Source organism: Danio rerio, chromosome 2 (assembly GCF_052040795.2).
Source record: "Danio rerio strain M-AB ecotype USA chromosome 2, GRCz13ab, whole genome shotgun sequence".
Taxonomy (NCBI): Eukaryota; Metazoa; Chordata; class Actinopteri; order Cypriniformes; family Danionidae; genus Danio; species Danio rerio.
In genome coordinates this window covers 37,425,619-37,542,394 of record NC_141022.1, presented here as the reverse complement: position 1 = coordinate 37,542,394, position 116,776 = coordinate 37,425,619, and the positions used below count along the sequence as shown (strand labels likewise).

Below are 116,776 nucleotides of genomic sequence, written 5' to 3'. Positions count from 1 at the left end.
ATAGCGCATTTATTGTGTATGGCCATACACCCAAAGCGCTTCACAATCATGTGGGGGTGGGGGGGGGGGCACTGCACGACGGCAGCCACAGGACAACAGCGACAGTGAAAAAGCCAATTCGTTGGATAGGGATAATTGGTAGGCCACGATTGTAAGGGCCGATTGAGGGACTTTGGCCAGGACACTGGGTTTACACCCCTACTCTTAATGAGAAGAGCCATGGGATTTTTAATGACCACAGAGAGTCAGGACCTCAGTTTAACGTCTCATCCGAAAGATGGCGCCCACTGACAGTGTAGTGTCCCCTTCACGTTTACTGGGGCATTAGGACACACACAGACCACAGGTTGGGCACTCCCTGCTGGCCTCTCTAACACCACTTCCTACAGCAACCTAGTTTCCCTATGCTGTCTTCCATCCAGGTACTGACCAGGCTCAGCCCTGCTTAGCTTCTGTGAGTAACTGGTCTTGGGCTGACTTCATTCAGCATTAATAGCTTAATTAGTTCACGTTTACTTACACTATGGTACTGCATTTGTTAATGGATTAGATATGATCTAATCTGGTTGTTAATGTTGTTAATGTAATCGAACACATACAGTATAGTACTGGGTTAGTTCATGCATTAATTAACGTGAACAAATACTGAACAATGACTCTGACTGATTGAATCATCAGCTGATTAAGCTGTTAATGTAAAGAGATGCATTAGAATATGAGCAAGTTACCATTAACAAACATTATGTAATGTTGGACAAAGTAACTGTTCACTGTCAGTTCATGGTAAATTAATATGTTTAATCTACATTAACAAAGATTAAGTGATGTGAAATAGATGCGTTGCACATGGTTAATTCTAACGCAATATCTAATGTTAACTAATAAAACCCTATTGTAAAGTGTTACAGTTCAGGTGATATACATGTAACCGAACTTGACTTAAGACTAAAAAGGTACATTTTTAAAGGCTTTATTAATTAAATTTGTTTTTGTATTTGTACACACACATATATATATATATATATATATATATATATATATATATATATATATATATATATATATATATATATATATATATATATATATATGTGTGTGTGTGTGTGTGTGTACTGTTGACAATTAAATTAACAAAAAATTACACCAAATAAAAATAAATAAATAAAGTGGGCAAAAATGGCGCCTTTCACCATTAAAGATAAATGTAAAAATTAATGAAGTGCCTTTTTACAGCATTAGATTTAGATCTGCTCAGGTTGCATCAGATTTCTTTTAATTGAATTATTTTAGATTTATTTTTTTAACAATGCTAAGCTAAAAACTTTTTAGTTATATAAAAAAAACTTTAAAAAAAAACTTTTTAGTTATATAATATAGTTATATTTAGTTTTATTCTGTCATTTTTACAAATTTTTTGAGTAACTAAAAAACTTGTTTAAGTTTATTTCTTCTGCTGAACCTAAAATAAGATCTTTTGATGAAAGCTGGGAACCCTTAACCACTGACTTCCATAGCATCAATGATTCTAGCTTGTTGCTTCTTTTAGGTTCAGCAGAAAAATGAAACTAATCAAGGTTTGGAACAACTTAAGGGTGAGTAAATAATGAGTAAATGTTCTTTTTGGGGGGTGAACTATCCCTTCAAGCACACTAAATTGCACACTGCTGACAAGTATGTTATTAAACAGAAGAAAACCGACATGACAGTCAAGATGTGTCACCAAAAACAAAAAAGTGCTACATAAAAGGTCATGGTTTTTGGTCAAATATTTCAACCCTCCAAATATATTTAATCCATTATTATACAAGTATTCTTTCAGAAATTGTGATGCATGACTAACCTTATCCTTTTTTATATGGAAACCCAAAAGAAGATCATTCTAAAGAACAAAAAACAACAAATCTCCTTTTGTGTTTGATAGAAATAAAACCAAATGGAACAACATAAAAACTCTGTAAATCACAGAAAGTTTTTTTTTCATGATAAATAGCAACAACAACAAGAAAAAAAGTATGTAAAAATTGCTTGCTTTTATAAACTATTAACATTGATCAGAGTTTAATAGAAATAGTCCGATACACAAAGAGCTCAATTATCAAATATCTGAGCTTTCGGCCCTGCAATTGTCTCTACAGCACTAATGTAAACACCTACCGAATGTAGGCAGGAACTTTCAAGTAAGCATGGTCATGTAAATAGGTGATGAGTGGGTACTTCTAGAAAAGTCATAAGAAGACAAGCAAAAACAGCATGTCATATACAAAGACCTGTGTTCACAGCTTGGCGGCCAAAAGCGCAGGTCTGCTTTAAAACAACCCTGGCTGTAATGAGTAGCTGTACCTGGGCATGAAAAATGAGCATCTGCTTTTACAGATAAGGCATCGCTGAGGAAAAACTGAAATGTAGCTTTATTTGGTGTGTCTGGTGGTGGGGTGGAAAAGAACAGGGGGGGAAAAATGAGAATATGGTGCAGACTGACTTCACACCGCAGGGCATGTGGAAAATGAGGAGGAAGAGTAAACAGATGCAGTGGAACAACGTTGCCCCCTACTGGAACACACACAACCCAGCATCTCTGGATTTCACTGCTGATCTCTGAAACAAATCGAATGAAAATACGGACAGTTGAAGACACTTATTACAGATCGTGTATATGCTGAGAAAGTACATGACTAATCTGTGTAAGCAGCAGATGATGGTGTTGAAATCTCTCTGGACATGAAGTGATCCTGCTGTTTCTGTTCTGAATACTGTTGCCAGGCGTGGGCACAGATGGCGACCGCACCGGTGGAAATCATCAACAGTCTTGCATCCTCATGCAAACCGAACACTGTATGCATGTTAAACTATTTTTTAATGCTTACGCTGAGTTGTCCAGTTGGCTCGGTCACTCTGCGATAGGCCAGACTACAGAAATATGGTACGGCTTTAGATCTTTTTCAGAGACAAAGTCTGGAGCCTGACTCATTAGGTCATGACCTCGGAAAGATTTCGGAAAAGCTATGACATCTCTGATACTGGGAGCTCCAACAATGATGGACACCAGTCGGTCCAGCCCTGTTAGAAATAAATACATGTATTAATTCAAAGTTATTTAATTTAATGATGATATCATTATTTGTTATTAATACCCCCCCAAAAAAGGATATATATATACATATATATATATATATATATATATATATATATATATATATATATATATATATATATATATATATATATATACACACACACACACACACACACTTACCAAGGACATTTATTTACTTTGTATACATTTATTTGTTTAAAAAAATTATTATTTTAAATATTGCTTTTCTTTATCAACATATTTTAAAACGTAACTCAAATCTAAATCTTCAGCAGTCATTACACCAGTATTTAGTGTTACAGGATTTTTCTGAAAACAGTTATGCTACTATGGTTGTTAAAACCATGATTTTTTTGTTGATGAATGGGAAGTTCAGGAGATCAAAATCTATCTGAAGAATTCATTTGTAATATTATATATCTTTATTGTCAGGTTTGATTCACTGAATGACAAATTAATAAGTTATTTAAAAAAACAACAACAACTGGACTCTTTGACTGTTATGACACATTTAACATTCATCATAATCTTAAATCCTTAAATGTTTTTGATAACAATATTAAAAAAAAAACTATGTTAATACATATCATCTTTGCATCAAATTACAAAAAACTAATTACCGCTTACTGATTTAGACATTTCTAATGCAGCATCCATGGGCAGGACAGTCTGCAACCGTTATCAGTCTCACACATTTTTTTCCTTTTTCTGAAAGTCTTGATAACACCATCATGAAGTTTTTCTTTTATTATTTCAGAAAATGGTATTGTAAAAAAAAATTACCCAGCTATATTTACCCAAGTTTACCCAACTATGACGACTTCCGCTACTGAGAAACATGGAAATGTGAAAAGAGTCCTTAAACAAATGAAAATTACATAGCTTATACCTACTGTCAAACCTTAGGTATTTCTTATTGTCAGATGTTACATTAAAGAGAAATTTCACCCAAAAAATGACAATTCTGTTATTACTTGCTCTCATGTTGTTCCAGACCCCTAAGACCTTTAGTCACCTACGGATATTTAGTGTTTTGTGAGCACAAAAGTATTCTTGTAGCTTTACAAAATTGCAGTTGAACGACTGATGACACATAGACGGTTGATGATAGTTTTGGTATCTTTCTGGAAATTTCAGTACCCTTGCTATTTTTATAGAGGGATATTTAATATTCAATTTTATATAAAAGATGAATGAAGGTCTCATGGGGTTGGAATGAATTGAGGGTGAGTAATCAGTAAGAGAATTTTCAAGTAAAATTTTCATGTTTCATTAAAATGACAAATAATATTTAATTGTGACATTTTAAACTCCACAAATAAATAAACAAATATTTTAATATTATATAAAATATATACACACACACACACACACACCCATACACACACTTAGGTCCATAAATATTCTAACATTTTGGCTCTATACACTAACAGAATTGATATGAAAGATAACAAACAAAATGTGCTTTAACTGCAGACTCTCATGTTCAATTTGCCTTCCACTTGTTAAGGATCCAAAAGTATCTGGACAATAGGCTTCTAAGCTGTTCCAGTGTGTGTGTTATGTCAAAAGTCAGTTTTTTTTTTTTTTTTTTTTTTAAGAAATTTGTTCTGTTCATCAAGGCAGCATTTATTAAATTGCCATTCATTTAATAAACTATTATTAATAATAATAATAGTATAATAATAACAACAATAATAATAATTATTAATAGAGTGATTTCTGAAGGATCATGTCACTCTGAAGACGGGAATAATGAAGCTGAAAATTCATCTTTAAAATCACTGGAATAAATGATTAAATTATTTGATAAACTACTTTTGAACAGTTATTTTATAGTGCAATAACATTTCACAATTTGTTCTGCATTTTTGATGAAATAAATGCAGCCTTGGTGAACAGAATAAGCTTATTTTAAAACATTTAAAAATCCAACTGACCCTATACTTTTGACCAGCAATGTATATATTATAATGTAATGATGCATAAATTCACTTTTGACAATTAAAACTGATTCAAGTTTCTGCATAGATAGGTATATCATTATATTGTTGTATTTTTGGTGTATCAAAAAGATTCTTGTGAAAAGTGCCTATACAAATAAGCTTGAATTGAATGTTTCTGATAATTAAACACATTTCTCTCAGTTGTTAGAGAGCTATTTAACACTTCTTCATCTTTATCATGTAAACAAGAACATGCTAATTTTCTACATCACAGTTAATGCAAGCTGTAAAAATCAGCTGTAGAGCTGCAACACGCAGAAATAAACCCAAACAGAAGTTCTCGAATGATCAAGGGCACTTCATGCCTTCGTTTACAGTCTCGAACTGAAACAAAGCTGCCAAAAAATTCCTGGCTGGACAAGCAATTTCAGGTTTTGAGCATGACGGTTCCACTTTAACCAACAGGAGAATGCAATCAACAAGGCCTTTCGTCACAGTCGTACCCCAACAACCTTGTGAAAGTCCAAGGTAGCATGTGTTGAATGCTTGCTCACCTAATGCGATTCCACCGTGAGGAGGGGCCCCGGAGTCCAGAGCCTCCAACAGATGAGAGAGAAGTGATGGGTCTTCCTGTAACACAGACAAAACAAAACAAAAAAACAGTGCAAACCTTGTAAAATCGCAACCTTTTCAGCTTGAAAGGGAATTGTTCATAGTCTCGGCATAAAAATTGTACAGAACCATGCAACTGCTTCAGTGTCAAGAGAGTAAATAAACCTTCAAAAAGATTTCTTTGTAGACCCAAATCTTTAGATAGCAGTTGCCGCTTGAGTAAAAACACCCTAATGTGATGTTTCTTCTCCCTCGCCCTAAGATCCAAAGCATTTGTTTTCTTTAAAGGCAGTTAAATATAGCTTAATGGGTTGCCAGAGCGACCGCACAAGGGTAGAGCGGGGGTGTTGAGTAAGAGTCACAAATAAGAAAACGGTACAGTTTGGAATGTGGAAACGTCCATTACAAGCGCTGTCATTTTTCACTCTTGTTCCATTACCTTGAGGATGGTGTCCAGGATGTACAACTGCTGAGAGGCATTGTGGATGCGGATTGAACCTCCGCCGATCTCGCAGCCGTTCAGAACTAAGTCGTAATGCTGGCCACGCACCTGAGAGAGCAGATAAACAGCGTTTGGGATTCAGAGCGAGATCATAAATTTCCTCTGTGAAAGGCTTAGCTTATGACTGTAGACTTACAAAGTGATAAAAGCACAGACTGCTGCTGGGTATCGCAAACTTAGCTCATGCTACGATGCACATCAAAACACACAGTGGGTTGAAAAGACTGGGACCACCAGCGGAAATGCCTCCATTTTGTGTATTTCTAATTTAATACACAACTACAAAAATGAATACAAACAATAGCTATTTATAGTCAGTGTAAAATTTACATTGTGCATTTTAATTTCACACAAACTTGTCTGTGATATGGAATTGAATCGTGTCATACAGTTATAAAATAGAATAGGTTTTGACTTAACTAAAGCATAAAAATATCATGCTATGTTTGCAGATATTTAAATGAAATGCTAAGTGAACATTCTTGATTATCGGGAAAACAATGCATTTCTGCTTTGAAAATATGTGCCGGAACAACTGTCTTTGTTTTGGTACTTTTAACCTGCCCAGTGGCGGTTTAGCCAATTATATTTCAGCAGCCCAGGGTGCCTTGGTGGAAAACAGCGTATTTTATTCATTCAGTCAGAAAGGTTCTCAAAGCGCCCTGCGCTTTCCGTTTTGCTCATGGACCGTCAAAATAGAGCCCTAGGTGTCAAACCTACAAACTGCACCTTTAAGTGTAACTTGGAAAAGAAATTGACAGGAATGTAATTAAATTGTTTTTCAATGTATTTATCATATAACAACAATAATTAAAACTAGTAAACAATATAAAAATGTTAACAGTTTGACTGGATTTAAATGGAAATTGGTAAAAGCAAAAACATTTATTAAAGTTTTTTTACTTTCTAATTTTAGATAATTCGATTGTGATACAATGTTGAAATTAGCAAAACATTATATTTGCTAATAAATTATCCAATTTGACTTTCTTAGCTGGGTTTACATCACTGTGTTTAAGTACATTTTGAAGTAATCGCATGAGAAATGAGTGCTGGAAATGCTAAATTCAGAATAAAATTCAGAATAATCCACAAAAAATAGTTTTTTTTTACACACACTTGAAATGGTTTTGGACTTGTGCAAAAAAGACTTAGGGCTCTATTTTGACGGTCCATGCGCAGAGCGCAAAACGCAGGGCGCAAACGCTTTCAGGGCGTGTCAGGACGCGTTTTTGCTAATTTAAGGACGGGAAATCTGCCTTGCGCCAAGGCGCATGATCTAAAAGGGTTGAGTTTATTTTCTTAATGAGTTATAGATGTGTTTTGAGAATAAACCAATTATAATCTCATATATATATAATCTCCCATTCCCTTTAAGAGTCCGCTGTGTCGCGCCAAGAGCGTATTCGCTATTTACAGGACGCAAAGTAAGTCTAAGTGGAAAAAATGAGCATTTCACAAGCAAACAGTTCACAGTTAACAGTTTTTTTTAACAGAAAACTGTTAAACAGAGCATCTACTGCGTGAGAATGAGAGATAATGGATCACTTTCACTTTCGCTCTTGGATAGGGAAACCTTTACGCACAGACATCAATTAACCTATAAATAAAAACTTTTGTTTGTTAAGCGCAAATATTCGTTTCAAAACTATTTCTAAATTCAGTTTTAATTTCCAGCAAACGAATAAATGAATAATAATAGCAAAATGAGCTCAAAAACCTGAGTTATATCCTCAAACACATGCTGTGCCCCATATGGTCTAAAACCTGACAGGTGGGCAAATCTAAGCTTGTTTTTAATAAAACAAATATAAATATGGATATAATAAATAATACTGCTAATAATAATAACATTATACAAAAGCAAATTGTTATGAATGAACTGAAAAAGCCTCCCGAGATGAAGAAGACATAAAAGCAGTGGTTTTTCATATTTATGTAGGCTAGAAAATAATATGTTTTGTAATATTTTAATCCTTTATATTTATATTCTATATCTATTCTTATTATATACTATATATATATCCTTAATATTTACATTTTTTCATATGTAAAGATATTTGCCTATTGCTCTCTTGTGCATATTAAGCAGTGTGTAAGACCAGGTTAGTTTTGGTCTAATGAAAAATCTATTATAGATTCTCAAATTAGCAACACGCCAGCGGTCCGCCTCAGAACACCTTCCTTTTTAGACCAGAACGCCTATTGGCGCACATATGAGCGCTAATGCATTTGCTATTTAAACAGCGTAGCGCAACGCCTCAAAACGACTCTTGCGCCAAGCTGAAACTAACAAAAGACTACTGCGCCGCGTCTTGCGCCACACTGCGCCGGGTGTATGATAGGGCCCTTAATGTGAACATTAGTAGATAAACACAAATTTGCCAAATAACCTCTGACATTCCTGTATCTATTATGCTTGCCTTGTTTACTGTTGGTTACTAGGTTACCAATACTACAGTCAGTCACTCTAACAACTTGATGAAAACACGCCTAAATCCACATTTGGGATATAAATACTTTTATTTATATAGCGAGTTTTAAAAGATTCGCTATCACTTTAGGATGAAAAGCCGACTACTGATGCCCAAAAGTCAGACAATCACAATGAAAAGCAAACCAAAACATCAATAACTTAATTACTTTTCAAAAGCGTTTTTAAGAAATGAATAATTCTTTCAAGCATGCATCAGTTATTTCTACTTCATGAAAAGTGTGTATTACAAACAGTAAACAGGCAGAAATAATTAAGCAAAACAACTATTTTTACCAACAATTTACCAACTATTTTTAAGCACCAAATCATTAGTATTCACTACTGAAATCAAGATTTGTGTCCATCCTTTAAATGTTTCCATCAAAATGCACAGCAAATATTCTACTAGTTTAAAAAGACAAACTGTGATGATGATGCATCATACCATGTGGGGTCTGGTGTACAGCAGATGTGCATCTTCAGGGACTGGGGCAGTGAAGGGATGGTGGGCCGACTCAAGCCTTTCTGGATCATCCTCTTTGGGTAAGAAGAGTGGAAAGTCCACCACCCACAAAAAGTGAAAGACAGATGGGTCTCGAACTGGAACACCATAACGCTCAAGCAGCTCAGCGACCTGCAGTCTCAGCTTACCCAGCAGGGGACGCTGCAGCATGACAAAAAAAGATTCCATTGTTTACTTTTATTTACATAATTAATAGAAGATTACCAAGGGAGAAAAGACTTAGCTCCATTGTGCAGTGTCCAAATGTGCTTAACAAAGGTTGAGCTTTTGAGGGATAGTTCACTCAGAATTGTTTATTCTCTCATGATTTGATATTCACTCAAGAGTTTCTTTCTCCTGTTGAACACAAAAGAAGATATTTTGAAGAAAGCTGGACTATTGTGGAATTATTGAATACTCCGATGTGTTTTCCTGATATGGAAATAAATGATTACAGGCTTTAAAGCTTTCTTCAGAATACCTTTTTTTGTGTTCAACAGAAGAAAGAAACTCAAAAAGGTTTTGAACCACTTGAGGGAGAGTAAATAGTAACCAAATTAAATTTTTTTGTTGAACTATGCCTTTAACTGCTGTCATAATTTAGCCCTTCCAAAATAAATAGATAGATATTATTATTTAGATAGATATTTATATATATATATATATATATATATATATAGAGAGAGAGAGAGATAGAGAGAGAGAGAAAGAGAGAGAGAGAGAGAGATAAAGAGAAAGAGAGAGAGAGAGAGAGAGAGAGAGAGAGAGAGAGAGAGAGAGAGAGAGAGAGAGAGAGAGATTTATTTTTGAGTTATTTATAAATTTAGATGATTTTTGTCATATAAGCTTAAGGTATTTTTTATACAGCTCTGTCAATTAAGACCTGGGAAATATTTAAACTATAATAAAAAATTCACAAAAGGGCTAATACTTTTTTCTTTAACTGTATTTTGTTGTATTTCAGTTAATTTTTTATGAAGTTTAATTTATAAAGCTGTAGTTTACAAAGTTTTTCATCTAATATTAAAATGCTTAATTTTAATTACCAAAAACTATTTAAAATATCTTTAGCTAATAACAACAATCTGTGGGTCTCATTTGTAATTATGGGTACACTCAAATTTGAACATGATATCTACATACAAACATTTTCATAAACAAATCATTCAGCAAAAACTTTAATATTAAAATAGACGAAAAATGTGGCTGCTGAGTGTGACGCGCGACGTGCACAATGCACACATGGGAACAATGTGCACATGCTGTGCAAGCAATTTGCAGGTACACCTAGTTGAAAACATCCAGACTTTTCCCAAATACCCCGTGCGCTAGAACTATCCAATCTGCTTCTAAATCTGCAAGTAAAACTAACCAAATCTGCAGGTCAGAATAACAACACATGCGAAAATAAGTGTCGTTTAGTAGCAGTGAGGAGATTGTAAATAAAAAAGGGATGTAAGGATCTCACCAGAGTGGCTTTTAGGTTTCTTTTCTTGTGCATCCCAGCTACAAGCTCCCCATATTGTTTTTTTTTTAGCATAGTAGGAAATGTAGTCATTCAACTTCACAATAAGTCATGTTGCAATATGTATTTGAATAATGATGATGAGTTCCTTTACTTGAAAGCTCAGATTTGATTATCATAATTTGTTTTGTTTACAGAGTTTGAGGTTTACTGTATCATTTTTATTGACAACTTTTAGATGTTGATCTACTTTTACCATGGCACACACTTTTTATTTATCAAGTTTAAGAGTCTCTTTAACACGTATGTTTATTTTATTGTAAAGAGGTGAGATATATTGTAAAACTATTTTACTTGGCAATGTTGGTCAAGCAAAATAAAGTGGTCCTAATATTCCTAAATATATTGTTAAAACATATTAAATAATTATCGATATCCTGATAAACACATTAAAAACTTATATTTCATCTCAACACTATATTCTTTATACAGAAAGGGAGAAAAGTTGTTATAACCCATGCTATTCCTCTAAATACCCACATAGATTTAGACATACAGTATGTAAAGCTGGCTAATAAGAGGTCTGTAATCTGGCTCTGTATAAATGGTTTCGAGAGTGGCACACTTTAGCACTGCTTTAAGATTGGACAAGAGCAGGTCTATAGAGAGTAACGTGTTTGACAAGAGCAACAAAACACCAAATTCAAGTTTTTATGTATGTAAGAATCATAAATAATCCTCAAAATTATTAGTCAGATTGATTTTTGCCTATACACTGGCGAGTCAAAAGGGTCCGTTTTTTTTCCATGTTACGCATAAGACAACGTACTGCAGGTTTGGAAGGACAAGAAGGTTTGAACTATTTTTGTTTGAACTAACTCTTTTACATAAATAAAAGATTATGCGTGTTTTAGAAGAAGAAGCAGCAAATCCAGGATGGCCTCAGAAAGAACTACTACTGAGGTGTTGCTCACATACTAAACAACTTCTAACCTTCAGTTTAAAAGCAATTTTAAAGATTCAATGAAACCACCAGAGGCTTTTACAATTCATGCTTTTAAGGCGATGTACCTGTACATGCTAATGAACATCACGATTTTTAAAACCATCTTTGAGCAGAAAGATCCCCCTTAGCTCTCATTTCTTTGGCTTTCTGCACTAGAATCGCCATTCATCGCACAACCCCAGTGCACAAAGCTCGCCAGTTATCCCCAGCCATCTCTGCTTTGTGACTAAAAAAGCTGTCTCACTTTGTGCCAAGCTTACCATCTGCACTGGCCCCGAGCGAGAGCTGAGGCCCGGAAAAGATGAATATTCTTTTTTTAAAGTGATTAGATCATGTCAGCATTCTTCCGAAACTGTATTTTCAAAAACCCTTAGTCATCAATCACTTCAGGGCACAAAAACTAAAGCAAAGGTTCTTAAGGACATTAAACAAGGATGCTGGCCGTTCATTTACTTGCTGTTCAACAGTAGTTTGATTTAAATTAGTGATGCACCAGAAGTGTTTCTGATTTTTTTAAAGCAAACTGGCCGATTCAGATATTTTATACAATTTAGATTTTATTTAAAATTTTTAATCAAATTGTATAGTTTTATTCCACATTTAAAATAAAAAGAAAATAATTTTACTGGCTCTGTGAAATTATTGACTGTGAAGAATATTCGTTAATTAACAGGTTCAATAATTCATGATTCACAGCTTATATTATTATTTTATTTATGGTTATTTGCATTAAGGAACCTTTATCTCTGCTCTTTCAATTTTTTATGTTAAATATTGAACTGTGCAGTTCAACAAAGTGACTTTATTGGCATTTTAGTAGCTTGAAAGTAAACACTGTATAGCAGTGGTTCTCAAACTGTGGTACGCGTACCACTAGTGGTACGCGGGCTTCCTCCTAGTGGTACGCGGAGGAACCGCTGAATAATGAAAGAAACAATTAACACTTTTAATCCTTTAATGCCTAATATAACATCGATGTGATCAGCATTGGCTGTTTTGTGAAGCGTACGATCACAACGCTGTGCTTAGAATGTTTATTTTAGTGCATTGTGTCATAAGCTGCTATAAATCAGTTTCCAAAGTTTAAGAATTGATTCTGAAGCGTGATTTGACTGACATGAAAAGTAGCCAATCACAGTCGACCTTGTCTAGTTGCGTGAAACGTAAGGGCGGGACAAATGCTTTCTGTGTTGCAGAGACAGAAAAAACAACTTAAAAACAAATGTTTTGTTGAAATAATGCTTCTCGGATGTTTTCACTATCGAGATGTCTAGCAGAGTAATTAAACGGCGGACATATTTCCTGCCTTTTTGATGATCTACAAACACGTTTCGCTCTCCGACAGTGAGTCGACTCGCCTCTGACCTGTCACTCCTCTAAATACAGTCTGAATGGCGGCGCGGGAATGGAGGTATTGCGCAATAACTCATTTCTACAAATGTGGCGAGTGCTTTATTTTAACACGAGATCGCATTCATGTACGCAAATCGCTAAAACAGATATGCGAGCTCTTAAATATGCTTTTTTCAAATGAACTGCAAGTCCTCTCAGGATCGCCTGTGTGCTCAGATAGAATACAATCGCGATCTTTCCACTATTAAAGTAGACATTTATCTTTGTTCCTTGACTAAATTTAGTCAAAAGTATTCAAAGTAATCAAGTATTAAGAAATAGATTGATACATGATCGATGACAATGCTAATGGTCTTCTTATTTGGCTGTGTTGTGAAGTGAAACTTACTTTTAGCAAAGGTGTATTTATTTTTTTTTCTTTACGACAAATTAATTATGCTGGAAATGTTTCTGGATGAGGTATTTGTGTGATTTACACATTTAGCTGTATTCTGATCTGTCTTAAAGCATTACAGCTCAAAGCAATCCGTTGTTACTTATTGTTTATTTATCAAAATTAACAATAAGGCTCTTAAAGCACTCGCACTGATAAATGTAGTGTTGTCATATTTTAAATACCTCAAGTAAAATGAAGTCATTTGTTTTATTTTTTTACTGACAGTGTACTTGTATTTTTTTTTTAAGTTTCTATTTTAGATTAGGTTAAATGTAAAATAAAATCTACATGTGATGTACAGCTTTTTAAGAAACAAATTTGCCATATTGTAAAGAAAAATAGTGTAAAATATGTAAATAAAAGGCTAAATTTAAATCTTTTTACCATATACTTCAATTAAACCTTTCAAAACTTGTAAATATCGTTTAAAAAAATTGGCAAAAAGTGTCTCTATGGGCTTAAAGATTATTTGGTAGTTTTACCAGTGCTATTGAAAAATATTAATTGTCATGAAAGGAAAAATCGACCATACTTTCTTTGTTAGTGCAATTTCCTATACATGTAGCTTTGGGATTTAAGCAATTAAACCATTCAATCAGGTTTCCACGTAAAAAAAGTGATTTCATAATGAAAATCTGATTTTTTTTTTCAAAAGTAACCAACTAGTACTTTTTAAAAGAGTACTTTGTACTTTTACCTAATATTAATATTATTTACTAAAATTTGTGTTATTTTAGCTGTGTAATAGTATTTTTACTTGAGTACAAAAAATATTTCTCAAGCATTTAGTGCAGGTTTATTATATTATTAATATATGATCAATAAATAATATTTTTTTATGTTTTTTATTTGTATATATTCCTATGCAATGTTTTATGGGTTGCTGAGAATACTTTTCAGGTCTTCAATACATAGCATGTCAGTCTTGAAAAAAAAAAATAAAAAATAGGTGCTGTAATTGATTTTTCTTTAGGCTGTGCCTGTATGAACCCTGTCATATTTACATTTAACATATTTCAAGATTTGTCTGAAAGTGTAGGAATGTGACATATAGCCTATATTTATAAGGTAAAAGCAACATCTCCAGCTTTTGATGAATAGGCTACAATGAATACTTTAGATTTAAGTACAGCAGTTTTCTTTTTACTTTTTAAGAACAGCGCCATTTTTTAATGAACTTTTAAAAGCACATTTTACAAAAACTTTTTTTTTTAATCTGCAAGCACAGTTAATGTTCAGACTATTTCAAATGTTTAAAATGAATGATAATAATACATATTCTTAATAATAGGAATTAATCTGCATCGTTTTTAAACTGTGCACACCTGTAGCTGCTTAATTTGGCCTACGACGCTATTTTTTAATACTGGTTAAAAAATAGCGTCGTAAGGTGGTACTTGGAGAGACTATTTTTTTCTAAGGTGGTACTTGGTGAAAAAAGTTTGAGAACCACTGCTGTATAGAATTACATTTTGTTTTAAATATTATTCAATTTAAAAAAAAAAAAATGTATGCATTTTTTGAGCTAAGAGCTAATACTTCAAGCTAATAAACATGTAAAAAAAAATGTTTTTTCAACATCCTGTTGAACATCATGTCTTTTCAACATCCAAAGTTGTTGAAGGAAAGATCAAGGTCTCACAATGCAATTAAAAAGCATAAATAACTGAAAAAAACATGAATTACAAAATACGGAAAATAAATTTGCTGATTTTTTTATTTTTATTTTTTAGTTTATGCTACATTAAAACTTGGGTACACTTTATAATAACTTCATGCTATGAATCATTTATTAAGCATTAGCAAATAATTAATTGATTATCTGTAAGTATTAACTCTACATTAATAGGCGTTAGTAAGCAGTTCATAAATACATCTTCAAATCCTTTGTTGATGATTTAAAAGCACATGTATAATCTGCTTAATGAGTGTGTTGTCATACTTTGTAAATGATTCATTTTTCATTAATAACCTTTCGGTTATTAATCTCGGCTCAGTTGGAGTTTCTGTGTGGAGTTTGCATGTTCTCCCTGTGTTCGCGTGGGTTTCCTCCAGGCACTCCGGTTTCCCCCACAGTTCAAAGACATGAGGTTCAGGTGAATTGGGTAGGTTAAATTGTCCGTAGTGTATGAGTGTGTGTATGAATGAGTGTGAGGATGTTTCATTCCGCTGAGGCAACCCCGGATTAATAAAGGAACTAAGCCGACAAGAAAATGAATGAATGAATGAATGAACAAACCAGTTATTTAAGAATAGTTGGTGTTTTTTTTAAAGATTGTTCAGAATGCATAAGTTATGATTACTAAACTATTCAAATGAACATTTGTATATCTTATTATTTAGGAAAACATTACTAATTACTTTGCATACTAATAAACGCTTTAATAACTCAACTTTATTCAGTTTTGTTACCTTATCTAAAGTGAGGACTATTTATGCTTCTAAATCCCTTATAAACAATTAAAGACTAAGTTATATTTTAAAAGAATAAAAAGAAAATAAACAACTACATTTCTATTCATTTAAAGATACACAAATGAAACTGCATCAAATGGAAAATGAATCTTTGCGTTCTTAACAAAAATTAAATAACTGTATATTTTAAATAATTACAGTAATCAATTTTATGTTATATTTCGACATTCCTGTTATTCAGCAATGTTTTAATTTTTCAGCAATTACATATTTTTAGATAAGATTGCAAAGATTCATTTTAAGATCTATTGTTCATTTGATACTGAGCCTTTATTTGTTATTTATACGGGATTTAGATAACATTAATAGTCCACACTTTAAATAAGGACATTGGATGGAGTTGAGTTAATAAAGCATTTATTAACATACAAATGAACTATAAATATATTCCTAAATAATAAGATACATAAATGTTGATTCAAAAAGTTTATTAATCATTAATTATGCATTCTGAATGATCTTAAATACAACTATTCTTAAATAACTGGTTTGTAAAAAAATGCAAAGGTTATAAATGAAAAATGAATCATTTACAAAGTATGAAAACACACTCATTAAGCAGATTATACATGTCCTTTTAAATCAAGAACACAGCATTTGTAGATGTAATTATAAACTGCTTACTATTGTCTATTAATGTAAAGTTAAGGTCAATTAATGTAGAATAACAAATAATCAATTTACTATTTGCTAATGCTTAACAAATGATTCATAGCGTGTAGTTATTATAAAGTGTTACCAAACCTTGTACAAAACTAAAACAGTAGACAGGCTCAATGATCAATATTGTTAACTCAATATATTCTAGCAAAAATTGGCTAGATAGTGGACATAATGTAAAAAGAAAATAACCTGTATAAAACCTCACGCCACAATTTAGTATTTAAGAATTCCATCCAGTATTACTAGCAACATGAAGAGTCGACTTCTGATAGTGAGTTTTTCCAAGTACATCCATAATTCATAAAATCATCAGATGTGGATGAAGCCCATGTAGACTAAGTATAGGTGTTCACTCTAGCTTTGGATTAGTGAAGTTTTCACAGATTAAAATTCAGTATTCTGCTAAATTTTTCATACTTTTTTGGGAAAAAAAAACTTCATGCCATGACTTAAACATGAGCTGAAAACTGTCCAAACATAAAAGTTTTTTCAGTATAATCACATGTTTAGAGCAAAGAAAATCACCAATTCTGAATTTGGGCTGGTCATTTGGAGCATCTCTAACTTCCATATTTGCATGCTGAGCTCTCATGATACTTTTTAGCAAGCGAATCAACATTGCGGAACAAAACCAAGTCAGATACGCACCACATTCTCGCGGGGTCCAGCCGTGATGAAGATCAGGTCTCCAGCGTTGGCCTGGGCCATCTGGAGCAGCTGTTGTTTGGCCGTGTCCGAGAGCAGCCGGCTGAGAGGAGATTTCAGTGATCCATCTGCCCTTACTGGAACCACGCTCACCTCCTGTACGACACACGGCGCAAACACACCAATGATCATCCATTTCCTCCATCGGCCCATATTCAATTTCCATTGACAGCGTAGGGCACAAACTCTTGAGCAATCATCAGTCTTGAGAACATTTTGGGCTGGTTTCCCAGAAACTAGCTAAGCCAAGACCTGGACTGAAACGGATAGTGAGGGAGAATCACCTTTGATGATGCCATTAGTTCAAGCCAACAACACTAGCCCAAAGTTGACTTTCTGTTTATATATATACACAGGCAGCACAGCATACAGAGTGGAGGAACTAAGCAGAACTGTCAGCTATCTAAAGTATTAAAGCACATTTAAGAAACTTTAAGGAAGCAGTTTGGGAGAAAGTGAGTAAAAAGAGCCAAAACTCAAACTTTGGGTCACCTGAAGTGATGCCCATTTGGCTATTAGCTCCAAAATAAGTATTTAAGACATAATGCCTCTCATCACAACTCTAGACAATTAAAATAAAAGACAATATTCAAAAGGATAGTTTACCAAGACTTGAAAATACTGTCATCATTCACTCTCCTTCCATTTGCCATAAATCTGTTTGAATTGGGGGGGGGGGATATATATTCATAATATTATTTTCGGGTGAACTAACCCTTTAACACTATGGGTCCTGTCATCATACACCCGATGCAATAGGGTGCAAGACATGTTTGGCGCAATTGGTTGCTATTTTCCGACCAGCGCAACTGTAATTTTCATGTTTTGTGCCATGTTTTTTAATGGCAAATCCATTTGCGCCACTTTGTGGACTTATGGGTGTGCTGGTCTAAAAAGGAGGCGTGTTAAGGCGCATTGTTGGTGCGTTGCTGTATTGAGGAGCTGAAATAGACTGTGCCATTGATGCATCACTACATGGAGCAATAGGAAGCATTTTCTGACCACATTTTTTTATTATTGTTCATTTATTCATTGGCTGAAAATTAGAACTGAATTTAGAAATAGTTTGGAAACAAATCATTGTGCTTAAACTAAATTAAATAAGTAGACTAATTGATGTCTTCTTCGGTGGAGTCAGTTTCCACGGTTTCCTTATCCACGAAAGTAAAGGAGTAAAGTAAGAGTAAAAGTAAAGTAAAAAGAAAGCAAAGAGGCTGAACGAAGGAGGATCATTCTATATCCTTGCGATTCAGATGGTCTGTTTAACTATTTTCTTGTTGATGGAGCATTCAGTTTTACCATTGTGTTTTTCCATTTGCAAAGTCTGGCATGTAAATAGCAAATGCACCATGATGTGACTCAACTGACTCTTAAAGGCAATAGGAGTTGAGACTCTGATTGGTTTAATGCATGTTATGCTAAAAACACACCCATAATGCTGCGTTCACACCAGAAGTGGAACACGCGTCAAGCGCGAGTGATTTACATGTTAAGTCATTGCAAACATGCGAATATACATCCTGCGGCGCGATCCATGGTGCGGCGTGAATGACGCGAATGGCACTGCGCACATGGCGCGGCGCGAATTGAGCGTTTTGCGCGTTTGACGGGAATTGCTTGAGTTGAAAAGTCTGAACTTCAGCAGACATTCGCCCCACGTTAACCAATCAGTATCTTGCTTTTGTGGGGGCGTGATTGTGATGTACACCTGTTGTTGGGCTTCCCAGGGGAAATCCTCCAGCCGACACCGACAAAAAGTTCATCAAACTGTGCTCGGCTCAGTCAGAAGCACCGCTGATCGACGCTGTTTTTCTGTATGTCTTCATGAAGCACATAAACACTGTTATTTTCTCAATAAAATCCATGTTAGCCATTTAGCTATGAAGCTAAATCACCGGGCAGACAGAAGCCCTGCCCATCACGTGAATCCGCGTCTGTTCTGAAGTTAATTTGACGTGCAAATGAAGCGGATTTGACATGCGAATGAAGCGGGGTTTGACGCGCGAATGAAGCGAGTAAACTCAAATGTTCACGCAGCTATTTACGCGCGAATATCACGATTTACCTGCGCGTTCTGCGTCTGGTGTGATAGCAGCATTACTCATTAAGAGAATAAGGACAAGCCAGTTAGACCATGCGCCAGGCGCAAAACTTATTTTTCCGTCCTTAAAATAGCAAAAGTGGATTCGGACACGTCCTTAATGCTTTTGTGCCATGTCCTTTAGACTTTGTGCTTAGACTATTAAAATAGAGCCCTTTGTTCGCAAAAGGGTTTTAATTAAAAAATAAATAAGAAGTACTTTTACAAAATTAAATACAATTAACTAAATTTCACAAGCTTTAAATACAAAACAGCAGCAAGTTACAGGCTTTATTTTATTCTACATAGATTTCTGTTTGGTTTTGATTTTAATCGGTAAGAACTGACACATAAATCATTTGTTCAGTTGTTTGAGAGTGAAACTGCGCTAGCTGTGTTTTATTCACTGAAAAGAAATGCTCATAAAGGTTACTTGCTTGAGATTTATATAAACTGCTTGGGTCACACTGTATGGTTCTGATTCACACACAAAAAAGAGACAAAATATAAAAGGCATTTGTTCAGGAATTAGTCAGAAAACACTAGCAGCCCTGGAAGGATTTAATTCTCCAGAAAGAAACAACTATTACATTTATTTGTGAATTGGTTGGACTGCACTGTTTACACTGTGTAGTTTTCATTCACTAATAAGAAATGGAGCAGAACAGTATATTTGTATGAATCAGTTGAACAGCAGTAGTCAGACCCTGTGGTTTAGTTTCAATGAAAAGACACAACTAATAAAAATAGTGTGTTTAACAATCAGTAAACTACACAATGTTCTTTCCGATTCACCAGAAACAAAGGAACTAATTTTAAGAGTCACTTTTTTATTTTTTAATACTTAGTTTCAATTTAAGACTCCTGGATTTTATATTTAACAGATTATGCTAATTTAATTAGTTAAAATTCCAAGCCTTAATTGGACAGGTCAAACTAAAATAATTAGTGTTGAAAATTGTGTCATATTCATGCAACAGTTTGACTTAAACCAGTGTTTCTCAATCACATTCCTGGAGGACCACCAGCTCTGCACATTTTCCATGTCTCCTTAACCAAACACACCTGATTCAGATCATCAGCTCATTAGCAGAGACTGAAAGACCTGTAATGGGTGTGACAGACAAAGGAGACATCCAAAACATGCAGTGTCTATGGTCCTTCAGGAATGTGGTTGAGAAACACAGACATAAATGACATAAAAGAGAGAAAACAATGAGGCGATTTTAATTTTTGGGTAAACTACATCAAAAATAATTTCCATTATAAGCATCAGTAATACAAATATTCTTGTTTTAGCACCACTTACATGAGCAGATTAGAGACTAAACTTGAATTTTTATTAATATTTTATCCCAGTATAAATCATTTAACATGAATTAACTTGAAGAAGTGATCAAACACTTTCGCATGCAATGAATCATTATAAGCCATAAATTACAAATGTTCTGCAGATGGACTGAAGAAACAAAAAATGCATTTAACATTCCCTTTATAAGACTCCTCGGATGGCCTACAACACAAATAAAGAGCTGTGTCTCCATGAGCTCGATCCTTGCCTCAGGGTGAATGTGCTGTGTGTAACATTTGAATGTTTTACCACCAAATGATCCTGACATATCGATTTCTTTTCAGATAAATATTTTAGGAGACTTCCCGTGATGTGAACACATGAAGACACAAGACTCACCTGACCATACTGTGTCTTGGCTGCTTGTTTCAGAAACTCAAAGTCTTTGCCCTTCAGATGTTTCTGCGAAAGAAATGATACATACAGTCAGTTTTAACACCTCCAGAAAAAGAATGAAAAATATGACTGCCCGAATATACTTAATAAATGAGCAGTAGTCAGAAGAAAGTCAGCTTGAAAAGTGACTGATCATGTAAATTGCAGCATGTTGAACATGCTTATTAATTTTGAGTGTAATAGAATTTAACCCTTGGGTCACGTTAGGTTCATTGTGACCAGGAGATTAATTTCTTTTTTTTTATTATCATTCTTTTTGTATTGGAAGATCCACCCAACAAAAAATGTAAAAAATAATAATAATAATAAAAACAGTAATACTATAATAATAGGTCCAAAATCAGCATTAAAACATATCTGATACAGTCTCTCTCATATTTAACCAAAAATGTACAGTTTTTTTACTGGCATCATTTATTTTGGCTGTGGTGTATTTCAAACTAATAATGTCCAGTAGATAAAGCCTCCAGAATAGATCGGGTGAAACAGATGGATCCAGCCATAGTTTTAGGAATTTTTTTTTTTTTTTTTTTTGCAGAAGTCTGAGCAACTGACAGAATTTGAGATTTATTTATTTTCCTAAAACTGTTCGTTAATGTTATCACATTGGGCTAAAGCTTACTGATTTTATTGACACAATGTAAAACTCAACAGTCAAATTTATCAAATGAAATGAGTGCGGTCAACTCAAAAATGTTAACTCATTTGAAAAGAGTTTTAAACTCAGTGTTGAAGGTGTTGGGTTGATTAAATACTTCATTACATCTACTTAAATGGAGTAAATTTACAAATTTACTCATTTAAATTAGTTTGTAAACTGAAATGGTTTGTAGCAATTGGTTTCCTTAAATGGTTTGAGTTGATTAGGTTTTACAGTACTCAGTTGGTTCGAGTTCTCTTCATTTTTTGGGCTTTGCTGTGCTCAAATTGCTTTGTTGACTCAAATGGATTAAGTTAACAGTACTCAATAAGATAAGTTTAATTCTAAATATTTCACTTTTACATTAAGTTTACACTCCATTTCCTCATGTTTTAGCAAATTCTATTGATTCCCTATGTGATTTAGCAACAGTATAGCTCATAGTAAATCTGCACTGGTTGATTAGTTTGAATTATTAAAATGAACCAACTCAGAACAGATTAGTTTGTTTGGAAATCAAACTACACAGTTTGTGTTGTAGAAGTCAATGTGTTGAAGCATCAGAATTTGTAGATTTCAGGCTTACCGTTCCTTCTGGGACACAGATGGCCTGAATGCAGCCCTCCGGTTCAAGAAGTGCATCTTTGATGAACTCAATTTGTGCTCCCTGAAATGCTGTGCTGACATCCACAAGCTGAATACAAGAAAACACTTCACAATTACAAAATTAGTTTCTGTAAACACACAAAACCTTCACATCAGGTCAGAGAATAAGCTGTTTTTCACATTCCTTTAGTTTAAATTCTTAAATTGTTTATAAAGTGTTTTTGTTTTTGGGAGTAGGCAGGGGTAAACAAAACTATTTATTAAATACTGTTTTAATTATATACTTCCATTTTAATAGCATTATTGAAATGTTTGTACGCTATTAATGAACTATTAATGTTAATGCTAATCATTCTTATGTGCTAATCATTTTTTGTTTACACTTTAAAATAAGTATCCATAAATTAAGGTAAATTAATGTGTTTTCTAACATGAACTAAGAATGAACAATATTTGTACAGCACTTAGTAATCATAGTCCATCTTTTTATAATGCATTGTTAAAATCCAAAGTAGGGAAGCACCGATACCAGTTTTTTGGAACCATTCCGATCCCAATACCAAAATTCTGAGTATCGACCGATACAGATCCGTTTCCTATACGTTTGTTCACTGTTTTCTTTTTATTTTGTTTTATTTTTTACATAATACAGTTTCTATAGTTCTGGTGATAAACTCAAATAATATATTTTTTAGTAAAAATAACAGACCTAATAAACTAGGCTACATTATTTGAGCATTCATTATACCATTGATCAGTTGTGGTCCAGCTTTTGTTTACTTTTTTAATATTAAGATTTTTCTTTAAATCTGTAATAAGCTACCACACTGACCCTAATCATTGGTAAAATATCCAGTCTTTTAGCAAAGCCTGACATTTTCCCGCAGGTTTAATGCAGACTAAACTAAATTGTCTAAGGCCAGTTTTACTTAAATATTCCCTCACCTAAACTTGCTATAATACCAGGTCCGTTGTGTGTGAAGAGCAGGTAATACCCCTTCTCTACTCCAGGTGCTGCGGCTGCTGCTGATCTAACAGAGCAACAAACTCATTGTTGCAGGTCAAAATGAACCCATTAAATGCAAAACTAAATGCATTTCTTTATTGATTATTTATATTAACAGGAACAAACAGTCTTGGAAAAAAAATAGTGTTGTAATAAACAAACGTGTCACACAGCTTGAATTGTGAATGAATGGATAATGATTGACATCGCAGCAGAGGGAAGCGCTGAAGTCAACATGAATTTAATCACCTGAACATTCATCTGTGGTTCACATTAAACTATAGAATGGCTTTAGAAAATTTGGGATATAGTAGGCCTACATGACAACTTTGTAAAGCCTTATAATAGGATACCTTCATGGCTTTTGTTGGCTTATAAGTTACACAGAATTTAGTGCACGAGCAAGATCATATTTAGATCGGTACCCAAAAAACAGAAAATGGTATCGAATTGACATCCGATCCAAATATCGGGATTGGTGCATCCCTAATCCAAAGTTGTGCATAACATAAGTTAGTACTCGGTGAGCTAACAAGAACTACCAATCAATAACTTTTATTGCCTGAAGTTAACAAAGATGAATAAATACTGTAATAAATGTATTTTTCATTGTTATTTATATTAAATTGTAATTATGTACTAAAAACATTAACATTAACTAACTGATTTGTAATTTTTTACATTATTTTATTTATAGTAGCAATATATACGGTACAATGATTTCAATTAAGAATGTACATTTCCCATTGCTAAACATTTTTCTTTTTTACAAACTATAAAGTAACAGAACACAGTACAAAACAAAAGTTTCATGAAATAAAATATATAAAAATTACAGTAACAATAAAATGAGAACAGAAATAATATCAATAATTAAATACACATAGGTCAGAGAGAGTTGAATCTTTACTTATTCGCTCAAATTTAGTTTAGTTATTTTCAGCTGTAAATTTTTAATCTAAAGAGAGGATTAAGAGGGGGAGTAAATTGAAAAATGTTTGTTCAGTGGATGGGAATAAGGCAGCAATCTTTTTATATTTCTACAAAGACTGGATAGAACAACCTAATGTATTCAGTCCACTTGCACCAGATGTTTCTAAATGCATTCGTTTGGAGTAGAAGGGAGAATGTCATTTTTTCCATCACATAAATATTATATACTATTTCTAGCTAATCCTTCCATTGTTGGGGAGTCAGGAAGTAACCAGTGTATTGTAATTGCTATTTTTGGCTGCGATTATTAAAATATATAATATTAAAGTATTTTTAGGTTTACTTATTTGGATATCAGAGCTTCCAAAATAAATAACCGTGAATTGAACTGATTTGTAATTTTAATGATGCTGTGTTTGTGGATTTTCACTAAATGCAATGAATGCAAATTTGACCCAAAACATTAAAATCGTACCTAAGCTTTGAACATAATACATAAAAAATTAAAGTAATCAAAAATTACAGTCATAAATTCTATTAAATTATGTTACTTTTTATTGTTCATAATAAAAAAAGTAAATCATGTAAATTAACTCATGTAAATAATTAAATTTTGATTAACATTATCTAATAAAACACAAAAAGTATTCAACCCTGATCAGAAGCTTTATTAATGATCGAGCACCAATAATAACTGATCACAACAGAGCAGCAAATTGTCATATCAGAATTATTTCTGAGGGGTCGCATGACACTGGAGTAGTGATGCGGAAAATAAAGCAGAAATAAAACACAATACAATATATTCACAATTTCCACTATCAGTTCTTTTATTATAAAATGACTTCTATTTAAATCATTTTGTTTGTTTTTTAAATGTAATTTATTCCTGTGATGAAAAAAGCTAAATTCAGCATCATTACTCCACTCCGTAGAGTCACTTGACTAATCAGAAATCACGCAAATATGCTCAGTTGGTAACTCTAATAGTTTTAGTGCAATATTTTTGAGAAAACCATAATACTTTTCCCCTCTCAGTATTCCTTGGTTAATGGGAAGTTAAATCTCTTACTTTCAATCTGCATCTCTTATGTTTGTATGTATTAATAAGCGTCAAAGACTCGGCAAAGGTTTTTGTAAATTTCTGAGCAGAACCGAAAGCATTCAGAACGCACACCAGTGGAAGAGAACGTATCACCAGAGATTCATTTGTAATTGTTGAGCACCGCATGCAAATCTGTGATGTGTGGGGAAACAGGATGCAATCTCAGCGTGACGCCAAGGACGGCCAGCATGCAAACAACCTCACTGATGTCTTACGTCCAATCTAGGATGATGTGTAGAAAGAAAAAACAAGCGGTCACCTTCATCCCAAATCTAGTGTCTGGTTTGTCAACTCCGTAGTCTCTCATGGCTTCTTCATAAGTCAGGGTGGGAAAGGGGACATTAATCTGTCCTTTGTCCTCTGGCCAGGAGAACTGGACCAAGCCTTCAATCAAACTCATGACTCCAGCCTGGTCCACAAAGGACATCTCAATATCTACCTAAAAAAAGAGAAATTTGTGAAAATGGTCACTGCATATTCATTCATTCATTTTCGGTCTAGTCGCTTTATTAATCTGGGGTTTCCACACTGGAATGAACCGCCAACTTATCCAGCATATGTTTTATGCAGCGGATGCCCTTCCAGCTGCAACCTATCACTGGGAAACATCCATACACACTCATTCACATACATACACTACAGATAATTTATAGCCTACACAATTCTGCTGTACCCCATGTCTTCGAACTGGGGGGGAAACCGGAGCACCTAGAGGAAACCCACGCGAACACGGGGAGAGCATGCAAACTCCACACAGAAACACCAACTGACCCAGCCGAGGCTTGAACCAGTGACGTTCTTGCTGTGAGATGATTGTGCTACCCACTGCACCACCGTGCAGCCGCACACTGCATACTGTTACACCAAATTGACCCCCATATCAGCTACAATCTTAAGCAGGTTGCACACCAGAAGCGCCGCTCGGCGGCGCGCCGTGCAGCGCCATGTATTTTAGAATTCTAAACATAGGTTTCTATCAGGATACACACACCGGCGCCGCAAGTCGGAGGCTGTCGGCGGCTGTCGGCGGCGCCCGGCGACAGCTCAGGACGCAGTTCATTTTTCAGCCGCGCCACAGAGCGCCATCTGATTAGTTTCATGTTAAATATCATGCGAATGTGTGCGTCTGGTGTGTGATACTTTAAACTGTCATGTACGCGCCGTGTCGCGGCGCCGAGCGGCGCTTCTGGTGTGCGACCTGCTTTAGGGTGTACTCACATTAGGTACAGTTGCCTTGAATCATGCCGAAGCGCAATTGTGCCCCCTCCCCTCTCCCTCTCGTCCTGCACTCACACTGCATTTTGCCTTTCAAACCTGAGCACAATTACATTGATGATGCGACTGCTTAGTTTAACAGGAAGAGAGGCTCTCTCTCAGCACAGTGAACATTGCTGTAGTTATATTGTTTTAGTCGTTCAGGGTGCAGTAACACGCAGACAAATATTTTGCCAAACAGGTCCACAACTTTTTTTTGTTTGAGAGTTTTGCGTCATTAATAAACAACGTAAGTTTGCGTTCATTAAAAAGTAAGAATGATTGATAAATTCTTATGAAACAGTATCGGGCTCAGGCAAGCTATGCACTCACACTGCAAGTGTACCGCACCAAAGCCCAACCGAACAACGCTCTGGCACATCTCTTCCAACCGGAAGGGCCAGGGCTGGCCGACTGAACTGCCTGGTTCAGAGCACTCACACTTGTCAAAAGAACCAAGAAATGCGTTTGGGTATGGTTCAGATAGCATAATGTGAGTGCACCCTTGATTAAAAAGCATTGCAAAATGATTTGATTGTATTTGATCTGAACTAAATCAAAATTATCTGGAAAATTTTCCAACATTTCAACATTAACATTTCCCAAATGAAGATTAAGGACATTTTTCACAGTAATTACTCTTTCAAGAGAAAATCTTGTTTCATTTTAGTTCGGTTGGAATAAAAACATACATACTGTATATTTTTTTTAAAAATGTAGAAACTGCTTAGGTCAAAATAATTAGCCCCGTTAAGAAAACTTTTTAGTTTGATTCACTACAGACCAAAACACTTTCTTGGAATGACTTACTTAAACCATCTTGCCTAGTTAACCTATTTAATGTAGTTAAGCTTTTAAACCAGAGATGCCCAAGCAAGGGACCTTAATAACCTGATTTGGCCCACCATCCCATTTGAGAATGGTTTAGACATTATCATTTAAAACTTTATGTAATCTTTTATTAGTTTGTTTTATTGTTTAGCTACAAAAAAAGCTATCTGAATGATATGTTTCAAATTAACCAGATTTAGTTTAAAATGTACATACGACGCATAGAGGTCAATGCAGAGACTTTGGTGAGCGATTCAAGGCAAAGACAACTTCTGCTTGACTAGTGTATTCAGCATTGAACTCCACTGTGTTATAAATGTGATTGTTTATGATTTATTGCAATAAGTTATCATAAAAAAAAGTTAAACTGCACTAGTTAATACAATTGAAAGTAATGTTTTCTATTAATTTTTTTAATATTATTAAATGAGTTAAGAAATGACACATGTTAACTTTAATGAAAAATAATTTTGTATATTCATCTTTGGCCCATGGCTATCAATGATATTTGGTTTTTGGCCCTTTATATGAAAAGTTTGTCCACCCCTGCTTTAAAGACTAGTAAAATAAGTAGTAAAATAAGCCAGTAAAAAATATGATGTACTGTCGACAGGCAAAAGAGGGCATAAATAACTGCATAAATAAATAAATTACATGAATAAATAATTAAATAAATAAGATTATGATTTATATTATTTAAAATCAGTAAGATTTTCAAAGGTTTATGATTTTAAATGAGCTTTGCTTCAAATATCATGCAATTAGTTTGCAATTCAAAACAAAATTCGCTATGGAACAAAAAAATCTGCTGTTTTTATAAACAAAAACAAATGTATTTTATTTTAGTTTGATATTTTTTTTGCCCAAAGCAGTGCAGAAAGAAAATCTCTGAACATTAATGAACAAGAACTATCAAACAAACAAAAATACACAAAATCAATTCATAGCCACTGTGACGTCCTATGACATAGAGTGTCCGGCCCCGTTTACACTAGTACATTTTAGTTTTAAAACGGCGTTTTAGAATGAAAACGATCCCCGTCCACGGTAGCGTTTCACCCAGCGTTTCTGAACAACTTTTCGTCTACACCATTGAAAACGCACATCGCGTGACCACACACACACACACACTCTAGCATGCGCTGCAACGTATCTACCCATATGAGAGCTGTGCTTGTCAGGCTGATCATCAAGGATCTACCGCTGGATCCAATCTCACTATATTTGTTAAACGTGAAATTTAATTCATCTTGTTGTCTATATCTAACGACATATACCCCAACTTTGGTCTTTTGAATCTATTACTTGTTCTCAGGTAAAGTGTTTTGGTTGAGCGCAAATATAAATTAATATTTATATAATATATTATTTATATTTATAAGGTTGTTTGCCTGTATAAACTTTTTGTACGTTATACGTTTATAATGGCCATTATTGATTATTAAAACTGATATTCAGCAAAGAAGAGGATATGTTTTGTATTTTCAATGAAAATGAAAGGAGGGAGTAAAGTTATAGGCTCCGTTTTGTTATAAATATGCATTGCACACAGTGAAGATGAAGCTCATATATGCAGCACAACACCTCAACATTTCTGCTCTGTTAAGTTGTTAATATCAAAATGAAAATAGCAGTTCCTTACATCATGTTTTCATTTTATTGTTAAGATAGTGAAACAACGTACGTATCCAGGATGATGTGAGTGAGGTTATAAAGTATACTGTTCCCTTTGAAGATTTATTTGACGTGTCCTCGGGAGTCTGTTTTCCATATCAAACTTGCGAAGTCTGAACATACAAGGAGAGGATGCAGGTCTCAACTGTGTGTAGGCTACTTTATTTTGAGGAAAAGCCCCAATCAGAAAGGCAAATGTCTGTAGCCCCGCCTCCGTTTTCAGATGTCTCCGTTTTCCTCCATTCATACTGACACGGAGCAGCAGCGTTTTAGAATGAAAACGGCCTCTTCAGCGTTTCCAAAACTATCCGTTTTCGGCGCCCGAAAACTCCGGCCTAGTGTGGACTGATGGCATAACCGTAGCAAAACGTATGCGTTTTAAAACGAAAATGCATTAGTGTAAACAGGGCCTAAGTCTGCGTAGTACTGAGGGTTGGCTCCATTTAAAACTGTTTCTTTAATAAATTATGTTTCTTGGGTGTCTCTCTTCTTTGTTATGTCCTTGTGAGCCATAGGGCATATCATCCACTTTTAAAATGGGTGTGGCCATTTTTACCTAAATTACATTTTTGAAGAGGATAACCAAACTTGTATTCTCATATAAATGCAACATTACTGTCTCAATTGTCTTACATCAACAAAAATTAAAAATACAATGTACGGAATGTCTATATAATGTATTGCAAAACTCTTCTGTGCTTTTGAGGTGGGATACAGGTTGGGTTAGGGACAGTTATGGTGGTATGGGTAGGTTTAATAGTGGGTTAAGGTGTAAGGTATGGTCATCAGCGTAATTATAAATCTGATTGCAGATGTAATTACATGCATGTATTTAATCAATCATAAGTAAAATGTAAAAACAGGTAATTACACAATAAATACACTGTAACAAATTATTAATTTAATTGTAAATACATATTAGTTAAGGTCACATAATATAAAGCAGGCCCTAATAATTATCATTTAAGTATATAAAATCTGAAAACATTTTTAAATGTGGTTTGTATCAGGAACTGCAAATGTGGTTTTTGTCAGGAAACGCAATGTTTTTTTATGCAATTCATACCATAAATAATTAAACAGGTCTGATTCGAATGCTCCCCCAAAAATCTGATTTTTCCTGCCTGTCTGAAGGAAAGCAAAATGGTCTTGTGGGGTTCATGAGTTTTAGCCTGAATGAGGATGCTGCAAAGCCTATTAGCAGCTCTCGCCCTCATGAGTGGGAGTCAGAGCGAAGCGCATCATTAAAACACTCAATATTCATCTGCATCAGTACAGAGCCCTAGTTTTGCAGATATTGTCAGACATGCAGCGACGTGTTTCCTCCCAGTCTTTAGCACATCATTACCTGTGTGAATTCAGGCTGTCTGTCAGGTTTGGAGCCTTCGTCCCTGTAGCAGCGAGCCAGCTGAAAGTACCTGAGATTGCAGGAGAAAACCATCATATAAGTGACTGTCGGCCAATACTGACTGACTCACAGTTTTCAATCATGCATAACATATGATTTTTCTTTGACAGACTTGTCATAAAACTAGCCTGAAGACCTGGCATTAGTGCAGCTAGTGATTGAAGTAGAAGTGCTGCCAAAATTGAAATAAAAATGAGACCATTGTGGCCATTATCATTTCTCAAAATGATCTTATTTTTATTCTCATATTGTTTGAGAAAATGCAGGAGCAGACTTTTGGATATTCTCAAACAATATGGGAACAAAAATACTTTAGTTCACCTGACTTCACTCATTTTATTTGAGCTCAGAACGTTTATGTATTTAATCAATTTGTTTTAAAATACACTACAGTATAATGTTTGGGGTCAGTAGGATTTTTAAATGTTTTTAAATAAGCTTATCCTGCTCACCAAGGCTGCATCTATTTGATCAAAAATACAGCAGAAATTGTAAAGTTGTGAAATGTTATTGCACAATAAAATAACTGTTCAAAAGTAGGATACCATTTAATTTAATAATGTATTCCAGTGATTTTAAAGATGAATTTTCTGCTTCATTACTCCAGACTTCAGAGTCACATGATCCTTCAGAAATCACTTCAATATTAATTATTATTATTATTATTATTATTATTATTATTATTAATAATAATAATAATAATATTATTATTATTATTATTATTATCATTTTTAATATTTTTTCCAGTGATGGGTCGCATCTGGAAGTGCATACACTGTGTAAAATTGTTGGATTAGTTGGTGGTTCATTCCGCTGTGGCAACCCCTGATTAATAAAGGGACTAAGCCGAAAAGAAAATCATTGAAGGAATGGATGAATTATGAATATTAATATTATTAATGGTAACAGTAGTAAAAAGCAATAATGACAGCAGTAATATTTTCATTTAAAACTACATATAAAAAGAAAGCAGTTTTAACAATTTAACAAGTTTAGCATTTTATTTAACAATTTTACAATTATTTTTACATTTATTAATGCTGCGTTAATGAACAATCATTTTCTTAAATTTTTTTTTAAACATTAAAATCAGTAGTGTAAGTAAAACATAACCCCCTAAAAGTCTATGCTTACTGAGGTTAATGGAATAAAAAAACTAAATAAATAAATAAATAAATAATAATAATGTAATCTATTTCCTTGGTGGAAAAGTTTAATTTCAGTGAATTTTCAGTGGGCATTTTTGCAACAATAAATAAATAAATAAACAACAACAGAAACAATAATAATAATAATAATAATAATGATAATTATAAATATATACTTGGTAAATTAATTTCTTAAGAAAAAAACTAAATACTGATGTCAAACAGTTTGAATGGCATTCTTTGTTAAAATAAAATAAAATAAAATAAAATAGAAATAAAATAAAGGGTGACGCAGTGGCGCAGTAGGTAGTGCTGTTGCCTCACAGCAAGAAGGTCACTGGGTAGCTGGTTCGAATCTCGGCTCAGTTGGCATTTCTGTGTGGAGTTTGCATGTTCTCCCTGTGATCGAGTGGGTTTCCTCAGGGTGCTCCGGTTTCCCCCATAGTCCAAAGACATGCGGTACAGGTAAATTAGATATGCTAAATTGTTCGTAGTGTATGTTTGTGAATAAGTGTGTATGGGTGTTTCCCAGTGATAGGTTGAAGCTGGATGGGCATCCGCTGCGTAAAACATATGCTGATAAGTTGCTGATATATATGCTAATAAGTTGGCGGTTCATTCCACTGTGAAAACACCAGATTAGAGAAGGGACTAAGCCGAAAAGAAAATTATTAAATTAATAAATAAATTGAAAAATCTATTAAATTAAATTAAATTAAATTAAATTAAATTAAATTAAATTAAATTAAATTAAATTAAATTAAATTAAATTAAAAAGGACAATTGGTATATTGGGTATTTATATTTGATATTTACTTTTGGATATTTAAAAGTGCAGGTTAAACTCTTATGTTAAACTCTTCTACTTTTAATTATTTACATCAACTTGAAGCTTTTCACACAGCTTTGGAAATGAAAAATAAAATGCTCCAAATTTCATAGGTGCTAAAAGCTGAGAATAAAACATAGCATTGAAAAGTACGCTGAACAACAGGATGTAGCTCTGTTTTTTAGGTGTTACCAGTCAGTAAAAGCAAAGTTTAGTCAATGTGCCAAGCATCTGACAACAATCTGTGAATACGAAGGAAACAGAAAAGGACAAGGAAATGTGATTTTACCGGTCTATGCCAGCCACCATCAGAAGCTGTTTGAACTGCTGTGGGCTCTGTGGAAGAGAGTAGAACTTCCCAGGGTCTCCAGATGGCACCACAAACTCTTTGGCACCCTGAGAAACACAGTCACACTTGAATAAACTCTGCATATTCCTGCCTCTCACTGAGAGATAAAAGAGCCAGCATATCTCAAGCCAATCTGATAAATGAAAGTCACATAATAAAAGACCAAAGAGAAAAGGGGTATAGATTAAAAGAACTTTCAACAATATAAAAAGTCACTATTTTTTGTTTGTTCTTTATCGGAACTATTATATTTAAAACCCAATATATATTAGGGCTGCACAAGATATTGTTTCAGCATCGATATTGCAATGTGATCCTTTGCAATAGTCACATCGCAGGATATGCAATGTTGAGTGAGTATATATATATTATCATATTATAGAAGAAATATTTTTTTTGAGATTTCATGTTTTCGAGGTTTCTGACATCATCGAATTGGATTTTAAAAGCATTCACACAAGGGTAAAACCCTTGCAATGTATATTGCAGAATAACAAAATATCCCAATGTTAGATTTTTCCAATATCGTGTAGCCCAATATTATATAATATGTAACATTTGACAAAAATTTTAGGTGATCACTTGAAAATTCCATTGCTCCCATTTCACAATTTATATAAAATATAATAAATATAAAATATAAATATAATTAAATATAATTTTTATTTTAATCTGAAAACTACTGGTGAAATAGAAATTATTTTAGCTTTTTTATTGACATTTATTCATTCATTTTCTTTTCGGCATGGTCCCTTTATTAATCTGGGGTCGCCACAGCAGAATGAACCACCAACTTATCCAGCATATGTTTTTACGCAGCAAATGCCCTTCCAGCTGCAACCCATCTCTGGGATACATCCATACACGCTCATTCACACTCATACACTACGGACAATTTAGCCTACCCAATTCACCTGTACCGCATGTCTTTGGACTGTGGGGGAAACCGGAGCACCCTGAGGAAACCCATGCGAATGCAGGAAGAACATGCAGGGAGAACTCCACACAGAAACGCCAACTGACCCAGCCGAGGCTCGAACCAGCGACCTTCTTGCTGTGAGGCGACAGCACTACCTACTGCGCCACCCCTTTTTTATTAACAATAAAGTAATAATAATAATAATAATAATAATAATACATTTTATTTGTAATGCGCTTTTCTCAAACTCAAAGCGCTAAAGACATGTTTTCTGATCCTTTTTTTGCGAACCTAATAGCAATGTTCTTCAAAAGGGTTTTAAAAAAATCATGAAAGAAGAACTCATTCTGGGTATTGGGGTCCTTTTATCAATTCATGTCTGTTGCTCGATGATGAATATTTTATTGTGCATGTTGATTTTTCCTCATCTTGCACTCACAAAACTATTATTTAAATAATGATAATAAAGTACACTCTAGCATATGTTTAGCAAATATTTTATACAGTTTTAGTTTTCAGTGTTGGTCTATCATATCAATTCATTAATTGTGCAAAAAAAATTAAACCTTAGTAAAATAAACCTTTTTTAATCACAACAAAATCTGGCCAATTGTCATTTTAATATCATAAAAAAGTCTAACTCTAAATGAACGACAAACTCCTACTGGTATCATATGTTTATTTATCACATAAAGCTGCAGGAATACTCATGTTTAAATCATTTAATTATGCATAGCTCAATGTTGAAATTTTGAAGTGTGCCAATCATGCGTCAACCTAAAATACACACAATTGCTTTTTATCACAGATGCCATTGTATAAATTCACTACTCCCACTCAAGTCATGATTAACTAATTCCACAAACTGAAGTGTCCAGGAACAGCAGGGTTACAAAAAGGGTTACAAAAAAAGGAGTACTACTTAGACATTCATACATATGTATCAAAGCTGTAAAAGTTTTAAAGTCCATTCACTTCACTGCAAACAGATGCAAAAGTTTCTAAAACAACAAAGCCAGAGGGAGGAAATCGCTAACAAAGTTTTAGGTAACGATCTGGCAATATTTAGCAGCAGCTGTAATTTGTTGATGTTTGGGCAAGGCTTACATGTCTGTCTTGCAGGAGACAAAAAAAAAAAAAAAAACAGGAGGATGAATTGCCAAACAAGGCAAGTATTGTGAAGTATAAAACAAGATCTCATTGCCGTGGTGTTTTTACAATTATATAATGATTTTGTGCTTAGGATGACAATTTACATTCCTCACAAAGCTCTCTCACACATACTTTAGATTTGGTTTTGAATACTTATTTATTTTGTGATTGATTCTAAGTTTTAAGGTTTATTCATGTTAAAAGAACATTTCACTTTTTTAAAAACAGGCTAATTTTACAACTCCCTTAAGGCTGATTTATACTTCTGCGTCAAACGCCGGCGTATGCTACGGCGCTGACGCATAACCCTACGCCGTGGCCGTCGGCGTCGCTGACGTGCACCTCTCAAAAAATGTAACTACACGTCGCAACGACGTGTAGCGCAAGCTCTGTGATTGGTCGGCATGGTAGCACTGATGAGTCTGGGCGGGACCGAGAGCCGTGTGAATGGTGCGAGCCTGATGGAGCCATTGTTTACAAGTGTGGAGTCCTGTGAAGGAGCTCCGGATGGAAAGTTTTGTTTTGTGTTTACCTCATAGTTAAAGTTGTTGCACGTCTGCCGGTTCCTGCATCAAAATGAGCGAGTTTGAGCCACTTGTACATCCCGGAAGAGTTCAGAAAAGCAAAACAGCAGCGAAGAAACTCGACACAGAGGAACATTTACACCTCACTGCCATTTAGCATTTCGGAAGTGTTAATGCAGACCAACAGAGACAGCGCACAGAAGTATAAATGCACAGATACGCGCGTTGCATACGCCGTGGGTTGCGCCGGTCACTTGACACAGAAGTATAAACCAGGCTTTAGAGTTAAGCAGTTGAGTTTTACCATTATTGAATCCATTTATCTCCAGGTCTGGAGGGGCAGCTTTTATCTTAGCTTAGCATAGATCACTGAATCGGATTAGACCATTAGCACCTCACACAAAAATAACCAGAGATCATTTTCTTATTTAAAGCTTGACCTTTCAATAGTTACATTAAGGCAGTTACATTGCATACTAAGCCTGAGAGAAAATTTAGAAGTTGCTAATTTCTATGTTGATAAGGCTAGGAACTATACTCTTTATCCAGCGTAAGATCTAGGAACTTTGTTGTTGTACCCTGGCTACAGCAGACAGTGATATCACACAGTGCCTGAAATAATCCCCAGCATCAAGCTCTACTCTTGCAACACCTGTTAGAATCTGTGTAATAACAATGTCCCAGCAATTTCGGCCTAGAAAATGGAAGCTTTTCATTTTCCGTTACTCAAAACTGACCAAAGAGTTTTTATGATTTAACTTTTTACAGCTTGAGTCATGAGTGAACTTCACTGCACAATCAGTCTTCTCAGTCAGAGCCAGTCATTTCTTGAACACACTTCCTATGGATTTAAGGGGTGTTACAAATTATTCAACATTAAATACAAGTTAAATAACTGGCTAAAAGCAAATCAAGTTTGTAATTGTGTAATTCTTTTGTCTAACATTTTAAGAAATTCTTACACGCTTTATCCCTCTGTCATATGTAACTTTACTGTTTTTGTATGTGTGATGACGTGCTTTTTGATTTTAGGCTGCCTTTTAAAGTCTGGCAGGGGGTAACAGATGAAAATTAGCCATTGTGGCTAACTTTGAATTATTTACAGTTCTACTGTTTGTTAATGAGCATTGTCCCTGTTAAATAAAATAAATTTAAACTGCCTTAATTGGCAGTCGGTCTTTAAACACAATGAAAGTACAGAAGTGTCAAGCTTTAAATAAGAGAATAATTAAACATTTCTGGCAATCTTTTTACCTAGATGCTACTGGTCTAATCTGATTCAATGATCTATGCTAAGCTATGCTAAATGCGCTACAGTCAGACTTGGAAAAAAACTGTTCAACTGTTTAGCCTATTTTCAAAAAAGTGGAGAGTTCTTTTAAAAAATAAATAACAGTCTTTGTTGTCATGATTCCATTTTTAATTCCTGAAGCCATTCGGAATAAGTATGTGTTACGCCTCCATAGATATTATAAGGGTATGGCAGACGCAACACAAAGGAATTCAAATTCCAGGTTAAAATTTACTAACTTTGATAGATGTTGTCAGTAGCAAAGGACAAAATAATTATGAGGAAAAAGAAAGTTACAATAAAGAAAATAAATTTACTTACAATGAGGAAAAAAAATGACAAGCGATATAAAAAAAGAAAAAAAAAAAAACCAAACCAGGGAGCAGAACATAAGTGGAGATAAATCATAGAAAAGAACAAAACAAAAATCCAACTCGGACTAAACTCTAATCCCAACCAATAACTACAAAAGGAAATTGTGAAATAAAATCCTCAGCACTATACTGTGCCCTATGTACATTATTCTAATTAACTAAACTAAACATCCACAATTAGCATCTACTCCTTACCTAATGTATTATCAAGTACATTCAAGTACATTTGTCTGAATAATTCCATATTAAAAACAACATGCAAAGTAGAACTGCATATGAGACACAAAATTGTGTATATCTGAAGATACAATAGGTCTTATGCTTTGACCTCAAATAATGATAATGTACAAAATACCTACCCCAGGTGTTCTTTTAAACAGCGTTGGTGTTTCCACATCGACAAATCCTTGGAAAAAGACAAAAAAAATCTGTGAGTATATGAATAGATTACCCAAGCAGATGTATTAAAGGGCACTGTAAATCCTCACCATGCAAATTACAAAGGTACTCCCTCATTTTCATCACCATTTGTGACCTCAATCTTAAATTGTTCTGCATTGTGGCCGACCGCAGATCCAGATAACGGTACTGCATCCGGAGGGCTTCTGATTTCTTCAAGGCAAACATGAGCAAAAAATAAGATTAAACATGTTACTGATAGACACAAGCACTATAAGCAGAGGATTAAAAAAATACATCTATCTGGAATCCAATTTTAGTTCCTCCACAGCAAATGACAATCACAAACTATCAAATGTCAAATTTCACCCCAGAATAAAAAGATTCTGAAGCTGAAGAATATTTTAGGCCATTTATCAACCTATGTATGCATCCATCCATCCATCCATCCATCGAATCCAAAAGTTGGGTCATTCTTTTAATAAATTGTTTTATTACTACTACAACAAATCAGCATATTACAATGATTTGCCACATTATTTCAAAATTGTATTTAAGTTGAAAACAGTTATTTCAAGTTATATTGTAACTGTATTTTTCAATATTTGTAGTTTAACTGTGCTTTGATTAAATAAATGTAAAACTTGTAAACAAATTGTTGTTTCTATTGATTTTAAATATTTAAATATTACCCTGGCATGATATGCTTTTTTTCAAAACTCATGCAACACTTTTTGTAAAATAAATAAATAAATAAATAGGAAAAAAAATTATATATATATATATATATATATATATATATATATATATATATATATATATATATATATATATATATATATATATATATATATAATTAACTCACTTTAACAAATTCCTTAATCTCAAATGGCAGCTTTCGGGAGGTATTCAACACTTCAATGCTTTCAGCACAGACTTCAATTTCTCCAGTGGATATGTTCTAATAAAGAAAAAAATAACACTTTTACATATATTTTACATAAAACATAAGGCTACAAGACTTTTCTCTTTATATACATATAAACGTGCATATCAACCTTATTCTCCTGTCCCTCTGGTCTACGGATGACTCGTCCTTTGACCATAATGACAGACTCCACGGTGAGAGCAAGCAAAGATTTCTTCAGTTCAGATTTACTCTAAAGGATTAAGCATCAAGGAAAATGATATTTTTTTGCATAATATTACAATAAAAAAACATGTTACTCCAGTAAGCAAACCAAAATATTGTCAGCATTTTAACTTTTTTTTGTTTGTTTTTCACACACAAAATAAAAAACAAAACTATATTGAATGGAAACTTGTTTCACCCACGGTTTGAAACATACGTTTTAATTGAAGGTTTACATTTCACATTACAGACTTTCTAACTCAGAACTGCATTTTTTAAAAATCTTATCATATTAAATTACCTTTGTTTGCAATTTGTAAGTTTATTAAAAATAATATCTCACAATGCTGATTGAATAAATGTCCATTTTTTTAAGTATTCAGAATTGTGAGAGATAAAGTCAGAAATGCAAGTAAGCCTATAAACTCACAACTGAAAGAAGACAATAGCGATTCTGACTTTGTATAGCAGTATATAAACTCTGAATTGGAAGGCATAACCTCAGAAATCCAAGGTCAAAATAAAAATGATATATCTTTAATTTTTAAGTTTATTACTCACAATTATGACTTTTTTTTCTAAATGGAGAGATAGAAAAAAAATCATAATTGTGAAATAAAAAGTTTTCAATTACCCATTTTATTTACTGATTTATTTCACAGTGTAAATTGCTTTCCATAGTGTTGCTACCTCATCTTGTGAAATAAGAATTTGCACCAATCCACTGAAGTCTCTTAGTATTACAAACAGATCTTGCCTAAAGAGTGAAAAAAGAAGGAAAAAAAGAAGTCATATAGATGTAGTGATGGCAGAGTTTCTGCAGGTTTCACAGAGTTAAATGTAAGACTTTTTAGGACATTTTTAGGACACATTTAAGACCATTATTAATGATATTTTACTCATAAAGATGGAAAAGATTTTTTTTCCCTATAAAAAAAATATAATGTAATACATTTAATAATACAACAACAACAACAATAATAATAATAATACCTTAGCAAAATATTTTTAAAAAAATTGTGTAAAAACAAGCTAGCTCTACTTGTATCCAGACACTTTTTTAATATAAACTTTCTTCAAAATAAAAAAATGAACAAATGTTTAAAAAAATTTAAACACTATAATAATAAACTAAATGTATGCACAACAATCTGTCCAGATCGGTGTCCTCAGCAGTAAATACATGGAGAACTTTTAAACAAAAGTTATTGTAAGGAAAATAATTAAACCACTATGATAAATAGAGTTAAAAAACTACTATTTAAAATATGTATGGGTTTTGGCCAGATTGAGTAGTAGAAAATGAACAAAGAAAAAATAAGACTTGTTTTAAAAAGATTTAAGACCAACAACACAATATTTCAGTAAATTTAAGTGTTTAAGGCCTAAAATTTGGATTTTGAGATTTCAGATATTTTAAGACTTTTTAACACCCTGCAGAAACCCTGGATGTGTCTTGGTGAATTTGGCAAACAAACATTATTTCTCCAACCTTAAGTACTGAACCCAGCCACATAAAGTCACCTCCTTGTCTATATGACTGGAGCACAATTCTCCACATGTATGGCTTCTCTGTGAAAAGCTGCTTTGACCTACAAGGCACATATAAAAAAAATAAATATTACAATTAAACCCCAAAAACATAGAATTGACACATACACAGACTTGTTCAGTGAAGGTCACATTACCTGAAGTGTGTGTAGAAATGCTTCTGGAGATGCTATAAGCACATTCTAACAAGTTTGTAGATATTAACGGTCTTGAGGAATAAATATGATTAATGGAAGGCACTGACCTTCTGCTATACACACATCTCAACATCTGCTGGGCTGACCTAACAAAAAACAATCTGCATTTGTTTGCCATTGTTATCTGCATTTATTGTCTTTATCAAACGAAAACTTATATTTTAAATCGGTATTTCACTTCACACTGTACATCTTTTTGTGCACGTCTTCTTTGTGTATGCGAGTAACTTATAAATGTACAACTCCATGTACATTATTGGTATTTAACGTAAAACTGACAGTCACCCTTTTCCTCCCTTTCCTTAATCATGCAATCATCTACAACATACGGGAATCTCTGTTAGTTTCACGTGGCGTATTAAAAAGAAATGAATTAAATTCAATGTTATTCCGGCTGAATTGTCACTGACATTCTGAATCTGACAATCGTGAGGCTGGTTCCGTGTTTCTTAGTGCGGCGCATGGAGTGCTTAGGGATGACTAATCACGCAAGAACTAATCGATTTAATCTTTTGTAACAAAGCATTTATCAACTTTGTTACATCTGTGTACCACAGTTTAACATTGTTTACAACCTTTGTTTAACTTAACTCGTATTATGCAGAGTTGACGAAAATAAAAACAAGTAACACGCGTTTGCCCTTGCTCTTAGTAATCTGTTAGTATTCCTGCCTTACTGCGTTGCATGATGGGAAAGCGGGATGTTCAAATCTTCTTCCTGCTTTTTCGCTCGGTGTGTTGTTGATCGTCATGGAGGGGAGAGGCAGGTACGAAAGAGTTTTTTATGTTGTAAAATCATCATTAGACATTTTTTGTACGGTAGAATAGTTCATTTGAAACACAACACGTTTGAGCGTTAATTCGGAAACGGATCATGTCGTGGTTTAGCGGAAAGCTGCTAATAGTAACGTTAGCAGTTTTCTGAACGCTGTCTTTTGTTTTGTTTTTTGGTCAGGTTGTGTTTAATTAAAACGGCTAGCCAAACCTTTTCGTATGAAGGGCCAAAAACCGCACATCATTGATTGCCGCGGGTCAAAGATGAATATACCGAATTATACCAAAATATTTTACATTAAAGTTGCCATGTGTCATTTCTTAATTCATCGCATAATATTAAAAAATAAATAGAAAACAGTATAACAGTATAGTAGTGCAGTATAACCTTTTTGTAATTATAACTTATTGCAATAAAGCATAAACAATTAAATTTATAACACAGTAGAGTTTAATGCTGAATACACTAGTCAAGCAGAAACTGTTTTCCTTGATTCGTTCACTAAAGTCTCTCCATTTTCCTCTATTTGTCATATGTACATTTTAAACCACCTATCTGATTAATTTACACCATTTAATTTGAAACATTTAATTTCTGCTTTTTGTAGCTTAACAGTAAAATAACCCAAAAAAAGGTTACATTAAATTTGAAAAGACCTTTCTGCATACTTTCCGCATTCTTAATTTGCCCTTTCACTATTTAAAGCCATTAAAAGGTCTTCAATAACACCGTAAATGTTTAACTTTACTAAAATGTTGCTTTGACTGCTAAAACAAATCAATGTGTTCCTCTGTTTTTGTTTTCAGAATACATTGCAAAGCTCTCTTAACCCTTTGATGCACAAGTTATAAAATAGATAAAGAAAAAAAAAACTTAAGACGGGTCACTTTAGACCTATGTAGTGCTCAAAGGGTTGAATAAAATGCTTTAACTAGATTGGGGTAAAGTTGGTTTTATATTCGTACATTCTTCTTTATAATATAATTTCAGAAAAATAATATTTGCTAATACTAAATAGTGAAATCATATTCGCAGCAAATGACTATTGAAATGAAATTGAGGTCAAGTTGGTTTTATATTTGCACATTCAGTCTTTCTCTTTAATAATATAATTTTATCAAAGTATTTTTTGCAAATTCTAAATAGTGAAATCATATTTGCAGCCAATGACCATCAACATACAACATCGTTAAGTCAAATGAATAGTGCTAATGTTGTTGTGAAGTCATATTTACATGTGATTAGAGGCAGAATATTCAAAGTACCATGGTATACAATATAGGGAGATTGTCACAAGTTGTCACTGAATGAATTCGCAAATTTAAAACCAACTTTACCTCAATTAAAATACAACATCGTTCACAGTCAAATAAATAGTGCTAATGTTGTTTTGAAGTCATATTTACATTTGATTTCAGAACTAGTATTCATAGTACCATAGTAAACTATATAAAGAGTGTGTCACAAGTTGTCACTGAACAATTACGCGAATATTAAAACCAACTTTACCTCAGTTTTACTAGGTGTCTGTCAATTGAGAGTTTATTTTCAAAATAAATCTCAGTGCAGAAAGATTTTTTTTCTGTTTGTAATGAGCGATCATAAAGTTCATATTAAGCGTTTTCAAGAAAAGTAAAAGAATCTTAATTTAGAAATGTTAATTTGAGGTAGTTCTGCACGATATTAGAAAAATCTGACATTGAGATATTTTATTTTGCTGCGATATAAAACAATTTCAGCAGATGACTTGAATAGCACTATTTGGAATAAAATCATTTACTTAGATTGATCTTGTAGTGGAGTGATTTAAAGAAATTGCGAGAATAAATAAGGTGGAGCACAGATAAAAGCGAAGTAGTCAGATATTCAGGTACAGTAATACAATATTATCATGATCTTTTGCCCCTGATAATGATCGATCATGATATCAGTGAAATATCACAAGAAAATCATCCATAATATACTATTAAATATTTGTAAACAAAGAGAGAGAAAAAAATCATCAAAACGTTATATGTAGTTAGATGTATTTCTTTTACTAACAGCACATATATTTCTTAGAATTGCAACATTAATATATGTTCGATTCATGCACATCGCTATTTTGTCCTGCCCCTAATGAATAATCAAATGTAATGTAAAATATAAACACTACATTTTTCATTGCTGATCAACAATAATAATCTCAACTGCAAATTGCAGAGGGTGCGATGTGACTGTTATAAATGCACATGTTACGATTTCGATGCTGAAGTGATATATTGTGCAGCCCTAATTTGCGGTATTATTTTTGATGGGCAAACTAGAGAATAAATTATAATAAAATGCATACATACATAACCTATTTATATTGTTTTAGAGCTTAAGAAATATTAACCTTTAAAGAATTAAAAACATTTTTGTGTGTGCGTTGCTAATGCATTAAAACTTATTGTGTAATCCCTATTAACTTGCATTAGTGAACACAATATAAATGCAACAGGTAAAATATAGCAAGTAATAAATATTAATGTATTGTGTTCTCCTCGAAAGATTCATTCCTTTACTTACATTTATCTTAATTCAATAAACCTTCATTTTAACCATACATTTGTGACGTATAACATATTTAGAAATGAACACTTGTTATGTAGGTCCCATTAGCAGTAAACACAGCATTATTAACATCCTTTGTGGCTTTTATTACCCAAACAGTGCCGTCAATACTCCTGCCAGCAGACCTGTTACTCGTAAAAGCAAAAGTTATGGTCGGAGCTGTGTGGAAGCACCATCGTATTTCTGGCAAACACCTGGACATTTAACAGTCCTGAAGGTCCCAACCAGTAGAGGAGCTGCCAAATCACAAATCATCACTGTAAGAGATTAAGATGGAAACATCTCATTCGGTCAGTCTGAAAATTCTGTTACTGACATAGAATGCATTGAATAACTAACGTCTTTACTCTTTCTACAGAATAAGGTTGACCCAGAGCATATCGCTCTTTTGGTAAAAAATGAGTGGAAGCTGTCATACGTGACCCCTCTGCATCACTTTAGACATACACAGCTGAAATCATATGCCAAACATCTGTCAGCCTTCATCGTAGCAGAGAAACAACAAGGAGTTGCGGTTGAAGTCGGGTTAGATGCAGGATTCAAGGTCACTTTTACTGCAGTTCTCGGACTGGCTGAAACTGATGAGGATGCAGAAACTGTTTTCATTCAGGTCAGTCTGAACAGGATATTTATAAATAAAAAAAGAAAATTGTACAAAAGCATGCAAATATATTATTTCGCAAAAGCATATTAAATATTTATCAAAAGCGGCAACCCCAAAGCTCAAAAAATACAAATTTATTAAATTTAAAAATCTGACAATAAGCGTGTAACGTTTCGAGCCACACGTCACACACTGTCTAATGAAGAGCCATGTGGCTTGAATTGTTACATGCTTTGTGTCAGCTTTTTTATTTGAATGAATTTGTATTTTTTGTAGCTTTAGTGTTGCCGCTTGTGATAAATATTTAATATGCAGGTTATTTATTAAAACATACCCATATGAATATTACAAAATAGAGGCACAAATAAATGTTTAAATGGTCTTTAAAAAAATTAGTATTACTTCTAACATATTATGCACGTTATACATAAAGTACTGTTCAATAATATCGTAGGGATTTTTTGTAATTCAATAAAATAAACATAAATCTATTTGCAACACTAGAGGTAAGAGCAATTTTTAACCCTTTTTATAACTAACAAACCCAAGCAGCGATCAAACTATTCATATACTGTAAACTTTTGCTTATGAAGGGCTAAAAACCAAACTTGATTGAGGGTGATGGGCCGAAGCTAAATATACCATTAACAATATAATGCAAAGCTTTCCTGATGTATTAAAAAAAAAAACGTAATCTATTTAAAAAATAAATAGAAAAATACTTTAAACCTATTAATAATTATACTTTTTTTCATTTTCTAATGGCCGTTTTACAATAAAAACAAACATTTACAAAACCATTTACAACACAATGGTGTTTAATGCTGAATACACGAGTCGAGCTGCACCACCTTGTGCATTGTCCTCTATCTTCATGTTACAGTATTTACATTTTTGAGTATCTGATTCATGCACAACATTTATTGAAACATGTTATTTAAGTTGGCTTTTTTGTGGCTCAACCATTTAACGAACAAACAAACAAAATGTTACGTTAAATTAGAAATGATGATCTGTGTTAAAAGCATTCGCCCCAACCTTCCATTCATTGTAAATCTCTTCTCAGATTGGATGGCGGGCCAAATTAACAGCCATCAACTTTGGTCCACAGGCCCTACTTTGGGCATCTCTGCTATAGTTAAACTTTACACACAACCTAAGACAGACTATACAAGTAATTTACATTAAACAGAAACAATATTATGCAGTATTAACGAAAAAGAGGCATTTAAGGTTAAAAAGTAGTAGTGCAACATGATTTTTGTATTTTCATAAGTGAACATTGTTTAACCTATTGAATCCTTGTAAGAGGAATGTTTAAGTGGTTTTGTCTCACCTTTGTGAAGCACTCAGAAAATGCACAATGTTTTTCGAAAGATATGTAGTGATTGTAAATGTTTTTTCAAACCCACTCACCTGTGTGATCCTCACTCAGGATTGCCTAATGTTATGAGTGGTTTTGTGGTGGGGAGGAGAGGATCAGGGATCTTGGATTTAAAGTTGCTAGTAGATCAGTAGGGGTCTCCAAAAGGGTTTGGATTTGGCTCTTCTTTTCCATGCACATTCCTAATTGATTTTCTAGAAATGCAGAATCATGTTAGACACAAGCATGTTTGCATTCACTCTGACTACATTCATTTATGTAGACAAGTCTGCAACAGATGGGGGGGGGGGGGTAATATTTCACATTATTACTGTATTAACTTGATCAAAAACACAGTAAAGACAAGAGACAGTACAAAATAAAAGTCCCATTCATGCAGGTTGTCCTCTTTCCTCCCTTAGATTCAATCCAAACCAGTGTTTGCTGCAGCAGCTGATGCACCTAAAGTAGTGTGGCGCGGTTGGCTCACGTGTGTCAACGGTGATCCAGAATACCTGCGCTCATTACCTCCTGATTTCGTCAGCTTGCCTCTGTTCTGCACAAGCGGACCAGAGTCTCTAACAAACCTGGTTAAGTCCTGGTTCGAGAGGGCTTTTGATTGCAACTTTGGCCCTTTGGCTTTAAACTCCAGCACTCTAAACTGGCTGGCTGCGTTGTGGACGGGTTGCCATCCCGCCTGCAATATTCGCTATCTCAAACTGTCCTGGAGTCTGCCGACAGAGCCGCCTCTGGACGTCCTGTACACTGTGAACCCACAGGACGCCTGGGAGCTCTGGAACAGCATTCACCCTGAGGAGAACACTGATGACCGCATCGATATTAAAGACGTCCAGGCTTTCATGAGCGGCATGGAGACTCACTTTTTCAGACACTTTAAGATCCACCTGTCGGCTGGCACACTTCTGAAAGTTTCTACTGCTCTGGGATCAGCACATCATGATGGAAAAATCAAGGTAATTGCTACCATTTAAAGGTCGGCTGATAGATGATTTTACTGATAACAATGGTTAGATTGGCCATAACCGATTATTAAGTGAACTGTTTTAAAATGGATAGTCTGTAAGCCTGTCGCATAATCAATATGCTGACTTCTCAAACAAACACATGGCCTAAATATTATTGGTGACGCAGAATATATATCACCCATTAGGGCTGAACAGTATAATGCTTGAGCATCGATGCCGCAATGTGTACCTCCACAATAGTCTCATCGCAGTATTTGATTATTTATTAAAGGTTAAAAGATAAAGATATATTTTAAGTAGCGCTGTCAATTGATTAAAAAAATAACTAATTAATCGCACTTTAAAAAAAAAATAATAATCGCGATTAATCACATTTAAAAGACTGAAATTTGAAATTTTGGCTATTCAAATGTAAAGTTTATGTACACGCAAGACAAAAACTATTTGAATTCAACATATAATTGTTTATTAGAATTTCTGTTTAACTTGTAACACAGATTTCTTCATGTAAACAACATACCCACAATAAACCATCAAGATCCTGGCTTGACAGCCATATTTATTACAGAAATTAAAACGCAGGCATGTTAATGGCATTTAAATTTTAAAACAATCAATGCTAATAAAGAAAAAGTTGAATTCCAAGTGGACTGCAAAAAATGCCAAAATACAGGCATTGCAAATATGGAAAATTATAATAGTTATAATAATAATAAAGTATTGAATACAAACAATTGTACTCATTGTTAAGTTGTATTGCTGTAAGCTGAGAATGTTAATTATAAAGTAGAAACTATTTTGCTTAGTTCTCCTATACATCCAGCCAGTTGCTAAAACAGTCCAGTCTGTTAACATTATCGGGGGACAATCTAGACCTTTACTTTTGAATTATGTGAGCTGAGAGTGCAACGCAATCTCACGGCAATTCGTAACTTTTTGATTTAGTAGCAACGGACAACTATGTTTAGGCAGGCACACACAACGCACGCACGACAGGGCAGCCGGAGCGACTCCCTTCAAATTCAACATGCATGATCGCGTTCATCAAATTTGCTTAAACTAAGCGTTCTTAAGGTTGGCTGTATTTTACAAGGATTCCAACTCAACAACGCAAAGCATACACTTTACAAAAGCTGCGTTTACGGGGGAAACATGTCAAACTTAATGAAACATTGGAGGGCGCATGCTGAAAGGCAGAGGAATGTGCTGTCTTTGACAGCTCGCGACATCATCTGGCACTTTCTAAGTACATTTACATGGACACCAATACTCCGATTTTAATATGATTAAGATGATACTCTTATTAAGAGTCTACCTTGTAAGCAGCGATTTTTGATTACCTTAAAGGACCACTGAGACACGAAACGCGGAGGTTTTTCTTTCCGTTCGCCGTGCGGTATCAAGATCGATTAAAACAGAAGTTGAAAGTTAAAAATTAAACACCCGAAATTGCATGAAGCGCTGGAGGAAATGCTGGAGAGCCTAGTGATGCGACATTAATTGTTTTTACTGAAACTTGCCTTCAAAATGTGCTTCCTTGGTCTTATTCATATTTCTGTGCACGTTAAACACACGTCAACCACAACAGGAAATAAAAAAAAAAAACTGCAACAGTGTTAATTTTTTTTAACGAGTTAAATATTTCAAATTAATCGCATGCGTTAACGCACTAATTTTAAAAGCACAAATTTTAAGTTATTTATACTATGATGACCATATTATTTTAGATTTGTTTGTTTAATTTCTGTACTTGAATAATGTTAAACTCCTCAGACAACCATAAAGTGCAGTTTATTTCACTTTTCTATTTGTTATCATTTATGTATGTTTGTAATTTATTATATTTCATCCAAAGGCATATAATAGAAAAATACTTAATCATCCCAGTTGATCTAACGTTATGAAATCTTTCCAAATAACGCTGTTTAAATAATCTGGTGAATTTATAGTCATATCGCAACAAAACTAAATATCGAAATGTCACATTCTTCCAATATCCTCCAGCCCTATCGCCGATACATAAAAATCAATGTGAGCTACATTTTAGCTATTTGAGCAGCCTCTGTCATCTCATCCAGTCTCTATTGGAAGAGTCAGTGTGGTTAAAAAAAAAAAAACAGTATTTACTATAAATTACTATAAATTTACTATAAATTACTATAGATATATTATATATTATACTATATATTTTTATGTAGGTGCCTAACAACCGAAAGTAGATCTGTTATAGGAACAAGGCCTGTTTAAGCTCCTGTGCCTCTGTGTTTAAAAGTCCAAAATGACTGTTAAACATATTACTTTTTTGTTCTTGTTACTTTGCTATTTTTGTTAACTTTTATTATTTTTATTTTTATTGCTATTATTATTATTAATTTTACAATAAACCATAAACGTCCCTGATAATTCATGACTTGGACAAAACGTATGAAGTTCCCTCACTTTCAATGTCTGGAACAGAACTTTTTAAAATGTTATGATATTCCAGAAATTTCCTGACCCACAGGAACCCTGTACAATGACAAAAGTAATAATAATGAAATTTCTCCTCTGAACTTAGTGTTAGAATTTTGAAGTATTAAGAACTTCTGATTTAAGTTTGTGTTATTCAGTTCTGGTTTCATGATGACTTCACAACAATTTTTTTTATCTTTTTCAGATTGGAAACAGTGACTACATCACCACCTTACTTGCTCTGCTGACAGAATGTGCCCTTCTGAAAATGCCAACCTAATTACATTTTTTTTGTTGGTCTTTTTTTTGTATAAACTTTTGTAAATTTTAAGATCTATTCTGTTATATTTATTTTTTTTGTTCTGTAAAATATGTTTATGTCTGTTTTTCAGCTTTTACATTTTTAAGCTTTTGGATCCTTAATTTCTTTCATTTGAGAACTTTTGAGGCATTTATCAAGACAAATAACTATAGACCAGTTCACAAAGCAGCTTCTATTAATGCAATAACTCATTCATCGCAAGTAAATCTGAGTTTCCACTACATGTATAGGTGTGTATAAACAGTTAACACAAATATAAATTAATATCTGTTTGTATATTGTAATGATTAGATTTTTGTACCCTTGAAAGTATGTAAATAGCCTCTGTGCATTTGTTCTCCTTATGTAATGAATGGTGGCTGACTTTATTTTGTTACGTTTTGCTCACAGTGCCATCAATGTCAGTATCTTCCAATTGAAATGTATAATGTTTTATAAAGTATGAAACTGGCATGCAAACCTTTTGTTTTATATTGGATTTTGAAATACTAGTTTCTTTGTAACTGGACCATTTTGTGTTGTTTTATATCCAAATATTGGTAACATTGCAAAGAGCTGCGTTTAAGACACCCTACGTTTAAAGATTTACAGCATAAAATGGGCTAGGATGTGCAAATCAATTATTTTGTATTTAAGTAACCTTTTGTCTCTCAATAAACCACAAAAGCATATTTTGTGTCCAATGTTTGGTACATTTTTCAAGCTGGGAACAAAAATAAATATAATTGATTTATTTTATATTTTAATTAAACATTAAATGTCTATCTTATACTCTAAGAAGAGTCCATGGACAAGATATTTTAGTTTGCAAAAATGCATTTAAATAAAATATAATTTGGAAAAATAAATATAGGTCAGACTAATAGTTGAGGGAAAAAAATACATTCTGGACTATAGTTCATTAATTTTCCTTCATAGATTTCAGACCTATTTCAGAGGTCGCCACAGCAGAATGAACCACCAACTATTCCAGTTTTATGCAGCGGATGCCCTTGCAACCACAACCCAGTACTGGGAAACATCCATACCGTAACTTTACACACATACATTACGGTCAATTTAGTTTATTCAATTCAACTACTGCGCATGTCTTTAGACGGTGGGGAAAACCGGAGGACCTGGAAAAAACCCACACGAACACAGAGAGAACATGCAAACCCCACACAAAAATGCCAACTGATCCAGCCGGGAGTCGAACCAGCAACCTTGCTGTGAGGTGACAATGCTAACCACCAAGCCACTGTGCTGCCCCTGGACTATAGTTTTTGAAGCATATTAAAGAATAAATAATCCGTTTTCATTATTTCCTGAGTGAAAAAAAACAAATTGGTAAAATTCCATTTTAAAGAAAAGTGACAAAGTTCAAAGATTTTAAACAACTATGAATTCATATTTTGGCTGACAAGATTCTTTAGTATATGATAAACTATTGCTAAACTGAACTATATTCAATGTGCCTTCTGAAACTAAGATAGTCGTTGATTATTGCTCAGGAAAAAAATAAAATAGTTAATCTAAAGCCGACATGACATTTGCAATGTTATGTGGCTTTAAAACCCATTTTTGTCTTTGGTTGGCCTCAGACTTGAAAACAGATAATTTAACGGCACCTATGATGAAAATCAATTTTTGTAAGCTGTTTGGAGAAAATTAGTGTGTCCACAGTCATATTGGAGTGATAGAAACCCAACAAATCTATTTGAAACCTGTTTGAAAGCAACAATTATTTTTGCAATTGTGGATGGTGGTGCTGAAATTACACACTTTAAGTATGGGAAGCCATAATATTTGATGAAAATGAAAATGATGAAAATCAACTTGCTGTTTGGAAAGAACTGTGTGTAGTTATAGTGTGTCCACATCCTTATTGGAGTGATTAAAAATGCAACAAGTCTTCACCACAACGTGACATAGAAGTGTGGTTTTTCCGCCTACCGAATTGACAGACAGATGCCATGTTTCAGTAATAACATGTATACACATGCACATACATTTTTATAACTTTTATAAGTTTAAAACGGAGCATGTTTGTAGTAAAGAAAGTAAAACCGCAATGTAATTCTTAACCGCTAAAATTACCACAGCCGCATGCTGTCAGTAAATGGGTGTGTGTGAGACTCATTTCAGAAAGGCTTACATAAACTCCACAACAAATACTTGAAATAAACTAAGTTGGTATTTTTGACTAATCAGCTATATATCAGCTTATATCAGTCGGTCTCCATCACTGACTGCCGTTTATCTGACGTAAAGCAGGAGAAGCAGACACGTACGTGGAAATGGTGGGCGGGGAAAACCAGCTCATTTACATTTAAAGCCACAGGCTTCAAAAACAGCTACACTGTACTCAACAAAATGGGCAAATTCTGGAGGCTATGAGAAATAATCTGATGGGTATTCGGAGCTGAAACTTTACAGACACCAAAGACTTCTCTTAAATCTTGTAAAAGGGGGTAAAATAGCTGCCCTTTAAACCACATGAGTAAGGCTCATAAACGAACACAACATTATAACTGACAGCAAACATTTTGACTCCTTTAGTTTTATTTCCACTTTAAAATGTTTGAAATGTATAGACAGTTGAACATCTTCATAATTAAATAAGATAAGATCATGAAAGATATACTTTATAACCGTATTTCAACACCAAGATTAGAACACAGAACTGTTTTGTGAGAAAACAAAGGTGTTCGTTAAAAAAAAAAAAAAGTAAGGGCAGTTGTTCGTTTCGGAGAAATTCCTCTCATTCAGTAACAAGCTCCACATTCCATATCTTACCATATGTGCAGGCTATTACTAGAAACCTGTTTGATTTGTTTTTTTAGCATACCTCGGGTATCAAACTTGCATAAAACAATACATCCAACGATATTTTTAAAGAAAAAAAAACAACAACTTTAATAAAATACAAATCTTAGTGGATTAAAGTGCATGGACTGACTCGTTGATGCATTCGCTTGTATAAAAGTAAACATACTGCTAAGATGTCAAACCTGTTTGTGAGCGCTCCAAAAATAACTTATTTCTCCCTCTCCGACAGCCTTCATTAGACCGCAACGTTTCAGGAGGAACTGCATTTTCAGTACACCAAAGAAAGAAACAACAATCTGCTTATATCTGGTAAGAAAACAGAAGAACAGATAATGCTCAGTGTGCAACTCATTAAAAAAAGTAAATATATCACAGTGCATCCAACAACAATCAGGGAAACACTTCTTTCATAAAAACGATCGCCAGTAATAGATTACTGTAGTTATTCTTCTTCAAACCAGTCAAAGATGAGACCAGGAGAAGCTTAGTTCCTTCCAGAGAAACAAAACAGCTTTTTTTTTTCTCCCCGCCTGCTGTTTCTCTCTTCAAAAACGTTGCCTTTGGCTATGCTCAAGTATGAAAGAGAAACCGAATGTCAAATCAAAATGGAGTGATGCTCTATGGCCGTACAGGTGAGTCTCCTCAGAGCAGCTTTCGGGAGATGGTTACCTTTTTTTGTTGTTGTTTTTTTTTTTGCTTTGCCATCTCGGTAACTGGAGACAGAAGTCTGTTTTATAACCGGCTTTCCTCTTGCATGATGTGCAATGTCTGAGGCACGAGCAATGGTGAGGCATCTGTGAGATGATACTGTGGGTGTTACCATATATGAGATTCACAGTGAGTCATTTTTATTACACCGACACCACCTCCCAACCTCCTGTAGTTCATTCCACCATAGAGCCTTAAGAGGAAAAAACAAACAGAAAAAAAAATGAAGTGAATGTTTAAAACAAGCTTAAGCATGACATTTTATTTTAACATCTACTGATGACTTTATGGATATCAATCAAGATGGGGTGGTCTCTTACTCGTTATAGTGGGAAACGCTCAAAGCTTACCTTCGAGGCCAGATTATTTCTTACTCTGCAAACTTGAATAGACTTCAGACAGAAAAAACTTCTTCTGACATATTTAATAATGATCAACTGTTTAGCAGCTCTCAAACGTTTAGATTAAACGACATCTTGACCTGCAGGCTGAATTAGACCTTATTTTAACAAATGATGCAGAGCAGCTTTTCTCGTAGAACCTATTATGAACATGTTGATAAAGTTAGTCGCCTCTTAGCACATCAATTAAAATGTCAGGTAGCGAGTCGATCGATTCCACAAATTCAGGATTCAGTTGGTAATTTGATATCTGCATAATATTAAAATTTACAATAACTAGGTTTACATGGACATCAGTAACCGAAATATTTGCTTTAATCTGATTAAGACAGTAATATGATTAAGGTGTCTACATGAGATGCTTTTAGAATGTTCCTTTCTTGATCCATGTTATAGCACATAATTTGACTACGGTCATTGCGTCATCAAGCCATCCACAATCCACCACTAATTTAGTGCGTTTCATTTTTAATCTGTGGACTTTAACTGCAGTTTGGCACTTTCATTTTAAGTCAGGAACATTTCATGCATGCCCCGGGACAAACAAGATGTTGGTTTTGAGTTTAAACTGCTAAAAGAGTGTAGTTTTAATGAAATTTGATACCTCATGCCCAGTGCTTAATTTGTGAATTTGGGAACTGTTGCGGACGAAAGCGAAGAGGATTGGGAGTCACGGAAGAAAGTAAAAGTGAACAGCGGACGAGAGAGGACAGCGGGTGAGAAGGAAGATAGGTAGAATGAAGATTTTAGATCCGGATCCAGCGTATTCCGGCACAAATAAAGCCCTGCTCATGCTGTATGCAGGTGTCTGTGGTCCTTCACTGACTCGGTAGGTGCAGAATAGTGTCAAACAGCCGTGCGTGTATGGACTATCCTGTCGCAAAATGCGGTGAAACTCCTACACAATTAAGGTTTGATTAAGGTGTTTACATGTCTGTACTGCACCTTAATAATGAGACTAAAATCGCTACTCTACATGTCTTAATTCGATTTCAGTTAAGTTCGATTATGACCTTGATTATATTAATAAATAAAAATAATTGATGTTTACTCATAATCAGAGTATTGTCTTTATCGTATTAAAATCGGATTATTGGTGTCCATGTAAACATACTCAATGTTTGTTTTGATAGCGCACACTGTTAGGCTTAGGGGTTAGTCACACTCATCAACAATACCAGGCCAACCAATCACAAAGCTCGTCTATACGACTGTGTAAAGGCTACGCCGGATTATTCGCGTGCACTTGACGCAGAAGTAGAAATCAGGCTTTATGGCCGGGACACACCAAGCTGACAGTCGGCCATTGGGCTTCTTCGGTCAGGCTAGTTGGTTTAGTGTGTACTCCAAATTGCCTCTTGTCGGGATTAACATCAGATCGCATTGGTCCCATTTAGAATGTCGAATTCAGCACTGGGCCATCGGCTACAGAAAGCACTCTGAGTGGTTATACAGCAAATCAGAGCATAAGTGTGACATAGCAAGTGAAAAAAAAATCAAGTCAAGAAGGAACAAAAAGTGGGCGGTTGTAATTTCGCTACATTTCTCAAATATTTGCAAATGATATGGATTATTAGATTATCAGACATATTTGCAGAAGCGAATCCCTCCATGGTCAGTGACAATTACGGTGATAATGCTACTTAATGCAAGGACACACCAAAACCAATGGCCGTTGGGTTTCGCTAGTCAGCATCGATCCTGCTAGTTGGTTTAACGGTGGGTTGCCTTGGCCTGATTCAGCATGTCAAATCCGCGTCGGGTCCTAGACTGAAGAGAGCGCTCTGACTGGTTATTTAGCAATAAATCGGAGTGCGAGTATGACGTAGCAAAGTGACGCAACAAGTACAAAACTCTAATCAAGAATAAAGGCAAAGAGGCCGGCTGTAATTTCGCAATATTTCTCAAGTGTTTACAAACGATATTAACAATCAGATTAAGAAACATATTTGCAGGAGCAAATCCCTCCATGGTGAGCCACAATTACTGTGATGATGGTACTACACCCTGTTTTGTTTACGCTTTAGATGCATGCATCACGTTGTTCTGAACAAAAAAAAGACACAGCAGCCCCGCGCAGTGCAGAAAGACATGTCCTTTGCGCATGCTTGAATCAGTCGGTTGCCGTTTGTTTTTTGTGTGTTCACGGAAAGCTTTTTGTTCCAGACCCGAGCCAAATCCAGGCAACAACACAGTTGGGTTTCATTGGTGCTAGTTGTTTGGCATTGGTTTGGTGTGTTAATCCACTGAAGAAAAACTGTTTTAGTAAACTCTTTAATAGTAGTGTTCTCCATTTACCTCCAAGTGTTGGCATCAGGGTCGTAGACTTCTATAGTTTTCAGATACGTGGTTCCGTCAAATCCTCCAACTGCCATCAACTGACCATTTACTACTGCTAAGCCCACCTAGATCAAACACAAGAGTTTGTTTGCTGGACAATTCTTCCATAAGATGTTAAACATAGATGAAGGATTCACATACCCCACTCCTTCTGGACGTCATCGCGACCACAGGAGACCACTGGTTAGTCCTAGGGTTGTATCTCTCAGCGCTGCTCAGTTCTGTTGTGTCGTCTCTGCCGCCCACTGAATAGATCATGTCCTGGTACACGGCACAGCCTAGGTGTTTCCGTCGAGTGCCCATCGGTGCCACTGTATGCCAGCGGTTCTCTTGAGGGTTATAGCGCTCCACTGCCAACAAGAAAAGTGTTCTTAATCATTCTCTATTTGATTTAAAACACCTGAAATTCAATTACTGATTACTGCAACTCTCTACTAGCTGGGCTTCCAGCTAACTCTGTCAAGCCTCTTCAACTGCTCCAGAACGCAGCAGCACGAGTGGTCTTCAATGAACCTAAACGAGCACATGTCACTCCGCTGCTAGTCCGTTTGCACTGGCTGCCAGTTGCTTCTCGCATCAAATTTAAAGCTCTGATGTTTGCCTACAAAGTGACTTCTGGCCTCGCTCCTTCTTATCTGCTCTCACTTCTGTAGATCTATGTGCCCTCCAGAAACTTGCATTCTGTGAATGAACGTCGCCTCGTGGTTCCATCCCAAAGAGGGAAGAAATCACTTTCGCGAACGCTCACGCTCAATCTGCCCAGTTGGTGGAATGAACTCCCTAACTGCATCAGAACAGCAGAGTCACTCGCTACTTTCAAGAAACAACTAAAAACTCAACTATTTAGTCTCCACTTCACTTCCTAATCTGCAATTGCCTCTCTGAATATGACACTAACTGTACAAAAAAAATAAAAAAAATAAAAAATACTAATACTACTAATACTTTCCTTCTTAGACTTTACAGACCTGAAACTTGCCTATAGCACTTATTCATTGTTGCTCTTAGTTGTGTAAATTGCTTCCTTGTCCTCATTTGTAAGTCACTTTGGATAAAAACGTCTGCTAAATGACTAAATGTAAAAATGTAATTAATGCTACCATTTTTAGGAGTTAATTTAGCTTGTAAGGCTGCATTTATTAGGTCAAAATTACAGTAAAACCAGTAATATTAAAAAAAAATATATATATATATATATATTTATTTTAAACTATTTTCAACAATATTTCTGAACTCTTCAGTGTCACATGATCTTTCTGAAATCACTCAGATGTACTTATTTGCTGCTTTAATTGTCACATATTTATTTTACCATAAATTTTCAATGTTGAGAACAGTTATACTGCATGATATTTTGTGGAACTCGTGGTATATTTCTTTCAGGATTCTTGGGTGAAAAAGAACAAAGAAGCACAATTTATTAACTGTTAACATTGATTAATTGAATGCATCCTTGCAGGAAAAAAATATATTTAAAAAATTCCAAAACTCACTCTATTTTATTCAATCTATTGTGCAATACCATTTTCACCTAAACATATCTTGATTTAAGGATGCTCATTGTTATTTTTTATGGAGGACAAAATAACTGAAGAAGATTTTTGCAGCTTAAATTTAAAATAATTTTTAGCATTTAATGCTGCAATATATAAAACTGTGGCTTTTCAAAGTTAAAGACTTTCTACTCTCTTGATTTATGATTTACTATTTATTTAAAATGTAGAAGGGCAAATCGACTTTAGTATCCAAAGAACACCTGCTTGCTACTATACACTTAATTATTTTGAAATATTAAAGCAATGTTTACTTAACTGAAAAATCTTTAACATATAGTGAGTCTTAATTTAAAAAGTTTTTTTTTTAATGCTATTGTCTGTATTTACCTGTATTTAGAGGGGATGTGCCATCTGAACCGCCCACTGCATAAAGAAAACCCCCTAATACAGCAACAGCCACTCCCAACCGTCGAGTACTCATAGAGGCAACACGAGTCCACTTATTCTCTTTTGGATCATACCTGAAAAACAAATATAAACATATCACATTACATCGCCTCTCAATTCAATCTGTTAGTCATGTCCATGGAGATACTTAAACAATAGTAATTTTATTTCTATAGAACAAACCTTTCAACAATGTTGAGACAGGAAACACCATCCTGACCTCCAACCGCATACAGATACCCTCCTAAAACAGCAACGCCCACACTGGTCCTGCAGGTACTGGTGGGTGCGACGTCACTACTCCACTGGTTAGTCTTAGGGTCATACCTGACACAGCCAGCAGAGGGCAGAAACACTGAAGTTCATTTTTCTCCATGATAAATTCATTCTGTGAGGATTCACTAATATTAGACATTAGCTGCGTGATTCTGGATAAAATGAGAATCACGATTTGTTTGTTTAAAACTGAGATCATGATTCTGTAAAAACAACTAATATATAATTTACAGCAAAATTCATTTACTTGATATTCTGACAAAATTCTATTTGTCGCAATTTAAGTTTTGACAATTGTAGAATGTGATTTTTTTAAATATTCATTTTGTTATTAAACCATTTCAATATATATCTTTTAAATCTTGTTTTAAATAAATAATTCAATAACTCACTCACTTAACATTTCATTACTAGATAAATTAGCATTTTTAAAGGCAGAATCAAGTGTTGTGAAAAGTCTCTAACACCAACTAATGTTTTTTTTATTTTTGTTTGAAAGCGGTGTCTATCAGCTGATTTGTCAGTGGATCTCTCATATATCTGCTCATAGGTGGATCAGCTAATACAAGCAGCTTTCAAATGATCCAGTGTCCATGTATCTTTGTTTGTGCTTGGTGAATAGTAGTAAAGCAATAACCTTCAGAGCCAATTACATTCACAATCTATTGAGCACATGAACACAATGGCCAGTCAGTGGTGGTTAAAAACATGTTCAACAGTACTCAAATGTTAAAACGGACTTTAAAATTTTCAGCATTAAGGTCAATACTTTTTACCACCCTCATGCAAACTCCTATTTTAAAGGAATTATTAAGTAACTGTGACATTATTGATGGTTTCTTTTCACCAACTACAGGCATAACAATGTAATTGCTAGAACCTTCAACATCAAGTTGCTTTCAAAAGCAGACTTTTGGCTATTTTTTAAAAAGTGGAAGAGCTACTCTATGTCCCACTCTTCATGTCCAAAAATTCATGTTTGGTCAAATGGCCCATTGACAATTGTTTTAAAAAAACTGTGATTATAATTATGACCAAAATAATAGAGCATCCCTACATTGCTGTTTAAATTGAGAGCTTTAACAAACAACAGTGCAGCTCTAAATGATTCATTTGTTTCAAATCAAGCATCACCTCTCCACACTATTGAGATAAGATGAGCCGTCATGTCCGCCAACAGCATACAAGAGATCATCCAGAACACTGACACCGACTCCACAGCGCCGTTTGCTCATAGACGCCACCATCCTCCACTCGTTGGTCTGAGGGTCGTAGCGCTCAACACTTGAGATAGCGTCACCACTGCACCAGCCTCCCACTAAATCACACAAACACAACTTATATGACTGCGCAAGTCAGGGAAAGGAAGAAAGTCCTGGTGGAAATAAAATTTAAAAAATAAAATAAAATCAATGGAATAAGAACTAAGACACCCACCAGCAAACAGCACTTCTCCACAACGAATAGGCTTTCTAGGGCGGGTACGAGGTCCCTGCATTAGGGGGCGCTCTTGGGGCAGCAGGAGGTAATTCTTGGCTTCATCAACCAAGTCCCTATAAGAAAAGAATCATTTTGCTGTCAATCTTCTATTATGTTTGGGAAATTTTTATTCACTAATGTGGAGGATAAAATCTACACCCAACTTTAATTGGTGGTTGAATAAGGTAAAACGTCTTTGCAAATCTGTAAAATTGGTGAAAGAAAAAAAAAAAGACTTAATCTTTTCTTTTCTGGATTTCTATAGACTAATTTATTTTCAAAGCCCCTTAATTATTTTACAGTCATTTATTTATATATTTTTTCTTCTATTTTATTCTTGTTAGATGTATATTGTGCTTGTCTGTATTGTAACTTAACCATAAGATGACATTATGTAATATTGTAAGAATGTACCATTTTGTTTGTAAGTTTAGTTTGAAAATGGAGATAAGGTGTTTAAACTGTGCTGTCCAACTGTAGAGCTTAGAATGAAAATAAGTGAGAAGAGATTTTTTTAACAACTGATTGAATTCAGACTAGCTGTTAGTTTAGTAAAACAGACAAAATATGTAATAAAAATGAATGATCTAGATTACATCAGGATGATATTTTAAATGTAACTTTGCAATAACTAAGCCTGATGCATCTCTGAAGTAGTGGTTAAACAGCACAGGATTTTTAAGCAGTTTTTTAAGAAAATTGGGTGATCAAAAATAGGGTCTTGTTTAAAAGTAACATGGAAAATAAACACAAAAGAGACGAATCATTCTTCCAGGATGCATCAAGTTTAGCTCGAAGTTGCATTGTTTGCATAAGGTGTAGATGACTGTAAATAAATTACAGTATATTTACAGTTGACTGTAAGCACGCACCTACACTCCTCATCACTCTTGATCAGAGGATCTGAACCCACCGTCCCAACCAGAAATTTCGGGCTTAAGAGGGGAAGACGCACGTGTTGCAGAACCTGTTTTCATGACAAAAGCAGATAAGAGCTCTCATGGGTTATTCATTTCAAACTCATGTCTAAATATTTACATAATTTACATGGAAATTGACCTATTTTGTTTATCCAGATCAAAGAATCAGATACTTCTATTCAGAAATGATACATTAAATTGTTCAAAAGGAACACTTGTTTTATTTTAAATAAAATTGTAATAATTCTTCAAAAAAATCTTTAAAATAACACAACACATTTTCCAAAAGTAAAATTAAGCAGCACAACTCTTTAACAAAAAAAGCAACAAATCAGCTCATTAAACTGACTTCTGAAGGATCATATGAGACTGAAGACTGAAATAATGGTGGCTTTTTAAATCATTCATGAGTTATATTCAAACATAAAAATAAAAAACAAACAAACACAGCTTTGTAGAGCAAGAAATGAACACCCGACTCGTAAGTGGCCGTATATTTAACATTACAGACTTTCTTCAAATATGATTGATGACTGTTTATGGCAAAAAGAGATCAAATTGACAAATATTTTTATAAATAAATTGATAAATTATTATTATTTAACTATAATTAAAACATAAAATTAGATCTAACCTAAATGATTTACATATAAAAATAATTCCTTTAAAGTCTCTCAAGATAAAATGTTGTCTCATAACATTAAAGACATTATTCCAAATTACTGTATGTGTTTTACAGCTAAAGTCACCCAAAATGGGATATTTTGAAAAATAAATACCTGTAAACGTCGACTTCCATAGTATTTGTTTTTCCTACTATAAAAGTCAAGGGTTACAGGTTTCTGACATTTTATCAGAATAACTTGTTTTGCGTTCAACTGAAGAAAAAACTAAAGTAATTAGTGAGCACATTTTTACTTTTTATTTACAGTGTGAATGGTCCCTTTTAAACTGTCCCCTTTTTTGCAATGCTGACATTTTGGAGCAACGTTCTTGCAATATGAGTATGTTGCAGATTTTCTTGCATCTGACCTGTGGCAGCTGAGGCCTGCGCTCCTGGATGCTGTATTTAACCCAGGCCATTACAGCATTAAACACCTGCTCTTCACTCCGCACATTGAGCTCGTCACTGGAGATGATGTCTATCAGCTGGTTGGCTGGAAGCAGCATGAACTCTTCACTCTCCATCACCTAAAAGGGGAAAACAATCAAAAAAAGAAATATTAATAGACCATGTGACTAGATTGTTTCAAAGGAAACAAACAGATCACAATAATGTTAACAGTAATTTAGAAAAACACACTAAATGTGAATCAAAGCCAGGATCCTGTCACTGCACACAACCTTTCTAAACTAAATAAAGAAATAAGGGTGTGTAAAATTTGATACCAGCTGTGGGGGTTCTTCCCACGAGTCAAAAATAACAGGGTCACACAGCCATTAGAGAAACCCTAAACTAGTTGATGGAAATTGAGTGTATGGCTAAAATTAGTAACAGGGAAGTCACAGCTAAGGCTCATGCAGGGTTCCCAAACTTTCTGACCGGTATCAAAAAAAAAAAAAAAAAAAAAAGTTTAATTTAGTCTGACTAGAAATATTTATATTGACTACAGACATTTCAATGACTTTTCCATGCTTAGAAATCATTGACATTTACAGTTTTACCCATTTTTTAATCAGTAAGATCTTAAATGCTGAATCAAGAATAAAAGAAAAAATGTATATGAGGGTATCTTTAATATTACCTCAAGCACTTAGTATGAACTAGATGTATTGATAATTCCACAGTAATTATTAAATCAAGAAATGTATTTCATCATGAAATCAAAATAGACACTTTACTTTGTTAGCTAACCTTGCTATTCTTGATGTAAATAATAACCAAGCGATTAAATACAGCAAAAAATGTTTTTCTCTGGGAATCCCCATTGAAATGAGTGGAAATTGAATTTCCACTTTGTCATACAATTCCTTTTCTGTGACAGAATATCCTTTACTACTCCTCTCCAAACCTTAGTTAAAACTCAGCCCTCCACGACTGAGGTAATGTCAGTTGTAACTTCAGGTTCCTACTGACTTTATTATAAATTTCAACATACACTAATGTTCCACAGTCTGGGACATGCGAGTCTGTAGGAATCTCTTATATAAATCATAACTGCACTTATTTTATCAAAAATACAGCAAAAACCGCAATGAAAACAATGAAATCTTATTACATTTTAAGATGACTGTTTACCCTTAATAAGTTTGAAATTATGAGACATTCCCGTGACTTTCAAGTTGTTTTTTACTTCAGATATGCTACTCAAAATGATTTGTCTATCACTTAAATTTTTATTTATTAGTTTAAAATGATTATCTGTTACATTTTTAATGGTAACTGTGATGTGACTTTCTGGATTCTTTGACAACAAAATATCAGCATGAATGTAAAATATAAAGCTTCTGTAAAACTGCAGCAAGTCTTGGCTTTCACATTTGAATGTTTCCTTGTTTAATTAAAGTAAAAAATTCTTTCCAAAAAAAAAATCTTAATGATCCCAAACATTTGAATAAATGTGTATTACTGCATGAGCGAATATATGGCGAACAAATGCATTACCAAGTAGTTACAGTTTACTAACATTAATAAAGCTCAATATAATCAGTACTGGGGAATATATAAATATATTCCCCAATTATTTATTTATATATATATATATATATATGTGTGTGTGTGTGTGTCAAGTTATGTATAAATGTAAATATCTATGCAACAAATTTTTCATCTTTTTAACTTTTCATTTGGATGCGATTAATCTTTGTCCAGCACTATAAATAATATATTAACTAATATTAACAAACTAAACCTTATTTCAAAGTGTTAAGTCATCTTTTTCATTAATGATTTTTTAGAGCACAGACATTTCAGAGCAGCACTGCACAAACACAGCGAAAACAAATGAGTTTAGAAAACAAAAAGGTTCAAGTTCAAAGTCGTGGCACTTTCAGAGTCCACACAATAGAGGGTGTGTGTAGAGGGCAGCCATTACCTCTTGAAAGTTATGCTGGGTAAACTTATCAGCAATGCGCAGCAGCTCTCGGCAGGAGTGAGTGTCAGCAAAGGCCCTGATGCCCAGACAGTTGGAGGGGTCCAATTGGCGCTTGAGGAATTCACAGCAGGCTTCCTGAATCTCCGCCAGCTGCAACAAGCAGGCAGCGGGCAGTAAAGTCTGAACATTTCCCTCCTCCACAGTCACCTACAGAACACAATACAACTTAACTCAGCTTGTTTAATGTGTTATATCAGTACAGCCTAAAGTTTGATATCAAAACTAACAGCCGCTCAACAATAACATAGCAGTTATAACATTAAACGCAACCCTGATGTTAAACACAATTAACATTTTTTTTCTGTATTTATATTTATTTGCTTTTGAATAACTTCATAACTGACATGTAAACACACACAAACAAAAATTACATATTATAGACAAAAAAACTTGAAATTTTACTTTTATTATTATTATTCTCAAACCACTAGATTTTATCCATTTTGACTGAATGTTTTAATAACTTAAAATATAATAAATTTGGTATGATGACTTAATATTTTATTTTGTTGTTACATTTTTATGTAAATACATTACGCTGCACGTCAATTGTACATTATTTCAGAAAATATTTAATATTTTTAAAAAATGACTTCACCTGAGCTTATGTTGACAAACTATATATCGTATATCTTTTTCATGTGTGACCTCAAATAGTGGGGTGACAGTTAGGGATGCACCGAAACCATTTTTTGGAACCGATCCAATCCCGATACCAAAATTCTGAGTATCGATGGATAAAGATCCGATCCCCATACTCTTTTCTTTCTTTCTTTTTTTTTAAAGCATAACACAGTTTCTATGGTTCTCAAATAACATATCATCAGTGAAAAATTACAGACGGCCTACTGTATATGACAGATGGCACAATCTAACTAAAAACATGATGCTTGCTGTACACTAGGCTACAATTTTTGAGCATTTGTTATGACATTGATCTGTCGTGGTCCAGCTTATGTTTTCTTTTATAATACTAAGATTTTTCTTTGAAATTTGTAGGCTACCACTATTGACCCTAATCAAAACACAAACTGGACTATTAATTAAAGTATTAATACACATATAATTACAGTGAAATATTCACAGTTTCAGAGTAGCCTATATTAGGCTAAATAATTTTCTGTTAATGACAACTTCTATTGCGCCCATCAGTTTCACTTTTATTAACTGAGTCAACTACTTTGACCACAATGAGCCAGGCTTTACAAACTATTCGAAGCACTGAAAGTATTTCCCTTGGAATAAAAAACTCAGTTGGAAGGATGAGAGAACAGAAACTTTTAATATTATAAAATAATTTTACAGAGCGGCACACGTCGCATTTGGACAACTTAGCAGCACAAAGGGAGAAAAATCAGTGCGGTGAGGATCTGTCCAATGTATTATTGAGCCTTTTCTTATTTAAATTTTCAGGTAGGCCTACTTTGTGTGTGTGTAATAACCCTTTCTTGTGAATGGGATCTGCTGATCTAACAGACACAGTGCAACATGATTTAAAAAAAGCAATGAACTCCTTGTTTCAGGTCAAAATGAAGCCATTTATTGCAAAACTAAATGCCTTTCCCTACTAATTACTTATATTAACAGGAACAAATTGTCTTGGAGAAAGTTTTTCGTGTTGTCATAAACGAACGCACCACGCAGCTTGAATTGTGAATGGAGAATGTTTGACATGGCTTTTGTTGGCTTATAAATTACACGGAATATAATGCTCGTCCAGGATCCGATTTGGATCGGTTCCAGCTGGCTGATACCTAATCCAGCAAAAATATGCGTATCAAACCGAAATTCAATCCAAATATTGGGATCGGTGCATCCCTAGTGACAGTGAAGGAGTTAATAAATAATCAATGCACATTACAGTATTTGACATGGACACCAAACTGGAACACGTATTCAGAACTAGTTTATTGATTATCACTGCCATAATAAACAAAACTAGCCAAAGTTAATTCATCAATGCTATATTTTGCTTCTCAAATGAGCATTCCTACATCAGTGTTACTTCACATGAAAATCCTGAATCATAATGCATACCTGTGATGTATAAGCGAAGTCGATGAGCAGCTCCATGGCTCGTTCATCGATATCTCTGATGACGACTTCCGTCTGTCGGCTCTCTGCCAGTTCACCAGTGAACATGGCTCTGAAATAGGGGCTACAGGCTGACAGGATCACACGGTGTGCATAAATCTTCTTGGCCCCCACCACCAGAACCACATCGCACAGCTCTCTGTGCTTGCGGAGCAGGTTGATGACCTCCAGGGTCTGCCGAGGGTGCTTGTCCGAAATATAGGGCATCCTGGCAGGCTGAGGAACTCCCTCTGGGAGCTTGTTGGGGTCACCCAGGGTGCAGCGACTTGTGATATCCATTCCTGTGGTATCTGGGCGTGCACTGGTACCCCTTAAGAACAAAAAATACATAAGATTTTGATTGGTTTGATAATCACAAGTTTTAGATTCTGCTTATTTAATGACTTATCTGCTTTATGACCACACATCTTTGTTTTGTTTTTTTGTTGATTCATAGTGCTTTAAACCATACACCATACAAGCGTACTTTAACAATATATTAACATTAGAATTTAAAAAAAAACAATATTACATATATTTTTAACAAAAATCAACTGATGACATATTAAAGATTCTATGAAAGGATCACAGCATACAGTCCCAAAATACTGACTGACTGGAACTGTACATCCTTATACTTTACTGCTAGATTTGACCCATTTGCAAGCTAAATGTTTTAAATTTGACAATATGTAGTATGATCTCTAGAAGCTGAAATATGGAACGACACTTTAATCCTATTTTAGGACCGTGCATGTAAAGTTAACCTGTTTGACACGGCCCACGCTATTTACAACGCAAACAATCACACTAGCATATCCGTCTCGCTTTAGTCAGTACTAAGAAAATAACTGAATAGTTTTAAACATGAACAACGTCAAAGTTATAAGGGTATCAGTGTGCGAGATTCACTGTTTACACACTGGCGAAAGGAGTGTCAGTTAGCTCTAACTTAGCTTAGCCTGAGCCCAAGTGCAGGGTTTCTACTGTTTTAGTCATTTATTCAAAAGTGGCCATGTGTGACGTGAGGACTGATACAAAAGAGAAGTGATTCCCTCACCTTATTTGTCCATTAAATCGGTCCAGATTGAATCTTTTGCCGTCGCGACCTGGCAGATGATAACAGTACAACCGCTGGGTTAACAGCCACCCTCCACTTTTATTTTTTATTTTTCAGACGTGTTTCCTCTTAGCCACCGGAAAAACCCGATGTATATTAAAAGTCCCAAATGTGTTTATCTGTATATGCCATAAACTGTCAAATATGTATATTCTTGGTATATGCACGTTCTTACAAAAATAAATAAATAAATAATAATGTATTTAAAAAATACTTATGTTAACCATTGTTACTGTTACATTTATAATCAAATTCATATAAAATACATGACCAGCTGTAAATTATGGTCAAATATTTGATGCACAGATTTGTTTTAGAATTGTTTAAGGTTAAAGTCAGCTAAGTAGAATAATATTAAATGTTTTTGTTGACTAAAATAAAACTGAAAAGAAAAAAAAAAGCTACAAAATGGGGGGAAAAAATGCTTTGACCTCAAATTATCATCAGATAAAATTATAACCTGACACATTGATTCACATTTAGTGTTTAATTGATTATGCTTCTGAGCAAAGGTTTATTTAAATCATCATGAATAAATAAAATAATAAAAAAATATTGAAAGAAAAATGTTCAATGTGCTCCCACACTAGGTCAAAACCTCCTCTTCAAAATGGGCTATATGCACAGCTAGTGTTTTTCTGAACCTCTGGTGAAAGGTTTATCTCAGGGGTCTCAAACTCAATTTACCTGGGGGCCGCAGGAGGCAAAGTCTGGGTGAGGCTGGGCCGCATAAGGGATTTCACAAAAAAAAGTCCTCAAATGTCATTATTAACAGTTTTAATTATTTCTTCTGAACATGAAGTGTCCTGAACATTAATAGAACATTGAGTGAAGATTATGAACAGTTCTTCTGAACATGGTATCTTTTGCCTACTCCTTGCTGCCAGAGACTTGACAACGCTTTTGCGTTTGGCTTTAGAGCGGAAGCAGTTGAGACCCTCAGTATGGCTTGAAGATGATCATTATTAAGTCTAGACCTGTACTTTGACTTATTGAAGTTCAAGGTGGAGAATAACTTCTCACACAAATATGTGCTCCCAAAAAGGCCTAGTCTTAGGGAAAAAAGTGGGGGAACTCACTCAAAACTTCCATTCCCTCACCTAAAAAAAGGCGTATATATGTAGAAATAAAACACCCCCACCCCACTCCAGTCACATCAGTCTGTACCAGTCTGTATCTACCTATAATATATATAAGACAGGGCTCGAAATAACTTTTTTACTTGGTAGCACCGGTGCTCCCAACTTCAAATATTTAGGAGCACCAAAATAAATTTAGGAGCATCCACCAAAAATGATTGAGCACCGCTGCAAATTGCTTTTTAAGGGATTTATTGTATTTTAAAACAACATCAATAGGACTGATAAAAACCAGAAAAAACTATCTAACTAATGCTGCGAAGACATTGATATTTGTGTGCAATAATTCCAAAATGAATGTCTAATAATTATAGAATATAAATGATGATGAAAATGACAATAATAGTAAAAATGAATTACATTTCTCATTATGATACTGCCTTGAATGTGCATGAATGTAGGTTATCTGCTATAAAAAGTCTGTTACTTTATGAAAAATAATTGTATAGTTTGCATCAAACAAAAATTAAGCATTGCAGTAAGAAATATTTATTTTGTACTGCTGTTTTTATATGCATGTCAATTTAATAAATAATAGTTCTGCTACAAAACAAACAAAAGATTATAATAAATCATTCAATTCAATGATGAAAGCTGCAAAGCAGTCATCAGTAAATAAATAAAAAAATAAAAATAATATACACCTCAAAAAAGAATAGACAAAAGAAAGAAAGTCTCACTTCTATCACTCTTTAAAAGATTTGGTTTCAGTTTGTGTCAATTTAAAGGTTCAGTCTGAGCTGATTTTCATTTTTCTGTGTTAGTGGAAAAGCAGGCGAGTCAGCCGACCCAATTTATGAGCAGGCAGCGCAAGATTCTTGCGATGACCACCGGCGGATTACCGCTGTTTGTTATGAGACGCAGTTTCAGTGTAAATTTAGTAAATGCGAGCTTCTTTGGCAATGATATGTACAGTATTAGATTTGACTTTTAGCGGACATTTGCGCTGAACACGCAGTGAACGCAACACATGGAGATGCGGGCACCTTCTCCATGAAGCGCGTACTCGATTGATCTCAGCTGGTGGATCATTATTCACCACGTGACGTGTCATGATCGCTCTCATCTGCACCTCAATTTTAGGTGGGGTTTGCAAACCTGTGTGCTTTAAGTTTTTACTCTTCTGCCGTTTGCATTTCCCGTGGTCATAAAAGCTCCTTCCCTGTCATCTGACAGCGGAATACCTTGAGTGATTGACAGCTAATATGAACCAATATAGCGGCAGGGAAGAGCGATTCAGCATGTTTTTACAAAAAATCAAAACAGGTCGCACTACAACCATTATCAGCAGTCGCACTAATGCGCCCAAATATATTATGAGGTCGCATAGATTAATTTTCGGGCGCATATGCGACCAAAATGGTCGCAATTTCGAGCCCTGTAAGATGCAGGATGGAGCTAAGTGGCAGGCAGGGGCGGGAACAGCTTACCTTGCTTCTTCCCGCCCGTCACAGCGTCTAACAAAGGGGCGGGGTGCGTGGTGACGTCACCGGCATCCCCGCTCCTTTGTTTACACGGCGGGCGGGGAATGCCAGTGACCGCTGTGTACGGATAGAATCAGCGGAGCTGGAAGCGCTCTCTCTCCCCGCTCCGCTGATTCTGTCAGTGTACAGCGGTCGGCGCGGGCCACAAAATATTGCACTGAGGGCCGCAAATGGCCCGCGGGCCGCGAGTTTGAGACCCCTGGTTTATCTGAATATTTTCAATTTCATAAGGTTCCTTTTCCAGCATCAATAATGTAATGTAATTCAAATATAATCAGTTAAATAGACTTAAGCATCCATTTGGTTGTTAAAGCCTAAGAAAAAAACTAAAGACTGTTTGAACACAGACACTGTCATTAGCAACAGGCTAGCGCAGAAACTTTATTGAAAACACTGGGGTAAAATTAATTTCCATATTTTGAAGACATGTTGCAGAACGACATAATTTAATGCAGTGCTTCTTGTTTGATCTGATACCCACTTTATATCATACTGTATCTCAGCTACAGGCAGTGATGATCGCTGTTTTTTTAAGAAATCAGATCTTAAACGCTGCGATTTTGATTCATGCTTACCATGTTGTTACCATTGATGAAGGTTTTTGACTTGATTTATGTCGTTTTTATATTTTATTAATTTATTTCATTTATTTATTTGTTTTTTTTTATTGTAACGTTCCAAAACCTAGAATGCAAAACCTACAGAAGAATACAAAAACCTACAGAAAAGCTGCAAATCCTATAACAACAAAGGTAGACAATGGAACAAAACAAAAAGAGAAACAAAAGAGTATGCCAGGGGAAATATGAATAACAAAAATCACTTTAAATCTATCTTAAGGCAAGGTCACAGTTGTTTAAAAGGTCACATACAAAACTGTCCGCTGGGTTTTAAAGAAAAGAGACAATACTGTAAGATTCACATAGTGTTATTGATTTTAAAGCTTTAACATTGCTGGAGGTAGAGAATGTATTCAAATAATATTTCAAATCTTTACAAAAAATAAGAAAAAAAGGCCTTTACAGACAAACATTTGCATTTTTGTATAGAAATGTTGCTAGTAAAATAGATTTATTAGAAAATATTTATCTTTAACTTTATCAATATGATAAAAAACAAATAAAACATCCTTGTATGACAAAGAAAAATTATCTAAAAGAGATACACATATACATAAACTGAATTCTTTCTAAAGATGGGCACATTCCCAAAAAAGATGATCGACAGACTCATCGATTATTCCACAAAAGGAACAAAGATGATATTTTACTTTCTTTGTGGTGCTTTGGGTTGTGAGAAAAAGACACAGAAGAAAACAAAACAAAAAATATATATTCCTATAAATAAAAATTTTTAAAAACATTGTCATGCATATTACCCCAAGTGTTTGGGGTTACCACCAGTGTAACTCCAGTTACTTTTTAGATTATTAGATTGCTTTTAAAAAATTATTTGGTACATTAAAATTAGAGTAATTATATTGAATCACACTCAATAAGAGAATGAGCTCCCCGCAGAAACAGACAGAAACCAAGATAGAAGCCATACATTTCTGTGATAGAATATTCTCATTATTTTAAACACAAGAAAGAAAAGGGCATTGTCTCACTGGACAGTGATTTTACTGAACTAATATGACAAAATTACCAAAGTAGCAAACACATTACTTTCAACTTTCATTAATTTTTATATACGGCATGTATAGCATCAGGATGTTCTCAGAAGGTGCAGAGCTCCTCAATATTAAAAAAAGAAAGAAAAAAAATACCTTGCAAGTTCTGAAAGAGATCAAGCCTCAGGCAGGTATGAAAAAGTAACTAAAAATCAAGTAATGTGTTGGTGCCAATAGTCTAGTGGTAAAGTATGCTGACATATAGCACCATGGTGACCCGAGTTCAATTCCCGATTTAAGGTCCTTTGCTGATCCTTCCCCTCTCTGTACGTTCACACTGAAAGTGGCGAGAGCATCAAAGTAGCCGGAAGTCATTCATTTTTAATGAGAGCCGGCGGCAAAGATTAACGTGGCGCGTCTTCAATGAGAGTTGAAAGTCAACTTTATGGTAACGAGCTATGACTTGGTTTGGTGGCGAGCAATCAGAATGAAGAAGTCCACTGCTTGAGAGGAGTCCAGACAACACAGTCACTGTGAACTTTGGGTCCGATCACAGTTGTTCCCAAGGGTTTGATTATTGCGGTCGCTGGATTTCCAATTGTTTGCAATGTTTTCTGTTTTCTTACAGGCACATGCATTATAAAAGTTACTTGCGAGGTACTACTGTGCACTAATGTTACATATTTATATATTTTTTTTAAAAAGTGGGAATCTCATGCGGCAATACAAAACAGTACTGCTGCTTCAGGATATTTCAGACATATTGGATAATTAAGTGGAGTAAAGCTACATCACATGCAACCTGATCTCCCATTGTTAAATGAATTTGATAAAAAGTGTGCAACATTTCTGTCTGAAATCTCCACTGTCCTGTTTCATACTGAAGACTAAAACCCCTAAAAATAGTATTGTAACGCATTACTTTCCATCAAAAGTAACTAAGGAACGCAATTGGTAACTTTTTTTGGGGAGTAACTCAGTATTGTCATGCATTACTTTCAAAAGTAACTTTTCCCAACACTGATTACCACTAGCCTATTAGCTGTACAAACAACTGCAAGGACAACGAACTCACATTTTAATTTAAAGTGTAGTAAATAAGATATTAATTATAGAAAATGTAATATTACAAAATACAAGTAAAAGTCAAGAAATTAAATCATGTGCCAACACAACTGAACTGGTAGAGATTTTATGTTTTCTATTTCACTGATTATGTGACAAGACCTTTGATTCTTTGTGTTTTACGGTAATGTTATTCATTTTAAAATTGATTTTCATTCATTCATTCATTTTGTTTTTGGCTTAGTCTCTTTATTATTCTGAAATCGCCTGCAGCGGAATGAAGTCAATGAACAGAATTATTAGCCCCCCTTTAAACTTTTTTTTTCTTTTTAAATATTTCCCAAATTATATTTAACGGAGCAAGGACATTTCCACAGTATGTCTGATAATATTTTTTTTTATGGAGAAAGTCTTTTTTATTTTATTTCGGCAAAAATAAAAGCAGTCTTCAATTTTTTAAAAACCATTTTAAGGACAAAATTATTAGCCCCTTTAAGCAATTTTTTTATTTGATAGTCTACAGAACAAACCATCGTTATACAATAACTTGTCTAATTACCCTAACCTGCCTAGTTAACCTGATGAACCTAGTTAAGCCTTTAAATGTCACTTTAAGCTGTATAGAAATCTTGAAAAATATCTAGTCAAATATTATTAACTGTCATCATAGCAAAGATAAAATAAATCAGTTGTTAGAAATGAGTTATTAAAACTATTCTGTTTAGAAATGTGTTGGAAAAAAAATCTTCTCTCCGTTAAACATAAATTGGGGAAAAATGGGCGAATAATTCAGGGAGGTTAATAATTCTGACTTCAACTGTATCTGTTAGTTTTTTGGAGAATACACTGTTTGCTGCGCATGTCTGTCTGTCTTTAAGGTGTGTATTTTACTGACAAAGACATTCTATGAGTCTACATTCCTCGACTGTTTATTGGAATGCTTTCAGACAGGTTTACAAGTGTTTCTCTCTCCCTCTCACAGCTTCTCCCCCTCCCCTCTCCTGCAGTCTCTCTCTTTCTCTCCCCTGTTTCTGTTCACTGGCATGTTTTATTATATCTTTTGTAGAGTGTTTTACTTTGTGCATTGGTGGCCCCCAAGTTGAACCATAGGAGGCAGTGCTTTCGGAGCCTGATGTGGGGGGAAACAACACCACTAATAGAGGTAAACAAGACCTTCTCAATAGACACTGATTAATCAGCCTGAACTGCGCAAATACCATAAACGACCAGAGATCTTGCTGCTGTGTCTGAACTTTGAAATGTAATAATGTATAATAGAATAGAATATACAATATAATATTATAATATTATAATAAAATACATTATGCAATTAGTTTATTTCAGCAATATCAATGTTTAAATATTAATCAAATTCATGTAAAAGAAATTATTACAACTTACAGTAAATATTTTTAAAGTAAAATTTTAAAAAGAATATTGCTAATTCAATATATTAATAACTTCTACAATATAAATAACATAAAAATATGTTAAAGTTAATTATAAAGGCTTTTGAACATACACATTATGATATTTATGATGTGATATTATGATAAGAATATGATATACAATAATATGCAACTTACAATAACACAATTGATTTCAATACAGGATATCTGGAATGCTTTGTGCAGCTTCATAACATCATTTAGGATGATGCAATAGTCTTCATCCCCTATAGCTTAAATATCCAGACGCCAGATTCTAACTGCTGTATTTCAATCCTGAGGAGTGAAGAAACCAGAAACGATGCGCGAACCTGGGTGGATCAAACAAGCAGTGAAACCAATCACAGCAGTGACATCACTTCAGCTTTTGTCCACGCTGTTTTGTCCAACAACCGCACACATAAAACATGTGTCACTCTACATGGGCAAAACACTGGATGTCAAGCACATCAGAAACAGTGCTCCCGGCCGCTCTGAGATTGATATCACAGGGTCTGTTTCTCCCCAAAAAATGTGTCCCCCTCCCTCCTTTCCCCCCTCCTGGGAAAACAGCGACAACAAATTAGCCTTCTTTTATGTCAGAACCTAAGGACGACACTTGGACAGCCCTGAGATTGTCCGCCCGAGTTCCCATGAACCTCACTAACCTTCTCTTTCAGTGCAGAAGGAAGCGGCCATTGTGCCAGCACCTGTTTCTGTGGAAATTGGTGAAATGATGGCTTTGTTAGGCATTGCCCAGGCAACCAGGAGAAAAGAGCATGAGGGTGAGCGGGACGAGGAGGAGGAGGAGGAGGTTTGGGTGGGGGAGGGGCCACTGGACCTGACTGGAGGGCCACTCTTGAGGAAACGCAGGACCCCAGTTACAATTAGGCTAAGGATGTAGTCTTACCAGGTTGTTTCACTGTATACTATGTTGGGTGGTGTAAAAACTATAGAAATTTTGGTAATAATTTTGTAAAAACAATATATATACACCAAATAAAAATTTGATGAATTCCACACAATTCCTAGATGTTGTCCCAACACAAATCAGTTAAGCTAACCTAATTGTTTTTACAAATTATGTGCATTGAACATAAAAAAACAAAGTTGCCCTTAAAAACTCATCAATAGTGTTGATTCAGCTCATTTTAAATTAGTTTGAAAAAGCAGCAATAAGTGTGATATAACTGATATAATATTATATTAATTTAATTAAAGAAATATCATAATTAATAATCGGCGACACAATGGCTCAGTGGTTAGCACTGTTGCCTCACAGCAAGAAGATCGCTGGTTCGGATGGGAAGATTTCCTCAAGAGTCCAAAGACATGCTGTACAGGTGAATTGGGTAAACTCAATTGGACGCGTGTGTGTGTGTGTGTGTGTGTGTGTGTGTGTGTGTGTGTGTGTGTGTGTGTGTGTGTGTGTGTGTGTGAATGAGTGGGTATGGATGTTTCCTTTAGGCTACTGGGTTGCAGCTGCAAGGGCATCTGCTGCGTAAAACATATGTTTGATAAATTGGCGATTCATTCTGCTGTGGCCACCGCTGATGAATAAAGAGACTAAGCCGAAGGAAAATAAATGATTGAATATAATTCTCATTTATTCATTAATTTAATTTAAAATTTTACTATTTAATTGATATTTCAATCATTCATTTTCTTTTCAGCTCAGTACCTTTTATTAATCAGGGGTCACCACAGCAGAATGAACCACCAACCGCCATATACATATATATATATATATATATATATATATATATATATATATATATATATATATATATATATATATATATATATATATATATATATATATATATATATATATATATTGTATTGTATTATTATCATTATCATCATTATTTTAATATATTTTAATTAATAAATAAATTTATTTAATTATTTTTTATAAAGATGCATTCAATTTAATAAAAGTGACAAACATTACACATAAACTTGCTGTTCTTTTGAATTTAATTAAGCAAGGAACACCGAAGAAATGTGGCAGAATAAGATGAATCAAAGATCAGCATTTTAAAATGAAAGATCATGTGACACTGAAAAGTGCATACTGGTTTTATTTTTGTTAGGAAAAGATGTAGAACTCTAGTATGCTTTTTCGATTTTTCTTACATGTCACTTTTAATGCAACAAAAGAACTTACTCTTAGCTGCCTTCACAGCTGCTAAGAAAATGTTGGTCTGCCGCTGGATCCCTCCTCATATTATGAGATGTCAATGGGGCCTGTTTTTGCTGGACATTAATTTTATGGAACTTTCAACAGGGCGCATACATGGAGCTGTTGAAAGTCCTGGATTTTGATATTGTCAAATCTTTTGCTTCTACCTTCTAATGTACAGCTTTTTTGTTTATATATACTTTATGTATCTCATGATGTAATATTTATTTATTTATGCTTATCTAACTTCTACTTTTTATTTGGATAAAAAATAATCTTTTTTTTTCATTACACAGCAATCTTTTAGCTTCTGTTATTATAGAACTACTCTACCTGGGTAGGGGTGGGGATTTTGGGTTGTTTTATGATATAGTCATATGCTGAATGCTTTCTATATTAAACAAAAACTGAAATAATAAAAACAATTGTTCACAAAAAAAGTGCATTCTGGTGCTGAAAATTTTGCCTAACAAGAATAAAGAATACATTTTAAAACATAACAAATTAAAATAATATATCAATTGTAAAAATATTTTTAAATATTTCTCTTTTTAGGGCATTCATTCATTCATTCATTTTCTTTTCACCTTAGTCCCTTTATTAATCCAGGGTTGCCACAGAATGAAAAAAAATGAACAAAATGAACTGGCAACTTTTCCAGCATATGTTTCATGCAGCGGATGCCCTTCCAGCTGCAACCCATTACTCAGCAACATCCATACAAACTCATTCACACATACACTACAGCCAATTTAGTTTATTCAATTCAACTATAGCATGTCTCCACACAGAAATGCCAACTGACCCAGCCAGGGCTCGAACCAGTGACCTTCTTGCTGTGAAGCAATCATGCTACCCACTGCACCACCGTGACACCCCTTTTTAGTGTATTTTTGATTAAATAAATATAGTCCTGTTGACCACTTCTTTCCAAAGCATTAAACAATCATATTGACTTCAAACAATTTACAAGTAACTGTTATGAAGAATTTGAATTAATATACTTTAATATTACTGTATTGTACATTACTACATATTAGATCACAGTTGAAGTATGTTACAATTCTGTCAACACCGGCTATTAAAAGTCTTCAGAATTACTATAAGACTACAGGCAGGTGAGTTTAATCAGAACTGGAGCTATACTCTTCAGGGCAGTGGACCTCCAGGTTCTCCATCCCTGCTTTAGATCATAAAAGTCAGTGCACCATGTGACTGGAGCTTTTGAAGCTATCGCCCGAGTCTCCCAGCAGAGGGCAATCATTTACAGTATCAGGAGTCACAGTGCTGAATGGTGCAACAACTGCTGCAAATCAAGATTTCACTGACATCAAATCAGACCCCTAAGTTAATAAGTAAATTACAGATGAGATCACCCTCAAAGCTGCTTTAGTGTCTATAAAATCATAAACTAAATATACATTCTGTATGACAACCTTAAGTACACCTTCTTTGTTCTGGGTTGAATCCCAGAACAGCCTTAATTCTTCATAGGCAGGCCCGGATTGGCCAATCGGGAGGACTGGGAGAGTTCCCGGTGGGCCGGTCCGCTTTTTGACCGCGAAGGCCGGTGTTTCTAGCTGCTTGCACTCTCAGCAGTCACACTTTTTTTTTCATTTATTTATTTATTTGACCATAGTCTCACTCTTTTTATTCATCAGCTCCGCTCTTCTTATTTATTGTCTCGCAGCCCCATGAGCAAAATGCAGCCTGCAAGGTATAGATGATGTAAATACCATTCCGGCAACATAGGCGTATCAACGTCATTGTGGTCCAGTGGTCAGCACGTTGCGTTACGATGTGTTCGATCCTCACCTGAGTATTTTTTTTTTATTATTATTATTTTTATTGTTAAGACATATAAAACTGTAAGGTTGTTCAACATTTTAAGTTCTAAAGCAGCTGTTTTCTTGAAAAAGATGTGATAGTGTAATTAGAAACTGAATTGGAAAATGACCTTATTTTAATAGTCAGTTGTGAACTGAGGTGGGCCGGACTAAAATGCTTGAAACTCCAGGGCTGAAAAGGAGTCCCACTCCGGCCCTGTTTATAGGTATTGGATGTAATTATTTACAAAGTGTCTAGTTACTGTAATTAAATTAGTTTTCTGCTAAAAAAGGATATATTTGGAAGGGATTAGATAGGTTTTTTATTTGATTTGATTACTTATAGGTATTTATAATGCTTGACTTGACTACTGTACAATAATTAAACAGTTTTATTTAATTCAGAAAAGAAGAGAAAGTGTATTTTAGTAAACAAATATTTTGCTAAATAATTCTATTTTTCAAATAAAGAAAGTTACATTGGATTCATACACAAAGATTGATGTAATTGGACATGCTGTGTCATACAGTGTAACAAGACTGTGACACTCAAATGATGCTCATTTGTTAACAAGGCACCCCGAGCCAGCAACCAAACCATTGACACTAGCCAGGATGAATCTATCTTCTCATTTTCAATTCCATTAAAATGTTGCAGCAAGACTCAAGAATCACCAGACAAGGCAAACTTTCTCCAATCTTCTGTTTTGGCGAGGCTGTGTGAACTGTAGCCTCAGTTTGTTTACTTCTATAGTGCTTTTACAATATAAATTATGTCAAAGCAGCTTTACATGAGCTTGAGATCAGGAAAAGAATACAAAAGCTGTACTATTTCCGATTGCTGAACATTTTGGCACATCAGGCAGGAAATAGAGTACTAGTAGAATGCTGGTGTACTTCTAGTTAGATTAAAACTGCAGTTCAGTTGAATACAAATGTCGCTGTTGAGGACGATGTGCTGAAGAGCAGCTCCGCTGACCTCAAGCAGGCCAGAGTTGACAGTGACAAGGAACAAAAACTCCACCAACTGACCAAGTGGAGAACAAACCTTTGTTTGTCATGTTGTGTGTGCACAGATGCTCTTCTGCAGACCTAGGTTATAACGAGTAGATATTTGAGTTACTGTTGCCTTTATGTCAGTTTAAACCACTGGTCATCCTCATCTGACCTCTGGCATCAACATATTTTCATCCACTGACCTGCCACTAACTGGACACTTTGTTGCCGATAAGAAGCAGATCAGCCTTTTCTGAAATTCCCAGACCTGGCACCAAGAAACATATTTCTTTCCTATTCAATAATTCACCAGATTATCTTGATCATGTCTTGCCTTAATGCATACACAATTATTAAATACCACATACACAAACTCTCTCTATATATTTTCGTATTTACAACTGAAAACAAAATTTAAATTCATTTATTAATTCTCTAAGTAACATTTGCAAGTGAAATTATATTTTCTGTTATGTTCCTTTTTGAAGAAAGCCTTATTTCTTTTAGTTTAGCTAGAAAACAAACAGATAAATAAATAAATAAACAAACAAATAAACTAATTAATAAATAAATAGTAATGACCACTATGGTCAATATTATTAGCCCTTTAGTCAATTCTTTTCCTGATTGGCTACAGAAGAGGACACTATACTGTCAGTGAGCATCGTCTTTCGGATGAGACGTTAAACCAAGGTCCCGACTCGTAAAGAGTAGGGGTGTAACCCCAGTGTCCTGGCAAAATTCACTCCATCGGCCCTTACCGATCATGATCTCCCAATCATCCCCATCTACCGAATGTCTCTTCACTCCCCCTATAGCTGGTGTGTGGTGAGTGCACTGGCGCTGTTGTCCTGTGGCTGCTGTCGCATCAACCAAGTGGATGCTGCGCACTGGTGGTGGTGTGAAAAGACCCACCCCCCCTCATGATTGTGTCACAAATAAAAAGTCTTAAAATGTAAGCAACTTATTAAAAAACATCCCATAATGTAAATAATTTGTCATTTAATAAGAATATGTCAATAACTCAATTTTGACAAAAATGTCAGATAGAACCTTATCATTCTAAGGTGACGAAGTGTTTTGGGTTTATGGCCATCCACGATAAATGCAGTACATAAAACACATTACATCATGGCAAAAAAGAAATGTAATTGTTTATTAGAAATTGGCTATCAAAATATTGTTTAAAACCTTTTTGAATAAAATCTAATCTATGTTAAGCAGCACTTGCAAATCATTTGAATGAAGAATTCAAAACTCACAGAAGGGCTAATAATTTTGCCCTCAACTATTTTACAACACAGTGTATGACCTTATCTGATAACCATGCTGTGGAATTATAGTGAGTTTGCCTTTCATTCTGTATAAAATGACATTTAATAAGCCAAAGCTATGTATGGTCAGGCAGAGAGAGAGCGCAGTATGGTCAACTCTGGAAAGTCCCGACTGCTTCACTTCATCTGAGTAATTTCACCTTCCTGAACTGACCACATTTGAGCCATTGATTGGTTGACCGTTTCCACTAATGACAGCCCTCAGCCTGAGCGCAATCAGCAAAAGTTCTATCTGTTGCGCCAGTTTGAAAAAGGAAACGGGTCATGATTCGGTGGATGTTCAGGAACCATTTAGTAACCCACGAAAAGTATATTTAACTTGTACAAAAATATAAATGTAGTCCTAGGTGGACAATAACATGCATATGCGATACCTCATATCTTTCTCTCGGGCACGATTTCTGAACTGTAAATGTGGTCAGTTAAAGCAAATAATATATTTTACAGACTCGCTCTAGTGTTTATACTGCATAAAGCTTGGCATTTCTCAGCTGAGTAAACATTTAAATAAAAGTCTTGTGGTCTGTATATATTCTTATTAAAAAAAAAAGGTTGAAGGACAACTATAAAATAATAATGATGATTGCTAGCAAGGTTCGCACTGTTATTATACATTTCCATTAAGACCTCTGGCATGCTTGTACACATTATTCTGGAATCAAAACGGTTTAATTTACACCTTTACAATTTTTTGCCACTTGTTCAAACTACACTGACAAAAGTCTTGCCGCCTATTCAAGTTTTAGGAATGACAAATAATAACCTCTAGTTGATCATTTGAAATCAGAAGTGGCTAATATGAAAAGCAAAGTCCTCTAGATTACATTTATTTTGCCAAAATAAAATATGATCATGATATTTAAATATTTAATCAAGACAGTAAGGTCTCACTTTGCTTAGACAAAAGTCTTGTCGCTTAACATAGATAATGTAAAATATAGAATATGAAGTCATGGTGTAGTGGAAAAAGAAATAATATTGTGTATGACTCCCATGAGCTTGGATGACTATAAAAAAAAATCAAAACGGTCTATTTGTGTTGGCACAGCATGAATAAATTGTGTGAAACCCTGTATTTTTATAGTGTATGGCCTCCATCAAAAATAGTAATTTCAGCTAAACTAAGTATTTATTTCCCATTTTTATTTTATTAAAATATATATTTATTATGGATTATGAACAGGTCATATTTTTGAGTCCCAAACAGGTTGTCTTGCAAAAAAAAACACACCTTCATTCTCCTAAAAAAAGGCATTTATATGTTACCTTCACTCAAGGGTGATTTTCTGATTTTTCTATTTTAGGGGGGCTCAGCTCCTTATAAGGTAAAAAAATAAATAATAATAATATTAAAAAAACTAAAGGGTAACGTCAATTGCACATGGACTGTAAAGTGTTTAATATTGGTGGTTCATTTTAAAATAAAAATAGCGAAATGTTCATCAAGAGTTACTTTTTTCACTGGAGGAAACAGCTGTGCTGATGAGGTGAACGCCAAGAAAACCCGACTCCATGACGTTGGGATGCAAGGTGATACAAGGTGATCTATATCAAATAACTGCAAATAAGCAGATGTTATAACAATTTATCAATAAACACACACCTCATTCTCTCGCTGTCCATGGCTGTCCCTTGCTGATCAAATGAAAAACAAAAGACAGACAGGAGCCAAATTTTGTTTAACCGCAAAAGTTTTAGGGGGGCTGACTTAAAATATTGGGGGGGCTGCAGCCAAGCAACACCCATGCCTTCACTGTAAAAAATGCTGGGTTTCACACAATCGATATGTGTTGAGACAAGTTAACTTACTAGTGTTTACACATTAAAGTCCATTAATCATAAAGCAATTACGTTGACCCAACAAAAACTCAAGAATTGTGTTGTTTCAGCTCATTTTAAATAGGTTAAATAAGCAACAATATTTTTGAGTGTTATAAGCTCCAGAAAATGTTAAAAATGTAAACAAATCAGATGAAAATGAATCAATAAATTGATGTGATATTTAAAAATTCAGGTTCATTCAATGGTTTATGTAAAACAATAATGGCTCATATTTCTTAAGCTGCATTGCCTTGATTTAAAAAGTACAGAATAATTAAAATTTGTGAAATTGATCTATTTTAATTTAAATAAAAATATTCATTCCTGTGCTGGCAAAGTAAAACTTAGTCCTTAGAGTCATATGTTTAATTAGAAATCATTCTAATGCTGATTTTGTGCTATTCTTATTAATGATTTTAAGAAATATGTAAGAAATACAGTACTTGTGCAGCTAAATATTTTACTGGAAACATTGTTTTTTATGATTCACTGTTGAATGGGTTTAAAGGAGATTTTTTTTTAAACAATATGACTTTTCCTTTATAGTTTTTTAGATGTAGAAGTGAATTTTGCTTTGGTTGAGTTTCATTCTTTTGGTATGTACTATTATTCAGTCCTGTGGGTTGATCTGTGCATGGCACGGGGGGTATTGCTCTAAACCAGGGTGGTCTTTGTGTCACTCCCACTGGCATTAAGTCAATGAGGTGATGGGAGTGCTGATGGCATGCCAGCTGCCAAGCAAACCCACTGCACTCTGCGCTTGTCTGGTTCCCATGCGTCCATTCAAGAACGAGAGAGAGAAAGACGGAGCAGGGCACAGAATGACAGATAGTCCAGACGGTCAGAGGTTTCTCGAATTCAAGCTTAATGTACTGAGACAAATATAAGGCGACCTGTTTGAAAAAAAAATGCCTTTTTGCAATGAATACACCACTATCCCAAAATAACACAGTTACTTGTATCTTGGATTATGACATTATAAGATTTCAATTAGTTGTGCCCAGCTGAGCCTAGTTTTTCTTTAGGTTTTTTACTTCACTTTCAACAATTGGTGAAGTTTGTTCCTCACCACTGGTTTGCTTGGTTTGGAACTTGTGGAGCTGCGCATCATTAGATTTGCTCGACAGAGTTTTGGCTTTCAGTAGGGACAAACTGTAAAAACTGGATTGAAGCAGTTTCAGTTTGCTTGAACTTCATCTATGTCAAGCTGCTTTGACACAATTCACATTAAAAAGGCTATAGGAATAAAGATGAATTAAACTGAATTATGTTTTTGTTTAATCAGGTAATAAAGTCATTTTGAGGTGAGGGATTTAGTTCAGTCAACTTTTTTTTTTGACACTGATATAAACATGCATGTGACACAGTGGCTCAGTGGTTAGCACTGTCGCCTCACAGCAAGAAGGTCACTGGTTGGAGTGCTAGCTGGGCCAGTTGGTATTTCTGTGTGAAGTTTGCATGTTCTCTCCATGTTTGCATGAGCTTCATCCTGCTCTGGTTTCCCACACAGTCCAAAGACATGCGCTATAGGTGAATTGAATAATCATAATCATAATTCATTTTATAAAACATTTCTCCATCCACTCAGCATATACTTGCATCATTTTAGTTTTTATTAGAGGCTTTCATACTATAGGAACTTTTTGATAGTTCCTAGAACTATTTGTTGAAAAGGTAATGTTTCTGGCGTGTTTAGAGAACATTTAATGAACTGTAGGGAATGAGAAGAGTTCAGATACAAAAAAATCATCTAAAATTAGCATATTCCTAATTAGCATAAATCATGTGTGTAGGTTCAGTAATTTTACTTTAATGGCAAATAATAGGTTCTTTTCATGGTGTTTTTTAACTGAAATAATTGAACATAAACATAGGAAGCAGCGAAAAATGCTTAGTATAGTAGAAAATCACAACTTTTGTTGGAACTAAATTAGAAGCTACTTCATGGTGGGGTTTATAGTTGGTGGTGTTCATATATATATATATATATACTTTTTAATAAGTTCACACTGCAAGAATTGGGAATGATTTTATTTCTGTAGGAAGACATTTTGTGCTAAATAAAAAGTGGGTATTTCCAATAATAGTTCTACATAAACTATGAAAATATTCCTCTAATTCGAAAGCCCCCGTCAATATCATTAATGTTATCTTTGTAGTTAGAGTTGGAGTAAACTGGCTTCAACAGTTTCTACATGGTTCCATGTCATTGACTGAATGACTTTTAAATACGTTTTTGGAAGAATCTTGGAGAATGACGGCATGCCTGTGAAAGCTACTAAAAGTGTCCTCACCACTGTCAAGCATGTGTTATTTATAAGCATGCTGCACTTGCTTCTTTTAAGCCTGAGACAGATGGAAAAAGACAGTATGGGGTAGAAGCTGTAAGGCATACAGTAGGCCATCATTTGTACAGAGTCTTCATTCAGAGACAGCATTAAGCCCCCCATGCGTAGGAGAGGAACATTATTCCAGGGAGTGGAATAAAAGATGGATCCAGCTGCGTACACACACACCTACACTCACAGACGGTGTTACATGTGCAGACCAGGCAGGCACATATGTGCTAGAGGGCTGAAACACATGCCTGATTCTGTGCTGCAGTATGCTGTGTGAGGGGGCTAGTTAGGAATGATTTATTTCCGCAAGGGGATTCGCAGGATGGCTCCAGCTCAACCGATTTCCCAGAGTAAGCGGAAGCTGCTACCAGCCATGGCAGGCAGGAATTCTCCTCCGCAAAACCCCCTCTGCGAGGCCCTACTCGGTCCTCAGGCCGCTTCAACTTGTGGAAATCAAGAGGTAGATTCACATGCAACACACAAACTGACCACCAAGTGGCGCTGTGTAAACAGAAAATCCTCAACGTTGTTTCTCAAGCAAAGCTGCACAAGATGCTTTAGAGCTTGGCAGTTCGTACTTTTTTGTATAATAAAAGTCTCCTAATTCACACAATTGCTTCCACACATTTTATGGTGCGCATTTTACAATCTCTTTGGAACCTTCTTACTTTCCATACATGTAAGCACATGTGTTGTCTGTTTGTTTCAATAAACAGACACAAGATGAATATACCAAAAATATATATGTTTTTATAATAAAGGTACCAAGGTTCTGCAAAAATAAGCAGTATGGTATTCTTGATACATTTTGGTATAAATGAGCATTCAAAATATTTAAAAGAAGTTTTAAATATTTCCTGAAATAATGTTTTACAGACATTTTCACAGTATGTCTGATAATATTTTTTCTTCTGGATAATTTGTCTTAATTGTTTTATTTCAGCTAGAATAAAAGCAGTTTTAATTAAAAAAAAAATTTATTATTTTTTTTCGATAGTCTACAGAACAAACCATCATTACAATAACTTGCCTATTTACACTAACCTGCATAGTTCACCTATTTAACCTAGTTAAGCCTGTAAATATCACTTTAAGCTGTATAGAAGTGTCTTGAAAAACATCTAGTAAAATATTATGTGCTGTCATTTTGGCAAATAAATTGGCATTAAATAAATCAGTTATTAAAAATGAGTTATTAAAACTATTATGTTTAGAAAAGTGTTGAAAAACAATCTGCTCTCTGTTAAACAGAAATTGGGGTAAAAAATAAACAGGGGGCTAATAAATCTGATATGTTCAACTGTATAAGTTCATCATTTCTATCTGTTTTTAAGCATAAATGGACACAAAATCATTCATTCATTCATTTTCTTTTCGTCTTAGTCCATTTATTAATCTGGGGGTGCCACAGCGGAATGAACCGCTAACTTATCCAGCACATGTTTTTATGTAGCTAATGCCCTTCTATCTGCAACCTATCACTGGGAAACACCCATACACTTTCATTCACACACATACACTACAGACAATTTAGCTCACCCACTTCACCTGTACTGCATGTCATTGGACTGTGGAGGAAACTGGAGCACTCGGAGGAAACCCAAGCGAACGCATGCAGGGAGAACATATAAAACTCCACACAGAAATGCCAACTGACCCAGCCGAGGCTCGAACCAGCGACTTCTTACTGTAAGGCGACAGCACTACCTACTGCGCCACCATGTCGCGACACAAAATCCATGTTTTTAAAATATTTTCAACAAATAAGAAGAATATGCAAGTTCTTTATTTGTATTTCTTACTTTTTTGTAGAATTTAAAATATCTTAAAGTATGTAAGTGTACACAATTGTTGTCCGTTTGCATAAATAGAAAGACAAAATTATTAAATTGAAAATATATTATTCTTTATAATAAAGGATTGTTTATTTTTGTACTGTTTGAATGAATAAAACCACTGTTCTTCTTTTGCAGCTATACATATTAAATATCTAAAAGAAAATAGGTGCACAGATGATATCTGAATGTATGAATAAACACAAAAATGATCACATCATCGACAAATATTATTTTCATTTAAATCAAATCCTAAACATTGAACTGGTTCTAAATGAGTAAACAGTATTTGTGCCTGTCTATCTTTATAACTGAGAATTTTAAATATCTAGGCGATTGTAAGTGTGCACAATTTCTGTCTTTTCCTAAGACACAAAATATCAACAATATTATTCCAATATTTTAATCCATCAAGGTTCTCAGCATACAGGACGATAACCGTTTTCAAGGTACACCTTGTTTGGAAAGGTCAAGGTTTTAAAATCGGCAAAATTTTCTGCTATACCGTTCCTACTTACAGAAATCTTTAACAAAAAACGTTTTTGAAACTAATGAAGTCAGCAGATGTCAATGATTCTTTTAAATTATTTCACCTGACATGTTTACTGTTCCAAAATGTTTCTAAAAATATGTTTACAATTTAAATGTTTAAAAAAAATACAATATATTTTGTTCAAGAAGGAAAAAAGTTTTTACCCAAACATTTAAAAAGAATATATTTTAGAGCAGTAATCACAATACTGTGAAACTGTGAGATTTTTATCCAAGGTTATTATACAGTCAGAATCTTACCGGCCCATGCCTATTCTCAACTAATAAGTGGTTTGTATGGATTTAATTTAAGTCTTGTTCTTTGAGCATTGATAATATTTAAAATAATGTATTTTTTAAAAATATACATCCATGAATAATAAATATATATATATATATATATATATATATATATATATATATATATATATATATATATATATATATATATATATATATATTCTTCCTAAAAATAAACGTAATTAAGTGTAGCATATTGCGTTTTCTTGTAAAGTTGAACATTTAAAATATCTAAAGGAACGTGAGTGCACAACTGTACAGTAAGTGCTAAAACAGATGTTTTGTCCCCTTTTTAATTGTGTGTGTGTGTGTGTGTGTGTGTGTGTGTGTGTGTGTGTGTGTGTGTGTGTGTGTGTGTGTGTGTGTGTGTGTATGTGCGTGTGTGTGTGTGTGTGTGTGTGTGTGTGTGTGTGCGTGCGTGCGTGTGTGTGTGTGTGTGCGTGTGTGTGTGTGCGTGTGAGTGTGTAAACTTTGGTTAAAAAGTTACGAGCCTCACATGTGCAGACATCCTCCCACACACATAGACTCAGACATAGTTCTCTGTCTTTCTCCCAAATACATACGCGTATAACCACACACACACAGAGACACACACAGGTAAAACAAGCAGGCGCACAGAAACACACCTTTACAAGACATCACCTCTCACTAGGTGCCGACAGGACCACACATACTGTCTCGCACGAAATGTTTGGAATGCTGTAAACATTTATTTCAACAGAAACTTAAATGGTTCCATCTCAAAAAGTCTTCCGGGGACATCTTACTGCACCTGAACGCAATAATAAACACAAAGGTGCACGACCACAGTGAAAACATGGAAACATTGCTTGGGTGGCTTTACTACAGTTTGGGTATGATTACTTTAAGACGTGCGTCATCCTAAGATGCTTTTCAAACAACACTGTGCGCATTTAGACTAAAAGAGAAGTCTTGGACAAAAAATGGACTTTTGAAGATTTAATGTTTGCACATGCATTTGTAATAAGAGATAACCAATACATTTAGATATAATGGCTTGGTAAGTAAATCACTATTAACTACTGGCTTATTACATCCATATTATTCATATATTGGGTTTTATTAGCATTTATAAAGTGTGATCTATGTCCCTATTCCTACCGCTACACTCAAAAAATTACTTTTGCTTAAACTACTTATTTAAAATGAGTTGAAACAACACGATTCTTAAGGTTTTTTTGGGGACAACATAATTGTTTTATGTTCTATCCACTTAAATTTGTAAAAACAATTAAGTTAACTTAATCGATTTGTATTTGTACCCAGCATTTTTTGCAGTGTACTACACTCATAAAAGTAATTTTTTTGCTTGTACTTTTTAAAATGAGCTGAAACACAATTTGAGCTTTTAGGGGGAACAACTTAATTGTTTTATGTTTAATTAACTTCAAGTTCATTTACTTATAAAGCACATTTAAAAGCCGTCACAAGACTGTACAAAGTGCTGCACATAAGACAAGGTAAAAATAAAAAGACAGAATATAAAAACATAAAAGCAAGGCAAGAGAAACATCTTTAAAAATGTAAAAAAAAAAAAAAAGCGGTAGAACGAACTGTTAAAACAATCTCAAAAAGCCAAGCTAAAAAGATACGTTTTAATAAGTGTTTTAAAAATAGATAATGATGGAGCCATTCTAATCTCAAGGGGCAAGGTGTTTCACAACCGAGGACCTGCCACAGAGAAAGCTCTGTCCCCTCAGAGCTGAGGAAGACTGAGGAACTCAAGGAAGATTCTGATCACTTGACCTAAGAGATCTCACAGGAGTGTAAAGTTGAAGCAGCTCTGAGAGATAGGATAGGGCTAGATTATGGAGGAATTTATAAACCAGTAAAATCACTTTAAAATAAATTCTGAATTGCACAGGCAGCCAATGAAAGCCTCTTAGAAGAGGGGTAATGTGGTCATCATATTTTCTGCTATTACAAATAAATTTATTTACACTGTACACTGCAGTAAGTTCTAGGTTCCACAAAGTTCCTTCATGTTGTCCTAACACAAATACTGTAGATTAAGTTAAATATTTTCTTATTATTAAACTTAAGTGGATTAAACATAAAAAAAATGGTTACAAGTGGTTGCAAAAAATATTAAGAATTGTGTTGTTTCAGCTCATTTAAAAAAAAAAGTAGTTTAAAGATGAAGCAAAATTAGTTTTTGGTGTAGCTTAATAAATAATAAAAAGCAGCAAATTAGTAGTGTATTGGCCTAAAAGCCTTAGTTAATGGTTTGTTAACATTGTGAATTGTACCTTGTACAACTCTATTATCTCCATGCATTTGTGTGTAAATCAGGCTATCCAATGTCTTGTGAACTTGTTTTTTATTTTTTTAAGTACTTTTTATGAGAACATGCTTGAATAAAATGTTTTTAATTATGCTTTGTTTTGAATATTAATTGCACAGGTTATGGGTAATATTTACTGGTAAAAACAATCAAATGATTGATCAGGTAATAAATGTTTTTTTATTTACTTGAAATTAATCATTAGATTACATTTCTCATTTATAATATGTACTCTCAATACTGCTTGATTGAAAAACAGTGTACAGAAGGACATCCAAATTTATTTAGATTGTGAAAGACCGCCATTTTAAAGCAGAATGCTTACTGAGAATTATGATTATGATAACTATTTTGGCTATTCATCTAAAACTCTGCATGGCCTGGATTGTCATCATTGGAAAAATCATCTCAGAGGAACACTAAGTTTTAATAAGATTACATACTGATGACAAAAGCACTTTTTTATCTGCCATGCAGTAAATTGTTGCCAGAGATACACATGTGACCATCTGATAAATATAACAAGGCGGATTAATATATATAATGCACAGCATAACATCATTGACAATAATTCATTCATTCACTTTTTTTTCCGACTTAGTCCGTTTATTAATCAGGGGTCACCACAGCGGAATGAACTATCAACTTATCCAGCTTACAGCGGATGCCCTTCCAGCTGCAACCCAACACTGGGAAACACCCCTACACTCTTACATTCACACACATACACTAAAGCCATATTAGCTTTTTCAATTCACCTATATAGTGCATGTCTTTGGACAGTGGGGGAAACCGGAGCACCCAGCGGAAACCCAAGCAAACACATGCAAACTCCACACAGAAATGCCAACTGACTCAGCCGGGGTTCAAACCAGCGATCTTCTTGCTGTGAGGCGATCGTGCTACCCACTGCGCCACCATGATGTTTCATTGGCAATAATTTTTGGTGAAATTAAACAGAACTGTTTTTTTAAACAACATAGATTAAAATAAGCGTTTATTCACCAAAAAGCAATTGAAATAGAAAGATAATGCATTTAAATTCAAATTAATTATTGCTAAATTTCTAATAAATGTTATAATTTTTATGTTTAACATGATTTTTTTCTTCTCTTTATTAAAATTGTACTTATATTTCTCATAAACATATTTATTGTGTGTACTGTTTTTTGGACCATGATCTTAAGTTATTTTGTCAATTTAGCTCTAGTTTTGGCTTTGATAGTGACTAATCGAATATACACAACTATATTATTGTATATATCTTATAGAAAATATGAATTTAAAAGAGAGATCTGTGAGGGATGTAATCACTGTATATGTGTGTGTGTGTGTGTGTGTGTGTGTGTGTGTGTGTGTGTGTGTGTGTGTGTGCAACACATTGCTATTAAATATATACAGTTTACTCACCTTTATGTTTCCAAACCCATGACAGTTTTGTTTCAGTTTAAGAGCCAAAGTTAAACAAAACCTGAGAGATTTTTTGAACATCTGTTGAAAGTCTGTTCAGACACACACACACACACACACACACACACACACACACACACACACACAAAACAAGACTTTGTGATACATGTTCATTTTGTGACATCTCTGAGAACTTTGAGAAACACGATCAAACAAATATCATTTAGCTTTTTACACAAATAAACACTGCACAAAGAAACCTCATTGGTTCTTGAAGAAGCTCAAATACGCAGTGTGATAAGAATAAAACGCATTGTTCTCACTTGTCAGCCAAACATGACTGAGCATCCCTGAACAAATGTGAAATGTGAACACTGTTTGCAGATCAATTAAATCTGTTCAGCACAGAAAGTAATGATGGTTCTTTAGAAGTCTTGGATTTTACGTTCAAACTCTTTATAAAGATTTTGAAGTGGCAAGAGTTTTGCGCGAACAGGCTTTTAATGGAGGGAAAGAAATCTCTCAGGAGATGAAAAATATCTTCAAAGATTAACAACTTTCTTAAGGGTTTGGAACAAGTTTAAAGTATTCATTAATAACTATCCCTTTCAGAAAATCTGCTTCGATCTAAAAATGTTGAAAGTTGAATTAAGTTTAAACATCTAAATATTGATAAACATAAAGTATATTTTAAAATACATAATCCATAACTGATAAAAGGGTTAAACACAGGCTCCACAGTAAAAACCAGAGGAGCGTTTGATTCACAGAGGAGTGTAGAAAAGCAGGAGATGGTTAAACCATGACTCAGTCTGAGCCCTGGCCTCATTAGCCTAGTAAATGAAATCCTAAAGTGTGATTTGAGAAAGCCTCTGTGTGTGCGCATATGTGTGTGCGTATATGTGTGTGTGTGTGTGGCAAGAAGTCCCACCCATATTTGTTCTGCCAGCAGACTGCTCGCACAGTGAAGGTGGACCTCACACAGCGCTCAGCCAAAGCCGCAGCGTTTCCGACAGCGCTCCGAGCCTGGCAGCCGCTGCAGGGAGAATGAGGAATTCTCTGAGAATGGAGGAGATGCTGCCAGATATCAGCCCGGCGAGCGAAATTTCTCAGGACAGCCAGCTGGTTGTCTAAGTCTGACAGCTCGCTCGTGGTGCCCGCAGAAGAAATCTCCATCAAACCACAATGAGACACTGAGGACTTGTCTGACACTTGTCGGTCTAATTATGACGAGAGGGAATCAAAAGCCCTTCAGTGCCTTTGGGAAGGAATGCCAGCCCCGGAGCCACTAGATGTTCACAAAACACAAAGAGGCAAATCTATAATTATTGTCGTTGAGGGGCATCATTATACCTGTCATCATTACACAGAGTCTTCCTCATTCGTCTCTAAGCACGTTTGAGTAATTCATTACAGACGCATTAGGCTATTATTCAGACAGGTGAAAGATGCTCTATTGATACAACAAAACTCAAACCACACATCGAAAATTCATCACGAAACCACACTAGTATTATGTACGTTGTGTTTGGCGGGGGAATCTGTAAGCTATTCCCTGTCTTGTCATCCAAGGATAAATCAGAGCCTTTATAAATCTGATTTCTTCCTTCTTTTTAACTCCAGCTGGATAAAAGAGGCACGGTTTTTAAGCACAGACGTGAGTGATTCAACCACCACTGAAAAACATCAGCCGCTGCGGGAGGAGGATATCACAGGATGCCTCAACTATGACAAGTTGGCCATAAAATAGTGATTAAACACTAGCTTAGAAGTGCCTCTATCGTAATTAGCTGAAAGTTTCCCAACCGTAATGAGCCACCGCCAGATATATAGCGCTTATTTTTTTGGTGTGTGAAGAAAGTCCCGGTGTTGGGTGCCTGAAGGCAGGCTCCCCACGTGCTAAGAGATAGTGTGGGCACGACGCTGGAGACAGCGGGATGTTTGAAGCGCAGTGGGGAGCATGTGTGGTCGCAGACCTCACAGACCGAAGGGGTTTGGGGTGGACACGGGCAAAGCAGACACACACTGAGATCACACGGAGCGAGACGACTGACGTGTGTGTACTGCAGATGAAAAAATTTGAGATCAAGTAAATAATGTTGAATGAAAAATACTTATTCGTGAATAATTAGTGGATGAAGCATAATGAAATTATAGGATGAGTCTTTTCAGACAACCAGCGGCCCATGGAAATTACCCAGAGGAAAGTAATTTGGTGAACTCAGTAGAAATTTGCATTTTAAAAATATCTTTCTTTTTTAAGTTTCAATTATTGAAATTTTTTTTATTAAATAATTAAATATAATTAAAAAAAAACTTTTGTTTAAATATATTCATTATCAAAAAGGCATGTAAAACTGGTTTTCAACTAGGGGGCTCAACCCTCAAGATAGGGTTACTAAGATAAATAAAAAAATATTTAAAATAATTGTAAATATCCCTCTGTTGGCATGGGTTTCCTCCGGGTGTTCCGGTTTCCCCCACAGTCCAAAGACATGCGGCATGGGTAAATTGGAGAAACTAAATAGGGCGTAGTGTATGTGTGTGTGAATGAGTGTGTATGGATGTTTTCCAGTAGTGGGTTGCAGCTGGAAGTTCATCTGCTGCGTAAAACATGTGCTGGATAAGTTGGCAGTCCATTCCACTGTAGCGACCCCAGATTAATAAAGTCACAAAGCCAAAAGAAAGTGAATGATTAAAATAAGCTGAAACAACACAACTCTTCAGATTTCATTGAGGCAACTTAATTTTTTATGTTCAATCTACATAAACTTGTTGAAAGTGTTAACTTAATTTTTACAGTGAATAAAAAATTATACATAATAATAATGGTAAAGTGGTGGTGTAGTGGGTAGCACTGTTGCCTCACAGCAAGAAGGTTGCTGGTTCGAGCCTCGACTGGGTCAGTTGGCATTTCTGTGTGGAGTTGGCATGTTCTCCCCGTTATAGTGTAGGTTTCCTATGGGTACTACAGGTGAATTGGGTAAGCTAAATTGTCCGAAGTGTATGTGTGTGAATGTAAGAGTGTATGGGTGTTTCCCACAGTTGGGTGTTAGCTGGAAGGGCATCTGCTGCGTAAAACATATGCTGGATAAGTTGGCGGTTCATTCCACTGTGGCCACCCCTAATTAATAAAGGGACTAAGCCGAAAAGAAAATGAATGACTAATTGAATAACAGAATAACAATGATTATTATTATTGCCAGTATTGTTTTGTTGTGTTTTGACAAAAATATATTACCACACCCCACTAATAAAAACAGGAAAAACAGGAATCATGATGAACATAATAAAAGAACAGAATGCTCAAGTATACCAGGTGTTTTGTGGCATAGTTGTGATGTTGCCCATTACAGTTTAATACAGGTGTTAAAAACACGTATCTACAGTATAAGTAGCAGATCTTCATTTGTGGGCTATGGAAAAATTCCTAGCATTGTTCTGACCCATTTAAAGTCAGCTGCAAAAATATACTTCACAAGAGCACTTTATTCGTATCTTTAGGTATAGGTTTAAGAAGACTGGACTGGAATAAACATATAATTTTCTTTTTTTGGTCTGTACCAAATGAACCAAGGCAGCACAGTGGCTTAGTGATTAGCACTGTCGCCTCACAGCAAAAAGGTTGCTGGTTCAAATTGCGGCTGGGCCAGCGGACATTTCTGTGTGGAGTTTGCATATTGTCCCCATGTTCGCATGGATTTCCTCTGGGTGGGATTTCCCTACAGTCCAAAGACATGCGCTATAGGTGAATAGGATTAACTATATTGTCTGTAGCGTATTTGTGTGTGTGTGTGTGTGTGAATTTGAGAGTGTATGGATGTTTCCCAGTACTGGGTTGTGGCTGGAAAGGCATTCGCTGCATAAAACATATGTCAAAGAGTTGAAGGTTCAACCAATGGCTCATTCTGAAAATGTACATCTATCCATTTCTGGAAAGCGACAAATACATCTCTGCAGTTTTTGTTTTCGCGATTCCACCAGAGGCCGATGTGTACGCTTTTTGAGATCTCAAATATCTCTTGCGAGTGCCAGATCTGATCTTCCTGATCTCACTGATCTTCCTGCATAAATACACCAGAGGCTGCTGTTGACTGACTGACTGAATGACTGACTGATTGACCGATCGACTGACCCACCCTCCTCCTTCCCTAAACCCAACCGATAGTGTTTTCAAAAGCACCAATTGACCCGCCAACTCACTTTCCTAAACCCAATCAACAGTTTTAAAAAGCAATCCAAAAAAAGAAAAAAGCCCTCACCTTATTTTTTACCACATTTTCAGATATTTACCCTTATATTTACTTGTTCATTTTTTGGATTTTGTTTTTGTCTTACTGGCTTTCTGAAACCATTCTTCACCAGACTCGAACCCCGTCATTGTGGTCAACTCCTCTCTGCATCTCAAGTACGCCGACGTACATGGCGAACTAACTGGACAAACTGGTAACAGCTGGAAAGCCGTTCATACATAGGTAGGCACAAAAATAAACGGCATCATACCGCCCCTGTAGCATTCATTTTAAAAATGAAATGCTGCCATTTGTACTTCTGGCTACATAATTTACAACCTCCAGAAATGTATATAGGAGTACATTTCAGGAATGAGCCTATTCTGCAACAGTAAGGGACTAAGCCAAAGGAAAATGAATAAATGAAATTAACCAAGAGAACCAAACTATAACTATACATCCTTAATATTTCAGCCACACACAATAAACAGCCATAGACTATGTGTTACCAAGAGTGATGCAATTGAAATGTTTTTAGCCTTTACAAAAGTACACTGCAGGTCAAAGATTTTACAACAGTAAGTTTTTTTAATGCTTTTTTCTGATCTTTAAGCCTAAATTTATTTCATCCAAAGTACAGCAAAACAGTTATTACTTACATTTATTACTATTTAAAATAATTGTTTTCTATATGAACACATCTCTAAATGTAATTTGTTCCTGTGATTTCTGGTGTTTATTGTACACTATACCATTTAAAATCTTCTAGAATTTATAGAAATTAATCATTTTATTTAGCAAGGATGTTTTAAATTGATCAAAGTTGATGATAAAAGGATTTATAATGTCACAAATGATTTTAATTTCAGATGCATGCTGTTCTTCTGAAGTGCTTATTCGTTAAGTAAACCTGGAAATATATCTACTAAGTTGTTTTAACATAATTATATTAAAATGATTTCTGAAGAATCATGTGACTTGATTAATTATCCTAAAAATTCAGCCTTCAAATCAAAAGAATAAATTACATTTTAAATAGATAAAAATACAAAATACCTTAGACAATATTTTAAAATTTTACTGTTTTTGCTGTATTTTGAATCAAATAAACGCAGGCTTGCTGAACAGAAAAGACTTTAAAAAAAAACATAAAAAGTCTAACTGTTTTAAAACGTTTGACTTTTGGAAATCTGTGCCCATAATCTATGCCTTTATGACAGCTTCCCTCCCACGCCACCCTCAATCTCTCCCCATGCCCTTCTCTGTGCCTTTTCATTATACAGGTCTGGCCCGTGACTCTTTGCCTGGACCCTGGCCACAATTAGGAGTTACAGCAATCATTAAGTAAGTGGGATATGAGGCAAGCCAAGGCCAGCATGTAAAACAGTCAAAGCCCTGCCACAGACACTCACCTAGCTCAAGGAAGCCTGGCACTCACAGGAGCCCAGATCCGGAAGGGAGAGACCTTACAGACTGGCCTGTAGCTCATAACTGCTTGGATGTGTCTTACCTCTGCCACCCTAACACCGGACTCATGTCAGAGTGTAGAATGGTCTACATGAGTTTTACAAGGAATCTGAGGGGTTTTATGAAGTGTCACCCTGCAAAGCCTGTGTTTAAAGCCAGTGAGTTAATGATGACTGTTGGTGCAGTTATCGCAAATTACAAATCTCTGGGGAGCTAAGGCTTTCTTAAAGAGCAATGAGCTACTGGACAGACAGCCACAATCCAACAAATAATTATAAAGCTATTTTAAACTAGTGGAATGTAATTTTTTTACAGCTAAATACTGCTGTTTCGTGGGATGCAAGCTAGGTTATAAACTGAAATAATTGTAGAGCATATTCACTATATTACTATGTCCACATAGCTGCAAAATACATCCATATAAAAAATACTAGTAGTTTTATTAAATGCTATATTTTTAACCATACTCAAGTACATATTGCTGTGTAAATTATAGAATAGTATATACAACTCTTTGTTAATGAATGCTAGCAAACTCACTTTCATGAGCTTAACTGTAATACACTGTATCTACATTTTTACTACAGTAAATTGGTGTATTGTAGTACAATACAGTTGTAGAAAAGTTAGTAGGCTACTGCATTATTTATATTACTACAAATGTTTATGTCGTATTGACACAGCAACTACCACAACAGATTCATTCATAGCTCAAAAACACTTTAGCCTGGTATTTATTAAAAGTTAGGTCTACTAACTTACTATAGTATTTTTTAATGTAGCAGACCTGGACCTGCGTGCTTACCAATTAATTAAATTATTAAATTATTAAATAAATTAATTTATCAATTTGTTGTGTGACAACTAAATTTGGTTGCCAAATTCCATACTTTTTTCAAGAATTATTCTGTAGGTCGAGTTTTATATGAGGGTGCAGTAACTTACAGTACTTACATTTTGGTGTCTGCAGTCACTGTCGTCGTACTGCTCCCATCAGTCGTGTATCATTCATTAGCCTATCCCACGTGTGTCAGAAACGTCAGATGCGAAACTTCGCGCTAAAAAAGGTAAAATATAGCCTACTATGAAGCGCAATTTAGCCAAGCCTCTTTCGAATCAAGTTAATTCGCATGTCGAGCAAACTAAAGCATTTGTGAAGCCTGCGTGAGGGTTTCCCAGTTGTGTGAATTCCTAATTAAAACGTGGTAACGTTAAATAATTTCGTCTGGATTGGTCGAAATAATATCGTCTGGATATTTTTGTCCTCTTCAGAAAAGCTGGACTACACAACAGGATGTAGGTGTTTAGGGAGATCTAACATTAGTTGTTTTATTAAAATAAAAGTGTATGGCGTTTTGATTACAGTTATGCATGGTTAAACATGGTTAGTGTAGCAAAAATATGGTAAATTATTGATTATACTGTGAAATAAATGCAAATAAAACCATAAATTACTTTAATAGGAGCGAAAGATAAACTAGGAGTAAAACGTAAGAGATAAAAATACAAGACAAAATAAAATCAGACCTGTATAAATTTATAGAATTTGCATTTTTTAAATGATTAAAGCAAATAGATTCTCCCAGGCAGCATAATATAAATATTATTTATTTTGGTATATTATTTATGTTGTTAACATAATATTAGATATGTTATGTTATGTTATGTTATTGTTTTCTGGTGGTGAACAAAAAAAAAAAGATATTTGCTTCCTCTCTGGAATGTTGCTTTTTCTCTAGTGACCATAACCACTGCTACTTTCTATTAGTTTGCTTCTGATGAAGGATTTGTGATTAAAAAAATAACTCCCTGTACCTTATTTAGTAGCAACTTGTCATCTGGTCATTTTGCGCATTTGAGAGCTTCTGAAACACTTACTGTACGCCCTTTAGACCATTTTGAGGGATATGAACAATAACAATGGTCCCAACGTACTTCCATTTTTAATTTCTATAGAATACGAAAAGAGCCACATATTGATAAATAATGTTTTGAAAGCTATTTTAACATTAAGTTATGATTAAATTGTCTCTTGTTACAGTTATAAAGTAGTTTGATAACAAGCAGGAAATGTTCATGGGCCAGTAACAGGACCAAATTGAAATGGATTACAGTTTTGGACCAATGTCCAATTCTAAGAGAGCTCTTCATTTGTCTGACATATTGCAACTCCTCTGGGAAGTTTGACATGATGTCCTAAGTGATGATGTCATTGGGGAAATCCTGAAGTCCCAAAAAACCTTAACAAACTCACAACAAAACATATTTTAAGCTATCATGAATTGTACCTAAATTGTTGTTTAATTTGTTCAAATAGTTTTTCAAATACTGAGTAAACCTCTTTAGTAAACCTTAAAATTATAACTATAAGTAAATTAACATGTGCATATTGTAAAAAAAAAAAATTAACTTCTAAGTTACGATTACTTACTTTTTAAAGTAAGACAACTAGCCATTTAAGGCAATCCATTTTTAAAATAAAGCAATAAATCACTTTTTACCATGCATAAGACAGTGTAAAGTATATGAACACTGCAGAATTATTAACAACGGTTATTTTAAACCCAGGGTCAGACAACAAAATATCAGTCCAATTTTGACACAATTGTTTAAGCATGGGTGTTCTGGTGAAACATAAATTGCATTTCACATTGGGATGCAGTCCGAACAGAATAAATAGCATCATATTTGTGATGTTAGTCAATAGGAACTCATAAGCTCTTTCTTACACATCTTAAAAATGATTATGGTATAGTGCAGCTGTGATATAATGCAACAAACAAAAGCCTCTTTTTGGGAGTGCCTTTTTTGATGATAAAACAAAGCATGTCACTATGCTAACTATTTATACTGTTGTTTCCAAAACTGTCACTAATTTTGTGCTTTAAATTGTATTACACCCTTTATTGGAGATGTGAAAATATAATTGGTTGGGAAGAAATATGTACACAGCTTCCCCAATGTATATCTCCTATTTGTTATAAGTGTACATTAGAAGAATGTGATTTTGCTCATAGTTTTGTATTTTGTCATAACATACAGGGATTTTGGGATGAGGTTTTTAAAGTGCTTTCAGATACACGTAGATCCTGACCCGGTACTTATATTCTGATTATACAAATTCATTGAGCAGTGGACAACAGAAATACAAATTGTTTCGCAGCCAAAAAACGATTACTTTTGTACTAAAATGTTAATCCTCCAACTGCTAAACTATAGCTTGAAGACTTGATATCTACTCTGCACTTGGAACGAACCAGATATCTTTTAAAAGGCAACATTGGACAATTTCACAAGATTCTGAGCTCTTTTTCTGTCACTTCATTGAGAATTACTTTCCATAAAAAGAAATGAATTGTAACTAAAACTTTTGTTTTAACTATCACTGTATTGTGTATTTACAGGCTGGAGTTGGGGTGTTTTGTTTTGTTTTGGGGCGGCGCGGTGGCGCAGTTGGTAGCTGTCGCATCACAGCAAGAAGTTCACTGATTCAAGCCTCAGCTGGGTCATTTCTGTGTGGAGTTTGCATGTTCTTCCTGTGTTCATGTGGGTTCCTCTGTGTGCTCTGGTTTTCCCCACAATTCCAAAGACATGCACTATAGGTGTTAATTCCCTATATGAATTAGAATGGTTGTTTCCCAATGATGGATTGCAGCTGAAAGGGCATCTGCCGAGTAAAACATATGCTGGATATTTTGGCGGTTCATTCCGCTGTGACGACCCCTGATTAATAAAAGGGACTAAGCCGAAAAGAAAATGAATGAATGAATGTTTTGTTTAATTTAAATTTTTTTTGTAAGTTTATACATATCAAAATTAATCAATCATCTAATCATTGACCGAATAAAACTTATTTGACAAATATGACCACAGCTATACATAGCCTACTATATGTAAAAAACATTAATATTGGTTTGCAGCTGCTGACATTCAAACACAAGCACCAATATGTACACAACCACATCTACATATTTTATGCAAATTGAATTTCACGTATAAAGTAAAATCCTGTATGATGTCACATATACATCCATGCCATTTGCACCAACGCATCGTGGTTTACAAATAAACATTCTTAATACCTTCACCACTAGACAGTGCTGCAGTTCAGTGTACCGCTAACATAGCAGATGTGTGGTCGTGATTTATACACCATTATCAGTTGCTAATGGGACTGCGAATGTGTATTCTCACAGTTCAACCTCCATGTCAACTAGCACTCACTGGGAGACCTGCTACAGCAGAGTCCAATTGTGCATAAATGAAAACCATGTGCCCAGACTCTGTCAAACTCTCTGCTAATTCCTCAGCTCTTTTAAACCCAATACTTTGAGTCAAGCAATGCTTCACTTGCACACTATACCCAAGACCACACCAACGTAATCCTTAATCTCTCAAGTAAACAAGGCAAAATGTTTTCAACTGCCTGCGCTTGTCATAACAAGAATCCTTTTTATTCTGTTTCCACATGCATTATTATGTCTGTGAAGCCATCCTGGAAAGCCTTGTGAATGGCAGATTTCTACTTTTTCTTTTTTCCACAGGAGCAGTGAATGAAAAAGAGCTTTCTGAAACGCACAGGACAGAGGAGTATGGAGCCCGTGGAGCCCAGTGTGTTTATCTATGTCACAGTCTATCGGTGGCTGACCGTGAATAAGTTGGTGGGGTGGAGGGGTGTTTTTGTTTCCATGGCAGATGGGGCCCTTGCTCTCTCTCTCTCTCTCCCCCCTCTCTCTCTCTCTGTGTCCAGGAAGTGGCGCAAACACAAACCACACTGAGCGTGTTGTGCTTTCGGCCTGGCCATGGCTTGCAGCGAGGCAGCGGTCAGGCCTGAGTCTCTCTCCCTGGGTGGTCTGGCCCTGCGAATGTTTATGATCTAAACCAACCTAATCCAACTGGCTTGTTTAAGGGAATTGAGAATGATTTACAAGAGCGGCGATGGCCAGGAATAGGAAATCAGAGGAAATCGAGGCAGAGCTTCAAGTCTGTGGTGTAGCATTATTACTCTGCTTTGCTTCGATCTATCTGGTCTCATTATCCTGGGCTAAAAGTCTTTATGTTGACTGCTTCAATGGCAAGTTGTCTGGATTAGCTGGATTGATAGCATAATGCTCAGAGGATTTGTCACAAAAGTAGGAATTTTACACATTAATGCATATTTGAATTGGGTGATCCCAAAAGACAAGTCAGTTCAGTCAGCTTCAGTTGCCACACTGTAAAAAACCATATGATCAATTAGTCCTGACAGCATATGTTTTTAGATGATTTTAACTTATTAAACTAAGTTAATCATGTTATAACTTAATTTTATAAGCTCATTTATTTATTTGCTGGAAATTAAAACTGAATTTAGAAATAGTTTTGAAATAAATCTTTGTGGTTAACAAACTAAATTAAATATGTAGGCTAATAGATGTCTTCAGTGGAGAGAGTTTCCACCGCTTCCTTACGCCAAGAAAGTAAAAGAGTAAAGTGAAGAGTAAAAGTAAAGTATAGAGAAAGTAAAGGGGCTGAATGGAGGAGGTTCATTCTTTATCCTCGCGCTGCAGATGGTCTGTTTAACTTTTTTCTTGCTAGTAAAGCATTCAGTTTTTCTACTTACAAAGTCCTCTATGCAAATAGCAAATGCACCAGTAATATAATGAATATTGTTGGTTATGAGCATGTTCACCTCACAGCAAGAAGTTTGCAGGTTCGAGCCTCGGCTGGGTCAGCTGGCATTTCTGTGTGGAGTTTGCATGTTTGACATAGTTGGCAGACCATTCCGCTGTGGCAACCCCAGATTAATAAAGGGACTAAGCCGAAAAGTAGATGAATGAATGAATATTGGCTATATTATTAGTTATTTTGGAATATGAATAGCCAATATTGTTGGTTTTATTATATTGTTGGTTATATTGGGATATAAATAAATAATGTTGGTTGTATTGCTTTATTATTGGTTATATTGGAATACAAATAATAAATATTGTTGGTTATACTGGTTCTATTATTGTTATATTGGAATATGAACAACAGATATTGTTGGTCATATTGGTTATATTATAGGTTTTATTGGAATATGACTAATGAATATTGTTGATTGCATTATTGGTTATATCTGAATACGAATAACGGATATCGTTGGTTATGGTTATATTAGTGGTTATATTGGAATATGATATAATGATATAAAATAAGGTTAATTTCATTCAGCTTAAAATTTTAAAGCAACCAGAATTTTTTTACAGTGTGTGTGTGTGTGTGTGTGTATGTATATATAGTATGTTAATTTATTAAACATATGTATGAATAATACTAAAAAGTAATCTTATTTAATCTTATTATTATCATTATTATTTAATTGTGTAATAATATTAATGGTATAATATATTAATATTATATCATATTAATATATCAACAAACAAGCAAACAAACAAAAACTTTAAATAGATAAAGTAATATACATTATTGTATAAATACATTTAAATAAGTTAATTTTAATGCATGAAATGAAAATATATAATAAATCAAATGAAAATTTAAAAAAAAAAAAAAAAAATATATATATATATATATATATATATATATATATATATATATATATATATATATGAAATTAGAATATAATTTACAATGTTTTCAAAAGATTAATTGATTTAATTTATATTGTCATTTCAAGAATTTAAAGTCACTTATTTTTTTTAATAATGTATGTTACTGTATCTGTTTAAAGTTTTTTGTTACTTATTTATTTGTTTGTTTTATTAATGGTGTAATATAAAAGGTAATAAAAATAATATTTGTATTTGCTGACATTCAACACTATATAGCTTTATAAAAAGCTTTAGAAATTACTATATATTTACCGTTCACATAGATTTTTTTAAAATAAAATTTTATTTCATGCACATCAATGAACTTTTAAAAAATGTGCTTATTCTATAATGTAGTTATTTTCAAATCTATTTTTTTTTTGTCACTTGTTAATTTATTTATTATATATGTTTTACAATTTCAGCTTAAACAGCACTCATCTTGGCCTGTTTTCCATAATGCAACACCTGCATCACATTTCCTCTCTGAGCCCCATCCCTCATGCCTTCATTACCTCAATCATGTTTGCCTTTACTCTTAAGCCCTCCACAGTTTGTCCTGGTCACAGGTTAGTGCTGTAAAAGAGCAGATAATCACTAGAGAAGTGTCAGTGTGGCCTGGGCTGACTTTTATTACCGCCTTTTCCTGAAACAGAGCCCTCTGCTGTAATGACAAAAATATTGCCATCTGTATGCAGTGAACAGCTTGTAAATAAAGATGAATCAGAGGTATTAGAACATAAAAACTCTTATTGCTGGATTGCCAGATGATGGCTAACAGATTGTTTTCATGTTAAAATGGACCCACTGACCTTAACTTTGAAATGTGAATGAGTGAGAAGTGATTGTTCAGAAATTCATATCATACAAACATTTATTTAATGAGCTGTAATGTAATTGTTTATAGCTTTTCTTCTATATTATTTCCAAATGAAATGTTTTCAGAAAAAAAAAGTAGAGCAGCCAGTGCTTTACCCACTGGGAAACTGTTGATTGGATCATACTCCTATGGATATCATGAAAACCTGAATACATCATTTATGATAAATTCTATAAAACAAAAATTCCACACAAAAATCTATTTTGACCTCCTGCTGGCTTTAATATGCATGTTTGTGATCTTGCAATATTTAACATTACATTTGACTATATATTTATAGGGGTGCCCAAACTTTTTCTTATGAACGGCCAAGAACCAAGCTTGATTGGGGTCAGTGGGCCGAAGGTAAATATAGTTGCCATGGGTTAATTTCCTAATTTGTTTTATAATGTTAAAATGATTAGAAAACATTGCTTTAAATTAACTAATATAAGTTTAAAACATTTTACAATGAACTTAAAAACAAAAGAATCTCATTTATAACAGAATTACAGTAGTTTTTGATTTGCTCGCCAATGTCGAGTGACAGTATTTACATTTTTAAAAATCAGATTCATTTAATTGAAACATTTAAATTCAGTTTACTTACAATAAAACAAACAAAAAGGTTACATGAAATTAGAAATGATGACCTCTGTGTTAAAGACATTCGTCTGTTAAGGTAAAAAACAGAATATAAAATTTATTAGAAAGTTATAATGGTAGGGATATAGAGGATATATAGGCTGTTAACTGTCATTAAAAATGCTGGGTTGTTGGTTGGGTCAAATATGAAGAAACCAAACATCAATTTTCCAATTCAATTAAAAAATTCGGCATTCGCTCCAATCCTCTCTATGATTCTCTCAGTCAAATGGGACAGTGGGCCAAATCAAAGGTTACAATGGGCCAACTTTGATTTATATAGACAAACCCAACGTTGAATATGCATACTATATAAGACAACATGATTTAATTGGCATAAATTATCTGGAATAAGTTTTTAAAATTAGATTAATAAGCCAACTTTAACCAGCTTGTTGGGTTTGTCCATATTTTGGTTTGAAATAACGCTACGTTTTTTTGATTACAAAGGGATTTTTTAAAAGTAAAAAATAGAATATAAACCAGTGGTCACCAAACTTGTTCCTGGAGGGCCGGTGTCCTGGAGATTTTAGCTCCAACCCTAATCAAACACACCTGAACAAGCAAATCAAGGTCTTAATAGGTATAGTTGAAACACAGGCAGGTGTGTTGAGGCAAGTTGTTAAATCCTGCAGGGACACTGGCCCTCCAGGACCGAGATTGGTGACCCCTGATATAAACTATAGAAAGGCGGGATGGTGGCTCAATGGCTAGCACTGTCAACTCACAGCAAGAAGGTCACTGGTTTGAGCCCCGGCTGGGTCAGGAGGCATTTCTGTGTGAAGTTTGCATGTTCTCCCTGTGTTCGTGTGGGTTTCCCACACAGTCCAAAGACATGCGCTGGTGAATTGGATTACCTTAATTGACAGTAGTCTATGAGTGCATGTGACGTGTGTAAATGAATAAATGTATGGGTGTTTCCCAGTACTGGTTGTGGCTGGAAGGTCTTCCTGTGTAAAACATATGCTGGAATAGTTGGTGGTTCATTGATAAACAAGAAACACTTTCATTCATTCATTCATTTTCTTTTTGGCTTAATCCCCTTATTCATCAGGGGTCACCACAACAGAATGAACCACCAACTTATTCAGCATATGTTTTAGGCAGCGGATGCCCTTCCAGCTGCAACCCAACAGTGGGAAACACCAATAAACACTAATTCACACATATACACGGACAATTTAGCTTACCCAATTGACCTATAGTGCATGTCTTTGGACTATGGGAGACACCGGAGCACCCAAAGGAAACCGATGCGAACATGGGGAGAACATGCAAACTCCACACAGAAATACCATCTGACCCAGTTGAGGCTCGAACCAGTGACCTTCTTGCTGTAAGGCGACAGTACTGCACCACCGTGCTGCCTTATCGACACTTTTAAACCCATAAATCCATATTTGACCCAACACTGACTGAATTACTACAACCCAACATTTTTTAGAATGTATGTTACAGATTCCACATGCAGAACAACATCTCAACATCTCCTTCTGCAGAATTAGATATACAACAGTGTTTGATTGAATGTTTAGGCTTGTTTTGCATTGCACACATCTGTTTCAACCAATCTACTTTCAATGATGCACATCACCAACATTTCGTATCATTTCCCTCCCACAGCCCAAACCAAAAGCAGATTTGCTTGCTTAGCTGGACATAAAAATGTAAATGAGAATGCTTGTTTTTGCACTCTGTTTGTGATCATTTAACGTGACCCCACAGAAATTGCAGCGGTCCGTTCAGGCAGCACACCAGATGTTAAACCAGGGTCATGTAATCCATATGAGATTTCTCGGGTTATCCTTTAAAAAAACAAGAGATTCACTTTACAAAAGAAGAAAAGATAAGGTGGCCAGAGTTTTGTGCACTGTGAATCACCAACAGTAACTGTTAGGAAACATAGCTAAGGTGTTAGTTTATCACACAAACACTCTGAGCTTTAACACCAATATTTCTTTAGCTCTAACTTTTCTTTCTGCTTTTTATTTTTTTCTAAAGGAGGCAGCCTGCCCTGTTATTCCAATGTTTCTTCTGCAGGCAGCGACCAATGAAGCTCATCTCCTGTCCAGAGAAAACAAAGCTAAGCCACATTCCCAGAGTTCAATTTGCTGTTACATCGGAGGTCTGTGAATTGGGGTTTGGGCCATGCCTGTTGACTGAGGGGATCTGGGTGGAGAGAAGAGAAGACTTTACATTCTGACTGTGAAACTGGACGTTTAGTTCTCTGTGAACTTTAGGACAAGGGAGCTTTGTTGATGTGGGAAGCAAAAAGCTATTATAAAAATGTGCTACAGTAAACGTTCCTAAATAGTTACTAGGTACAGCTGTTATTACTGTAATAAAACCATAATAAAAATTGGATGTTTCAACATTCGGTATTGTTTCTGTCAGTTTATGACATTGATTTTTTATGACAGTGGCAAGTAATACCGCATTACCACAATTTATTATGATTATTTTATTTTTTTAGAAGTGTTGGATGCTACGAAGATGGAAAACGAGTTGTTAAAAGCAGTGTTTATGACATAATCTTTTCTTGTATTGATATCATTTTCTTTTATATTACCTGCCTGCTCTACCAAACGGTTGACCATATTTTGACTCTTTTAAATGATGGTTTACATACACAGCATTGTCGGTTTACAAACAAATCAAACACACATAATCCTGTTGCACTACTACACTTTTTGCCTTTATTAGATAGGACGGTAATGAGACAGGAAGCGAAGTTGGAGAGATAGAGAGGGGTGGGGGGGGGGGGGGGGGGGGGTAGGGAAATGTCCTCGAGCTGGGATTCAAACTCAGGACGCCCTGACATGCTACTGTACCATATGTCGACACTCTAACCACTAGGCTATTACGTCAACTACTACACTTGATTTTGATTTTATTGTAAAAACAAACAAACAAAAAAACAAGAAAATTTTTAAATCAAATCAAATTAAATCACTTTTACTGTCACATCCGCAAGTGCACTATGATGAGTGAAAAGCTTAGGTGCTGGCTCAAGACCCAGACCCAAAATAAAACAATATACAGTACTATTAGCAATGTTGACAGTAATATGTAAAAGACAATAAATACATGATTGACAGTAGGTTAAGAAAGAGCCACATAGACAAGTACACAGTCAAAAAGGTGTGCACATAGTTTGATAGTTTGACTGTCAAACTATAGTCAAACGTAAATGATAATCTAAAATATTTTATGGCATACTTCAAAAAATAAAGATGATTTAGTATTAAAATAGTTTTATTTTGATTATGTTTTTAAATAAATTGGTCTTTTACACTTCATATATTCTGATTTTTCATACATTCTGATTTTCATTTACCATAAACCGACATGTCTACTATTTGGTAGAGGTTTTTTTTAATTATGGAACGTGTTGAAAAAATGCATTGAGTGTTTTAACTAGTGACATTAGTAGTTAAGAAATGCTATCCAAAAATGTTTTTCTTGGTGGGGCAGTTAAAGGGTTAAACATAATAGGGTGAGCCTAAAGTTGGACATTGCCTAATGTGGGACACCTATGATATATAAAACTATTTAAAAAAATATCTGGGTATTTTATGCAAAAGTATTTTTAAAATAAAACAAAACATGAAGGAAGAATAAATCATATTTAACTATCTTGTTATATTAATTTAAAAAAAGAAGTATACCATAGTGTTTGTTATCGTCATTCATTCATTCATTCATTTTTTTTTGTTTATTCCCCTTATTCATCAGGGGTCGCTACAGCAGAATGAACCGCCAACTTTTCTAGCTTATGTTTTACACAGCAGGTGCCCTTCCAGCTGCAACCCATCACGGGGAAACATCCATTCACATGCATACACTACAGCCAATTTAGTTTATTCAATTCACCTATAGCGTATGTCTTTGGACTGAGGGGGATACTGGAGCACTGGGAGGAAACCCACGCCAACACGGGGAGAACATGCCAACTCCACACAGAAATGCCAAATGACCCAGCCAGGGCTTGAACCAGTGACCTTCTTGCTGTGAGGCGACAGTGCTAACTACTTAGCCACCGTGTCTCCCAGTTTGATATAGTATAAAATGAAAAAAAGCAACAACTAAATACTTTATCATAAAATTCAATATGCCCATTCAACGCATATTTTTAATAAACCTGCTAAACAGGCCCAGTAAATGAAAATTTTTCTGGAAAATTAATACTTATGAGCATAACTAATACATTATAAATGCATTGTCTCGATTTAACACATTTATTAAAATTTCAGCATGTCAAATTCTTATCAATGTTTTTGAAAACCATGAATATTAAATACAAAGAAGAGGGCTGGGCAATAATATGCTACATAATAATTTTACAGAGTTTAGACTAGGTAAACTATTTGCATAGCTGCTTTGAAACAATAATTATTATGAAAAGCTCTATATAAATAAACGTGAATTGAACTTTACAAGCAAAAATTACAAAAATGGAAAACAAATAGCCTTATTCACAATCTGAATCATCTATATAACAACAATAGAAGAATACGTATCCAGTTCATTACAAACATATACCCAAACTACATCAAATCAAGATAAATACAAGTAATAATCGAAATTATCATCGAAATCCTCAGGCTTTCTCTTTCTGCTTCACACAGAGGAACCAATTCTCTCTGCGGAACCAAAGTTAGAGTCGTGTTTTCCATCCGACGCATTTCAAAGTAACGGTCTTATGTCATTATACAGAAATCTTGATAGTTTTTTTGCAGACTGCCAGAGATTAAACATTGTGACAGTTTTCACTTGTTATTAAACTTTTCATTTATCTAGTTAGAAACTCTCGGTTTTAACAGAACTTATTTGAAGACGGCGAGGCAAGCCTGATCCATATGAACGTCTGCTACAGTGCTGCAGCTTTCACGTGCACGGACTCGATACTTTACACATTATAAACATTTGATAATAAACACCGGTAAGTCGACTGTGTGTGTATTTCTGAACTCGTCTATAAATAGTAGCTTCAGAAGTAGTTATGTTTCATCGTGCGGCTCAGCTAACGAATGTAGATGATGAAATAAGAGTCCTGACAGGCGTAATGTCTTGAACATGACATGGAAATACATATATTCAACATAATACTCCGTCTGTCACTTTGCTGGATTGTTTTGTTGTTAGTGTTGTTGTTGTTTGTGGACTAAACGTGTTGTTTTGTTCTGCAAGTGTTCGGGATGGAGCTACAGGCGGTGCTGATGGCAGCCGGTGGAGGCTCCAGGATGATGGATCTCACCTATAACACCCCCAAACCTCTGCTTCCTGTGGGCAACAAACCCCTCATCTGGTACCCCCTTAACCTGCTGGAGAGAGTGGGCTTTGAAGGTAAACCTACTGTCTTATCAGATAACAAAGTTCATTAGAAGTGTCACCTGCTGAGTGGATGAGGTGTACAATATTCAACACCGTTATCTAGTAAACTGGGTATTTAACACACACTTTTTCATATTGTTATTTTAGATTTTGTAATTAGGGTCTGCCTATAAAGATTGTGTTGGTGGATATGACTGATATGCTCTGCATTTTTTGGTCATCTGTAATACAGTATGGGTACAAATGGTATTCAAATATCCTCTTTAATTATTATAGAGCTGGGCGATTAATTGAAAAGTAATAGAAATCGACATTCAGAACCTATAATCGATCAAATTTTTCCTTGTCAATTTTTTCAGTTACTTTCCCTAGTGTGTGGAATCATGTGAGCCTACTCTGTTAAGCCTGATATATACGTGTATGGTTTGGTGCAGCTTTTGAGTGGTCGCATGATTGCGCACCTCTCGAAAACTATAACTACACATCGCACATTTGCATTACATTGATGATGATTGGAAGCTGCAAAAGAGAAGCCTTAAGACAGCATATTTTCTATTACAATAAAACTATTATTCACATTAAAATATTTGTTTACAGATGATTCAAGAAATAGAGTTTAAAATATTATTAACAAGATATACAAGAGTTGTTTCATTCTAAATAGATTCTGCTTGCTTATTTCTTTTGAAAACATTGAAAATAATTGATTTTGTTTTTAAAAGTGCAAGTTATTTGTTTTCACTTTTTTTATAAGAAAATAGTGACTGTTCGTTTTAAGCAATGTTTGTTTTAATTTCAGTTGTTCAACATTGATGTTCAGTAAATAATCATAGATTGTAGATATCTTAATCAAGTAAAGCACCGTTCATTCAAAAATCTCTCACTTGTAAAATGTGAGCATATTTACTGTACAAAACCTGTCAGTGAACTATGAGGTCAAAAAAACAAATAAACAAAATAATCGTTCATTAATCGTAATCGAGTTAAAATGTTCAGTTAATTGAGATTGAGAGATTATTTTTAGTTTTATTATTATAAAGTAGGTTTCATCTGTAATTCAATCAAACAATCACCTTACTACAATCACCACTAAAATTAAATTACACATTAAAACATAGACGATGACGAAGAACAAAATCAAAGCAATGATGTCAATAAAACAATCAAACTAGTTTAAACTGCTGAACATCAAATGCTATTCTAAGTAAATGGGGTTTAAGTTTAGCTTTAAGTAGTGCTGCATTTGTGATGGTGTGTTGTTCGGTTATTTATATTTATATTTTTAGGTTATATTTATTATTGTATTTTTTTTTTCATGCGAATTAAGTAGGGCTGCACAATATATAGTTTCAGGATCAATATCGCAATGTGATCATTCGCATAAGTCACATCGCAAGTATGTGCAATGTTGAGTCTGGATTATAATGTAGCATATTGCAAGTGTTTTTTGAGGCCTACGACTGTCAGAGGCTTTTAAAGGCATGAGAATATTTACCATTTGCAACTTTAAATATTTAAATATTAATAATGATTAATTTTATCGAACTGTTTGTAAAATAAATACTTTGCATTATTATCTTACATTTGAATATTCAATTATTTTATACCTGATGACATTTTAACCTTTTCAAATAAAATTCAGTTTATTTAATTAGCATATTTAGATTTTTGAATTTATCTATGCTTGTAGATTGTTTCTTATATTTTATGCACTCTACTACAGAATTATCCCAATCAATCTGAAATTATAAATTCTTTCTAAACAGTTATTCCACTCATCTAGTGAAATTGTATTCATATCGCAATATATATCGTAGAATAAATTTTTTTTGCAATGCAAAATTTTTCCAATATCGTGCAGCCCTTGAATTAAATGTGTATATATATATATATATATATATATATATATATATATATATATATATATATATATATATATATATATATATATATATATATATATATATATATATATATACACACACACACACACAATAACCATCTAATAATCATTTGCAGGTTATTGCTGTTAGTTTACTTAGAGATTGTAGCAGTATAATTTTCCAAAACTTGCACGTTAATAATTCTCTTTGTTCCAGACACTAGGTTCAATAATACAAAAGACCTTAAAAAAGACAGTTATGCCAATATTTCATTAAAGGTGACTAAAAATGCACTTCAGTAAACCCAGGATTTATCAACAACATTAAAATGCTGTTCTGAGAATTTCTTTCTCTAGTTAAATGATAATAAGATGAGATCATGAGAAATATTTTATGTAACAGTCTACATAACAGATCTCACAGTTATATCATGCACTTTGTAAAAAAACAAAAACACATCCATTTAGCTGACTCATGGTTTTATAGCCAATCGGAAGCTCTGCTTGTAAATAGCTCTGAATGGATTTGCTGATAAGGGATTGGATGACATTATTGGAGGTGGGCTCTTAGAGAGTGGGTGTGTGTGTTGGACGATAAGTCAACAAAATTGCTTACAACACATTTAATCTGCAGGTGGTAATAATTTGTGCAGGCTGCTTAAATTGAACTAATAAAGTCCTTATTTCCTAAATAGGGAAGGTAGGGTAGTTTTTACAATTGGCTCACTAAAATGGCGTGGTTTCCACGTTACACCCACCCGCACACATGCTGCTTCTCAGTTTTAGTGTCAAGACTTTTTTTTTTCAGAAAACAGGAGCTTGATTTTAGAACTAGATCTTTCTAGTTTTGACTGCAAATTTTGAGCATAAGGATGTACACTACTGGTCAAACTTTTGGGATCAGTAGGATTTTTAAATGTTTTAAAATAATCTTATCCTGCTCACCAAGGCTGCATTTGTTTAATCAAAAATACAGTAAAAATTGTACAATTGACAAAATGTTGTTGCAGTATAAAATAACTGTTCAAATAGAGTAAAAATTTAGTTAATAGTTTAATCCAGTGAATTTAAAGATGAATTTTTAGCTTCATTACTCCAGTCTTCAGAGTCCCTCACGTGATCCTTTAGAAATCACTCTAATATTAATTATTGTTATTATTATTATTATTATTATTATTATTATTATTATTATTATTATTATTATTATTATTATTATTATTATTATTATTATTAATGGTAATAGTAATAAAAGCAACAACGTTGTTGGGCGATGTCAACCAATTTGGCATCATACGATGTCTAATGTGAAATTGCGATGGACGATGGCATCACTGAATTGAATATTTATGAATAATTAATTAATTTATAACAAAAAAATTATTTGTAGCCTACCGTTTCAACTACCTGACCCGCATGGTCTTTGTTTTTACTCATAACCAAATCATGAATAAATAAAGATAAATTACACACAAATTACCACCTGTCAATCACTTTTTCCACAGGACTCTGGCATTATAAAGGTGTTGAAAAACTTGGTTGGTAAAAAAAGGTGCACAACCAACAGAAACCAACCAACAGTATCTGAGGTTTCGCTAAAATTACCAAGTACAAGTGTGAAAGTGAAAGATTGAAGCAGTGTACTGATGCTGTGACACATTACCTGAAAAATTCAAAAGACTGAAGAGTCGTTAGATGGAGGCTAGATTAATTTAATATTACGTTTAAGAGTGAGACGCAATCCAGCATGACATCCTTGATAACCTGTCTGTAGTGCACTGCTTTCTGGGGTTCTGTGCTCAAAGCCCCCGTTGACAGCCTGTAGCTTAGACTTGTGCATACACTGCAGCTCATGCCAGAGTGTGCGTGTGTGGTCATGGATGTGCATATTCAGTGGTATAGTGTGGAGGGAGATCTGTTCAGAAAAGCTAGGTGAAACGCTAGTGTGGAGGTGGATTGTTTTCGTTCTAAAATGCCATTTTAAAACTAAGAATTTTTTTATTCTTATATCTAATATTTTTTGTGAGCGGGTTGCTGCTGCAACGGGGGCGTAGCAGAGGATCTCAATGCCGGCTCAGCATCGTGATGTCTATCAGCCATCGGGGATAGATGAAGGCATCGTCTATTGACCCGACCCTACTACATACAATAAGTAATAAATAAATATTTAATAAAGTATTTTACAATTTAACAATTGTCGTTACATTTAATAAATGTCGCCTTGATGAACAGAATAATTTTATATAAAAAAAAAAAAACTGACCCCAAACATTTGACCAGTAGTCACTCTACAGAAGTAACATTTTTTACATCTATTGCATGTGTTTTAAATGTACAAAAACTGTGTACAACTAAACTGTTAAAAGACAAATGAAATAAAGCCAAGGTATATTCAGCATAGCTTCTTTAGGCTGAAAGGACACTGAATGATAATATACAATTACACAATTGTAGTAGTCAAATGCACCCCAGACAACTAATGCTGGCCTGTTCCAACTGTAATAAATTGACTTCAGTCTAGTACTTGAGGACTAATGGCAGAGTGCCTTATTCTTTAAGCCAGCATTTTTTTTCCACAAACTAAGAAATAAGAGCCTTTCAGCAGGCCCACCCTTATTTTGGGGCAGCATAGCATATATAGCATAGCATAGAGCAGTATATTGTTTAATAATGCTATTAAGGATTAAAGTTATATAAATGAAATGATTCAAATATAAAATGAAATTAAAAAAAATATTCAATGAAACAAATGAATTAGGGATGCTCAAAATAATCGATTAACCGTTAACCGAAAGGGTGCGTTTGTAACCGATTAATGCTATTAGTTAAACGATTAAAAATATTATTTTATATATTTTTAGTTTGGCTGCTTAAGGGCCGATTGAATGCGCCTTTGGGTTAAAAGGGGCATCTTTTGCACGCGGCTCATCTCAGAGCAGCAGTTTGTGTTGTCAAGACAACTACAGAGAACTTTTGAAGAGCTTGGTTTCCACTACATTCATTCTTCCACGGCAGGGACCAAAATGCATCCGCCACGGCTACATTACCCATTCAAAACATTCAGTTATTGTTGTTGTTTTTATAGCGGATTATAATCGCACCAAAATGTATTAAAAGGTAAGTGGATTATAACAGCGCAAACTTTTCTGTAACCGTTTAGTGCTGTGCGCTATCTGTTTAACACTTTGAGGTTACGTGCTGACTGACTGACAGGTGCGCGATGCGTGAGGCCAGCAAACACAATGAGGCTTTCAGTTAAGATGAACACAGTTTCTATAGTTATACTTTATTTATAGATAAAGGTATATGGCTCTGTATATAATGTCTCTATCTTGCTGGAGTTTATAGCCGTTTCGCTTTACTTCAGGACGCATTAATGCCGCTCTGAAGGTCTAATCGCTGTTTTAAGTTATCCAGAGCTGTATGAATGTACAAATCCTGAATATCACAATATTATTAAATATTACAATTGTAACAACACAGACAGCAACACTTTTGCACAATCGATACCCAGCTGATTCAGTCGTTTCATAAGAGGACCGCGCTTCTCTTCTTTTTTCCTTGTCAACATAAAGGCAGTGAGATGTGCCTTGTTTTCAGCCCCTTCTTCAACTGCAAGACATACTTAACTTGCGGGACGATAACGTATAACCCATGCCTACAGACACATTTGCCAAAGAAGCAAAATGGAAGAAGAATATTGCTGTCTGATACAGACGTGTTGATACCAAATCAGCGCTGATGTTGACCTTGATCTGCGTAATAAAGCAACAAATAGGCTTTACGTTTTATTTTACAGCTTATAAAGCATGTATGCACATTAATGCAATATCATATTTAAACAACAAAACTGTTTACAAAAAGTCAACATATGCGCGCGTTGTTGTCTTTTCATCACGCAGCGCGTACTTGAACCGCGAGGGAGAGAGAGGAAACCATAGCAAGACATAATCTTTAAAATAATGATTTCTATTAAAAATGTAAAAAGGTTTTGTGATTTATAATAATAACAGCGGGGCATTAAATAAAGGCATATTTTCCGTGGAGCAAGCAATTTGAGGAAGTCAGCTATTTTTATTTGACGGAAGAAAAAAAGCAGCCTATGCCGGTTATTAAAAAGAATCAGTCAGTATTTTCGTTTTGTAATATAAATTAATTATTTAAGTGAAAATAATTTAGGGCAGTCCTATTCATTTTATTTAGATTATTCTGCTCTTCTGTGCTAAACACTGCAGGTGCGTGAAAATGCTCTATTGTTATGTTCTATTATTAATATGGTAGCATATAAAATTAAATCAGTATTTTAAAATGCAATATTTAATGTGTCAGACACAAAATAGACACGTCAATTTGTTTTATATAAAATTAATAGTAATCTGACCAGTTAACCGTTAATAACTGATTAATGAGCGGCGGTTGTCGGTTAGCAAAATTAACCGAAATGAGCATTAATGAATATGCTGTTACCTGTTTAATTAATTTCAATTCATAAGTTAAAAAGATATGTCATCTTTACTTTTTATGGCAGGACATGTTGCCAAAAATGCTGAGTTTATAATAAAAAATTAAACTAAATAAAATCTTAATTAAATGTAAATAAAAATGTGCATTTTAAAATGTATTTTAATTGACATTATTAAAAATATACATATTAAAACATTAAATAATCTACTTTTGGATTTTCTTTTTAAAAATGTGTTTAAAGAATGCTTTATTTTTCCTTTGAATTGATAAATTGTTCCTTCATTTTATTTTTACGTGTCAGTTTTAATACTTCACACACAGGACAACTTATTCATTCATACTGTAAATAACTGAAATAAGGGTGTTTGAAACCCTGTGTGTTCAATTCACTGATGAAGCACATATGAGAGCCAGTACAGGAGGCGTACCGTCTTGAGTGTCTGTGTTTAATGCCTTTATAATAATTAAATGTTTATTGTTCACACCTAGCCGTATTGACTAACCATGCGATCCAGCTGGTATGGAGTTTGTGGGTATGGCCCTTTGCCTGCTCAGCAGTACAGTATGGACCTTTATGTGTGGCACAGTCTGTCCTGTTAACAGCCAGAGAGCCAGCCAACAAGACCCTGCAATTAGCTTTTACAAGTCTTAGCATAAACTATGGTAAGTAAGCTGCTTCGTTAGAAAATATTTACGCAGTAAAGCAGAAATCATCTGAAGCAAAACTTCTTCCAATTGGCTGAAAGTCTCTCATACTGGGCATATGGTAGGTAATTCACAAAGAGTCAATTGAAGGTGTCTTGTCTAATATATATTTAACACATCTGAGGTGCCACAGCTAAAAAAGGATCAAGAAATGGTTTTGTGAAGTGAAATTGGCCTTTTCTATTTCCCTCATGACTTTTGCTGCTTTTTTTACCTTCCATTTTAACTGAGTAATCTCGTTATGGTCTATTTCAGAGGTGATTGTCATCACAACTAAAGAGGTTCAAAAGGCCCTCAGCACTGATCAACGCTTGAAGACGGATGTGAAGATGAAGTTGGATGTGGTGTGCATTCAAGAAGA

At 34.6% G+C, this 116,776-nt stretch overlaps 4 protein-coding genes and 1 long non-coding RNA gene across 5 annotated transcripts in view; 2 read left to right on the top strand and 3 right to left on the bottom strand.

The window, feature by feature from the left end:
* Window positions 1-2,011: 2,011 nt before the first annotated feature.
* Window positions 2,012-40,840, bottom strand: dars2 (aspartyl-tRNA synthetase 2, mitochondrial). The gene is made up of 17 exons (XM_087241053.1): window positions 40,325-40,840; window positions 40,129-40,228; window positions 39,327-39,393; window positions 38,563-38,664; window positions 38,370-38,465; window positions 37,594-37,717; window positions 37,465-37,511; window positions 32,786-32,892; window positions 30,460-30,529; window positions 25,612-25,791; window positions 22,289-22,396; window positions 21,006-21,068; window positions 17,179-17,331; window positions 9,076-9,294; window positions 6,092-6,202; window positions 5,595-5,670; window positions 2,012-3,057 (listed from the first exon to the last, which is right to left on the bottom strand). Exons 1-17 carry the CDS (start codon window positions 40,512-40,514, stop codon window positions 2,888-2,890), a joined length of 1,983 nt encoding a protein of 660 aa, XP_087097179.1. The 5' UTR covers window positions 40,515-40,840; the 3' UTR covers window positions 2,012-2,887.
* A 221-nt stretch (window positions 40,841-41,061) lies between these two features.
* Window positions 41,062-50,151, top strand: cenpl (centromere protein L). The gene is given in 5 exon segments (NM_001003878.2): window positions 41,062-41,151; window positions 43,854-44,013; window positions 44,113-44,364; window positions 46,144-46,695; window positions 49,364-50,151. Coding segments are annotated over 5 exon segments (1,056 nt in total). The 5' UTR covers window positions 41,062-41,134; the 3' UTR covers window positions 49,439-50,151.
* A 1,851-nt stretch (window positions 50,152-52,002) lies between these two features.
* Window positions 52,003-66,687, bottom strand: klhl20 (kelch-like family member 20). Its single transcript, NM_213001.2, is given in 12 exon segments — window positions 52,003-53,192; window positions 55,699-55,805; window positions 55,882-56,090; window positions 57,624-57,757; window positions 57,867-58,010; window positions 59,094-59,277; window positions 59,397-59,512; window positions 60,311-60,405; window positions 61,391-61,549; window positions 63,394-63,600; window positions 65,491-65,857; window positions 66,587-66,687. Coding segments are annotated over 11 exon segments (1,776 nt in total). The 5' UTR covers window positions 65,827-65,857; window positions 66,587-66,687; the 3' UTR covers window positions 52,003-53,107.
* A 24,499-nt stretch (window positions 66,688-91,186) lies between these two features.
* LOC141378372 (uncharacterized) overlaps window positions 91,187-116,776 on the bottom strand; it is a 134,715-nt gene continuing 109,125 nt past the window's right edge. Inside the window, exon 3 of the long non-coding RNA XR_015478710.1 lies at window positions 91,187-91,543. This is a non-coding gene — a long non-coding RNA (uncharacterized LOC141378372). The remainder of the gene's footprint in view (window positions 91,544-116,776) is intronic.
* The window catches only part of eif2b3 (eukaryotic translation initiation factor 2B, subunit 3 gamma), a 65,111-nt gene continuing 57,050 nt past the window's right edge, over window positions 108,716-116,776 (top strand). The window contains 3 exon segments of the mRNA NM_201074.2: window positions 108,716-108,975; window positions 109,224-109,379; window positions 116,671-116,776. The exon segment at window positions 116,671-116,776 is cut by the window's right edge and continues 52 nt beyond it. Coding sequence (NP_957368.1) covers window positions 109,232-109,379; window positions 116,671-116,776 — 254 coding nt within the window. The 5' untranslated portion in view covers window positions 108,716-108,975; window positions 109,224-109,231.

What these genes read in the sequence shown, in the direction of transcription:
- dars2 (XM_087241053.1), bottom strand. Translation starts at nt 40,514, where the DNA reads ATGCAGATAACAATGGCAAACAAATGCAGATTGTTTTTTGTTAGGTCA. An exon ending in CAGAGGGACAGGAGAATAAG is followed by an intron (nt 38,466 to 38,562) that starts GTTGATATGCAC and finishes TTTCTTTATTAG; the next exon opens with AACATATCCACTGGAGAAAT. An exon ending in TGTACACCAGACCCCACATG is followed by an intron (nt 6,203 to 9,075) that starts GTATGATGCATC and finishes CTGCTCTCTCAG; the next exon opens with GTGCGTGGCCAGCATTACGA.